The sequence below is a fragment of the Varanus komodoensis genome, unplaced genomic scaffold (assembly GCF_004798865.1).
Source record: "Varanus komodoensis strain SLA01 unplaced genomic scaffold, ASM479886v1 scaffold39, whole genome shotgun sequence".
Lineage (NCBI taxonomy): Eukaryota > Metazoa > Chordata > Lepidosauria > Squamata > Varanidae > Varanus > Varanus komodoensis.
This window is the reverse complement of record NW_025335922.1, coordinates 8,269,469-8,412,131: the sequence shown is the minus strand read 5'-3', so window position 1 is coordinate 8,412,131 and position 142,663 is coordinate 8,269,469. Positions and strand designations below refer to the sequence as shown.

Here is a 142,663-nt window from a genome sequence, read left to right as displayed (position 1 = left end):
GACCCCTTGCAAAAATCATGATAAAATGAGAACAAGTGAAAATATCCCCTTTTAAATAAAATTAGCTTAGGATCTTGAACCCTCACTTTTCCCTTCTGCACCCTTTTCAAGCAACAGTTGGAGTTCCTACCATGAACTACCTTCCGTTCATTAAACTTGGCATCTGGATTCTTGCTGCTCTCGGTAGACTTAAGAGACTTCCCTGTTATTAATGCCTTTTAAATAGCATCCATTCATTAACTAGTTAGGTGGTGATGGTGGTGGAGCTTGGAGTGCACAAAGTGTTTACCTCACATTCATATATGTGGAGAGTTTCTGTTGTCGTATTAACCTAATGGCATCACCCATCAAAGGGTAATGTTGATATTTAGGATGACATCGGGAAAGCTGCAAAACCTTGAGCCTCTATGTGGTAAAATATACTGTCAGAAATACCATTTTAGGTTATCCTTGCTAGCTTCAATTTTGGTTGCCCTTTTCTGTGCCTTTTCCAACTTATAATGTATTTCAGGTAGAATAGTGCTGGGTAGGTTCACTAAAGATGCAATGCAGTGCCCACCTGCCCACTCTGAATGTGCGTAAGCCTCCAAACGCTAATGTAAGTCTCACAATGTGTATTAACTAGATAGCTGTCTAGATTAAACACCCAAGTGTGGGGAGAGGAAGGAGGCTGGGGTGCCCCTTTTCTGCCTCTCCAAGGTCCAGCTGCATCTTCATAGAGGCAGCTGATTCTCTTCTTTCCTCACCAGTTGCAAGGTGGACGGCATGGTGGCTTGGCCTTTGGAGCCCCAGTTCCAAAGTCCCAGGATCTCAGAGCTGGGGCACCAAATAATCCTATGCTCTCCAGATAACATTGGGAAGCCATAGGACTACATCCTAAGACATTTGAGATATAGCACACTTTATCACCTCCTTTCCCTTCTCTCCCTCACTCTCTCCCTCTCCCTCTCCCTCTCTCTCCCCCCAAGAACCCTAGGAGTTACCTGGTGAGTGTACTGAAATTCTTTGTTAGAGATCTTAGACTCTGAGCAACAGAACTGTAGCTTCCAGGGTTCCCTTCTGGGAAGGACAAATTTAGTTGAAGCCTCTAGTGTGCTACAGATATACCTTGACTGTTAAACTACAAACTACACAATCGTTTGTGCTGTAGTTGGTATTGGCCAGTGACTGGTTAGCAAACATTTGTTTATATTCCTGTGGCAAGTCCATGTGGCTCTTTGGCTGCATGATGGTAAGTGAATATGCTTTGAATGTGTTTTGTTTTTATTGTCCTAATAAAACTCTGTGGCTCTGTTCCTTGAACTGCCAAGAATTTGGCAATTGATATGGAATCAAAATTGTGCAGTTTGGCCTGAAAATGCTAGATAGTTTTTATACAGTCCCACCAATTACATTACCTCTTTTCTTTTCTTTTTAATTTAATATTGTTGCAAACTTTTGGTTTAAAATCTTTGGTTGTTGACGGCTGGAAGTATACAGATAGGACATGACTTTTCCATTACAGTGCTAGAGGAGGGACAATTGTACCACTTATTCTGTGTCTCTTGTGGACTAACTTTAGGTGGCAGAAGAGTTCCCAGTTTCAACGACTGAGTGGTCTGCTTGTTAATCTTGCTTATAATCCACATAAGAACAATCAAGCTTACTTCTGAGCAGTATCAGCTCTGGGTTTTTGAGGCCCGTTGTGCAAGACACCTTCAGTGGGCCCCCTTCCATTAATCAGTCTCCATTCCCACACCTGTGTCCCTGTCTCACTCCCCGCCACTTCGCAAACAAATAATTAAGCATGATCTACAATTTCATCTTTAAAGTGCTTGCAGGTCAGACAAATTCCCCCTACAACCCATGCTTTAGGCGGTCTATAGGCCTGCTTGCTCATGCCCTTTCTTAATTAATAAAACTTAAATTAATTTTATTAATTTTATTAATTAATTAATTTAAAAAATTAATTAATTAATTATAAAAATTAATAAAAAACTGCTATTAATAATTTGCTTTCAAATCAGCGAGTCACTGAGCAAGTTGGCAATGGCATTCCCTCCTCCTTCTTGCATCACTATTGTGGCAAAAGGCAGGTAAACGAGCAGGCTGCGATGGAGGGCAGCAGCTACAGGAGCCTTTTGGCAATGGGTCCTTGGCAGGTGCACAGCCATTCCTTCGCTTGATGCTAGCCCTATTTCTGAAGCACATACGGAGGATTTTAAGGGTTCTGTACAAAATCTCAAAGTGCATGTTTTCACCTCTTAATTCTCTTTCCTTTTTAGAGTATGCGCTGCCATCCCTCTTTCATTTCTATGCTCAGCCTGTTCTTGCCCCTTCAGTGACTTATTAAATTACTTTTTTCACCTAGTAAATTCATCAGACTCCAAGTCGATATATAAAGCACATGGTGATGTTACCATTGTTACCAAAGATGTTACACTTGAGTTTTTGGACAAGGTCTTACAGGGGGCATGTGTAACTGTAAGGACATCTTTCTTCATCTTTGTGCATCTACAGGCTGATTGTCATAGATGAGCACAGTTTGCTGCTAATCCAAGGTATCAGAAGGGCATGAAATTGCCAAAACTCAGCAACAGAAATTCCAAAATGCCATAAAACAGAAATCAGGCATAGTTTCTGTGAGATTCAATGGGACTTAGGAGATATTTCCATGGATATAGTGGTCATAGAAAAGTACATGTATCGCTGCTTAAATGCTGGTCCTCAGTTTACTTTGGAGAAAGGGCTGCCCAATAAGAGAATGTTTATTTTTTGTAGAACACTTATGATATAGTGGCATACTCTGATCTGTCCTTGGCAGTATTTTGTGTTTAGATTTTCCACACTTAAACATCAGCTTCATCTGTTTACCACTTCATTAACCACACACTTGTAAACCAAGACTGAGGTGCAAAAATGAAAAGGTGTTTTTAATATATGAAAAATGTATATCAAGAGAAACAGGTTGTTCCTGATTAAGTTGCCTGTGTATGTTCCCCATGCACCTGGGTGAAAGCAACTATCCCCTATTGCTCGGAGTTTTCTCATTGGATCAGAATCTGACAAAGCTTCCAGTTCCAGAGGGCACTGCAGGGACATGGAGAATTCTGCCCTTGGATTAACGCTCCCCTGAATGGATTTTTTGTCCTTTCATATCCCTCTCCCACAACTTACTTTGAAAGTAAGTCAAACTTCCTCTTCCTCTTCCTCTTACACAACTTACTCTTCCTCTCTGATGCTTCACCTAACCAGCACGTGGGAGCAGGCATACAGATAGCTACCTTAGCTGCTAACAAGGAGCCACTAACAATTACGCTATTTTGGGAAATGTGGTTCTGAACCAAGACTAAACAGGCAGCGCCATTTCCTACTAACAAAAAGTATCCCTGAGATCTGGCTTTGTTCTCTGTTGTTAGTTTATACTGTAGATTAATACCAGCCATGTATTACATTTTTGGTGTTCACTCTTCCGATATTCTTACTGCTGGATTTGACTCCCTATTTCCCTTCTGCAAACAATGGGATTATGACTATCCCATTGCCCTGGGTCAGATAAGCCCAGATCAGTTCCAGTATGAGCTAAACCTTAACTGAAGTATCCATACCATTTGAAGAACTCCTTAGATTGTTGAGGCAATTACAGGGATAATTATACTTTAAAATGGAAAATTATAGTGTGGACCTTTCTAGAATAAACTTCAAAAAGTTTCTTGAGTAATCTCAAGACATGGTTGTCTTGACTTTTACTACTGAATGCAGCAGGTTTCACACAGGTTGGTATAGCCCTGAGTATGATGCAGAGAAGCCTTCAAGCAAAGCTACACACCCATCTGAGCGAAGCCATAGCTGCTGCCGTGATGCACCTCTATAGATGCTGAAGGAGGGGTCCACCCTCCCTGCTCTGATGGGGGCTGTCCCACAGGTGGGAGAAAGGGCAGCCTTATAATTCTGATTACCCAGAGCTTCAACCTGTATTGACTGACATTGGTTGGTGAAGTCTGCCTCGTGGGGACTGATGATGCCACTGCTGTTTTCAGAGTCACAACACACAAATGAATTAAAATGAATTAATGCATTTAACAACCAGATTGCCCTGAGGTGTCTACCCCCTGGGTCCCTTTAGTACGCATGCTATATTTCAGGTGTCTAGGCTGCATGTCATTGAAGCTATAGAGCAGACAGACAAATGAAACGAGGTTTTGGGCTAAGCCATGCAAGTGGTCTCAAACTTTTTTCCCCTCTCAGTGTCATTAAAGATGGCACAAGGGATTAAAATGATGGACCCCAAGTGACCCCTGCACCTGCAGACAAACCCACACTCTAAAATTATAGCACAAGGGCATCTAAATCCTTTCTCTTACTTGAATGCGATTGAATTTCAGAGCAGAAATGTAGGCATGACATTGACTAAAGCTGACTCCTCCAGAGGTCTTTTTTTCTTTTGCAGTAGAAGAACGGAATTGGTAGGATGGGCTTGGTATGCATGCAAAGGCTTCTTTACCTTCCACGAAAGAGAGTTGCTGAGGGATGGCTCTCGTGCTGCCAGAGGACTTGTGCTACGTGTTCTGATTGTTCTTAGAACTCCTGCAAGGGGTGAGCTGCAGGCTCCGGCAACCCAGCTTGAGCTTCCTGCTGGCACTTCCCAAGTCTGCAGTGGCACTTCTTTCAGCCCCTGTGATGACACAGTTGTGGCTTCCCCGATTTCCTCAGGATTGTGCCAATAGAGGGCGTAGTTTAGGAGTGCCTGTTCTCCATGGAATGGCATCTCAGTGGGACAGCCATGGCTCACAGCATGGAAGCCTCCTGTAAGTATGGTATATAGTCAGATTTTGAGAGCAACTTTCCTGGCTTCCTCTTGAGGGCCAGGAAATATAAGATGTGCTTGAAACGACATATTTTCAGTCTTTGCTTATGGGCACATAAGGCAGGGGTGGAGTGGATGAACCCTGGCGCATCGGACGCATGTGCGCATGTGGGAGCAGCTTGGGATTACGGGGTAGGCCTCAGAAAGGGAAGTGGTGGTGCAGTGAGCCTCCTGCTTTGCTCCCCAGGCACCGAAGGGTTGAGCTCATCCCTGCTTTGCTTGGAGGGAGAGATTTCCAGGCTTTCCAAACAGCTGTAGAAGTTCTTGCTCTGCAGTCTCTCAAGCTGGGAAGTGTGTGTGTGTGGTGACATTTATGTGATGGAAAGGAGCAGAAAATTGCTTTTCCCGAATGCTTCCCTCTCTCTTCTTGTGCATTGGCTACAAGCCAGCCATGCTGGAAACTCTGCTCACATGACAGTAGGGGAGAGGGTGTGAGGAAAGAGGCCCACGAAAAGAAAAATGGGGGTGGGGTGGTGGAAAAACAAAAGGCAAGTGGATATCTGCCTGTGCTTTAAACTTGCTTAGAGTTCTGAGCTGGAAATGCTTTTTGTGTGAGTTCACGTGTGAATCATTATCACTTTGGCTATACCTGATAGACTGAGTCATTAATTCCCAGAATGCATTGAAAAGGCAATTCTTACCCTTATAAAGAAAGGCTAAACATAATTAAAAACAATGTATGAAACTCTGTGGAACTCTGCAGCTTCTACCCAACAGCTTACCTCCAACTGTAGCATTTAGGCCCTTGGCATCTTAAAGAAGGACTCAGAGAAGAAAGCCAGGATCGTGGGAGGGAGGAAAAAACTTCCTTTACCTATGTGGGTCTCAGGACTACAGAATATTTATCAGAGGCTCCTTTATGGAAGGCCTGGGCTTAGCCTGATGAGCTATCTGGGACTATGCGTGCTATGGTTTAAAGGTCCCTTCATGCACAGAAAGAAATGAGGCCGTAGCTGGCAGATAGTACAAAGCCTCTGGATTATCCGGTTGTGATATAAAGGCCGAGGAGCTAGGGATGGGGGAGAAATTGGTCTGGTTTGCATTACTTAGCTAATTTTACACTTTGAAACCACTTTGGAAACCAAACTGCACTTCTCCAATTTTTGTGATGGAGTGCCTCAATCAAAAAAAGTGTACAAAAATACATATATTCAGGGAAATAACGTTCAGAAAAGCATTATACTAAGATGATTGTTTGCAAAAATGTGTGTGTTAGAAAAAAAGCATGTCTTGGGTGAAGGGTGCACAAGAAAGCTATGAACTGTATGCAAACTTTTAAAAAATCCTGTCTTCAAAACTTAACTCTAGAGAAATTTTCAAAGTTCAAGATGAACTGATCTCAAGACTGGAAAAATGAGAACCTGACAGATTTGTGTGTGTGTTCTAGGAACCTGGCTTCTGTCCTTCCTAGATCAATGAGGCACTTACCTCCAGGTTGCAGCAGATCAAGCTCCTGTCCCAGCTCTGCCTAAGTTTCTGTCTCCAAAGGTTCATTTTGGTGACCCTGAGCCATTCAAGGTTTAGATTTGCGTGCGGTCATGTATGGCCCACCCTGGCCTTTACAGTGGGCTGCTCCAGAACAGAACTCAAGATATCTCTGGCAAATGTGTCCAGTACACTCAGTGAGGAGCTTAATTGAAACACTTTCGGCTGCACATAGTTGCATTTTTTCACATTAATATTTTCAATCTGATGCATTTTTTAAAAATAACACAAATATTTTATTAGCGCAAAACATCTGTTGTGCTGAAATTTTAGGAAACAGCATTCTTTGGAATGGCTGGGCTCTGTGCCATGACCTAGGACTTGAAACACCTGTACACATTTAAGGAAGTGCATGCAGCCAGAAACCCTGCCAACCCAGAACCCTGACAATGGATTAATCAAAATATCCCACTGCAATTTGATCAATGATGCAGTTTCTTATTAACCAAGGGAACTTGGGCAGATCCAGACCATTAGGACTTATAGCATAGGGATCATAAAATCAAAAAAGCTGAAAGGGCCATTTAGGCTGAGTTCAGCCCCTGCTCGGTACAGAAATCTAGTTTAAAGATCTCTGACTGATGGCTGTCCAGTCTTTGAATGCCAGCCAGCAACAGAGTGCCTTCTCCACCAGCAGTTGATTCTTTGTCTGACTGCTCTGACTATTAAAAGGTTCAACCAAAATCTGCCTTCCTGTAATTTAAGTCCATTATTTTGCGTCCTTCATTCTCGGATGACAAAGAACAGGTTGCACACCTCTTCACCGTGACAACCATCTATCATATCCCTTCTCAGGCTGCTCTTCTTAAGGCTAAACACAGCCATTTCCTTCAGTACTTCTTTGTAGGGCTTAGTTTCTAGTTCCTGATTATCTTTGTTGCACTTCTTTGAACTTGCTCTCGTTTATCTGAATGCTTCTTAATGTCTTGTGTTCAGAACTGGATACAGGATTGACGGTGAGGCCTGATTAGGACAGAGTATGGTAGAACTATTACTTCTTGTGATTTGGAGACTGTACTTCCATTGATGAAACCTCATACTGCATTTGCCATTTTTGCAGCCTCATCACATTGCTGACTCATAGTGAACTTGAAATTGACTATAACTCCACAATTCTTTTCACATGTACTATTGCCAAGACAGATATCGTGGATTTTATATCTGCATTTGATTGAGCTTTGCTAAAGGAAGAGCTTTGCACTTGAGCCTGTTTAATGTCATTGCTATTTTCAGCCCCATTTTCTTGCCTATCAAACTGGAGGCGTGATTCCCTAAAAGGCAGCTCTCCAATGGGGATGGGAAATAATAAGTGTAACCTACTTGTTTATCCCTCCAAGGATTTTGACACATGTCTTACTTGGAGGGTCCCCAACAAATAGAGCACATGGTTTGCATGCATAAAATTGCTGCTTCAGTCCCTGACAGTTAAAAAGACCACGTAGCAGATGATGGAAAGACCTTTCTCTGTCTGAGACAATGGAGAGCCACTGCCAGTCAGACTAGACAATATAGAGCTCAATGGATCAGACAATAGTTCCTGGTAGAAGGTGGTTTATATGGGTGTCAGCTGGAATTATATATTCATCCATTGTATTGACCACCATCACCATGCCTAGTATATTCTTGCCATCTTTGCTTTCAGGCAGCACATGAACGATCAGCTCTTTCCTGCTAGCTCCAATATTGCACATTTTTTTTTAGCAGCTTGTGATACCTAGGTTGGTACTTTTAGTCCATTTAACAGCCTGAAAAGAGGGCAGTCCATCAGCATATAAAACTGTTCTACCTGTTCACTAAAGGGTAACTTTTCTTTCTTTTCAGACTTACCACAGGCAGCAAGGTTAAGTTGCCATTTATAATCCTGATTAAATTTTTAGCTACCTAATGCAGCTTCAGACAGAAAGTAGGCTAAGACTACTTTCAGGTGATACACATCACTTTCCCTTCAGCGGTCAGTATGGAGATTAAGACATTCATTGAAACAGAGCTAGTCAGAGGTGGCCATCACTGGGCCATCTAGCCTGACCCACAGCTCCAGCCGGCTCCGCTCATGACATGCTTACTATGTGCATGTCCAGCCTACCCTTGAACAATCTATGGAATGTGCTCCCCAGAGAGGCCCGCCTGGCGCCGTCATTATTTGTTTTTCGGCGCCAGGTGAAGACCTTTTTATTTAAATGTCATTTTAATTGTTAACAATATTTACTTATTTATCTGGCCAGGGTGACTTCTTTTCTTTTATAACTTTTCTTTTATAACTTCTTTTATATCGTTTATATTTTTATTTATTTTATATTATTAATTTTAATTTTATATTGTTATTTTTGTATTGTATTGTAGTTTATTGTGTTGTAAGCCGCCCTGAGGCTTCGGCAAGGGGCGGCATAGAAATGTTCTAATAATAACAACAACAACAACAACAACAACAACAACACCCTCACACATTGGGTTTCAACCACCTCCCATGGAAGCCCATTCCATACCCTTGGGGTCCTAACTGTGAGGAAGTATTTCCTGGTATCCGCCCTAAATTTTGGTTCCCTGAGTTTTGCTCCATTGGAACGCATCCTGCCCTCCTCTGCAGGCAAAAACAGGTCTCTACCCACCTCCGTGCGGCACCCTATCACTTACCTATATGCAGTGCTTTCTTTGTAAGAGAAATGGTGCCGGAACTCATGAAATTATTTACCTTTCATATGCAGTCAATCACTGTACACACACCCACACACGTCAGTTGTGTAATGAAACATAATGGTTGCCGCCTGCAGTAAGCATGTGACCACACGACCACTCACAAGCCGAGCAGCGCCACAAGCCCAGCAGCACCATCACAACCAGCGAAGTATGCATGCATTGGATTCAACACACAAGCAGCCTGCATGCACTATTTTAATGATTTTGCCACCAACCTGCCACACTCAAGAGGGCGATTCGAATCCATGTGGACCAAACATCAAATTTTCAAAAGTTACTTTTAAAACTTGGAAAATCTGTTGAAAAAAGGTGCCGGAACTCCATTCCGGTGCGTTCTATGACAAAAAAAGCACTGCCTATATGTTGCCAATAGTTCCCATCGGAGTTTCCTCTTCTCCAGGCTGAAAAGAACCAGTTCCCTCCATTCAGCCTCCATCCTTGTGGCCCTGCACTACACTGATTCCAGCCTGGCTATAGCCTTCCTGTAACGCGGAGCCCAGAACTGAACACAATACTCCAGTTGCAGGCACACCAATAATACCTCTCTCAATCCAGAAGCCACACTTCTGGCTATGCGACCAAGGGTGGCATCCAGCCTCTTCACCACCACGTCACACTGCTGACTCATGTTTAGCCTGCAGTCAACCAGTACCTCAAAATCCCTTTCAAAAATGCTGCTCTCCAGTCACTTGTCCCCTAATCTGTATTTGTGACACTCATTCCTATACCACAAGTGCAAGACTTTGCACTTATCCACATAAGTGCCTCCATCCACTTATCCACATAAGTGCCTCCATAACAGCCTCCATCCTGTTGTCCTCTGCCCACTTCCATAGTCTATTCAGGTCCTTCTGGATCCAGAGTACCTGTTTCTACCTGCCCCTCAGTTGTGGCCAGTGCCCCCATTTTACTATTTTGTCTGTGAATTTGATCAGCAGACTGGTCACCCCCTCTTCCAGGTCATTGATGAAAGGAACAGTCCGAGGACAGAGCCCTGGGGGACCCCGCTCATCACCAACCACCATCCTGATGATTCCCCACTAATGGTTGCCCTCTGCTTTTGGTCAGTCAACCATGCCCTAATCCATTGGACAGTGCTTTGGTGTATCCCAAAACTCCTCAGTTTTTCAACCAGAATATCATGGGGCACTTTGTCAAACGCCTTGCTGAAATCCAGGTAAATCACATCCACTGCTTCCCCTCCATCCAGCACCTCAAAACCTTGTCATTGAATTCCACAAGGTTGGTCTGGCAGGACCTGTTTTTGTGGAAGCCGTGTTGCATGGCTGCCAGCCTCCCTTCCCTATCTAGGGTTATTAGATCTCTTGCTATTATGACCCTTTTCATTGTCTTTCCTGAAATGGAAGTAGCTCACCTATTTTAATGAGTACTTTTAGAACCTGAACACTTTGCTGTGTTTCTGTGAAATCACTCATTTGATCCATGGGGCCTCCTTTGATCAAAAGATCCTGGTTATAACATTGGAAAATATTATTTGCGCTTCAGTGGTTGTGTGGCTACAGAAATAAAACAGAAGCTTGATTCCCTGCTTTTGTCAGTTGATTTGTGCACTTGAAACGCACTATTATGTCCTGTGGATTGTGTCCATGTATTCCTTGGTTTGCCTTAAGCAGTTTTGTCCATGCATTGTGAGGTGGGGGGAGAACAAGAGGCCAGACTTGCATGTACAAACCTTCCCAATGGGTTGCAAATGAAAATAGAAAAAGCCTTGTACGATCCGATTTTCAGGCAAAAAATCGTTGCCCAGAACCTTTCCCCTCCCCATCTGCATTCTTGAAGCACTATTCCAGCTGCTTTATGCTGCACTGTTTAAAAAAAGCATGACAATGTGTTTGTCTGGTTAAAGATATATGTGAAATATGACTGTCTTACAAGATGAGTGTCACCAGTGCATGATGAGGCAGGTTGTAGACTCCATACGTAGAGCTTTTCTAGGCATGTACTCAAGACACAAAGTCCATATATGCCTGTCCACTCAAACAATTCTACTTTTTAGAGGCCCTGCAGAAAGAGCTGAACTTTAAAGAATTAGAGTACATTGCTAGTGAAGCAATAGAATTTTAACTATGCATCTCCCAAAAGCAAAAATTAGGACAGATTTACCTGAATTTTCCCCAGTCAGCTTCATGACATACTATAGTTCTAGCACTATAAGGGAGGAAGAGGCATGACTCCTTACCTACTTTCTCCACAGTATGCATAATTCTGTATGCTTCTATCATGTTTCCCCTTACTTGCCTTTTTTCTAAGCTAAGTAATCTTAGCTCTTTTAACCTTTCCTTACAGGCCTAACATGACATTTGTCTATCCCACGGCAGACACACACAGTGGGTTGACGTTTTCATCAAGCTGTCCAGTGCAACCCTCTTTCATGGTCGAGCACTGCTAGCTCACATCCCATCAGCCTATGCTTGCCCTCATTGAACCACAGTTGCCATTTTAATGTCTCTTTTTCCAGTTTGGAAAGATCCCTTTGAAGCTCTTCACAATTCCTTTTTGTTTTAACCACCCTGAATAATTTGGGGTCATTAGCAAACTTGACCATAGCATTAATTCCAGCTCATTTATGAATACGTTGAGAAACATTTGTCTTCAGAGATCCCTTGGGACCCGGTTGTTTACATCTCTCCAGTGGGAGAATTTGTCATGTATTTCTATTCTCTGCTTTATATTCTCTAGGCAGTTACTGATCCATAAGAGGAACTCCTCTTTTATTCCGCTATATTTGATCAGGAATCTTTGCTAAGGAACTGTCAAAAGCCTTTTGCAAGTCCAAGTAATCAATGTTTACTGGATCATCTGAGTCCACATATTTATGCTTAGTGACACTCATATAGAATTTACCTTTGTGGATGTCATGTTGATTCTTTTCCACAGGTTTTGTCCTCCTTATGCTTACTAATCTTTAATAACACTTTCAATCAATTTATCCAGAACAGGAATTAAACTAACTGGCCTGTAATTTCATGGATTCCACACCCTCCCCTGCACCAAATCTCTTTTTAAAATTGGTCTGACATTGGCCACTCTCCAGTCCTCTGGGACAGAGGATGATCTTAAGGACAGTCATTTCATGGGGCAGAAGATATTACCTGGTATAGTAATATAGCATATGGGAGGGTAATACCATGAAACTCTTTGAAGGAAAAAACACAGACCATGCACAGGACCCAAGGGTGGGCAGGAGGCCAGTATGGGGGTTTAAAGAGGATGCTGCATTATCAGAGCAGCTGGAAAGGAGAATATTGGTACCAGAGTTCTGGATAAAGGTAAGAGGCTATGGTGAACCACAAAAGAAAAGGCTGCAATAGTCCAGCTGACTGATGACCAGGGAGTAAACTGGAATTTTTTCAGGGAACTTTGAGGCTCGTATTGTTGCAGTGCTGCAAAGAGAGAAGGGTTGTGAATTGGCAACACACTGAATATGAAGAAGAGAAGGAGGAGCTGAAGGTGGAAGCCAAGGTTTTGTAACTGTTAAAGCAAGGAGAGTGATGACCACACATTGCAGCCCCGTTAATAAGAACTGATGGGATCTTTCCGATAACTTGAGTAGGATCTATTGGCTTTCAGCCAGGCAAGATGGTGGTGAGGGTTGCGGTAACAGCAGAGGCATGTTTCCCCTTGGGCCTGGGTAGGCAACCTTTTGGGGCCTGTGGACACATTTGGCAATTTGAGAAACTGTCCTGGGCACCAGCACAAATTGGATTTGCTGCAGATGAACGCATCGCCTGTAGCTGCCTTCCATCTTCATTTCCTAAGAATGTCTCTGAGCTCCATGTGGAGCCCAGAGGCATGCATGGGAAAAGAGAAAAGCAGCAACTATAGAGCCCTCAGTTCAGTTTGGAGGGATCCCAGCTGCCAGTAAGGAATGCTGTTATTCAAAAAAATGTGGAAGGGGTACAGCACCTCAGTGGCACCAGGAAAGGTGCCCAACTGCATGGGTCCCTGTAAGCATCACATCGGGTGTCCCAGTTTTAGCACGTGACTTGAGTGTCACAGGAAAGCTATACCAAGGTATAAGCATTTAAACTGATCTGGAAAAGAACGGGAGGGTAACCTCCTCCCCATTCCTTTGCAGATGTTCAGCTGGTTACTCGCCAAGCAATAATTCTGTAGCGGCAGAGAGGGAGGATGCAGTGCACACATCTGTGTATACACAGTATTTCAAAGCAGGAAGGGTGGAAGTCATCTGGGCAATAATACTTTGGAGCATTTGTTTGTTTTAAGTGGCAGCCAAAGCTTGCTTGCTTGCTTATTTATTTATTATTTACTGTTACAAAATGAAATTGTGCATCCTTCATGGACTAGTAATATTGGGGTTTCCAAGCACATTCTTTAATAGCCAACTTCAACCAAACATTACTTTATAAGGTGCTAGAAATGTTCTGATGCATAGCCAGAGGAGAAGAATTCCTGCTTGTAATTTGGAACTTTCCTTTGTTTAAGAAGAACAAATCCGAAAAGGTAACTAGCATCTACAAATCTAAACACCTCCACACTTGCTTGAGTGCCTGTGACTGGCTCCCCAAAGATTTCTGTGCGGTCCTCCGCCTGAAAAAGATTGCCTATCCATCTCCAAGGAGTCTAGATGGTCCTGAAGGAAACTTTCAAGCGAGTTGTGCAGATGCAAGCAAACTGTGCTCTTGGAAAAACGATTGCCTAAAACAGTTGCTTTCTAGAAAATGGAAGCATACCCCATATGCACGCACAACGCTCTAAAGTATAGTCTGGCTGTTGATGAGGTCAGTGTGGAACTGGCTGTAGCAAGCTGATTTTTTTTCCTCCTCCAAACATCTGGAATATTCAAGGTTGCCACACCCATCTCCAAGGACGCAGAGATCACTGAAATGGCAAGGAACAGCTTTAGGTTTTGCTATGCTCAGACCTACACTGTCAGCCAAGAATGGTAGGTTTTGTAGTCCATTCCCACTGACCAGAGATGATGGGATTTGCAGGCCAACACATCTAGAAGGCACTAGGCTTCCCACACACACACATTTATGCTGCTGGCATTTGTACAATGTTGTATCTACATATTTTTATTTCCATCTTTTCGTTATCAGATCCCCTTTTCCCCTGTGTTTGTGCACGTGTGTATCATATTTAAAATCCTGCTGTCTTACCCCAAGGAGATCTGAGCAGAGCAGAATAAACTAAAAACCATAAAAGAAGATAATAGAGAGAAGTGCTCAGCAGCCAAAATTAAAGAGCCTGAGTTTGAAAAGCTTCACTGCCCTCTTGAATACAAGCAGTGAAAGAGCCATACAGATATCCTGTAAAAGTACATTTTCCCATGAGTTCCACAGAGGAGAAATAAATGGCTTCTGAATAATGTCTAGTTTCATCTTCTCTTCATTGTTGTGTTAAGCTACACATATAAAACACCAAGATTCTTTGTTTAGATGTCAAGTCATATACAAATACTGTATGTAAATATAAATTTGAAATTCAGTACAAGCTTTCTAAGCAGCTATATTTTAAGTAAGTTGTGGTTCCAAACCATCTTCAAGGACAGTCTCCTGGAGAGCACGTTGCAGTAATCTAAGCAGGATGTAATGGAGACATGTGTCCCCATGGCTACATCAGCTATCTCTTCTTAGGGTCACAAATGAAAAAACAGCCTAAACTGGTAAAAAACACTGAAGGCAACCACTGCCCCATCTGCCTCCATACTCAGTACCAAGTCCAGAAATGCCCCTAGACCCTGTTCAGGTAGAATGAGATCCCATCCAAACCCAGAGCTGAACCTCTGTCCAAATTAGCAGATTTCTCTACACCCAGTACTTCTATCAGTCCAACTGAGCTTTAGCCTGTTGGCTCTTGTTCATCTCAGTACTGCCTCCAAATACCTGTCCTGAATTCCAGCTGCCTCCCTGGGATTTTGTAATGGAAAACAGAAGCGGAGTTGCATGTCATCCATGCATTTATGACACCACAGCCCAAACTTCTGAATCACTTCTCCCACTAGTTTCATCTAGATGAAAGGAGCAGGACAGAAGCTTGAGGCACCCCAAATGTCAGTGACAAGGGGCATGATAATTATCCTTCGGTGCCAATATCTGGGACTGGATGGAGTGGAGCTGCTGTAAGAGCATGCTTGCATATCCCATCCCAGAGATCTGGTCCAGAAGGTTTCCATGAACAATGATCTCAAAAGCAACTGAGATGTCCAGGAGAACACATTCCCCATCTGTTCACTGGTCTAACCTTCCATCAGGGCAGCCAATTTATATATTTCAAGGAGCTGGCTTTTAGTGTGTCCATGTGTGATACTTTACAAGGGACAGGGCTGTCAAAGGATACTCCTCTGTTTGAAGGCACCCTTTTCTTCAGTGGTGAGGAACCTATGACCCTCAGGCCAAATCTGACAGACCAGTCCAACCCATCTGGCCTGGGGGACCTCAGGCAAGAAAGACAAAGGGTCAATGGGATGTGAGCTGGCTTGTGTTTGCTCCTTCCTCACAGTTCCCATACACAACAAAGAGCAAAGCTGGCTCTGTTTCCTTCACTCCTCTATCTGAAGGTGACCAAGAAGCGAAGGGGATTCAGACAGCTTGGCTTTGCTCCTTCCTCATGGGGAGCATGAGGAAGGAATGAAGCCAGTGACTTGGTGGGCTTTGCTCCATTTCTGCTTTCTCTAGCCAGGGAAAACCTGCATGCAGTAAAGCCAGCTCTCCAGCTGAAGTGGTTGGAGGAGCTCCAGCCAGTGCGTTGGCCGAAGAATCAATGATATCATCAGCTGGGGGGGGGGGTCCAGCGCAGGATCCCAAACAATTCTGCACCTCTGCTTGCTCTGAAGTCTGATTTAAAGACAGTGCACCCTAAGAAAAGAGAGTAGGAGCCTTGAAATGGCTCATCCGTAGCTGACACCTGGCGAGCAAGCTGAGTCAGCACACCGGCTGGCTGATCACAAATGACATGATTGCATTTCTACTTAAACGGCAGTGCTTCTTTCTCAGTTTGCACCTATCCATATAAATTCCCATACAGACTTCTTTTGACATCCCTTTGTTGATCCCTACCTGTTTAAAATTTTGGCCGACGTGTATGTTCCCAACCTATTGCAACCCTGTTATCAGTTTTCTCGCTTCCTCTCATGGCAATCTAAGTGCGGAGAAGGCTGAAGAGGGAGTGAGCAAGAGGAAGGAGGACCCCTCCCCTCCCCCACGGCTCGCCTCGCACACTCCTTTAGGCTGCTGTGTCCTGCTCTTGTCTTATTGGGCATCAGCTGCATGACCCAGTTAACTGCGGCATCCCAGCATGCCCCCTCCCCCATGCTTCCTTTACCCTGGCCTGACTCCCGCTCTCATGTTTCCCTCCCTGGGGCAGGGTGGCTCTCGGTGCTCTGCTGCTTAGAAGAGCAAAGGGGGAAATGCTCTCCCTTGGGCAGTCACAGACGGATGCCAGTTTCTGGGCAGCGCTGGCTGTGCAGTGCTGATACAGTGCAGGTCTCTGTCCATGCATCTGCACACACCAGTCTTCCTCCTTATGTGTCAACCCGGCCTGGGTTTAGCTGTGTCCTGTGCTAGGGAATGCATGGCAAGTATTTGAACATGTTCTTTTCTTCTAAGAACAAATGCTAGCATTTTGTTTAGATCATAAACATTCTCAGTTCAGTATCTCACAAAGGCACTCCCCCTCTCCTTCATACTAATATAGATTAGATATAGATAATATACAGAAATATGTTGTTCAGCCACACACTTGTGCCCAACTCTTTGCGACCCCATGAACCATAGCATTCCAGGCCATCCTGTCCTCCACCATTTCTTGGAGTTCACTCAAATTCATGTTCATTGCATCAGTGTCATACAGAATATTTTATAATGTTAATCTATCAGTGAAAAGGTGCTTTATCAAATGAATTCTTTAATCGGTTGATAGTCCTTCTGTTAGGACATTTAAGGCACAATCCTTACTCCCAGCATTCTATAGCCAGCAGCATTCACTGGGGATTCTGGGAGTAGGAGGCCTTTTGCTGTCTAGACGTGTGTAAGATTGCGCCCTTAATTACTTTCTGGCAATGATCAAGGGAGTGACAGAAACGAGTTGAAACCATTTTCAACTATAGTCTGGGCAGCTGTTCTGCTGATGCTAAGATGCTCCTAGTAGTGGTTTCACAGTGGAAAAGCATAGCTATCTAAGGTTCCTTAGTGTAAAATAGACCTTGAAAGCAGATTCCAGATGATGTGTGATTGATTTCCAAAATTATTCTTGCAAATTTTCTATACATTGATTGGATTCAAATATTCATGTGTAATCCCACTATATTCATGTATAATTTCCCCTTTCTTGAGTGGAGCTCAAAGCAGTCAACAACTGAATGCACCGTCTTCCATTACTGATCAGACCCAGATTGTATCATATATTTTGGGCCATACCTGTGGGATGCCTCTTTCCATCAGTACACCAGTTCATATAACTGGTGGCTCTTGTGACTTCAAGTTTATGTAAGGCCAGCCTTTCCCAACCTGCTTCCTTTCAACTCCCAGCATTCCTGACTAATAGCCATGCCTTGCTAGAGCTGAGAGGCATTGTGGTCCAAAACATCTGGAGGAGTCCAGGATGCAGAAGGCTGTGTGATGCTGATGGGAGCTTCAGCTCCAGGCGGGGCAGAGAGAGCAAGCAAGCGAGCGAGCCTTGCTTTCCGGAATCCTGCTTCTTCTCTGGGATATTTCACAGCATGGCTTGATGCTTGGCTCACTCCTCCATCCCTCTACTAATTCTTTTCTAGCGTGCATGTTAGGCTTGCCCTGAACATTTGCCCTGAATTCTCCAGTTGTCTCTGTCACTTGCCACTTCAGAAAGGACCGTTCATCACTGCAAGAAGAGATGATCGTTAGAGTACTCTGCCTTGCCTAGACATGTGGCTAATTCTTCAGGAAATGGGCCTTGAAAAAGGAAACAATTTATCTTCAGAAACCCAACTTCATCCTCTCTCTTGCTCAGTTTTTAAAGAGGTGAAATAATCGTGTTTAATGTTTGGTGCTTTGAGCACTCAAAGTGTTTCACAGACATTATCAAGTCTTACAAAAACCTTACAATCAGTATTATTATCCCCGCTCCCCCAATATTGGATACGATATGAGGTGGCAATGGTGTGATGGCAGGAACTGTGGTTGAGAAAGAGTGACTTCTTGAAGAAAATAAACCTGAGATGTTGATTTGTAGCTTAATCAGAGGTGAATCAGAAGTAGATCAAGATCTACTGGTTGATCTCTGGGTGATTTGCAGTAGAGCATCCATGTTTACTTATTCTTAATTATTTAACAACAGCAGCAACAAAAATATTTATTTCTCCCTTCGAAACTGTGTGGCTGAGATGGAAGAAAGCTGTGAGGAGTTGGAACCAGGTGTGGATTTTTTGTGACAGGACAGTGAGCTCAGTTCTGGCACTGAAAGCAAGTTCCTGGACGGAGCATGTGCTCAGAGGCACCTTTGTTCCTTAATTCTAAGAGTATCTGACCACCACCCCTTTTATTTTGCATCTGGCTCCAATTAGTGGACCTCACTGATGTAGCCAAGCACATACACAGTGCAGCTGGAAGTCTGCCTTCCCTGTTCTTAGCTATTATTCAGTGCCCTTAAATAGTCAAATAGCCAAGATTGGTTTCTTAGAGAAATACTGTATGGTACCTCACCCAGAAAGAAATGGTCTCCTACCAGCTATAGCCTCCCTCTCATCAGACCAAACAAACAGTCACTTGTAGAGATTTTAAATTCTAGGTGATAAAGCTGGAAGTTCACTTGGCTGCACAGCAGACCAAGAATTGACAAGTTTCTCCTTTGATATTCCCTGTTACCTGCAAGACAGTTCACTCGTTTGAACCTTCTGTGACAGCTTCACCAGTCTAGAAATTTGGACTGCAACTCCCAGTCATTGGCAATGCTGGTTAGGATAAATGGAAGTTGTAATCCAAGGTGTCTAGAAGATACTAGCTTGGGAAAGGCTGTTTTTTGTTTTCTTTTACCAGATCTAATGGTTGTCATAGTTAACTCTGATCATTCCCTTGCTCTCTCCTCTTCAATCACACTGTCACCTTGATTATTTTACATATTTAACCTTGATTAATGTATGTGTTTATGTGGACATAAAGCTGCCTTATGCAGAATGACTATTGGTATACCTAGCACAGGTACACCCAACATTTTTGGTCTTGAAGGCCACACTAGGATGGTGCTGAGAGAGTGTACATCAGCACATGCATGCATACACAAATGCACAAACAAGATTGGAAGGTGCTAGCAAGAGGAACCTCAGGCTTCTGCACCTGGTGCTGGCAAAGGCATTTCTCTAGTGTCTGATAAGAAATCAGAGATAAGGAAGGGATTCCCTTGTTGCAGAGGAAACCCCAAGTATATCCAGGCAAGGTTGGAAAAGCTCCTGCCTGCAACCCTAGAGAGCTGCCCACAATCAGGGCCAGCAGCACTGGGTGAGACACACCACTGTCTGGCTCAGTCTGTGGAGGTGTCCTGTGTGGTTCAGCAGGGGATGTGAACTACAAGGTGAAGCCCAAAGTATCTCTTGTTAGCGGTGGGCTTTGAACTAAGATTTGAAAGAAGACCAGCAACTGGAGGTTCATGTGGCTGAGCTGCTGTCTGAGTCTGGGGAATTGGGTGGCTTTTGAGTCACTGATTGATTGGTGTGTTATTGACCTTGACTTCAAAGGGCTTTGTGTTCACATTACAAAATTTGATGGGGGAAGGTTCAAATGAGCTTTTTGGTCATAACTTCTTAGTAATAGGACTCTGGAACTATTCATTTGTTTTGGATGTGTGCTGGATCAACTGCACTTTATTATCTAGAGCACCACACTCAATAAATGATAGTTTTGGTGTTAGCACCCACACAAATGCACAAGCTTGGACAAATCCACAGGTTCAGTCCTCTAAGCTCTGCACTTGCTGGTTGAAGGAAGTGTCTGCTGTGCAGGTTCATATATTTCGTTCCCTCATTGGTAAAGCCTGCACTTTTAAAAGAGTGCTTATTTGGGAAATTTCTGCTCCATCTTTCTTCATGCCGCACAATATAGGTCAAGCCTCTTTTTGTTACGATCATGGAGGAAATGGATCTTCTGGCCGGTGTGTATTCCTGTATAAAGAGAAGACCCTATTTCTGTGTGCAGGCCATGGCATTTTTTTGTTTCTCTGTTTCCCTACAGCAGGAAATGCTGTGAATAAAGAAAAGGATGGGATGGAAGGAGGTGAGGGTTAAATTTTCCCAGATAGGAATCCAGTCCTACCCCTGGTTTTCCTGTTAGCATTTTGTCTTCTGGACATCCGTCCTCGACATATGCATTTATTGTTGTCTCCTTTTATGTTACGTAGTTTGCTAGCCTAGCAGCAGCAGGGAAAATATCTCTATAGGGACTTTGTGGTGATGCAATATGTTTATTTTAGAGGATTCTGGGGCAGCTTAATACAGAATAATATATTATCTAAGCCTAGAGTTGTTAGAACTCTATATTTCTGCTAATAACTGTGGAAGAGGAGACCTTTTTATTATGCTTACCAAGTGGGTCCTATCTACATTGTGTTAACAAGGAGCCCAGGACAATATTTTGAATTATTATTATTTGTCCTATGAATGTAGGTTTTTAAATTCTAACTTTCAGTTAATCCAGGAGTGAGGACACTGGTTATATTTCACACAAAAGAGATCCTGGGTCCCTTAATCAAAGCCTTAATTTAAACAGCCAGCTTGAGAAAGAAAATGTGAAACTAAGAAACCAAGAAAGCTAGGTTATGATGTAGCTCAGTATGTCTTTCTGTGCCTTCTCAAGTCTCTGTAGCCACTTTACTAGCCACAACACTGCTTTTGCCAGCTTGCCAAAACTACACTGTATCAGAGCACTGGTCCAACTTTACAAGAAGTCAATCTTGCAATATAGTCCTAGGCAGATTTACTTGGCACTCTCACTGGATCCAGTAGATCTATTCCTAAGAAACTGTGGCTAGGATTACATTCTTAGATACCCTTTAACATGGGGATAAGCAGTCTTACCTTGGGCAGAATTTATTGGGGCCCACATTCTAGCACAGTGGGTAAGGTCAGAGTGGAGTATAGCCATGCATGCACCCTTTTTCTTTCCCCTGTACACGAACACACACACATTCCTATTTGGTTTTGCATCCTGATATATTGTTAAAAGTCTCTCCATACTCTTGCTCCTCTCAGTCAAAGCTAAGAACAAGAAGAGGCTGGCAGGCAGGCTGGCTTGGGTTTGCACTCAGGTGAAAAGGGGCTGGAGTGTCTCACAGCCCTTCAGCCTTCCTGCTCTGGCATCCAGGCCAATGTGCATTCCTTCCACCTGGTATCTCTTGGCATCACAGCCCAGTCAAGGGACAGGAAAAAACTGGCCACGTACCATTTCCCTTCTCAGCTGTTGCGCAGCTCTCCCATGGGGTTGGCTGCCAAGACTAGAGGGAATTTGGCCAAGGTGGAGGGCGTGGAGCTTGGGATGGATGCCCAGATCCAGATAAAATGATGCTGTGGCTCACAACAGAACTGCCATCTGGAAGCTCCGCCACTGCTTTAAGAGAAGCACCGAATTACACAAATAGAATTAACAGATTGCTCCATTTCTTACCTGTTTCATTCAGTTTTAGGCATCCTAAAATCTTGGTCATACTTTGAGCTATGCAACCTCATCATTTGGGCATAATGCTACCTGATAGTCTTACCTATCTCTATTGATCTGTTTACACTAATTTATTAGAACTGTTTGTATTACTGTCAGTATGTTCTTCTGCTGTATCTATGGCACCAGTTATGAACTGTGCATTTTGGACTGGAGGAACCTTGAAACCTACAATTTAAGCTTCACCAGGTATCCTTAGTGGTATGTATTTAATGTCTCATATCTTGCTTTAGATCTCTCACATAACATTAACCTATCTTATAGCACATCTTAAAGGATTGCTGGCTGTAATGCTTTGAGCAGTTATTGAACAGACTTATGTAAATGTTAAGGGGGAGGATAGCATGCATGTTCCTAGAGAGATTGCTGTGCTGATGGCTAATAAAAAGGTTGTAATTCAGATAGCTGAACCATCTTAAATTGGCAGAATAAGCTACTGTGATTTCCACTGAAAGACTACAAGCATGCCAAGTGCGGGGTTTCATTACTAGAAAAGTCACTTTCAGTATTCGTAGATTGCTGTCAGTTACACAGAAATATTCCTTTCTCTATTCGTTTCTGTCCCTGCTTTTAGTATCTATTCTGTTAATAGAGCCGCCCCGAGGTTTCGGCAAGGGGCGGCATAGAAATGTTATAATAATAATAATAATAATAATAATACTTTTGGACACAATTGTGTGCATATTCAGACAGAGAAAACTCTGGAGCATGATGGGAGTTGAAAGCCTTTTTTCTGTCTAAATACACACAAGATTGCACTGTTAAAATGTGATATGGACAGTAGGTGTAGCCACAAAATTTAAGCCACGTAGGACTTACTGGCCTAACTGAAAAGATAACCACAGGATTAACACCTGAAATGTTACTTTAGGGGAGGATTACTTCTGAATTCTGCTCAGTCAGCATTGATTTAGATTTGCATATTTATACAATTGTGCAAGCAGAAAAAGTGAAAGCTGCTTGTCCTAAATCAAACCTGAAAGTGTGCATCTCTGTGTTTCACAGGTTCTCATTGAGCAAAGAGTGTAGCCATTTGCTAGCTGGTCCTTACAGGGCTGACTGCATCCTAACTTATGGCCACTGTGGCTCTAGTACAGATGTAGAACTGGACTCTTGTGGCCTCTGTTTGCTATAACCTGTCTTTTATTTCTAAGTAAACCTGGTTACAGCGCAGCTCTCAACCCTGCACCAACACTATTTTTTCATCAGTTTCACAACCTAGGGAAGAAACTAATCTGCTTGATGTTTTCCTAGTCAGTATTGAACTCAGCCCCACCCCCTTTTTTGTCTGCTTCAGAACTGCAGAATTTAGTTACATCCTCAATTTCTGCCCCTTCTTCCCATTTTTGAAGGGTTTCTTTAATTCTTGGTTCTTAAAGCTTCCATTCTAAAGGAAAAGGGAAGTCAGCAGTTGACATTGACAAGATATATGACTTTTGCCTCCCTGCCTCCTATCAGAAAAATAATAAATAGGTAGTTCTTGCTTCAGATTGTCCTTAGCACAGTACACTGTTGACTTTAAATAAATAAATTGGCCACGTCCCATTCAGAAGATTCATCCTTACAGCCAGATTCTACACATTTATGCAGAAGTAAGCACTATTGCATTCAGTGGGATATCTGTCTGCTTTGCAATGTCAAAAAAGTCTTTTGAGAGCGTAAAAGATTTACTTTCAGAACACAAAATTACTCTGGCACTGCATGAAATATCAGAGAGAAGAGAGTGGCATCTCCAGCATTCTGTTCTTGGTCCCCAGGGTGAACTCCTCCAACTGTGCATCAATTGCACATTTTCCTGTCCATACATGCTAAAAAATCACACAGCTTTTCCGCTCTTTCCATCCTTAAGGGATTTTTTTTTTCAGTTACAGAAAATGTGGGGAAATGTAGGCTGATTAAAAATGACATGTGGACCAGTGGTAGGCAACCAGATGCTTGGGACTGTCAGCCCCAGCCAGGATGGCTAGTGGCCATGGGCAATGCAGTTGAACTTTTAAACATCTGGATTTGGCTACCTCCGTTATAGAATGAGGCAGGGCAATTACACAATGCATCTCTCACCTGGAAGCACATGTGGCTGGCTTTTTTTGTTAGGTGGCTCATGTGAGGGTGGGGGCTAAGAAAGGAAGGAAAGAAGCCAAATTAGAAATTAGAAAAGAAGCCAAAGAGCGGCTGCTGGTGAAGGATGATTACAGCTCATTTCAAGGCTGCTTCCTGCATGCCAATGATAGGACAGTAAACAAACGCCTCTTCGGAAGCACAGAAACGGGCAGGAACTTATATGTGGAAGAGAAGGGTCAGAGCAGGGTCTAACTTTGCCTGACAAGAGGAAGCTCTTGCTCATGTGACCCTGGGAAATCTGGACCCTTGTGTGCATGTGAGAAAGTGTGCTAAACAGCTAGCCGTTTGGAGGATCTGTTGTTATTTTTGCATCCTTCCCACCGTCCCATAGATCAGAGAGCTAGTTGTCCTCCCCCTCCTCCCTCCCTCCCTCTCCGGATTGTTGTGCTTTGCTGCTTTCCATATCCTTCCCAGGATTGGTTTGGCTTTCTTCAGGCCATCGTAATGTTGGAGGGCTCCAACTGCCACTTGACGTCCTGCCCTGTTCCTAATTTATACCCCAGGAACACTAACGACAAGGCCATCCTCAAGTGCCAGGGCCACCCTCCTGCTGTTTCTCAGCCTCCCCAGGATGATGTGCATCGATTCCTTCTGCTCCCGTGAAATTCTCCGTGCTGCCACTCCCCCTCTCTTCTCTGGCAGTTTTGTTATTCAGACCCCAGTTTCATTTCAGTGCCTGGGCTCATGTCCAGTACATGTGAAGCAGTCCTAAAGAAAGGCAGGCGCTTTCAGATGGCAGTAGATCCAGCTCGAAAGAGCATTTGCCGATAAAGCCTTGTACATAGCAAATCTTTGATTAAGGCTTTGGACAGGACTGCTGCTAGTTAAGCCTAAGGATAATATCCACTGGAGGAATGAGACAGTGACAGGAGAAGTGACTGAGCTTTCTTCATCTATAGTCATATATGCCATAACTTTGTCAATGCAGAAACATTTTTCCATAATTTTCTCTACATTTGTTAATACCTAATCCTTACACACCTGCAGCAATGATCCTTCTTGCATATGAGTAACAAGAATATTTGGGGACTGGTTTTTTTCCCATACTAGTGGGGAGTGCATGTGAACAAAGCAGAAATGGCACCCTGCCTTCAGATAGAGCATCAGCTGGATGGAGAAAACCCATGCAGTTAGTAGGGGAGGAGAAATCTGTCAGTGTTGATTTTGCCTGTTTTCTATTTTTCCAAAGTTAAGTTTGTTCTGGCCGGTTTCTGCATCATTTTGGTTTTCTTTTTAAACACACTAAAACGTGTATGGAATTTTTGTTCATTTCTCCAAGCATTTTCTACACCTTTTTCAAATTATATGCATGTTTAGCATGTGATTTCCTCTAAGATAAAGTGTTTTTGTATTCATTCATTTGCAGCAAAGGCATTTAATGCACATTGTTCTGTCAAAACCACATTTGATATACCTTTTGTATACATTTTAGATGAGTGCACTTTGTGAAAAATGCAGACTGTCTTCAGGTTTGTCTATGACTCAAATGGTGTGAAGTTGTTAGACTTGCATACAACGGCAACAAATTTCTCCTCAACCCCAGTAATTAACCCTCTTTTTCTAATGTAGTGGCATCATTAATATGGACTCTCCAATTCAATTATTAAGAGGTGGAGTTGATTGAATCATGTCCTTGGTGATTTGTTGTTTGAAAAGTTCTCTGCTGGTTCTGTAATGTCAAAGGGGGAACTTGTACCTTATCTCTTTTTACAGTTTCCATTCTTTTCACTGCAGCCTATGCAAGAGAATTTCCAGGTAGATTGTGCTTCACACTGGGCATAAAGTTTAAAGTGTTGGCCTAAGACTTGGGAAAACCAGCTTCTAGTCCCCCCTCGGTCAAGCAATTCACTGGGCCAGTCATTGACTTTTAGTTTGACCTACCTCACAAGGTTGTTGTTAGGCTAAAACAGGCAGGAGGAGGGCCATATGACATTTCTTGGGTACTTGCAAGCGGAAAAGACGCAGGATAATGTCAAAACAATTAGCATGCATTTTGTTGGCACTCATTAGTTGGCACTGATCTTCTGCTTGAGAAACCTGACATAATATAGTGGCTATGAATGGGGAAATTGCTAATTTGAATTTTCTCTTTGCCAGGAACTGTCTGAGGCAGCGTTAGGCAAGCCACACTCTCCCAGCTTGGTCCCCCCATCTGCAATATGGCCAGATGATAAGTCTGACTAGCCTTACAAGATCTGTGTGAGGAATATAGCAGGATAATGTACCCAAAGCACTCCAAATACGTTGAATGTGCTATGCAAATGCTATGTTTTACTGTTCCACTGATCCAATGTTCAGCCTTTGCTTTGAAACTCTCACTGCCATGTGTGATAAGATAAAGAAGGAGCCAAAAATGAGAAACCTCACAATTCCTTCTCCCTGTTCCACTCCCACTTTTTGAGACTACTCTTTTTTCATATTCTATACGTGAAAGTTGGAAGAATGGCTCACTGTACTCATTTCTTCTGCCACGCTCTGACCATGGCAGGATTGACTCTAACAGTTCTGCCAAGTGGACAGACTCCAAAGGATTCCAGGTCATCCCCCCCCCCCCCAAGTATTGTGTAAGAGACAATGAACTTTTTTCCTGCCATGGAAAACTTTTCTTGGCCCACTGGCTTTGTATAATGCCCTCTTGAGAGGTAATGAGAAAGCAGGGAACAGAGGAGAGGGACTTTAAAAGGCCTAAAGCTGCTTTTCAAAGTAAAAACATCTTTTTTTCTTTTTGCACTGCGCATGGAATAGAAGTGCTCTCCAGAGCAGCCAAACAAAGAACAGAAATTGCTTTGGAAAGGATAATGAGCACTGGTCAAAATGACCCTTCATTAGAAGACCCTTTTAGAGGCAATATTCATCCTTGGCCTTAACAGCAGTGAGGACTGTGTTCTGTTGTCCTGGGAATGAGTTTGGCTCATTAGGAGCAGTTCTAGATCTTCAGTTTGTGTGATCAAATGCATATTGTTTTCCCACTTGACCTCAGGCAGTTGCCATTTCATCCCTCCATGAATCACTAGAAATGTTGCTTTTAGTTTTATAAACCTGAAGGGAAAGTTCATTATTACTTTGGCCTAGATGGTTTATTTTTATGACTTTGTGGTCTGCCTCTTATGCGTTGGTAGCCTGATGATTCCAGCTTGCACATTTGTGGCAAACAACCCATCACCCACCACTGTGGGTGAAACCCCTTTAGGTTTTTCAGTTATTACTATTTTTTTTATTGTAGTTCTGATTTATATCCTGCCTTTTTCCTACAAAGGGCTCAAAGCAGCTTCATCATTCTCCTCCTCCATCTTATCACCACCACAACAACAACCCTGTGAGGTAGGTCGGGCTGAGAGTCTGTGACTGGCCCAAAGTCACCCAGTTGGCTCCATGGCTGAGCGGGGACGAGAACCCAGATCGCCTGAGTCCCAGTCCCATGCTTTTAACCACTACGCCACACTGGCTCTCTCTTTTTGAGTGGTTTTGAGGCTGCTATCCTTTTGCTACAGTGTCTGTCTGGGCTAGTCAGATGGACCAGGCTAGAACTATGGAGACCCAGCTCAAATCCCCATTCAGCTGTGCAGCTCTCTGAGTGGCCTTGGGCCATTTGCTATATTCAGTTGCCAAGGTCACACACATGTCCAAAAGTGTGCTGCAAAGCTGATGAGGGCCTACAGGTCATTGTAGGAAGCTAGGTTTCTTTGTTATAGGCTCTGTGCATCACACGTGTGGGCTGGGCCATGTAGCACAGGGCCTAGGTCAGAGAGAAACTTCCATATTATGTAGTGTTTGTTTTTTTTTTAAGCCGAGATGCACCGGGTTTTAATATTTTTATTGTATAATTTTTATATGCTTTTGTTTGTTCTTGTTGTGAGCCGCCCTGAGCCTTTGTTGCGATGGGGGCGGCATAGAAATGTTTTAAATAAATAAATAGCTCAGCATCACAAAGTGGGCGGGAGCCCCCCACCCCTTCTGGGTCCTGTGATAATGGGAAGTACTCCCACATACTCCCTTGGTTTCTTTCCAACTGTGCACCTCACTGCTTCACCAGATCGGATCAACTTCACTCGCATTTTTTATTGTAAGCCGTCCCGAGACATTCTGTAGGGGACGGGATAGATAAGCTTTAAACAAACAAAACAAATGTTTTTTCCATGTTGTTACCTACCTTTTTTCCTTGCTCTTTTCCTTGCCCTTTTTTCCTATTAAAGTTTTCCCCCTTTGCACATTCAAGGCAACAGACCACTCCTTTGCAAAAGCTCATTATTTTCCGAAGTATATTCAGTAAGCACAATCCCCACAGAATGAGTCTCTGAGCATGCACAGAGCAATTTGTTGAACCCAGTCTAGCAACTACTTCCAAGAACCCTCCTTTTGAGTACCCAGGTCTCTCTTCCTCTGGGAGGGCCATTTTGCCCCTCTAGTTGGGTAGCTCTTTCCTCTCAATGCTGCATCATGGAGTCAAGAATTGTACCAGGCTCTGCTGACTCCCGGAACTCCTGTCCCATGTCCTCTCCCAGCAGTCTTAGATCCTGACTATCAGTGATGTGTTCAGGCCATTTATGCTAAGTCTTGAGTCAAGACTCAAGTCTTCCTTTTCAAGCCCAAGTCAAGTCTCAAGTCATTGTAAGAAATTTTTGAGCCAAGTCTCCAGAGCCAATTTTAACCAAAAATGGGAGGTGATGGTGGGGTGGGTGTGGGGGGTGGGTGGGAGAGTTCCTGATGTTCCTTCCCCCTGATGTTCCACCAGTGATTTATTTAAGTTGCTCATTCCTCCCTGGAAACACGCAGGAAAAGAGCAGAGGCAGCACACAGGAGAGGCACTGTTGAACTTCTTGCCAAGGATAGCAAAATGCACCAAAAAGCGCTGACGCCTTCCCCCATATCGCACCACACCCTCCCCTTGCCCCTGCCCCTTGCCCTTCCTTCCCACTGTCTTTCTCACCCCAAAAAGAAGAGCTCAAGCCTTGCCTCTCTTTCCCCCTATTGCGGCCCCCTCCTCTCTATCCTGCCCACACCCCCTTGAAACTCCCTCCCTCCCACCACCTCTGTTGTGTTCGTGACCACCTTCCAGCCCATCACAAACGCCTTCTGCCAAGACCGTCCCAGGATAGCCTGCCTCATGTTGGAAGCGGGCAGTAAGCCCCGGAGTGACTCAGTTTTATAAACACTAGAAATCTCGAGTCAAGTTGAGTCGCTGATGCAAGACCTGAGGGCAAGTCCCACCACTGCTGACACTTGGACAGGGCAGTCATGAGATAAGCCCCTCCACTTCTTCCATCTCAGTGTCTGGGAGTGCCGGTTCCCAGCGCCCCTCCTCATTTGACAAGTCCGAATCTGCTTGACATTGGACCATGCGCTAAGAACAGTTTCTCCTTTCATTCCCAGCAGTGGCATGCTCTGCAGAAAGGCTGAAGGAAGAAGAGGTTATAAGAGACAATACTGAAGCTATCTTCAAACCTTTGAAGAGTTGTCACATAGATGTTGGAATTAATTTGCTCAGTGTTGCTCTAAAGGGTAGAGACCAAACCCATCACTTTAAATGACCATTCCCTCCAAAAAGAGGAGTTGAGTAAATGGTAGGAGGACATTCTAAGCAGATGCTGAATGGCCACCCATTAGGGATACTGTAACAGCAGATTCCCCACACTCTCAGAGGTTGGACTAGAGAACTTCTGAGGTCCTTCCCAATTCTATGACTCTAGGAAATTGAGAAAATAGAAAATTCTATTGCAGCTTAGCACACTCTCTCTGTGCTACTCCAAATTAAAGGAAAGGACAAAGCAACCAGCAGTGCAGCTGTTCTCCCACTCCATTCCCTGCAGCAATTCACACGAGGACTAAAACACATTTGTGGCCCATGTTCAGCAATCAGGCAGAAAGGCCCCAGGAGTTACATTACCCTCGAAGCGACTTTTGGCCCTGTAATGGATGTCAAAGCATTACTGCGGTATGAGTGTGTACTACTGGTTGGACAGAAAGTCTTCCTTGAGTCTTTGGTATTTTAATGGGTTCACTTGGCAAGGCAAGCTATACAAATGTTGGCAGGATGTGGAGAATATATTGACTCCTCAGGGTAACAAGTCATGGGTTCATATCCCTGGAATAATAATGTTACTCTTAGTGTTGCTGCTTTAATTGTAGCATTCCCGTGTTTTATTAGACCCCCATGGAAAAATATTATCAAACGCAGGAGCTGCAGGCCCAGTTGCCCCTATTTATTTATTTTTTATTATTTTATTATTATTAAAAGCTTTTATATCCCATCCTTCACTACCTGGGGCAGCGCTGATCCTCTGGAATGCATCCATGCTTTCTATTTTTATTTATTTATTTTAAATTTTTCTATACTGTCATTCATTAAAAATCTCATGACTGTTTACACAAATTCCATCTAAACGCATATAGGTTCCCTGTGCCGCTGTTTTGCATTTGATTCTTGTTGACAGAGCCTGGAGTTCTGAGTAAACACAAAAGAAATCCAGCAAGCCCAAGATCTACCACTGTGTGAAAACACAGAGCCCATGACGCTAGCCACGTTTTCATGTGTGTTTTGCTGTCCTTTTTGCCAGGTGGACTGCAGCCATGCCAGGTGCTGACACAATGACAGCGAGCACAGTCACCAGCGCGAGCATCAAGCATAATACCAGTGTTTGCAAAAGTACTGAAAGGTGAATATGTTTGTGTTATCTTTTTAGAGATTCTGAGCAGAATGACAGGGTAGGTGGTGCTGGTGGGGAAACAGTGCTTAGCTTCTGTTGAAATAGTGGTTTGTTTTAATATCTGCGAGTGAGGATTGCAGCTCTCTATTTTAACATTCTGTTGTTTTCTTGCCATTGTTGGTTGCTTTGGAGGCTCCACTATGGCAACAAAAATTGAGACAAAAGTACGTTTGTTAAAATAGTACATGTGGCATGGGGGGATGTGAAAAACGGCCGATTCCAGAAGGTGGTGCTGGGGGACTATGGCTCTGCACCATGGCAACTATGCCATGGAGTACCGCAGGGGTCCATTTTGTCCGCCTTGCTATTCAACATCTACATGAAACCGCTGGGAGAGGTCATCAGGAGGTGTGGGCTGCGGAATCATCAGTACGCTGATGATACCCAGCTCTACCTCTCGGTTTCCACCAATCCAGGTGAGGCAGTGGCTGTGCTGAACCGGTGCCTGGCCGAGGTAATGGGCTGGATGAGGGCCAATAAACTGAAGCTCAGTCCAGACAAGATGGAGGTCCTGTTGGTTGGTGGTTTGGGACTCGGGATGGGGGACTTGGGCCTTGTCCTAAATGGGGTTGCACTCCCTCTGAGGGACAGGGTTTGCAACTTAGGAATGCTCCTCGACCCTGAGCTGTCCTTAGAAGCCCAGGTGACGGCGATGGCGAGGAGCGCTTTCCTTCAGCTTCGGCTGATCCATCAGCTGCGTCCCTTCCTGGAGAACGATTGCCTGGCGACAGTGACACACGCGTTGGTAACTTCCCGATTAGAGTTCTGCAACACGCTCTACGTGGGGCTACCCTTGAAGATGGTCCGGATACTTCAATTGGTGCAGAATAGAGCTGCCAGGCTGCTGATGGGGACTGGGTGTTGTTCTCATATAACCCCACTTCTCCGTCAGCTCCACTGGCTCCCGATTGAAGTCCGGGCCCAATTCAAGGTGTTGGTTATGACCTATAAAGCTCTCAACGGCTTGGGCCCTGGGTATCTAAAGGAACGCTTGTGTCCATATATGCCCTCCCGCCCCTTGAGATCAGCAACAGATGCCCTTCTCCGGGAACCCTCTGTGAATGATATTAGGAGGGTGAATACCCAGAGGAGGGCCTTCTCTGCGGTGGCACCCCACCTCTGGAATGCACTCCCCAGAGAGGTCCGCCTGGCGCCATCGTTATTTGTTTTTCAGTGCCAGGCTAAGACCTTTTTATTTAAAACTTATTTTAAGTGTTAATTTATTATGTAGGATTTTAAAATTTTTAAGCCGAGATGCACTGGGTTTTAATATTTTTAGTGTATAACTTTGTTTTTGTATAATTTTGTATATTTTTGTTGTAAGCTGCCCCGAGGCTTTGTTGCGATGGGGGTGGCATAAAAATGTTTTAAATAAATAAATAAAAACATCCATGGGGGAGAAACTACTACTTCATATCTATATATGCCCTCATGTTCCCCATCATTGAGCTCCCCCTCCCATGTACTACTATGTAAATATCTCTTCTTTCAAGGTTATGCTAATATTGTCAATATACCCCTGCCCAAGTCCTTCAGACTAAATAGATGGTGCAGTGCATACAAAAATTACAGTGAACTTTGCTGAATATCTTTAATATCTTGCTTAACATTTCAAACAGAGAATCATATTCAGTATGGTATCATTGACAGGGAGATGCCAAATGATATTGATGTCTAAAACTTTTGGATCAATGAGGTATAGCTGCATGATTTTACTGAGATGGTAAACCAGGGCTCTCCTTTCAAGAGAACCCTTCAGGTAAATTGTGAGTGTGTAGAGATCACAGGAAGCTTTCATGGTAATAAACCTGGCTTGAGTATGTCACTTAAATGGGTCGAATTTTACAGTGAGCTCATGGAGAATGATGAATGCAGCTGCAAGCTTCTTCTGCCCAATTTATTTATTTTATTTGCTCTCATTGCATAGGATAAGGTTTGCAAGTCTAAATAATACAACCACAAAGACAGCATTTTCTGGTGAGCCTTCAGGGAGGAAGGATTGGGTCAGCACTGCCACCACGTCTGAGCTGGTATATCAAAGAGAGCCACCTGCTGTGGCAAACAGCACCTTGAAAGCACTGGAGAACTTGATGTTGGACCCAAGACTGGATTATTTTCAGCAGAACATGCTTAGTCCCAAGATAATCATTGGTGACCCATCTGTAGATCTCAACATTCGGGAAAGTAGCAGGATCATCAGAAAGCAAATGGGAGGCACTCAAAACCTTAGGGCTGTTGGGAAAGTTAGTTTGAAAAATAAGCCCTTGAGTATCAAGGATAAGATTTCAGAGTGGGAAGGGAAAAAGGAAACAGCATCCTCTGTCTCCAGCTGGAAGGAGGAAGACCAAGGAGTTAAGGAGGATATCAGTTCTTTTTTGGGCACAGTGGAGAAGATGACCAGGGAGAACACAGTAACAAGGGAAATAGAGACCAGGAGGTTTCTAAACCGCCAGGTAGAATGTAAAGGGGCAAGCAAAGAGAATGAGAGACGATCAGGAACTTTAAAAAGTGCTGGGCAGCCTACTGAGAGAAAGGTAGACTTGAAGCTAAGGGAGGAAGAGCCCGCTTCCAACATTGGCAAAGGCACTGAGTTGAAGGACAGTAAGAAAGAGGTCCAGAAGGAGAATGTGTCTGTTCTGAGTCAGGTCAAGAAGCTGGAGCAGGCCTTGAAAGGTGGATCAGTTGAGCTGCAGCCACAACTACCTGGTACTTATTATTCCCCGCATTGCCTGCAAGAGAAGACTGATGAGGGTCAGGGCCTCACTGAAGGCCAGGAAAATGTTGGCCGGCCAGAGCTCAGCAGGCGCCTCCTTTCTGTGGATTCCGAAGCTAGTGAGCCAATCTTTGGGACTCTGGAAGAGTTGAAAGCGCCTCATGCAAAATGCAAGCCCAGCAATGAGGAAAATGTGTATACAGAGCCAGGATTGCCGGAGAAGAAACCTTTTATCAATCCACTCCCCAAGCCCCGGCGGACTTTCAAGCATGAGGGCGAGGAGGGATGGGCTCCTCCAGTTAGGAATAAGAGGAACTTGCCCCCTCTGCCCTCTATTCCACCCCCTCCTCTCCCTTCTTCGCCTCCCCCTTCAGCTGTCAGCAGGAGACTGAGGAATGGAAAGCACAAGGCGAATGCTGATCACAGGTATTGGTACTTCTTGTCTTCCTGCTGATAAATGCAGGGTTCCTGTACTCTGGCTTCTGTTGTGCCATGGTTTCTCTGCAAAAGACCTACCATCAGCTGGCAGGTAGGGCCAATCCTTTTCAGCTTATGGATAGCATTCTGTTCCAGAGAGGCTTTCCAGGACCAGAGGTGAGCAGGGCAAGAGGGACAGGTCAGAATATTAAACAGAACAGCCTGCTTTAGCTTAGAGCTCTTCCTGCCAGCAACTAAGCCTTAGGAGAGGCATTTCAACTTTTTGGGAAGCTTAAAAAAACTGTACAAGATCCAGGAAACCAGCAAATGGCAGGTGTTTGGAGAAAAGGGGTGTGATGAGATGGAGACAGCATGGTCTCCTGGAGAACCCCAGAGGGCCAGATTGGCCAGCAACCCTGATGATGAACACCCTGGTTTAGATCATTCTTCTCCCATGCTTTCAGTGAGGGCCTGTTCTTTAACTTGTGGCCATGGTTAATATGCAGTTTGGAATTCAGCATGAAGATGTCTGAACTAGGCTATTCTAGACGTATAAGGCCACTTACCCCCATGACTTTCCAGCCATCAGGTAGGTTTTTCTAGAAAGGGGCAAGTATCTCCCTAGACTTTCCTGGATTGCATTTGTCTGTGCCCTGACCTGAGGCATGAAGCAGAATTAAACAAAAACAAAAACTCATTCTCACTGAGTTGCATTAATTTTATGGCGTTGCTCTTATTTATACTCTTCATTGTCCCATCTAAATGCATGGCACTGTCTTGAGGAATTTTCACTCTAAGCACTGACACCAGGGAGAAAGCAGTGAGGAGGAAAATGGTGGCAGACAAATAAAGGAAGAATGTGGATTTATTTCATTTTGAGTTAGGTGAAGTTACAGTGTGGTATGAGGCCTGCGCTAATGTGCCAACATCTTCATGGAGAAGACAAGCATCAGAAGGGGGAAGGGGCTGGATCTCTTGAGGGAACAGGAGACCTTTGGCAGCTTGAAAACGGAGTAGGAGAGTAAAGGGCATGAGCCAGAGTGTCCTGATACAAAGAGGAAGGGAAGGTCTGAGTGATATAAGGAAAGGCCATGGAACGCCTAAGTGAACTAAAAAGAGAAAGAAATGTTGTGAACTTGTGTAACAGGAAATGAAAGTGTGTAGGTGCACTGATGACTGCATGTGCAACTTAGTTTTGGTTTATGTCAATGTTTTATCGGCTGCATCTTATATCCATCAAGCCATTATTTTTCCTGACCCTTCTGTTCTTCCCCACAAATGCCACAGGAAGTCTTATGAATTTGAAGACTTGTTGCAGTCCTCTTCTGAGAATGGTCGGGTGGATTGGTATGCTCAAACCAAGCTGGCCCTCACACGCACTTTATCAGAGGAAAACGTCTATGAAGATATTCTAGGTGGGTGTTTGGGAAGTGAGGGTGGATGGTGGCTAACTTTGACAGGCTCTCGCCTTGATCTACTGATTGTGAAGATCTAAAGGGCTACATCCTAAGGAGGTTACATCTAGATTTTTAACTTTGTGTTAATCCCAGTTCGGAGCAGCCAGAAGTCAGGACAATATTTTATTAGCAAAGGTATGGGCAACAGGTAGTGTGAGACTCCAGCTTCTGTCCTCCCTGGCATGCTGACTGGAGCGCTTGAGAATTCAAGTTCCACAACGTCTTGGGGGCTGCAGGTTATCCATCTTTATCTTAGAAATAGTTTCCGATGTGTGTATGTTTGTGCAGTATACCAGTATATCAAGGGGAGGGCCTCTTGATGCTCAAAGTATCTTTCCCAGCAGGTACATATAAAATAATAAAGCACTGGCAGGCTCCTCCAAACAATATGAAAAAGATGGGTGAGTTCAATAAACAATAATAAAAGCAAAAAAAGGTACACAAACTGTTTTAACATTGCATGCATATATACAAAGCACATACAAGGCAAACATCGACATTGAAAAATACCAGTTGAAAAATTGATTCACTAGATCTGAGGTAGCCTACCGTTGTGGGTTAGTTCCCATGAATTTCCATGATTTCTTAATGTTTACCTTGCATTAAAATGATGCATCACAATCCAACACTGAGTTAGGTGTGGATGTCAGTACTTCAGCAGATGTCACATTTTCTTGGATGGTGACCACAGCATATTGAAGCACTGGTCTTCAGCACTTTCAAACTTGGGGTGCAGCTTCCATATTCCTTCCCTTCAACATCCCCAGCACCCTCTCTTTTGTGTTTTGTTTTTCTGCTTTTCCTTCTCTTCAATTTTCCTCTACTTTTCTCTTCATGCAGCCCAGCTAGGATATTGGCTGCTGATGCTCAGGTAGGGTTGCCACCATTTTTCTTTTGGATTGCTCATGTTTTTGTGCATTTAACAACTGCTTGGCACGTTCAAATCAGGTGAAGAATTTCCTGGCAGAGTTTAAGCCCAGAGGTAGGCAACCTAGTGCCTTCCAGCTCTTTGGACTACAAATCTCATAAGCCCCAGCCACCATGACCAAAGATCAAAGATTCTGGGAATTATAGTCCAAAACATCTGGAGGGCACCAGGCTACCCATCCCTGGTTTAAGCAATGAGAGGAGCTTCAGTTCTTTTGCGGTATGCAAAACTGTCCAACTACAAATCTTGCAAGTAGGAGAAGTGGGTGGAAAATTATTCAGCCAACCTTCCCCAACCTGGCATGTAATCTTCCTCACCAAGACATAATTGACTACATTTCCCATCACTCAGATTGACCTTGATGAGCATTAAAGTTCAAACTCCTGGAGGCACCAGGCTGGGGGAAGGATGGACTTGATTCACCTTGGTCTGATTCAGCAAAAGCAGTTCCTGAGTTCTTAAGACACTGGAAAGCTCACAGATGTGTCTGTTGATGTATCTGTTTCCTCTGGCTTTCTATTCCAGATCCGCCAGCAAAAGAGAACCCCTATGAAGATATTGAGACAAATAGTCGTTGCCTGGGGAAGAAATGTGTCCTGAACTTTCCAGCGTCTCCTTCATCTTCAGTTCCTGGCACACCCACAAAGGTATCCTGGACAAACCAGTGTGAATGGAGCATCCAGTGCCTCAAAAGTTATATATTTTGGCTGGAGTTATGGAGGTAGTGTGATGGGAAAGTTGATGCCCTGCAGAGAACAAAATTACTGATTCATTCTCTGATGTGGTTTCCCATCTTGGATTAACTCCATGTTGGAGTTAATTTCCTGTCCACCAAATTCTGTGATCATATAAGGATAAAATCTGGGTGTGCTGAATTGTGATGAGTTCTAGGATGGGCCAAGAATGGCATAGTCTAGTCTCTTTCTTGCTGTGAATTTTCATTGGCAATGCTTGGCAACTCGCAGCCAAAACCAGGCAGGCATGACACTTTTTAGCTGGCTGGCTGGAAAGTGATTGGTGGTAGAGAAGTAGGTTCTTTGGTCAGAAACTGCCTGGTGTAGGCATGGGATTCATTTGAGGGACCTCTGGGCCTGTCAGCACTTCATTAAAGGCATTACAGCACTTCATGCTGTATTTGCCCTTTTCTTCTTCTTTCCATGTTTTGTTCTTGTCTCTGTGTTTTATTCCCATCCCTGCTTCTTTTCTGCTTGCCACTTCAGACATTTCTACCCTGTCTCTCCAAAAAGTTGAAGGACGATCATGCTCTGTTTAAAATAACAAACACATGCGTGTGCGTACACACATCTCTGAAATATGTTCAAGTGATGGAAATGACTGGACATGTTTAGCCTTGAGAAGAAAAGACTGGAAGGTTGTCACAACAGGAAGGCCAGGATCTCTTCTCAATTACCCCAGAGTGCAGGGTATGGAATATTGGGCTCTGGTTAAGTCAAATTCCATCTCCCTGACTATGAAAGCGATACCAGTGGAAACAGTGCCATAGGGAAGATGTGGGCTCTCCTGCCCTGGAGGCATTCAAGACGCAGCTGGAAAGCCATGTCTTAGGGACACTTTGACTTGAAGTCCTTCACTGAGCAGGGGCTTGGACCCGGTGGCCTTATAGCTAACTCTGCTGTTCTCTATGAAATCAACCAGCAAAACGGTGGCTGGAAAGCAATACAGTGAATGGCCAATGACAGAGTGACTATTTGGGGAATATTCATTTACAGGCAGCCCTCAAACTGCTGTAGCTGTGTCCTCAGAAATGCTTATTTGGTCATACGAAAGAGAACATGTGGTCTATATAGTGTGTGTGGCATATAGGGGCCCAAACACCCTACCGTGCAGAGCAAGTCCTCTGTTTTGGAAATCAGGCAGAGGTTGCGGTTATCCTCTGTTTGAAGAGGTGTCCAGGCCAAGTCTGGTTCAGCTTCAGAAGGCACAGAGATCTTTATTTTATTTTATTTTATTTTAGGTATTTCTATACCATCGATTATTCAAAAGACTCTTGAGATGGTTTACAGCAGTTTTCCCATCCACAATTAACATCTTGAAATTTCCAATCCACAATTAACATGGAAGCAAACTGATCAGGCACACCTGCCACGTGGTCACCACATTCTCCGCTCTGATGTGATATAGTGTACTTGTAGTTATTTTAAAATTTGCAACTATACACCTATATCAGCATATGCAAGTACTGTACAAAATCGGGGGCCTCTTTTGTCCTCTTCTCTTGATGACACCTGCTGTTCCTCTTTTTTGGCAATACCTAAGTGGCTACCTTTAGCAAGTGTTGGGCCATCCTTTAAGTACTATTCCACCATAGGTAAAAAGGGTACATTGCTGTGGGGCATGCATTAACGTTCCCTAGATGGTATGTGGAAATTAAGGCTGAAGCAATGCCAGTTACCTTTGCTGCAAGACAGAGGCCACATGTTCATTGAGGGGAGTGAACAAGTTGGCAGGTCACAGACTGGTTTTATGCAATCTGGAAAAAAATCTGCTCATCTCACTGCAATGACAGAATCTGGGCATCCTTCTGTGCATAGCAAGGGACCCTAGTTTCTGTTTCCTCCAGTAACAAGTGGCATTCTTTTTACTGATAAACCAATAGCAGGGCAAGGTGTGGCCTGCTGAGGCAAATGATCTGGACAATTAACAAAGTACCATTATTAGTGAGAGCTCCACCCTAAACTCCCAACACTGTTCAGAGTGCAGGCCAGATCTGAAACAGCAGAGGTTTCAAACCCTGCCCTGCAATGTGACTTAAAGTATGTAGACACTACATTGTGTTAAGCCCAGTATAAGTGCAGAAGGTCTCCAAGGGAGCAAAGCTCAGGGAACCAAGGTTCAATTTGGATGCCAGGAAGTACTTCCTGACAGTTAGGACCCTGAGGGTATGGAATGGGCTTCCCCGGGAGGTGGTTGAGGCCCCATCAGTGAGGGTGTTCAAAGATAGGCTAGACATGTACATGGTGGGCATGCCGTGAGTGAAGCTGGCTGGAGCTGGGGGTCGTACTAGAAGGCCTGGGAAGCCCCTTCTGACTCGCTCTGTTTCTGTTTTTCTAAGAGAAAACAAGTGGGTTACTGAGCATCCTCATAGACTGAAGATAAGGCTGAGAGCACAACCAGGCTGGGGAAGTGATAAGAAAATGGCACACCATGTCTGTTCTGAGTTTGTAGGCATTGCAGGCATTGCAATACCAATTTTGTTGATTCAGTTTTGTTGGATGCTGTAAACTGGCCAGAGAGTTTTGGCTGTAGGGTGGTATAGAAATGTAATAAATTAATGTATAAAATATCTGTGCATAGAGGTTCAGTTTATTTGGAGTCCAGAGGAGCAGAGAAAATATAGAAGATTCATCGTCATCTGGAACAGTTTCACTGTACAGCTGCTTCCATCCACTCTTAGGTTTGCCGTTTCTACATCTGGAAATGTGCATTGCAAAAAGGCCTTGTTTTCCCATGAAAATGGAAAAAGTATCCAATCATTGTTTGCATTTTAAAAATGCAAATTGGAACCAGCTAATTAACCATCAGAGGTATTCTGCGTTCCCAGTTTTGCTGTTAGCTCATAAGAAGTTCTGTCCTCCAGTGCAGTTCATCAGAGTGAGATGAGGGAGACCTTGTCATCAGGGTTTAAATTCTGGGAATGAAAAGAAGTCTTCACTGTCATACGAGTAGTTGCCCATGCCGAGTATGTTACAGTTCTTATTTCATTGTTGTTATGCCCTCATACTAATCCCTTTTCACTTTCTCAAGGCCATTGAGCATATTTCATGGCTGAGCCAGAATTTCATCAACAGTTTCTTACGGCCAAACCCAGGGCTTGAACCACTGCACCACAATAGACCCATGAACAAGTGCCAGACCACACTGTTGTTCTACTGGAGAGAACCAATCACTAAATAACAGGCTTAGGGAAATGCAGAGGTCCAGAAATACGTAACTGCCATGTTTCTTAAGCTTGTCTCTGAAGCTACTGGTAATGGTCACTGGCCCACAGACTACTGGACGGTATAACTTTAGGGTCTGATGTGGTAGAACAGCACCTTCCTTCTCCAATACAAATGTCTGTGGTTGCATGGCTGGTTAGTTTTGTCAGCTTGTTTTGTTTCTATCACTTTCCCAAATCTGGTTGTGCAAGCAATTTGTGTACTTTCTGTCCTGGAGATGAGAGTGAATTGCAGAGAGCTCTGTCCTGATGTGGAAAATATATAAGGGTCTCTCTTACTGTGCTGCTATCTTGAAAATTGAAGTAGCTGTTGAAGCATATTGGGCCAGAGGTAATCTGCCAAGTATTTAAAGCTTCTGTGTTCCTTGCCTTCTTTGTCTCCCTTCAGATTTCTTTATCTGCCATATGGAGTACTGCCACAATGTTAGAGTAAAGGTTCTGATGTTGCTCCTTTTCTATCTCCCCAGCTGCTCTCCAAGCCTATCTTCTTTCGGCAAAACTCTGAACGGCGGAGTTTCAAATTGTTAGACATACGGAAATCGAATCGGGATGGGGCATGTTCTCCTTCCAAAATCAGTCCCCCTTCCACTCCTAGCAGCCCTGATGACACGTTCTTCTCCTTGGGGGATCCTCAGAATGGCAAGAGGAGGAGAAAAATTCCTAAGGTTACCCTCTCTGAGTATCTACCTACTACCTACCTCCCTATCTATCTATCTATTTGGTGAGTCAGGGGTGTGAAGGAGTTGATGACAAATAAGAAAAAAACATATGAGAAGATGTGGTCAGTTTTAACATGCCTATCTAGGATACACTGAAAATCATCTTGGTATGTTAGTATGTATTAACCTCAAACAGGTAGTACTAAAAATACTCCAAATTTATAGAGTGAAAATTATAGTATTTTTTTTTCTATCCCGCCTATTCCCAGTAATTTGGACTCAAGGCGGCCAGCTGGATGAAACTGACAGGCAACAGTGCGCCCCCCCCCCTCATTGTTTCTATACTATTGTTTAATTTTAGATTCCTGTAAGGATGGATAAGGAGCAAGTGGCTAGCTGCCTCCACGTACAGTGCCAGTTTACAGGAGTGCTCCCCCCCCCCCCCCCCCGTAATCCAGCCATTGTTTCCCAGGCTTTCAATCCTTGGGGAGAGACTTTGCATGTAGGAGGCCCCAGGTTCAGCCCTTAGAATATCCAGCTTTTAAAAGTAACTGTGGGGTGGGGGAATCAGTAGGTGGTGGGTAGGAGGTCTTCCTGAGATCCTGGAGCAGGGATGCAGAATGCCTGGTCTGGAGACAGAATCCAGCCCTCTTAGCATCTTGGCTTGAGTCAGCCTCTGGGCTTCTGCAGGTAACCAGGCTTCCTTCACCCCAGTCCGTGGCCCTTTATGGTCCCCAGCTTTTGTGCATGTTTACTTTCAAAGAGGCTGAAATACCTCACTACTAAGAGTTACTTGTTAGAGTTTTAAGCTAAAATATACCAGTATTTTAGGGCCTACCCCTTTTATTTTCAGCCTGCCACCAGAATGCAGCAGCCACCCAGAATGTCTCCAAAATAAAATTTGGCCCTCAGACTGAAAGAAGTTCAAAAACCCTGGAGAGTCTCTGCCTGTCAGAGTAGACTATACTGGTCTGAATGGGCAGATAGCCCAACCTGGTATACAGCACTTCCTGTGTTTCTAAAAGTTCACTCACTTCCTCAGGGTACTTCACACATCACAGTGTTAAGATGTGTTACAGATGTATGTCTCAGGAAACTGAGATAGCTGCTGCAAATCACTGCCAAGTTTGATGGCAAACATTGTCACCATGTAATATGTGAAAGAGTCTTTGACTGGTGACCTTAAATAGAAATCGGAAGAAAAACATCTGCAAATGAATTGTACATTCCAAATTCAACCACCCAGTGAAAGGTCTTGTAAGTTTCCTTTAAGTTGCACAATACCTTTTTCAAATGAAGAACTGTGGAAGAACCTCAGCAAGAGAAAGGGTGTCAAGGCAGAAAGAAAGGAAAGGCCACAGAAAATAAGCTATGAACAGAGTGAGAAACGAATGGGAAGGAAAGGGGGGGATTCAGTTTATTGGGACAAATGATCCATTCAGAGCATTTAGTTTCCCTGTTTTACATTAAACAGCTGGTGTTAAAAATCAATGCCATTTATGAGGCACGAAGAGGGAAGAAGCGAGTCAAGAGGCTGTCGCAGTCCACAGAGAGCAGCTCAGGAAGAGGTAAAGAAGTGCGGCTGAGGGAAATGTGATTTTCAGGGTATTTGTCTGAGCTGGGTTGGGGTTTGGGTGTGAGCTTTTATCACTTAAAGGAATGCTGTAAATTCAGTGATGCCCAATATCTTTGCCCAATAGTAGCGAGATGAAAAAATTCTCCTAATAACTACCACTTGTAAAGGACACAGGACTGCTGACCAAAACACCACGTCCTTCTACTTTCCATATTAATTGCACCACATGCCCTGCGTCCCGAGGCCACTGCAATGTGCATTTCTCCATTCCCACCAGTTGCTGCTGTGATGTGAAAGAGGGGGGCAACGGGGAAATGCACACTGTGATGCTATTAGAACACAAGGTAAGTTGTGGGGCAAGTTGCAGCTCACATGTAGGAGGCAGAACCTGGGCTTGGGCTGCTGTCTGGAAGGCAATTGTTTATTTATTGCTAATTAATCTTTCTTTTAGTTACTGATGAAAACAGTGAATCAGACAGTGATACAGAAGAGAAGCTCAAAGGTAAGAGAAAGGGAATGTGAGAAAAGCAGAAGACAAGGTGGTTGCGTCTTGACCTGAAAGTGATGGGTTTTAGGACCAGTTTTCACCCAGTTTCAGTTCTCCTGCCCCTGAGACTAAATACCCACTTGGGCCTGCACAGACATCCACATTCCAGACAAGTGGGAGTGCAAGTCGACTGCAGCCAAAACAACATAGTTTTGTAGTATCTTATGGGTTAATTTGAATTTCACATTTAAAAGATACGCCTCCCGATAGACTTGTTCTCCTTGAGTTATTGTGCTGCACCACCAACATGCTGTTGTATTTGATGATTTTTCTTACACTGCATTATAATTTGGCCTACTGTGTAATGTCGCTTTGCAGTTCTGTGGCATAATCTGGAAATATTTCCACCCTATGAAGTAATACATTTAGATCATTTTTTTAAAGGAGAGAAAGCGAACTGCAAAGCCTTAGTGGCATGCAAATAGCACTATAAAATGGACTCTCACCTGTTTTTGTGTAGCTCACAGCCAGCGTCTGGTTCATGTGAAGTCTCGCCTGAAACAAGCCCCCAGATACCAAAGTTTGGAGCGGGATCTGATCGAGTACCAAGAGAGGCAGCTCTTTGAATATTTCGTAGTGGTGTCATTGCATAAGAAGCAGGCTTGTGCTCCATATGTCCCTGAAGTTACCCAGCAATTTCCATTAAAGGTGTGACATGTGACGGAGAATGCTTTGGCAGGCTTCTGCGATCTTGAGTTGCGGGTTAGGCAGACAAGCTTTGAGGATTGTTCAGGGGGAAGGGAGATGGGCGCACTTCAGCTGTAGTCTGGAAAACTTTGAGGAGCATCTGTACCTCAACAGAAAGATATATGCCAAATAACTGACCTCATCTGAGACAGCCTCCTGTATTCTTAATTTTTAAAAAATTACGTTATCCTAGATGGTGTGGCAGGTGGCATCAGTTTCGTTTCCAAAAACCTAAGTGCACAAACTGAAGTCAGCTAGATAGAGGAATCTGTCAGATTTTATGGCACCTTGAGGGATGGGGGTGTAAATCAGTTCAGGAAGAAAAATGTGAAGGTCAGGTGAGCTAGGCGAGTAACTATGTTAATATCTTCCAGGCAGAAGCTCAGTCTCTGTCATCACGTCTTATGTTTATCTCAAGTTTAAAAAAGAACCTTCCAGCTATTTCACTCCCACAAAACTAATCAAAAACATTCTCTTCCCTTCTTTCTCTGCTAGCTTGAACGCTCCTTCAAATTCATGAGGGAGGCTGAGGACCAGCTCAAAGCCATTCCTCAATTTTGCTTCCCTGATGCAAAAGACTGGACACCCGTCTTCCAATTTACCAGGTGAGTTCAGTGACTGTTTATTCCTTTCCCCTTTCCCATCCAGTTGGAGCACACTTCAGACAGTGGCCAGACTTCAACAACTTGCAGATGGGCAAAGTAGGGGTGGACAGACTAGAATTTTTTCCTGTTACAATTAAAAAAAAAAAATGGAGGCAGTATGTAGTAGTGGTTAGAGAAGTATTACTCAACCTGGTGCCCTCAAATGTTTTGGGTGACAACTCTCACCGTTCCTAACCATTGCTTACGGCTGATAGAACCTGGTTCCTCCAGATGTGAAGTCCAACACATCTGGAGGAACCACACTGGAGGAGGTTAACTTAAGATGTCAGACTAGGATCAGAAGGTACCAGGTTCAGAACCCTTCATGAAGATTGTTGGATGACCTTGGGGTGGTCACTGTCTCACAGACTAACATAACTCAGAGTTGTGAAGGGAAAAACTGCTTGTACAAGAGGCAGGATGTGCAAGTGATAACTACATGTGACACACACAAACTCAGTTTGCACTGTCATTGCAACCGACTGTGCCTTAAGCATGATAAGTTGCAGCACCAAAATGCCAGGCTGTGCCCCATGGCTTCTCATGTTGTCCGGAACTGTGACAGTGGTTTGTTGAGGCCATTAAACATCACTCCACAACCCTGCAAGAGGCCCTGGTTTCTGGGTGTTCTAACTACTCCAGCAAATCACCCTTGTCATGTTCAGACAACCCAAGAAGATAAGCCTGGGGTAGGTAGGGAAACGAGCCGACCCTTTTCATGTCATACCTTAATGGCATTATCATAGCCAGTGCCGTGCACAGGGCAACAATCCTATGCATGTTTAGACAGAAAAATTGCTACAACTCCCAACGTCCCTCTAGCCAGCCATGTTGGCTGAGGCATTCTGTGAATTGTGGGATTTTTCTTCCATTTAACTAGCATAAGACTGTGCCCTTCATTAATCAGTTAGCAGCTCACCATTGCTTATTAACTCCCCTTGTATCATATGAAGCAGGCTACAGACTTTCTCTCTCCTTCAGTAGTCCCCATCTGCAGTTTGAAGTAGCACAGTCTGAAGAATTCGCCACTGCTACCACCAATTTTCTCCTTGTGTGCCTATAAACAAAATTTTGTTGCAATGATTTGTTTTATCTCTCCCTTTTCCAGTGAGACCTTCTCATTTGTCTTGACTAGTGAAGATGGCAGCCGAAGGTTTGGATACTGCAGAAGGCTGCTGGTAACAATCTCTTTTTCCTTTCATCAAAACAGAGGGTGTCCTTACTTCTTAAAAGTTAAAAAGATAATCAACTAATAAACCTTCATATCTTACACAGCAGCCAATATTTCCTACTTTGCATTCTAATCTGGTTTGATTTTGTTCCATTAAGACATAAAAGGGAACTAGATTCCAAAAGTGACCTGTTCTTCTATCTCCCCATTGTCCTCTAGAATAGAGAGATTTAACTGGCATAGTTAATTTAAAAAATACAAAGAAAAATGCTACCATTCCCAGTAGCCCTCCAACCAGCCATTTTGGCTTGGGGATTCTGGGAATTGTGAGACTTTTTCTGTTAAAATGTGTGTAAGTTCATGCCCTTAATCAGTTTTACATTTTTCTTGACTGCCTTCTTAAGGATTTCTAAGAGAAGTGTTAGTGAATCAAATGGAATCTTAGGCCCAATAGCATTCTTCCTATCAATTACATCACTTTCAAAAAACTTTCTACATATTTACATGACTCTTCAGTGTTAAAGACTTTAAGCAAAGGCTGGGTGGCCGCCTATCAGATGTAACAGTGGCCTTTCAGACTCTGTTCAAGTCTCTGTACTAGTGGATTCCTTCTGCTAGCAGGGGTTAATTTTCCTTCTAACTCTGATGCTAAGACCACCAAATGTATTTGACATTGTCTTTGTTTAATCCTAAACAGATTGCATCTCTAGTCATCTGTTTCTCATATGTTTTAGGCCATTGTTTACTTTTGAGAAAAAGGAAACAATGATTTCCCAATGTTTGTCAGTAGGTGAAAGGTGTCTTTTCTATCTACTGCATATCATATGAGAATATTATATGAAGAAAGGATAAGTAAAGCCTGCACAATTCTGGAAACTGTTTATCAGTTCTGGAAACTGTTTATCAAACAACAACAACAATAATAATCCTTTCTTTTTATTAACTTGGTCAGCTTGGGTATATTATGGTTGAGCTAAGTTACTGTTCATTCTTGCTGCTTGATACTTTGCTGCAAATGAAATGATATTAAGGGAGGTGGGGAGATTTCTAGAGCATTTATGATACACTTCTTTAATTAAAGCTTTATGGATTTTCTAGGGAAGTTCTCATCTGTTTTTGCAACCACATCTAAGCATCTGACTTTCTAGTTGTCACATACACAAAATATTTGAAATCTTTTAGCAGGAGAAGCAATAAAATATTAAGGAAACTGGAGTAATGTTTCTATTTCCTAAGCATTCAGAGGTGTATACTAATGTTCTTGTGTTCAAGGTGTTGTAAAAGGTGGAGTAAGCTGATTAAAACAGCCCCCTGGTCAAAACTGGGTTTGCTAACTTCTTGATAATTACTATCTATTTCTGTGGGAATAGCTTATGTCTTTCTCTCTTGAAAGCCCAGTGGGAAAGGGAAGCGTCTTCCTGAAGTTTACTGCATTGTGAGCCGCCTTGGATGTTTCAACCTCTTTTCAAAGGTGAGTCAGAAAGAGAGAGAGAGACAATGTAGTCTATAAATAGAGGAGGATGCTAGACAAAGAAGGGGGGATATATGCTAGGGCACAATCCAAGTACCTGTGAGGGAATGGGTGGTTATTACATGGGCTCTGCTTCAGAGCAAGAATGTGTTGGGTTTGTGTTGATGATGGTGATTTTAGCAGATCTAAAATAAGGAGTTTTATTCTAAATGCTTGAAATACCTTTTCAGCTTTATCTGAGAAGTGGGACCTTGAAAACATATAATGTATCCTTCCTTTTCCCTCTGTCCCTTTCAATGGACAAGGTAGACATGATGCAAGTGATGGGTGATTCAGTCTCTTGAAGCTTGCTTTAAAAAGAAAAAGATAAACAACTGTGGGGAATTCAATTTTGAATTTGTTTCTCCCCCTGATTTTTTTCCTCATTTTGAGGAAAGTTGCCATTTACTCCTCAAAGAGAGAAACTTATTGGTACCAGTAAGGCGCAAGTATGTTTCTTCACCATGGGAGAAACAGTGGCTTGAGAAATCGACATTTTAATTGAGGGAAATAGTAAAAGCAAATAGCTTACCCCCATCTCAAAGTACCATTATTCCAATCCAAATCAACTCCCCACACCCATGATTCCTATTAACTTGATCTTGTTTTACACTGGCATATTCTCATCTTTTCTCATGCCATTCTGGGAAAAAAAACAGTGGTGGAGAGTTGGAAAAGAAATGGAGAACCAGAATGAGGGGCAAACATATGAAATGAATGTGTTTTCTGTAGACTATCTTCTTGCCTTTTAACTGTTTGCTTCTCTCCTTTTTAAAGATCCTGGATGAGGTTGAGAAAAGGCGTGGGATTTCCCCTGCTTTGGTGCAGCCCCTCATGAGGAGTGTCATGGAGGCCCCTTTTCCAGCTCTGGGACGAACCATCACCATAAAAAACTTCCTGCCTGGCTCTGGGACAGAGGTAAGATCAAAGCCAAAGTGAGAGGCTAATAGTGAGCAAGAGCAGGAAAAGTAGCACAAAGGGGTGGAGATGTTCAAGGCTGCTGCTAAGGGTGGACCTGCTTCTGGGCTCCTGTGAAGGCCCATAATCAATTCCATGAGAAAAACCTCACAGAATTGCTCCATCTCTTCCTCTTTGCACCCTGCTTGTTCACCTGCCCTTTGCTGAGGCTCACGCAATGACCGTTGTAAGAGGAAGGAGCAGGCGATGCCATGGCCTGCCTGCTCACTGGCTGTTGGCCTGCCAAGCAAGCATGGGGTAGCCATGCTGAGAAGGAGGAGGAGGAGCAGGAGCAGCTGCTGGCAATGGCAGAGGAGAAGTCAACTCACTGGGTTAGGGTCTCCCAAAGACCCTCATGAACCCAGAGCCAGCACTGGGGGTAATGCTTGAGACATGGGAGATTTGGGGTTCCATGCAGGCCTTCCCAGAACCAATAAGCCCTATTCTTTATCCTTGCAGATAATAGAGTTGCGTCGACCTCTGGACTCAAGGCTTGAGCATGTGGACTTTGAGTCCTTGTTTTCCTCACTCAGCATCCGGCACTTAAGTCGAGTCTTCGCTTCTCTGCTGTTGGAGAGAAGGGTGATCCTTATAGCAGACAAACTCAGGTATGCATTTCTTCATGCTTATCCTGTTGGAGAACATGCATTTCTCATCCTGGCTGGGTAGCTTTCTGACTTTATTCACTAATACTCATTACAGGTTTATTAGTAATCAAAGCTGACCTACATTTTAGGCATAGCAGCTACTTCTGATTGTTTATGGCTGTCATGGGGAGAAATGAGGCCACAAAACAATGTTTCTGGAGCCAGGACATCTGTGCTGTTTGCTTACACTCAAGCGATGGTTCTCATTTTAATAGTTTCTTTGTAAAGACTGCACATGTTGCTGTATACGGGCAAGTAGGGGCAGCCCTCCTGTGAGGCAGGATGAACCCCCCCCCCCCACATCAAGGCATGAAGCAGGTTTGCCCACTACCACCAGGAGGGTACCTGCTGCCAGCTCCTTGCTGCTGTAATGCACTGCGAGTCTTTCGGAATGCTCTGCCAACTTCTCCACAGCCCACAGGGGCGTTTGCCAAGCAAATCCAAGAGGCTGCCCCTGAGAGGGTCCTTCCTCAGAACTAGGCATTAGGAGATGGTGTGAATCACAGGCAGTCTTCAAGGGTGCTTCTGCAGTGCCTGGCTGTGAGGAAGGGCCTCACAAAGGAGTCTGTGGCTCTCTTGGGGATCCTCTGGGCAGTCCAGAGGGTGACTGTGGCAATAGGGGTGGGCGTTGTGATGCTGATGGGGGTTTGCAGATGAAGGGGTGGGGCAATACAGCAGTGGCAGGCTGCACCGGTATATTCTCCTGCCTCTGGTAACTCAAGCCCTTGTGCCAGAGCAGGAAATGTGTGTGAAGCATTTAGACTAAATTGCAATCTCTGGCCACCTCAGGTCATTTACTGGAAACAAATTTTGGACATAATCTGGGGCTGGCTCAGACAGCACAGGTCCCTGGGAACAGAACTGCATGCAGAGTTAGTGTGTGGCCCCAGGTGCCTCCTGCAGCATCCCAGATGCGATTCTTGTGACGCCAGTGGCCAAACAGTGTGCTGCTACAGTCACAAATGATGCCAGTGGAAATCCGCTGCTGTAGCCATGCAGTGTCCAGGTTCCACACTTGGTTCTCCACGGTTGACTGAGACGTGCTGCACGACGCACGGTTTTGATCCTTAAACGGAGCACAAATGCTTCTGCACTTTCTCAGTCTGGTACTCCACAGCGGCCAAAGCAGCCTTTCCCATCCTGGTGCCCTCCTCCAGATATGTGGAGTTCCATCATCTCCTAGCCGTTCCCCTTGTTGTCTGGGAGATGCAGTGCAACCCATCTGGAGGCAGGCAGCAAGTTTGGGAAGGCTGTTCCAGACAGTGCTGCTGCTGAACTGTTTCAGTGCAAATGTTTTCTTCCATATCGTGGTATTTCTGACTTTCTGCCATTGCAGGGCCATTTTTACCTGTTCTGCATCAGTGGGGCCCTTTCAGCAAGGTTAAGTTTCTGCAAAATAGCATTGCAGGTCAGGGAATGAAGGACACGATTCAGCCCGTCTACCTTTCAAGAAGCTAGTCTGTGAAATTGCAATGTTCCTTCTCTGCCTGTCCCTCCATTTCCCCAATTGCGTGTCCTACAATGTATCTTTCCCCCATTGTCTTTCCACAGCCAGTGTTAGCCTCTTTCTTGATCTGCTCTTTTTTCCATTTCCATTGTATTTCTTGCTTTTAAATTTTCATTTCATTTCGTTTTTGGACTTGGGCTTTTCACCTTGCAAGTTCACAAAGAACAAAACAAAGCTACCAAAGGCGATTTGCAGAGCAGTATTCAGACCCCTTTGCCTGGGGTTGCTGCAGCTGGCACAGTGCAGTGCCCCTGACCCTTGTCTTTCCTGTAGGGATGCAAAGGGGCATTAAGGGCCATTTGGGGCTTCAGTGGCATGGCTGATTCCAGCTGAATTCTTCCAGTCCAAACTCTTCTTGTGGAAGAATGGCGCCTTGACAGCACCAAGGGGGCAAGAGTTTGTTGTGTGGTGGGTCTCTGTAGGAATGTCCTCTTGGAGCCTTGACAAAGGGAGTTCAGACCTGAACATATTTCCTCTTATGCTCCTTGCAGAAATGGATTCTCCTTCTGGAGATCCATAAACATACCCTGCCCCATGGGGGGCGGGGGTTTGCTTCTTCTCGCATATGCCTTTTTGTGTCTTGGCCCAAATGGTATCAAGTTTGGCTTCTCAAGTTTCTTGATTCCTCTACAATCACTAGCATGGGGAGTGGGGGTTGAGCTTGATCAGGTATTTCTTATTATTTTGCAAAGGGGGGCAATTAATTTAAGAGCTTTCACAATTTTCTGAACACTCAGACTACAATACTTTATAGACTAGGAGACAGAGTTAGAGAGAGATTCACTGTTCATGGGTGTGCAGGACATCTAACTAGATGTCCTCCCCTTACATGTAAATAGCATTTCCCTCCATTTATCACGAAAATGTCATCTTAGTGGGAACTGTATTGCATAATGGCTAAAACATGCTTGCAATGCTTTCTGGGATAATGTAGAAAGGTCCTTGGCTTCTACAGCTTTAACTAGCTTAAATGGAGCTTAAAAAGGATTAAATAGACTCATGGAGGATTGCTCTATCGACAGCTATTTGCCATGATAGCTAATGGAACCTTTCTGCTTAGTTTTATCTGTCCTAATACACCAAGAATCTGGAGATAAACAATGGAAGATGGTCATTCTGTTCGTACTCTTTCTAACTGGCTGCTGCTGGTGACAGATTGATGACCTCAGTGGATCTTGACCTGATGGAACAATGCAATCTTTAACCATCTTATCCACTGGCTTAGATGGCCACAGTTTTAGTTCGTGAGCAATTCAAGCAAAACTCTTTCCACCCACACCTTACAAAAAAAGGAGGGGTAGATTCTGCTAAGATTTTCTACAGCTGGTGCCTGGCACGTGGCCATTTCTTAAACACTTGAGAATGGAGAGAGTGCAGTTCTCTTTTTTCAAGCAAGCAAAGGCAAAAACTCAACAGATGAGTAATGATGCCTGTGAGCTCAAGATCAGGTTTCAGCAGCCTGCCTATTTTCACAATTCCCAGTAAGTCCTGCTGTGTCCCTGTGTCTGGGAGAAGGAAGGGGAAAGGGCTTTGTGAAAAGAGAGCCAAAGCTTCATGCATCCATCAGATTTTTTGAGGGTGGAGAAGAACAGCATTCAGGAAAACAATGAGAAAGTAGAGTGGAGTACAAGATGACTACAAGTACATCTGTTGTATAAAATGCGATCTGGAATCCTGAGAATTTTTGCTTAACCATTATGAGGATGTTAGCCCTCAACAGATTCTGGGGAAAGTTGTGATACAGAACAATGTTCTCAGTTAAAGGCTGAGAATTCCTAAATGTGATTTTTTTTTTTTTCCTGTGGCCTGCCAATGTTTCTGGGCTCCTTCTTCTTCTTAATTGTTTGCTGTCCCTTGCCCGCCATCAAATGTTTGCAAAAATGTAAACACTAGAATTAAAACAAATTATACAGATTTCCTTCATCTTGAACAGTGTGGATACAGTCCAGTACAAAACAATGGGATGATGAAATTGGTATGATGAGAATATGTTTGGCTGTAGACAGGGCTGGTTCAAGGCCATGCAGGGTCTGGAGGTAGCTGTCCGTAGTGGGTTCCATATTCTGCCCTGAATGTGAGCTCGCATGATGTTTGAGCGCACACACTCAGTGCTGTACAATAATAATCCAAAAGCATGTTTTACTTTGGAGCTCCCGTGAGACTTTGGAAGTAGGTGGCATATACATATACATATATACTATATATTTTATTGGAAATCATCTGTGCTTAATGGAAGCGAAAGGCTAATATTTCTTCTATGGTGGAAGCAAGTTCAGGCATTCCCTTTTACAGCATGCAGCACACTGAAACAGAAAACATAAATGCACCTCGAAGTATTCTCACTCTCTCTTTCTGTTCCTCTCACCCACTCACACAGGATGTGCATACACATGCATGCACTCATGATGCACATTTACACAGCTGCTGCAGGCCCCAGAAATTGGCTGCTTGAGAGGGACCACTGAACGTCTCCCATTTCTCACTGGATGATCTGGGCTAGTCACTATTTTGCAGTCTAACCCACCTCACAGGATGGTTCTAAGCATAAAAATGTGAGATTTTTAGTTCCTGGAGTAAAGGCAAAAGATAACTATAAAAGGAAATTATTCTATACTAAAACAGCATAATTGACTTACCCTGTGCTCTAATAGGACTTCTTAGCATGTAAAAATGGCTATCTGTGCATTGTATTACTGTGTGCTCTCTTTATGTATGGGCTGTAGGCACATAATGAGGGCCAGTGCGGTGCAGTGGTTAAGCGCATGGGACTGGGACTCAGGTGATCTGGGTTCGAGTCCCCGCTCAGCCATGGAGCCAACTGGGTGACTCTGGGCCAGTCACAGACTTTCAGCCCAACCTACCTCACTGGGTTGTTGTTGTGGTGGTGATAAGATGGAGGAGGAGAATGATGAAGCTGCCTTGAGCCCTTTGTAGGAAAAAGGCAGGATATAAATAGAAAAATAAATAAATAAATAAATAAATGTATAGGGCACGCTGTGGAGGGAACCAGAAGGCTGATACCAACTCTTATAGCCTATATTAAAAATTAAAAAGTTGTAAAGCACCCTTTTCTCATATACCTCCATCTTCATAACAACCAAGTCAAAAATTTCAATAGCAAAAGCAAAGCAAAATCTTGTGATTCCTTAAATTTATTCTGGCATAAGCTTCTATAATTGCAGCCAACTTCATCAGATGCATGGAATATTATGGGGATTTTCAGATTTATATATACTACATGTGGGGTGGAACTATGAAGTCAAAAACAAATTAACTTCAGGAATTATTCAATGAAGGAAGTTATCATTTCCATTAAATTCTTCATGGTTGCCACCCCCAGTTGCATTTCTTTAAAAGGAAAAATTGAACCCACTAGCAGACTAGGTAACCAACCTGAATTACAGTGTATTAAAGTCACATACATTACTGATCCTTCTAGCAGTCTGGGGATAACATCCATGGACTGCTATCCAATGCTCACGCAACCCATAGTCAGCTAGAGTACCTCCCCACCCACACAATAAAGATAACGATATATTGGTAGACTTTATGTACGTTGAACAGCAACTATGCTAAAATTCTGGATTTCCCAATTGTTTTATGTGGGCAATAATCACTGTTCCACAAAGTAGAGCCCCTGAAAGTGATTCAAAGTATATCAAGAAGTCCCTTCTGCAGGTGAGTCTTCATACTTATTTCTGTGGTCAAATGTTCATAGATGCAGTTTCCATCTCATGCTAAACACATTGTGAATTACTAACAGATCCATCTCATAAGAACAATTTGAACATGCCCAATATCCCAGGTTCTACAAGGGCTAGAGACTTTTTCCTTTTTTTTTTTTTTTTTTGAAAGCTGGACATCTGAACTAGCTAGTGCCGCTCCCACTGAGATGTTTGGCTGTGCCTACAGCCTCCTTAACCCCGTGGTTATTCCAGCTATGGCTACAGACAAGGTTGTGCCTTGCATTTGTGGTTCAACACTGGACGGTTTGCATCCACACAAAATGCTACTTCCTACCCTAGACAGCTTAAATTTCACAATGTCACATGAATTTGACACACTTTGAGGAATGCATTCCAGTGGGATGGTCCCTGCCACCCCCCCACTCCACCCCCTGAGGCTGTAAAGGGTCAGCTGACCTGTTGGTGCCTCTCCAACCACGGGGAGGAATGCTGGGGGGAATTTTATGGAGGTGGGAGGAGCTGGCTTTAGATTTGCCATGGACATGCGAAGGGGTTCCTCATATTTCAGTAGCAGAGCACCTGCTTTGCATATGGAAGGACCCTCCCGGATTCTCTCTGTAGCATCTCTGAATAGCACTAGGAAACTCCTACTTGAAATCCTAGAGAGCAGCTGCCAGCCAGTTATGTCAGTATTAGACCAGGTAGACCAAAGGTACGACTCAATATAAGGCAGCTTCCAGTGTTCCCACTCCCTTCCCCCAGGTGCGCCCAACCCAGGCCTGTGAGCTACACTTGCCCTGGAGCTGATATAGCAAATGTATCCCCATTGCTGTAATGCAGGAAGAGATTGTAAATATACACATCCCCCTAGCGAAACTACCACACCTTCCACACCTTCTGCCCTGGTTGGCACAAGTGACAGAGCTGGGGATGTGACGGTAGGTGTTCCTTGTTGCTCCTTGTTAGCCCTTAGGATTGCTCTGCCTGCCATATTTCAGCCAAAGTGCTTGAAGCATCTTTCAGAACATGTGTGTGTGTGTATGTGTGTGTGTTTTAAGTGAGTTAGTGGTTCTGCAAAGTATTGCAAGCTCTGATAAATAAGATCTTTCCTCTAAGGATACCAGGAATTTAACCTGGTTTTTAAAAATAAAATTGGAGTGAATTGACATGGAAGAATAGTTTCACTCTTAGAACCTTAAGCTTCCATTACCAAGATTCTAGGATTGCCTCAAGAGGAAAACCCGCAGCATGCTCTGTGTTCACAGCACCGAGCAACAATTCTAGTAGGATCAGAGGCTGGCTACTTTTCCTCATGGGGGCGTGTAGGGGAGTATAATTCAGTTTGAATTTAGGGAGATTTAGCTGAGGAATGGTGTGTGAAGTTCATCAGCCTGTGCAAATCATTTGGTTGGTTCAAAACTGGAAAGTATTGGAATGTGCATGGCCTGGGGCATGGCAGCGTAGCCGCTCCTATCTATAATTAGAAATAGACTTCATGAGCTTGGCAAACCGTTTCTGCCCACAGTCTGTAGGTATCCCTTCTTCTGCCCTCTGTATTTTGAGTCAACCCATATTTGACTGTTGTGTGTTTGAGATGAGAAAATGTGAAATGACTCTGAGGGCATCACCAGGCAGTCCTCTCCAGCTTTCTGCTTTCTGTATTGTTTTAATGCTGCTGTTATAAATGTGCTTGTTTTAGCTTATTTTTATGTGATAATTTGACCAAACAGAAAAATGTGCATCTTAAGAAATAGACAATAAATAATTATATTCATTTGGGAAGGAGCAATTGTTTTCTATTTCTGAAAAAAAGGAAGTTTCCATCCAGCAAGGTTCTCCTTTTCTTTCTCTTAAAACTGAGGCAGCTATTCAAGGTTTCTCAGAGACTCGACATGTTCAAAGCATGCAGGTGAAGAAGGGAAATCGACTCTATTTCTCACACTCTTCTGCAGTTGACCGTATGAATGCCTCCTTTGCACAATGCAGGAATCATTAGTGCAAGTGTGCAAGACTGGGAGAGCAATGCAAAGCTTCCTGTGTGTGTGTGTGTGTGTGTGTGTGTGTGTGTGTGTGCGCGCGAGAGAGAGAGAGAGAGAGAGAGAGAGAGAGAGAGAGAGAGAGAGAGAGAGAGAGAGAGAGATTTGCTACAGCTCTTCATTGCTTCAAAAACCTGTAGTTTTGACTCCAAGGGCCTCTTTCCAAGTGTTGCATGAGTAGTGCAACATTTTTGAGCTGAGCCCAAACCAGGTTTAATGAATGTACAGCAAGGGAAGTTCTTTTATTGTTTTTTCTTTCCTTTTCTGTAAAAAAGTGTCATTCTGAACTTGCCATCGGGAAAGGAAAGAAGATTTACTCCTTTTCTTTCCTCCCATCAGCCCACCTTACCATAGCAACCATAGTAAACACTTTTTAAGGGAAAAAAATGACCTCATTTGTGTGTGTATGTTTTAAGGCAAGCTATTAAAGTCATCTTTTTTTATTAGCTTTGCTCAGTCTTTAGGCATCATAGCTTATCATTTGCAGGGACAGATTCCAGCAATCTGTGACCGCAATGGATTGCAGAGGCCAAGGTGACCTACTTAAACAAAAATCCCTAATTATTTATTTGTAAGGAAAAGGGTCAGACTGACAAACAAGGGAAGGGAGGAGATAGTCATTGATACAACTTATTCTCAAACTGTCCCCAAAAAGCCAACAGAATCATTGGAAGAGTTCTGTTTTATTTAAAAATATGTGTCCTGCTTCAGGGGAATAAATCAGCTGATATACTGTTGCAAAACACAGTGATCTCTGTCCCTTGCTCTCTGCTTGTATATAATCACTAAGAGAGCGATCCTATGGTTCCTGGGAAGCTCTTCCAGGGATTGCTTAGGAAAATTCAGGACTGGGGACAACCTCAGAAGGCAGAGCTGAAGAACTGCCTGCTGCTCCCGTAGAGCTGGCATGAAAGGGCCTGTGCTGACTGTCCTACGAGGTTGGAGAAGCAGCCTTGCAGGAGGAGGGAGGAGGGTTTTGTGCTGGGTGGGGAGGACACGAGGTGAGGTCAGGCAACACCCTGGCAGGGCATAGAAATCCTGGAATCCCAAGTTTAGAATCCTCATGGACTACATCCTACTCGCTCTTAAATCACAACTATTTCAATACAGCTGCTGCATTCAAGTTTTTATCACATCATTTAAAATACTTTCTGAAAAAGATGGGGCTTTTTATAACCACTAATGAAGGCCTGTACTGTCAGGCTCTCAAGGAGGCTTCATAAGGAAGCAAGTTGGCACATTATTGTCATCATCATATCAAGATGATAAGGATTCCTGAGCAAAAAAGGCTAAAAACTATTTCTCCAGATCTCCTTGGAAATGCCAAGCATTTCCTGCTCACAGTAGGTTCTGCACAAGTCTGTGAACTGAAGGGTTTGGGTTACACAAGACATGCTCTTGGATTACTAAATCCTTTGGTGCCTGTACTTTTTTTCCCAAGAATTGATTTGTCAGCCATGAGGACTAGAAACTTTTGTTTAAAAGGGGAGAGCCATTGTTCTTTGCTGCCCAGCATATATGCTAAAAATAAATAGCCTGTTGTTATCTTTTTAAATAAATCTATATTCAGCAATCATTATTTCTTTCTTATCCTTGCCAAGCCTGGAGTGTTCTTTTTTTCCTGCCTTTTCCTTCTTCTTCCTGGCTTATAAAGGAGATTGTGTCTACCATTTCATAACTCATAAGCCCCCCTCAAATGCTCAATGCTGGTGATTTACCATGCTGCTTGCACTAATTTCCGTACCCTTTCTATGTCCTTACCTGCCTTTGGGGGGGGTGGGGGGAGGATTGGTATAAATGCGTGTCACTGCATTCTTCTGCAGTTGCAAACATGAAAACTGTCTAGCCAAACCTCTCTTGAAGCTCACAGAAGAGAAAATGTCTCCCACCAGTCTGTTGACTGTGTTTGAGTGGAAGCCACATTTCATCCTTCCCCATCTCAATACCTGCCACTTTGCTTTGCCGCCTCATCCATTAATCTCTGCTTAAAAATAGTCCCATTCTTAGGAAAGCCAAATTCCACACCACAACAGAAGGTGGTTCTAGATGGAGAGGTCCTAGTGCTCACTTTCCACAGCAAATCTGTCTTTTCTTCCTTAATGGATTTTCTGCAGGAAGGAAAAAAGAAGCAGTGGCGGGAACATGGGAGAATTATGAGTACAAGAGAACTTTCATTGAAGTGCATGAATGAGGCAGGGCGAGTGCACGCGCATGGATGAAGAAAGTAACTCTGGTGCTATTTTCCTTCCATCTTGCTTTTTTTTAAATTTAGCCTTAGTTAGGAGCCAAAGTACTTCAAATACTGGGAGATCTGTGATTGTGTATGGAGAATCTACAACAAACACCCAGGCAGCCCTGCTTTCTGATCTTAGTTTCCCATGTGAGTGACCAATAGTTCTAAGCCAAGCATGGAAACAACATGTTTGGTGATGTTTTGGGCTGTGACTCCCCTCACCCCTGCTCCTTGGGTGTGCTGGTTAGAGCTCATGAACATTGTAGTCCAAACATCTGGAGGGCACCTGCTTGTGGAAAGTGAATCTATAGTAATGGGGGGCTTAAGGTGGCCCCCTAGAAAGACTGACAAGGTAGCAAGAAGGGAAGAGCACCTCCTCAGTGGTGGCTCCCTGATGGTGGGATGATTTTGCACTGAAGCCTACCTGGCTCCATCACTGCCATTCTTTCGCTGCCAGCTCAAGACTGCCCTCTGCTTCCAGGCGTGTTGTGGCATATGATGGGGTGTTTGTGTCAGCTGCGCCTAGTCCAGTCCGCTACTGAAATTGCTTATTGAAGCTTTTAGCTGTTCTAATTGTGAACCATCCAGAGAGCTTTGGCAGTTGGGCAGCAAAAAGATGGTGATGATATAGGTGCTGGTTATTACCTATAAAGCCCTAAACGGCTTGGGACCAGGGTACCTAAAGGAATGCCTTTTTCCCTATTTGCCCTCCCACCCCCTGAGATCGGTAGCAGAGGCCCTCCTCCGGGAACCCTCTGTGAAAGATGTTAGGAGACAGAGTATCCGGAGGAGGGCCTTCTCTGTGGTGGCACCCCGACTATGGAATGCGCTCCCCAGAGAGGTCCGCCCAGCGCCGTCATTATATATTTTTTGGCGCCAGTTTAGACTTTTTTATTTAATCAATATTTTAATATGTTTTCATATTGAATTTTATTACTGTATTTTATTAACTTGCAGCCATAGTGGGTCGTCAATTTATTTATGCAGTAGGCTGTCCAGAGACATAAGTAATTGGATGGCATACAAATTTAATAATTTATTAATTAGTTGCTGTCGGGTCATGTATGACTTTCAGTGACCCCCATGAATGAGGCTTCCTGAGTGTCTTTTCCTTGACAGCCCTGTTCAGTTCATGTAAACTCAAAGCTGTGGCTTCGTTTATGGAATCAGCCCATCTCATACGGTCTTCCTCCTCTTCTTCTGCCTTTGACGTTCCCTACCAGTGAGTCTTCCCTTCTCGTGATCGGCCTGAAGTATGAGAGCTTGTGTTTTGCCATTTTCGCTTTACAATGATGCTGATCCTATTGATGGCGATGGGCTTTTACACCGTGATTGCTGAAGTGCCTGCGCTGATCCTGCTTTTCCACTTGGACATACAGCGGCATTTGGTGTCCTTCAACAGCATGCAGCTGGACCCAGTGACCTTCATGGCCCCTTCCAGCTCTACGGTTCTATGATTCTATGCAGTGATCAGTGTTGGGAATCCCATTTGGATGGCAGGTGGGAGGTTGGACTGAGTCATCAGGCTACCTCTCAAGAAAGCATTCAGAAAGCCTACCAGCAGGAAGCATCCCTAGCTACTTATCCGTCACTTGATGTCCTCCGTCTTCTTTTTTTCTTCTTTCCTTGCATGTATGTTTGACTTTGAGTTTTCTCAAAAATTGCTTAGCTAGCAGGAAAAAATAGAGGAATATTGGGATTGTGCCATGCACTGAAGAGGCAGTGCTGAGAAAGCTGAGAATAGCCATTAATCCCATGATCGCAGGAGTCCTTGGGCTCAGGGGGAAATAGGCACAAAGGTTATATGAGCCAACATAGTACAGTTTGGAGAAATCTCTGGTATATGCTGTAGCCACTAAAATGGATGGCTGGTGTTATTGTGCAGACTTATTGTAAGAGAGTACCATAATGGAGGTAGGACAGGGGATGGTTCTGTGTGCTTAAAAACAGAACACACACGCTCCAAGGGGAAATTCAATCTCAATAGTATACGAAATATATTTGCAGGAAAAAAAATTCTGATGACAAATACATATTTGGAAATTCTTTGGTCATCTAAAGTATGGGAGTGAATAATTGAAGGACAGAGATTATGGGTGGGGAGAGACAGATCTGAAAGTCTGATGGAGGAAAAGAGATCAACTTCTGCAAAGCTCAGAAAATCCAAATGCCCAAATGTCACTTTAGTATCTTAGTATTCAATAGATGCTGGTTACAATTTCCAATCATGAGGACAGTAAACTTGGTTTCTCACCTTTAACTGAAAATCTTGGAAATGCAGGCACAATTGCAGGTTAAAATCTGCTTGGCTGTCATGGTGGCTGGGGCCAATGGAGTCCCATTGCCACCAATTTTGTGTGCCTGCCTCAAAGAGGCCGCAAGAGTTTTGGACTGGCTGATGGTCGTATGTTTCTTTTTTACTTCCAGCACCTTGTCAAAATGCTGCCATGCCATGGTGGCCCTCCTGTACCCCTTCACGTGGCAGCACACCTATATTCCGGTGCTCCCCCCTTCCATGATTGACATTGTATGCTCACCAACTCCCTTTCTGATTGGTCTGCTCTCCAGCTCGCTGCCCCGCCTCAAGGAGCTGCCAGTGGAAGAGGTGAGACCCAAATGTAGGAAGAGGGGGGTGGGCAGACGCAGCTGCTACCTGGGCACTAAACTGGAAAGGTGTGTTGTGGGGAAAGAGTAGCTTTGATTTGCTACAGTACCCCAGGCAGTGCTTACTGCATCCTCCAAGTACTCCTGCTGAATGAGGCATCACAGGTGGCCTCCGGCCGTGGAATGGAGCCTACCTGATGTGTGGCTTGGGCTCATTTTGATGGCAGGCTAAAGCTTTTATCTCTTCCCAGCCTTCTTAACTTTAAACTGGTTTTTCTGTCTGCAGTTTTTAAAATGCTGCACTTTTACCATTATGGAGCTTTTCAGTTCCATTTCATGCTGTGAGCCACCCTGAGAACGTTGTTTATAGGGTGGCCTGCACATGTTGTGAAGATACGAGCTTTCAAGTTCCCAGGTGCCATTCCCCAGCACGGAGGCTGCCAGCCCACCTGCTGTACCGTGTGAATGACTGGTCCATGCATCCACATTTTAAAAATGCCTTCACTTTGGGAGGATTAAAGCAGCATACGTTGTTCTCAGTCTTTTCCTCCGTTTTATTCTCACAACCATATGAGTTACTTTTATGTGAGAAGCAGTGGCTGGCCAGAGATCACCCGATGAGCATCCTGGTGACTGGGTAGAAATTTGAACCTGGGTTTCCCCAGTCCAGATGTTCTGACCACAACACCAGAGTGGTTGGGGTACAGCCAAACTCTTGGGAAGCATAATTAGCTCTCTGAACATGAGCATGCTCTAATAACTCTGGAGTAAACTTCTTGTCTTCCTCTGTCTCCAAGACCTCATTTTGTGAGCCATTGCTGGTCCTCCCTGCCCACCCACCCCCACCCCCGGCCGCGGATTGCATTTTGGTTTTGCAGTTGAAGGCACACCAAGGCCGTGATGGGCACAATTTGATCTGAGCAGTTGCTGCCAATTATGTCAAAGCGGCCTGATGAGTTCTCTTCATGCGTGCCGGAGGGGCATGTGCTGCGGCATGTTTTGGTTCCATTTGAAGGCCTTTTCAGCCAAGGCACACAAACGCACGAGAATGTTGAAATGCTTTGGGGGCTGAATCACAGCCTGCTTGATCTGAACACTGCTGCGGGCAAGATGAAGGAAACCCAGAGATCCCTCTCTTCCTCTCCCGATCCTAAGTGTATGGTGCACAGCGGCCTAGATGCCTCAGTGCCATAACTTTCAATATGCCCCCCATCCACGTATTTGTTTATTTAAGACTTTTCTAGACCATCCTGTTACCGAAGCCTCAGGACGGTTTGACAATACAATACGGCATTTTAAAACACTTCCCTAATCACTTTGAGGATTCAAGCCTCCCTCGCCTTTCGAGATCCAGGGCTCCTGTAGTACAGAAATGCCCGCTCCCATCTGGTCTATGTGGCCAGGATGCCCGCTGCAGTCCTTCCCAGCAACCTAGCCATGTTCTGCTTTGCCTGACTTGCTCTTCGGCATCTCAGCCATCTGGGTGAAACTGGCGGCGTGTTTTGGTGACTTGCCCTTCCATGGCTCTCCCCTCTCCCAGGCCCCATAATGAGGTTAGGAGAGGCAGGGAGTAGCAACCATGGGGCACCATTAAGAGTGGAAAAGTGGGTCCACCAGGACAAGAAGAGGGCAGTGGTCCTGTGCAGTTGCCCCTTGTTTCAGTGGCAGGATTTGCCTGGGAGAGCATTCTGATGGATTGCAATAACCCGTCAGCTGAGCGAGTCCCAGAGCCTAGCTGAGGGCAGGCCGCTGTCTCCCATTTTATTCCATCAGTAGCTCCTAACCCAGCTGCATGGAAGAGCCCTGCGGCTTCACAGCAGAAGTCATCCGGGCAGGAAGGGAGCGTGTGTGCAAGAGGCCAAGCAGGAACAGCTTCCTTGTGCTTAAGTTGTCATCCTGTGGTTTTTGTGGTGAAAGGTTTTTTGTTTTTGTTTTAAATAAACACTCCAGGCTGAGGTTGGGCTCTGTATATTTTTTCAGTGCTCTGTGGGATTGGGTGGGGCAAAGCAGAGCCTTTTTCCCATGAGCTAGACACAGCAGCCAGGGACTGGGGATGATGGGAGCTGTAGTCAAAACATCTAGAGGGCACCTGGCTGGAGTAGGCTGCTGTATAACCACGCTATGTTTCCTCTAGCCCAGCCTCCAGAGGGGTCAGCAGATCAGTTTCTTCTAACATGTACCTTCTCCATCCCTTTATGCTTGCTTTGAGGCAGGTCCTTGTGGTTGACCTGGTTAATAACCGGCTTCTCAGACAGGTAAGAACAACTTTTTTTTCTGCTGTTCTTTTTCCTGCAACTGTTTTACGCAGGCAGAATGGAATGATGGAGAATCCTGTTTCACTGAGCTTGTAATCTGGAAACGGACATTGAGCCCTGTTTTGTTGCTGGGAGCTGGGAAAAAGAAGGCAGACCATAGCTGAGAATGATTTGAAAGGATGCTTTGCTTTCCATGATGTATAGGCAACATTTCTTTATGTTCTGCTGTTTCTTCTGATCAGCAGTTCCTGCAAGCCTTCAAAACATTCTCAGACTTTGACCACAGGTCAGACTAAAGGAAATAAACACATCAGAAGCATGATCCTTTCCCCCACCACCCTGAACTGCCTTTAGCCTTTAAAAATATAGAAAAACCACCTGTCTTCTAGCCAGAATGTTCATGCTTAGGGTTATCTCCCAAGTTGTTGTTCTCTCAGTTCTGGCTCAGTGTTGGCACAAAACTAGAAATGTAGGTTAAGCCAGTCTAAAATGAAGAAGCTGAAAACCTCAAAACTAATTCTGGTCAAGACACAACACTTCCATGCATCCTGAGAGCAAAGCTTTAGGATATCTGTGCCTACATAATTTGTGGCTCTTTGCTGAAGAAGGTCTCCACTTCAATCCCTGGCACCTCCAGTTTTAAAAAAGACCAGGTGCTGGAAAAACCCTCTTGCCATTAGACTAGGAGTGTGACTGCTGATCAGAGTACACAGCACCGTGGCTAGAGGGACCAAGGTATGCGCAATTTGGGTTATTCTGTGTTGCTCTTAAAGAGAAAAAAATGCTCTTGAAGGTTAAGTATCTGCATCCGTTGGTGTGTTTTGTTGTGCCCCCGTCACCCATACACCACTGCTTTCCTTCTGGTATGTGCATATCGCTATGAGTCTCTGCACAGAGGCCATTTTATCATTGCTGCATGCCGCAGCTGTTATGGCACAGCAGTTCTCTGCAGAGCTGCAATGACTTTGACCATTGCAAACGTCCCTTTGCAATCTTCTAAAGCAGCCTCTGCACAAGAGCCATGTTGTACATGCTGGTCCTTCACAGGAGCTCAGAGCAGATTCTTGGAATAAGCACAGGTTGGCTCCCACGTAAGATTTACTTGCCTGTGCTGACAGAATGTGTCCTTTTTTACAAGATGGAAGATGAAGACTCTATATTGCCTCGGAAGTTGCAAGGAGCACTAGAACACATCCTGGAGCAGAGGAATGAGCTGGCAAGCGACAAGGAGGAAGGGGCTCTCAATGGCACACAGGGTAATGTTCAGAAGCTCTCATCTTACTTTAGAATAGACTCATCATTTTCCCTTGTAGGGACTGTCAGTTCAGAGAGCTGACCTCTAGAGCAGCCTACCAGAACTTGCTACCTTGATCTGCTGGCAGCCCCCTTACGGACCTTCCTGCTTGGTTGGTGAAGAGGACTCAGGTGTGCTGGGATGCTGGAGGTGGGGCCTGGGTGCACACCCTCACCCCACCACACCTTTAACCCTGGCTTGTGTGGGCTAAACACCTACAAGCTATTGTAGGAAGAAAAGCTTTGTTGGTTACCTATGCGAAGTGCCCGAGCAGGGCATGAGTCCTGTAGTACTCTTCTACTCATGTTTCCTAGCATGTTGTCTCTGACACTGCAGGTTACGTATTGCCATCATGACGAGTAGCCAAGAATGCCCATATCCACCATGAATTTGTGCCCCAGTTGTTGGCCATCACCAGATCTTGCAAAAGCAGATTCCATAGTTCAACGGTGCACTGTGCAGAGAAGTGCTTCCTTTTATCTGCCCTGAATCTCTCACCACTCTGTGTCATTTGATGGCCCTTGGGTTGTAACATTGCGAGACAGGGAGAAAAAGTTCTCCATCTCCATTTTCTCCTCACTGGGCGTAATGTTACACACCTCTGCAATTTCCCTCTGTACTTGCATTTTTTGCTCGATCTAAAGAGTCTGTTGTAACTCTACCACCAATCACTGGATGACCCAGAATATTACTGGAGGGTGGGAGAAATATCCCTCTGCATTTTTTTCTGAAGCAGGCATAACTTCTGCAAACTGCTGCCATGGTTATCCTTTTCTCTGGGACCTTCTGAACTTAAAGCACATGCTCTACCACCGAGCCGTAATTCCCTTAGATTTGGCAGTACCCATCTAGTCCCCAGCAAGAAAAGTTATGGGACTGGTAGAAACGTATTTAAGGCCTGGCCTCACACTTTTTCCTGTTCTTTTATCTCCCTCTTTCTCCCATTTGCCCAGTAGCATCACCAGAATCCAGCCCCTTGAACGATGTGGTGTCAGAAGCTTTTGTCCGCTTGTTTGTGGAGATTGTGGGACACTACTCCCTTTTCATGACTACCACAGAGAAAGAAGAACGGGTCCTGCAGCGAGAGGCCTTCCGGAAGTCAGTCTCCTCAAAGAACCTCCGGCGATTCCTGGAAGTCTTCATGGAGACTCAGATGTTTGGTGGCTTCATTCAGGAAAGAGAGTTGCGAAAACAGGGTGCCAAAGGTGAGTGATCCCTCTTGATAAGACTAGGACAATGAATGGTAGACCAGGAGATACTGACATGCTTCCAGCTGCAGGGATTTCTACTTTGCTCTCCTGAGTATGCAAGTGCTACCGACCCAGTACCTTCAACTGGAACTAACCAGCTGTCAGCCAATCTTTTTTAAATTTTCTTTTATTTTTCCCATCTGTAGGATTATTTGAGGTACGTGCCCAGGAGTACTTGGAAACCCTTCCCAGTGGAGAGCAGAGTGGTGTCAATAAATTCTTGAAAGGGCTAGGTAAGAGATCCAAGCAGCTGCTGCTGATGCAGTGACCCTGCTGGTTTTTTAACTCTTGTAAATTTGCAAAGTCAGATCACCAGTCGCAGTGTATTTGGGCCTCATCGCTATTATAATACCATCGTTGTTCTTCTTTATAATAAAGCACCATCAGTGTATATCTATGCCAGGTAGTAACAGAAGAGGAAAGGCATGTTCCTGGCACAAGGGAGTTTACAGTAATGATGGGGGAAGTGGGGAGACAAGAGAAGAGAGGTAGAATGGCAGAGGGAACATTAACACGCGAGCGTTTAGCAAATGCTTTCAGGCTATTTTTGCCTCCAGTCCTGTGATCAGTGGCCCATTGAGCCTTTTCTGTGTATGGGGGGTGGGGGGAGGAGTGAGTGGGGAATTTTGCTTATGATCCCCTAGCAAAACTAATCAGCTACCTTGTTTAGTCCAGGAGGAGATCATTCTGCCTTTGCTCTGTGCAGCAAATAGTGGGTAGGGGGCAAAAAGCACTTAAGTTAGAGGAGCAAAAAGGTAGAGGGGCAAAAAGCACTTAAGTCGTCCCTTCCACTGCAAGGTTCTCTCCACAAGTTCCTGCTCTCCCAGTGTAATGCCCAGGCCTCCATGGTGTTTAATGAGGTGGGTGGATGTTATCCAAATAGATACTTAGGCTTAGGGTGTCCTTGCTAGTTGATTTTGTCAGTTTGGAAAAACCTTGTATAGGATCTCAACTAAACAATAGTTTCTTTCTTTCTGCTGGTAAATATGATTTCTCTGTTTCTCTTTCTTCCTCCTTCTACCCTCAATCCCTTCCAGGTAACAGAATGAAATTTCTCCACAAGAAATAAGATGTCAGAATACCACTGTTGCAGGGAGAAAGGATCTTGACTTTTACACTTCAACAAATGCTGAATGGATGCTTTTAAAACCAGTTCCCATTTGGCTTGCTCCAAAGGTGGGGAAAGTCCAGCCCGGGAGGCAGGCTTGCCTTGGACTTGCGCTTCTAAGCAAAACTGACCAGTGGCCTCCTAAACAGTGTTAAGGGGATCGTGAAGATGTTGCCAGACCTGGTCTCTGGCCTGCTACAAAGGACACGCACTGGACAAAGCACTCTAGGAACTCTCTCCATTAGAACTTTGCAGACCTTCACAGTGGTTTTTATTTGTTAGTTATGAAATGTTTCGAACTGTTCCTTATTTATATTGATGTTAGGAAGACTATTAGCTAGTGGCCCTTGTCCTGGCTCCTTTCCCATGTGGTAGCAGGGGCTTGCGGGATGGAGGCTGCATTGACCTGGACCATCAGGTCATGAAACAGCCAGAGGACAGGAAAGGGGAAGTGCAGAGGACACTGTGGGCAGATACCATGAGGAGATGAGCCTGAAGAGGGAGAGGCAGATGAGGGGAGGGGGGTGGGCAGACCACTGAAGTGGCTCAGAACATTTCACCCAACCAAGCAGGCAACAGGTGACAGAAGATTTGTTGCCCCTCCTGGAGTCTGAGGAGATGTACATACCCCAAAGCTAAGAGACTCAAGTGGTGTAATTAAAAGCAAGTGGTTATAAAAAAAGAAAATGTGCTTAGTCATATGCATTTCAAGGAAGCGGTCTGTGTGTTTCTGGGGGACCGGGCAGATAATTGCAGAGCAGGCACAATGTGTTGAAGTCCCCCCCCCCGCCCCTTCTTCCTGGTGCCCCCAAAAGAAATGGCTGCCTAGAAAAGAGAGAGGTGTTGGCAGCTGGGCACTATAGACAGATCGGACATTTTGTCATGGACGCGCAGGCTGCCTGGTGGTCAGAAATGTGTGACACAGACCCTCCCCACCTGTTTGGTTCACTCAGCTTGGATGCTAAGCCGAGGGCTGCATCACAACTGTCTGTGCTTCCTCTGAGTTCTCTGCACTTGGTAGTGGCTGGTGGCTGAACATGTGACTCCACTGAGAAGGACCACACCTGAAGTGTAGCACCATCCATAGAATCCTGTGCTCCATTGCTCATCTAGACAAGTCATCTGTGAATGGATGTGCCAAAGCTTGGCCCTGATCCCCCAGCCCTGTTTCCCCCCTTCTCTTTTAACACACAGTCCCAAGAAATACCTTGCCTGACATTAAGATGCCACCTTGACATTTTGGCAGCAGGCTGGAGCCATAGTTGATGCCATCAAAAACAGGTTCCTTCGCCCGTGCTTGCTAAATAAGGGAATGAGGGATAACTGTGGTGGAAAAGAGGTGAGTGTTTCTCCCCTGCTAGTGCCTCATCCATCCTTATCTCCAGCGCTTGCTCATGCATGTGCTCTCTCTCTGTCTCGCACTCTCTTTCTGCTCATCTTCATCCCTGTGGTGCTGAGGAGACCCTACTGAAGGTCCTTTATCATGTGAGTTGCTGAGGCATCCAAAATCAGATAATCAAGGTAAACTGATTGTCACTTTTATTCAAAAACTTACATGTTGTAACATGTGGGTGAATTACAGCTTGCTACGTTGGATTTTATTGAACAGTTTAATTTGCAGTTAATTTATTTTAACCTAGCCCACCATAACCTTAGAAGCACCAGCTCCAGATGGGATGTTTCTGGTTGGTCTTTTTAAAAAAGTGTGCAGGAACCCGTGGTCTTTATCTGTGTTGGATACTCTGGGAGAAACCACCTGAGGAGAGGGAGAGGACAGAACAAGCAAACAAGTCATGAGGAAACTTCCTTTGTTGAGACACCAGCCTCTGCATCTTCCTGCAAGCACAGATGGGTGGCCTGAGAACAGCCTGGCTGGATCTGCCCAGAGGTCTGTCTAGGCCCCCAGGCTGTTCTCACAGTGGCCAACCAGTTGCCTTTGGCGCGTTCACAAGTAAGAGGTGAACACAACAGCATTCACCTGTTCATGTGCCCAAGCGATTGCTACTGGGCAGCACACCACCTCTGATAGTAGGGCTAATATATAGATCCTGTGACCACAGCTGCTGGTAATCTTTCTTCTCCATTGAGAGAGACATGGTTTTTGAACAGAGGTGAAGCAAACAGCTACATCTCTGCTACTGATCAGCACAAAGAAATGTCAGTGGGTATCAGAATGCCTTTCACAGGAATCCCAAGTTCCCACTGTATTCAGAACTGGCACTCTTTTGGATAGTTTGACTCATTAGTACATGGGCTGGTTCTAAAGTAGGTAGTTCACTTGATCCATGTTTTGTATGACTGGGTCTTCTTGGATTGGGTAGCCTGGCAGGACCGTTTTGTCCCAAGTCCTTAAAGACCTGCTCTCAAACACTACCTCTTCTGGCAATGCTCTGTCAACATGATTTAAGCTTTCCCGAGTTGCTTTCTGGGAGCTCTGCTAAATCATTGTTCTTCCATGACAGAAGCAGAATTGCAATGCAACAAATGGAATATACTACAAGTGGAATTGCAGCTGTCTTTCCACATGATCTTGTGCATTTCCTGTCATGTTTTGTCCACAGCAGTGTCCATAGTGTGACTATTCTGTCTTGTTTAAGGGGAATGAGTTTGGCAAAGGCAGTGACTTTTTGGCCTTAAGCTACCCCTTAAGCTACCACAAAAGAGTGTCCTCGTGCTGCGTACCTAAAGCAATCCATATGTGCACTGAGGAACCTTTCCAATCAACATTTTAGCAAGTAGAATATTTTCTTAGTATTTTTTAAAGCAAATTAAAATTATAGAGGTAATAGCACTATTCAACACTACATTAAAAATAGCATCCTGCAGTGACAATGCTATATCTCTGTAAAACTAATTTTAGGCAAAACATTTAAAAATCCCTTTTCAGTCAGCTTCATGAAAGTCCGGGCTACATCACTGACCATGAGAAAGTAATTTCCCCTCCACCATTTAAATAAATAAGTATTGCATTCTGGAGTGTGGCACAATTAAATTCTTCAATTTGATGCCGCGTGCACACATGTGTATGCGTGAAAGAGAGTGATGTTTTCATGATACTTAACAGTATAATGAAAATTCAAATAAACAGTTGATTTAAAAGCACTCCTACAGCAAAAGTTATCCTGAATGAGTGCTTGAGCTTTGATAACCTTAAAGCCACACCTCTTTTTCCAAAAAAAAAAAAAATCAACAGAAGAGCCATGCTTTGGGCAACTACACTTGTGGAGAGGCTATTACTTTTCTGCCCTTTTTTTTTTTTTACAAAAACCACTTTCTTGGGTAAGAAAAGCGGCAGAGGCCATGTTGGGGAAAGCACAGGAGGATTGCTGCCGGATGCGGATGGAATCTGCCCTCTTCCCCATGGCAACCACACCGTGCCCTCGTGTCTGGGAGAGGCCCTGCTGGCTTTGGGCCTTGTCTCGGGTGCGTGAAGGCCAGACACTGCCTTGGGCGACACCGCTTGAGAGAGCTCCCAGCAGTAGGTGCGTGCCGACTCTCCGCCATAGCAGTGGCATTTTTCAAGCAGCAGGAATTGGCTGGCCTTGCCTGAACAGCCCGGTAAGCGCATGAACCTGCCACATGGGCGAGGTAATCCTGAGCATGGTGAATTTGCTCCTACAAGTGCTGGGCTTGTTTTAAACTGCTCCTGGGCAGTTCATTACCTTCATTCCTAGCATGGTTGGAGCAGGCCCCAGGACAAGAATGCCCACATGCAAGTTTAAATGTCCATGTGATGCAAGCAGGAATGGGTTATGCTAAACCTTTCTAATATGATAGTCTTACTTAAACATTTTTGGTGTGTGGGAGCATATGCAAAAGATGACACTTTGTTTTGTTGTTTAGTTGCAAAGTCATGCCTGACCCATCACAACCCCATGGATAACATTCCTCCAGGCGCTCCTGTCTTCCACCATCCCTTGGAGTCCACCCAAACTCACCCCAGTGACTCCATCCTATATATCCACAGTCCAAGCCAGACTTCCACCACCTCAAACATCCTTTTGTATGTTACCTTTGCAGCATGTCTTCTTCCTGCATCACTTGGGTAATAGGAGAAACTCTGGACCATGTGGGGTGGGGAGGGAATGTGTCTCCTCCCACGTGCTCCTCAGAGCTTTTCATTTTACCCAAGCAGTGCCAGAAGCAGCCCAGCAAACCATTCTGCAACAGAGGGCAAATGCAAGAAAGAGGTCTTTTATTATTTCATTATGATCCTATCTTGGCTTGCCTCCAAGGAGCACAGGGCTGAGGGCTTCTCATTTTATTCTTGCAAAACAAACCTTGGAGGCTAGGTTGGGAGTTAAAGGACAGCAAAAGGAAATGTCACTTCTCAGAGCCCCCCTCTGAGCTTCATGGCTGATTCCAGATTCTAACCCAGGTTTGTCCCTCTAGATTACACGTCGGCAGAGGCGGTGGTGACGATGACGATACAAGGAATGAGTAGCAACAAGGTGGGGTTTAGTGACTGCAGTAGTGACCACATTGTGCAGCTGCTTTTCTTTTTCCTGACTCATGTGCACTCCCTCCTGCCTTTAGCTGATTGAGAAGGATGCCCAGGTGCAACTAAATGCCGGTGTTGCACAAACAGGGATAGGAAGATATTCTGAACCATCCTAAACCGGTTGTCTCCCCATTTCCTTTCTACAGCCCTGTATTGTGCCAACAGTGCCTCCTGCTGCCTATTTCCTGCCAGTGCTGGCTGCAGGCTGTAGCGGTCCCTTCGGCAAGACAGGCGAACATCCCCATTGGAGGGATCTGTCCAGAGGGGGCAGTGGGGGGGAGGGTCTTCCTTGGCAGGTGCCCACCCACACCCACCCTTGATATCAGCTATGTCTGTGGCTTCTTTCTTACTGTGAGCTGGGAAACTTGCAGGTAAGTTCATCTCATGCAATGATCCTCCATATACATAGGTATATATGGCTAAAAGTACTCCATCCCAAGGGAAATGCTTGGATGGAAACCTTTCCCCTGCTTATTTGTTTTACTGTTTGGATATTATTTTTTGCATGGATTGATATATGTGATGATGCCACCCTGTGCATGCATACACCTGCGCTTTCCCTCCCTCCTCCTTTCTCTCTCTCGCTCTCCTTTATAGGAGCAATCCAGACACAGACAACTTAGTGAGGACTAGAGCTGTACCAGGGAATTCTATACTCAGTTTGCAGAGTGGAAGCATCCCACATCCACCTGTGTATTAGGTTTACTGGCTGCGTTTATATGGTACCTGTTTGCCGGGAAACCGCTTTCAGGTCACACTTCCCCCTTGGCAGTTTGCAGGTGTAAAGGCCCAAGCAGCCGTCGCAGTCCGAAGGTTTTCTGCAGGCCTTGAGCTGTATCCCAGGACAGGAATACTGAGAATGGAGGGAAAGCAAGTCAGTTGACTGTGATACCAGTCCTAATTTTTCCAGAGCCACACGATAGACCACGTTGTAGTGCCTTTCTTGCCAGGCCTCCATTTTTATAATCATCAGAGGAAAGCTGAACTTCTCATATGCAATACTTCATTACAGCTGCTAATTCCTCAGTTTTGACCCTGAGGATGTCCCTGAGAATGTGTCCTTTTCAAACAGGCAATTATTCCCTAGGTGCAGTTTTTTGGCAGTGAGGAATTTGGTCTGGATTAAATTTCTGACAGTCATAGAGCTGTTTAAAGGCATGAGAAGGCAACTAGATTTCCTGCCAGCTCATTATTTATCAGCGCCTTAGTTCTAGGCACTGGTTGTGGCATAGGAATCTTGGAAACTGAGTCACACCCATGGCCTACCTGGGCCACTGCTGCTGACACAGATCAGCCTAAGAGATGCTGGACTCGTGCTCTGTGGCTTGTTGCAAAGGCCAGACAAGCGGTGCCTGGCCCACCTCCTCTCCGTCTCAGTAGAGCTGCAATTTCAGTTGCTCCCTAACTCAGCTGACTGAAGGAAAAGCCACCGCAAGGCTTGGGTGGGGATGCCTGCGAGGCGCAGCACGGCGTAGTGGAGCCAGGGCTCCGGGGCCAAAGGTCTTCTGGTTGGCTTCCACTGCCCCCTCATAAGCATAACTTTGATCCTGGCAGTAGCTGGAGAGTGGGGTCTGGAGGAGGCATGTATTTCTCCAGCAATTGTATTTTCTCCAAAGTATTTATTTGTTTATATCCCACCTCTTTTCATTCCAAGGAACTCAGGGTGGCTTACAGAATTATCCCCCTCCTCTCCATCTTATCCTCACAACAACCCTGTGAGGTGGGTTGGACTAAGAGTCTCTGGCTGTCCCCAAGTCACCCAGAGAGAGCCACAGGTAAGGACTAGCACCCAGGTCTACCAGGTCCCCAGTCCAGCACCCTGAACCACTACAGTGGCTCTCAGTAGCTTCCTCCTGAATAGGCAATGAAGACCCATCCACTATACAAAAGACCTGCTGAGAGGAGAACCACCAAAATGCATGCGTGGATTCTCCTCAGGGGCATATCTATGGGGCACATCACAATGAGCCCCCACACTGCAGATTTTTTCCCTGCACCACTGCCAGCACAGCATCCACGACAGCGGCAACATGTCATGCTTGGGAGCTGATTTGTGGCTTCCTTGCTCTTCTCCCTTGCAAGTTGGCCTCCTCTGCTTTATGATAATTAGCTAATCTAAGTTTCACACTTGGAAACTGAAGGCATTTCTTTCTTGACAGAGAAGCAACCGGAACATACGCAGAAGAGGTTTTTACTCACCGTGTCAGCATTAAACTGCCCGTAACCTTTCAAGTGGGTCTGGAGTCCAGGGGTCTTGCTCTTCGGCAGGGGCGGCTGGAGCATCTGCCTCTTGCCACTGACCTTCGGCTTGCTGGTTCCCAGTAGAGCTTTGCTTGCCCCTTTATCCTGGGCACCACCACTGGCTCTGGCATCAGCCACTGCCTTCCACAGTCCAGCAGAAGGCTGCCTTCTCTCATCTGCCTCTTCGGGCGATGGGCTGAGAGCCGCCTTGAGCACTGCAGCCCCAGCAGAGTCCTCTTCAGGAAGAGGCACTTTCCCAGCTGGCTTCCCACCGGCTTTAGTCAGGAAGCAAAACTGCACTGAAAGCACAGCAAGGGTGGCCACCTTGGAAAACTTCATACCTGTGCTTTGGGGTTTTTCTCTCCTGGCTATCTGGGCAAAGGGGATGCTGTTCCCTTGGAGCTTGCTGGAGGGATGCGAAGCAGCCACACATGCAGGTGGTGTGAGCATGCTCCTTTTCGGGCTCTACATGAATGGCTGGAGCTCTTTTATGCACCCAAGTTCCTGGTTCAACCTCCTCTCCCCCACACACCCCTTTTTCTTTTTATGACACTGAAATTCTAGCTTGCGCCTCCTGCTTGGAAAAATTCCCTCCTTGTTTCTTTTGCCACCCCCATCTAGCAACACCCAATGCCTTTGTACAGGCAAACACACACTCCCATCCAAGTGCACCTAATGCCATCTTTCCCCAGTGTTGTGATAATGGAACATTTTTCTTTCCTTTCAGCCAAGCAGGTGCTTCGAAGGCACAAAGTGAGCTTTGCTGGTAGAAATACTTGTCTAGGCTGGGCGAGGTATCTGCCTGATGAACAGGGTACAGCTTGATCTCAGTGCCTCTTCAGAGGTATTGATCATTCTAGTTCATGGCCACTTCTTATCTGTTGAAAATAGGATGGGAAGATGGAGCTATTTTAATTGTCAGTTTTGCAGCTGTTCTCTCCCTCCCTCCCTCCCTCCCTCCCTCCGTGTGTGTGTGTGTGTGTGTGTGTGTGTGTTTGTGTGTGTGTTTGAAAACTGCATAAACATGCACATGTTGTATAAAGTGCACTTTTTGTATGAATTGTCCCCTAAAATATGCATTCTTCTGCTTATGTTTCCCAAAATGTGCATGTCTGCACTTTTGAGCCATAAGTTCTTTCACAAAATTTGGAGAAGTGTACAATTTGAAGAATCACATTCTGTATCTTAGCCCAGAAAGTAAGGATTGGTTTAGTTTTCCTAAGAATGCAGCCCAAACAAAACCCACCTGCTTCCCTAACTGCAACTAATGTTCACTTCCCTGGAACTGGTTACTGGGAGAAAGAAGTCTTTGACATTCATCAGTTCCAAACCTCATCCGCATTCTAATAATGTAATTTATTGCTAATATGCAACTCCTTAGGCCAGAGGTGGTCATGTGCTCCTTGAGCACCATTCACAAGCTGGAAAGGTTGGGAATATTTGTAGCTGCCCTTCCATTTACTATTTTTTTTCTGATGATAAAAGATCATGCTTCCCTTTGGCCAGGATCAGATTACTGAACAAGCTAACAGCAGCCTGGTTTATGGCCTGTGATTTTTATAATACAGCCTTGGAATCATTATTCCCCCACCCCCCCACCCACCCACCCAGAAATCAGTTAAAAGCAAAACTGGTTATTTAAAATTTGATTCATGCACTTTGATTTGAAGAACAAAAGAAATTAAGTTGTTAGCTGAGATCATTCTCAAGGGGGTTGTGGATAAAAAGTTTGAGAACACCTCCCTTACTTAGTTTTTCCACATGCAAGCCAGTTTCTACTAAGGCTGGACATACAATCAGATAGCATTTGTGGACTAAGACTTCTTGCAGGATTGCAGAGGCTCCCAGGACTTTGCTCAGGTTGTACTGCCTCTGCAAGAGGCTGGGCTGGGGGTGTCTTGCCTCCTATGGTGTGGTGCTCAAGACAGCAAAATGGTCAGAACTGCAGCACATACCTGGGATGCTAACAAGTGACCCACAAAAAGTATTTTCCTCTGTATTTAATCTCCAAGAGAAAGGATAAAAATTTATATTGCCAGATGGCAGGCAAGGCTGAATACTTTCTTCTTCTGGGACCACAGGTGCTGAAACATCACTTCCTATCCCATCCGCTGCATAAATCAGTTAAAACATTAACATGGTGTCTTGATGGAGATGAAGAGCCTAGTTCGAATTTTGCCTATTATAAAGTCACTGCACAAACCTTTACACAAAAAGATGGTGCAAAAATTCCCTTTATTTCTAATGGTTCTTCCTGAGGATAGAAAACGTAAAATATCCATTTTTTTCTACTTTTACTTTATAGTTCAGTATAGCTTTTTTCCCACTGGTCTCGCACCATCATTTGAAATCACAAGCTGTTGACTAGTCTGGAAGATAAACTTGCTTCAGACTTCACTCTGGCCCATGTTATAATTTCTGCTGCCTCGTACCCTTTGACTTCAAGAGGTTTTGCTTTATTCCTTCATCTGATGTCCGATAACATGAAATGCTTTACATGCCATGGCTTCACCTGCTCACCTGCTTCAAGACTTGAAGTGTAGCATGGCAGCCACTTCAAAAATCCTTGGTCTCCAACATTCTCTCTGATGTATTCTTTAATTGGTCACCAGTGGCTACTCTCCCGTGATTTCTGTAGCATTATGATTTCTACAAGTGTTTTACAATGTTTATAAGCAAAACATAGATAAGGCACTGTCCCTAAACACATTTATGACCTCAGCTTTGCATGCCTTTACAACAAGGTAAGGTCCTATTTTTCGTAGCAACACTACAAAATTTACAAACATTGTTATGAGAAATAGGAGCTTATATTATTGCCAGTATTAATTTTCAATGGGACTTGCAAATGCATCCTATAAATCAGTGATTTTCAACCACTGGTCCATGTCAGGGGGCCGCATCCTACACACCATGGACTGGCACGGGGGTGGCTGTGCCCCACCACCTCTTCCTTGGTTGGCATCGCGTTCATGGGTGGGAGAGGGTGCGCTGGTGCCTGGTGCTGCTGGCGGGTCCAGGGAGGGGAGAGAAGGTTCAATGGGAGCCAGCATGGAGATGCGCTTTTGTTCTTTTGTTGGCATTTTTTGTTGCTCAGTTTCTGGTTGTTTTGGAGAATTTTCTTTCTTTTGGCATTGTGTTCAGAAACTAATATACAGAATACTGTATTAATGTGTATGGCGCTTTTTGTTTCTGTCTCAGCGGTCTTCAAGGTGGTTTTCCTGTTTTTGCCAGTCCTCAGCTGTGGAAAGGTTGGAAACCACTGCTATAACAGTTCACTCCACTGTGGATAATGGAATTCATTTTCCCGCAAATGTGCATGAAGTTGCAGCTCTAGTAGTGACTAGCTCGGTCAGGTTCATAGACTTTACAGCAAATGACTAATGCCTGAGAAGCAAAGCTCCCAAGTTAACATAATGGCAGTGGCGGAGGGGCTCATAGACACACAGCCCCATCACTTTTGTGTTGCCAGGGCTGCTGAAGTCATCTGCCACGTCCCCTCAGAATTTCTTGTTCCTTCTTTAACTGCAGTCCACACAGCAGGTAGAATAAATTTTCCCAGCAACACTATTATTCCTTGAAAGTGTTTTGGGATGGCTTGGCCCTGAAAAGGCCATTAAAGCCCATTAACTTTGCAAAAGGCTTGTTTCTGGTAGAGTTGCTAGGGGGCAAGTGGCTGGAGAGCTGCACTTGTGAAAGGGACCTCGGGGTGCTGGTTGACTGCAGGCTAAACATGAGTCAGCAGTGTGACATGGTCAAAAGGGTGAACGTCATCCTTGGTTGCATAGCCAGAAGCGTGGCTTCTAGAGCGAGAGAGGTATTACTACCACTCTGTACAACTCTGGTGCACCCACAACTGGAGTATTGTGTTCAGTTCTGGGCTCCACATTACAGGAAGGATATAGCCAGGTTAGAGTCAGTGCAGCGCAGGGCCACAAGGATGGTGGCCGGATTGCAGGGAAAGCCGTATGAGGTGAGGGTGAGGGAACTGGTTCTTTTCAGCCTGGAGAAGAGGAGACTGAGGGGATATGTTGGTGACATATAGGTACGTTAGCGGGTGTCACACAGAGGTGGGTAGAGACCTGTTCTCCGCTGCAGAGGAAGGCAAGATGCGCTCCAAGAGAGCCAAGCAAGGAGCCAAGGTTCAATTTGATGCCAGGAAGTACTTCCTGACAGTTAGAAACCCAAGGGTATGGAATGAGCTTCAACAGGAGGTGGCTGAAGCCCCATCAGTGAAGGTGTTCAAGGATAGGCGGGACATGCACATGTTAGGCATGTCATGAGCAGAGCCGGCTGGAGCCAGGGGTCAGACTAGATGGCCCCGGGAGACCCCTTCAGCTTCTATGTTTCTATGTAACACAGCTGCCTGAATTTTTTGGGTGCTTCTTGGGGGTTTGGCTGTGAGGACTGGTTCGATGAATGCCTGCATTTCAAAATGTCCAAGCACACTACAAAATAGTAGGGCAACTGGTGGTAAGGAGACAGCTCTTTACCTCCTTGTATGTATAACATACTGCCTTCTTCCCATGACTAGCAGAAAGAGAACGTACGCATATTTCAGAAATGTTCACACATTTGTTTTGCTTTGCATGACTGATACAGGTTGTAGAATTCCACAGTTCTTTTTGTGCAGAATTTAGGTGGTTTTGCATGATGGCCATAGTGACTGGGACAGGAGAGTGGGAAAGAGAGAAATTAATAGGTGGCAAATCTTCCTCTTCTCTGCCTGGCATGTGCATAGAATATCCCTGGTTCCGGTTCAGAGAAGAGCACAAGTTGGAAGGAAGGACAATTAGGGTGCCTGCGCCTATTCCAGGTGCCACTGGCAGGCCTCGGGCACTTTCCACCTCTTCGGCACGGGCCATTGCTGCGTCTTCAGCCTTGCTGCATTCACACTGGTGCTGTCGATCTCTGGCGAAACAGGCTCATAAGAGCAGAGGGAGAGGCTGGCAGAGAGGAGGCCCATCCGGATGCAGGAATCCGTGTCCTCCCCAGCAAGCAGCCCTGCAATGATTCCAGCCATCAAGCTGGAGAGAGATGAAGTCATTTCACCTTGATTAGTTCTTATCCCTCCTTGATCCCCTCCTTTGCATTTCATCCCACAACTACCCTGTGAGGTAGGCTAGGCTAGGAATCAAAAGTGAGCTTGATGGTTGGCTGGGGGCTTGAACTCATCTCTCACTAGTCCCAGTCCAATACCCCCTGCTTCAATATGATGCCGGCCCTAAGCTTTCCAGCATCTGAAATCAAAATTTTATATTAGCTTGATGTTAATGTTACTTTACTGTGATGGTTCCCTGTGTACACATACAGCCCTTCCATCCTGACATGCAAATCCTAGGAATAGTACTTCAGAGGAAGGGTTTTGAGGAGTCTTTGGAATAAATCCCTACCCGGCTCTCAGAACTACATTTCTCAGGGTATCTGCAGGGAGGCTGTACGATAGATACACCCTAATAGAAAAAAGCCAAATGGATCAGGCTCTGTCTCTCAGGGCAGAACAGTGGCTCAGAATTGCACTCCCGGTGCTGTCAAAGCTCCCTAGAATTCCGGAAAGACGCAGGAGCAAAGATTCCATATCATCACACGGTGCTTTCCCATGCCAATAGCTACTCTTTTAGGTAGGAAGAGGAGCAAGAGCAGCTGATGATGATGGCACTGAGAAGGTGGACTTGCTCAGAAAGGGCCCCATGATGGATGTCTTGTGCAAAGACTTTCAAAAACCTGGGGCTAACACTGCTAAGTGGTGTTTGAACCAGGGCTAAGGTAGAGACCGCTCTGGTATTATATATTACAGAAGTTGGCACAGTAAGGACCCTGTTCTGAGCTACATTTCTTGCATGGCATCTTTGGGCCCCTTTTTGTCATGAAAATGCAGATAGCTTTTCCTAAGAAGCCAGCGAACTATCATGGCTACCAGGAAAGGAGCTGCGGTGCAGTCAAGAGGCAAGGGACACCATCCCTGAGAATCCAAAAGGACCGATGCTCAGGCATCTTGGGAGAAGCTGTAGCAAGTTAAAGGAACTCCCACATATTTGGAAACTGGTTTGAAACATACACATAAGAAAGATGTAGGTAAATTAGAAAGGATCCAGCGGAGGGCAACCAAAATGATCCAGGGTTTGGAAATACTGCCCTGTGAGGAGAGACTGGGGGGAACTAGTCATGTTCAGCCTTGAGAAGAAAATACTGAGGGGCGACATGGTATCCCTCTAGAAGTACCTCAAAGCTGTCACAAAGAGGAAGGTCAAGATCGCTTCTTGCTGATGCCAGACTGTAGGACACGGAATAATCAGTTCAAGTTGCAACGATCCAAATTCAGGCTGAACATCAGGAAGAGCTTCTGTCAGAGCAATACAACAGTGGAACCAGCTGCCTAGAGAGGTGGTGGGCTCTCCCAAACTAGAGACATTCAGAAAGGAACTGGACAGCCATCTGAGTGGGATGGTGTGACTTGGTGTCCTGCAACAGCACAGGGTTGGACCTGATGGCCTTCATGACCCCTTCCAACTACTATTCTATGATTCTATGACTCCAGATCACAGCCTTGTGCCCTGGGGAAGGCTGCAGCAAAATGTACTTTTGCATCTGGCTGAAGTGCCACAAGTCACTGCTTGCAACCCATGAAGCTCCGAGTGGTTTCCATGGGCCTGGCTGCTAGTCGATCAAGAATGTTGTTTTAAGAGGCAAAGGTGTTGAAGACGCCTGTTGCATCTGACTCTCCAGACCTGCCCCCTGCCCTGTCACTGGTTGTGCTTCGAAGAGGGCCCAGGTGCTTCTTACAATGGCTGCATCTTGAGGCACATGGAGCAAAAGATGTGAGCCTCTTGCTGAAACTTAATTGCCGACGTGCTCCTGCACAAAAGGCTCAGGAAAACGACCACTTAGCCTAATCTTCCCATCTCTCACCACCTCTAGATAAATATTTTGATTTGTTCTTCCTTAGTGATGCCGTGTACATGCATGTGCCCTGTTATGTTGCCACAGCAACCAAGGTGGAAGGGACCAAACAGCAGGAGGAGGAGGAGGAGGAGGAGGAGCTGGCTGTGAGGGCCCCAGCCTCTCGGGGCAATTCACAACATACCTGTCACCGGCCCCAGAGACGTTCACTATCTCCTCAGCAGAGACAGGGATGGCTGGGTAGTGAACAGCACACAGCTCCCCTGAAGCACTCTGTACGTGGAGATACAAGAGAGTATGCAAAAAAGTGAGGCTGGAGGAAAAAGCAGTCAGGAAGCCTTCCCCAAGTAGGTGCCCTCCAGGTGTTTGAGCCAGCACCTCCCTCAGCCTTGCCTGGCAAGGTGCTAAATCCTACATACTGGGAAGTTGCTTCCAGGTTGGCGAACGCTGCTTCATACAAAAGCTACAGATAGGAAGTCCCCAGTTGTAGGCACAGGCCCTTGCAAAGTAAGTGGAGTTGGCATAAGAGGGGAACTGCCCTATTCATTCCAATGGAGTCTGCTCAGGGAAAGGTTATAGTGGACTAGAGGTAGTAGATGGTCTGCCCGAAACAAGAAAACTAATGGGGGGCTGGGAAAACACCACATTTCATGCTTCCAGATGGTTATCCACAATGTCAACTTTTTGGATGGGAATTATACTTCATGACATAGACATGGCCTACTCTGAAATCTCTGAGTTAAATGGCAGTTTACCAATCCTTGTGGTTATGGATAATTTTTGGAAATTCCTGAAGTCTCAAAAAACTAAAGAGGAACTAGGATAATGCTTTTAATGGTCTTTATTCCTCCAGAGTATTGTATTTCCTCAGCCAAAAGCAAGTTTTCACCTGTATTGCAACTGGTTCAGTTCGCATGGCTTTCCCCCAAGGAATGCTGGGAACCATACCCTTATGAGGGGGCATAGAATTCTCTGACAATATTTAAGCCTGTTAAGACCATGCTGGACCTGACCAAGGGGCCCTCTCATCCAGTATTCTGTGCACACAACAGCCATTCATCTTGCAGGATGAGAATTTAGCAACACCCTCCTTCTCAGCAGCTGGGGCATATAGGCACACTGCCTCTGATACCTGACTTTGCTTAGAGCTATCAGAACTAGTAGCTGTTGATAACCTCCTCCATAAACTTGTCCAATCCCCTTTTAAAGCCACCCAAAGTGGAGGCCATCACTCAATCTATACCAAGCAGAGGCATTTCCACCATGTCCTTATTTGTTACCCACTCTTTAAATGTTTTCATGCTCCCACCATACATTTTTCCACCTTGATTCCTTCCTCTTTGCCTCTTCCTGAGACTACCTTAGTGCTGGTTCCAGGGTGAAGAGAGACACTGCCACCGACATCCCGGCCGCACACCAGTACTCCATGTTGGCCCAATGTTACCACCACGCAGTGCAGCTCTTTCAGCAAAGGGCAAGCCAGGCCTGCAGCCACCTCGAGCATGTCCTCCAGCTTCGATGGCAGAGCTTTAGAGTTCAGGGGATGAAACCAGTCACACAGCATCACAGACAGAAAAGTCATTGACCTGAACTTTCCCTGGAGTTATATATTAGGAACTGGAAGAGAAAACAACTGGCTAGGAGTAGAGGAGCAGGTAGCTTTCCCCACAACCTTTGCTCAACTTGCTGCTCTCCAACGGTTCCCATTATTCAGAGCCACCATGATGGAGGCTGTGGTCTAGCCTATCTGGAGGCACCACACTGGAGATGGTGGTAGTTGCTCTCAAGTGGACTATGCAGTTTTCACTCCGGAAGTAGCCAGGAGTAGGGGCCTGGCAGCACTCCCCATTTGGATGTGACTGTGGAGAGGGTAGTGAAAGGAAGAATGTGACAAGGGGTCCTGGTTGTAGCTAGTTTAAGGAGGCACCGGCTCTGCTCACCAGCATCTCAGCTGAAAGGTCTAGCCTCTTTTCCCTCTGGCTACCATCCTCTGGACCTCCTCTGTTTGGTCTTCAGCTCCTGAGCTCATTCCATTCCTGATCCTAACCAAAACTGTGGACACCTTCAGAGTATACGCTTTGGTGGCCCAGTGAGGTATGTGACACAAGCACCTCCATGCCAGAGTGGCTGATTTTGCAGCAGAAATGTCACCTCCACAACTTGGGCAACTAACCAGAGCCTTTTCTGGAGTTGTGCTGTTCAATGCAGAAGCCATAAAATGGTAAGAACATGGCTGTCAGAAACAGCCCCAAAATGCAGACCAACCTCTGTGGCATCCATTTTAGGCCAGTTTTGTCTAGTTTCACATCTGTCAAAGCAGGCAAACAAAGAAAATGCAACCCCTTACAAAAATGAGGACAGAGGACAGATTTGCTTCATGTTTGCTTATGCTCTCTCTAGATGCAAATTTAGACATTATTGCTGCAATTTAAAAAGAAGCAAATCATAGCTTACTCTAGCAAGGAAGACCTTGAGCTGCCTGTTTGCTCATCCTGTGCTCCTGGTGGCACTAACAGTGGAGGGGCAACTTCAAGGCGCCAATTACTCCTTCTCCTTTGGGTGATTTATCATTAAGCTGACTTGGACTGAACAGCCCTCCAACAGAGGACTGTTCCTGTGAAGTAGGGCATTTGGCCACCCCAGTGACAAAGACAAGGCTGAAATTTCTGCTTCTGGAATGGTTGTGGGGGCAGTGGCTTTCCCAGTGTGCATGCTGTGAATGGAGGAGGTAGATGTCCCCATCCAAGCATCTGCACTAAGAATCAGACAAGAGGTGATACCAGGAGATGGTCCCTTTTGGTGCCTCCTATCCAAGGAGTAAAGCAAAAGTAGCTTGCGGAGAGGGCAGTTTGGCTGGGCACTGGCCTGTGGAAAAAGGCTGGCATGCACCTCCCCGTATACTGCAGTGCCAATCTGAATCATGCCCCTGTGCCTGCTTTTGGCCTTTAAAAACTAGGCGTGCAGAAGATCCTATCACAGCCAGCAGGACTACCACAATCCCAGGAAAGGCCATATCTGAGTGGCAGGGCAAATGCTTTGCATGCTTAAGGTTCCAGCATCTCCAGCTCAATTGCCCCAGGTGGCAGAACAGGGAAAGACTGTGCAGAGCAACTCCCAGTCAGAATTAACAACCCTAAACTAGTCTGGCCACAATCTGGCTTGCTCAAAGACAGTCTACGTTGTTCTTCTTCACTGCCATTCACAAAAGTGAAGCTTTACCTTCTGGCACAGGATGTCCCAGGGTCTGATTGATAGCTCTGAGTTCCCGTAGGTTGGGAGATGTGCAGGTCAGGGCTGTCCAGCTGTCCGAATGGAATGGCTTAGAGGCCTTGTTCACATCTGTCGGCTCATACCACACTTCAGAAGAATATTGGGGGAGATTAACCAATCTGACACTTCTGAAGCACAGTATTTTATTTAATGATCTCTCTGTCTTCATCCCCACCATCTTGCCATTAAAAAGCAGACTTCTCCAAGCTGCTGTACTCCAGATGTGTTCTGTTACAGCTTCCATAATTTTCAGTGGAGATCCTGGAAGTTGTAACCCAACACATCTGGTAAGCCCTGAGTATTAATATGTCCAAGGTGCTAACAGTGCAGCCACTGTGGGAAGCAGGCACTGCACTAGATCATTCCTGTTTGCTTATAATCTAGCAGGGTCTTTTAAATTTGCAATGGCTAAACCTGGTTAAGAGCTGGAGGCTTTCACCAATCAACTGCCAGGGGAGGGGGAAAGTGTGAATGAACTAAAGGCCCATCCCTGGGGCTATCTGAAGCCCTTTTAACTCCAGGACTTCTAGATGTCGAGAGGCTGAGACTCTGCCAGGAGTCCTGAGAGGAGGGTGCACTGCAATTCTCCTCTTCATGCCACTGCAACACCTCCCTGCACCAGCTCCAGGGATGCCCCAGCCCAGAACTGTGCCAGTTACAAGGGAAGCAGAGGGATCCTCCAAGGTTGTGGGAACCCCTCCAACTTTGGAGTGTTTTTCTGAGGTTGCAGCTGAGATTCTGACCTATCCTATACCCTCCTTCCCCTGGAGACAATGTCGGGAGGCCATAGGATTGCACCCTAACACTGTAATGATACATTTAGAGCTACTGCCACCTTGCGTTAATTTGTGGCAGCTACAACAAAACCAAATGGGGCCCTGATCCATAGAAAATGAATTGACCTTAAACATTAGGCCATTCTAGTGTCCATTAGGCCTATTTGTATACCTGCTATTTTGACATACAGATTTTGGTATTCTCCCCTCTAAACTGGAAATGCAGAGAGAGAAATGCAGAGAGAGAAAGTGTAGCTTAACATCTGTGCCTGAGTGTGGTGCTTCTTCCTACCTGCCAGGTGTTGTTCTCTAGCAATCCGGCAGATGTACTGAATGGTGGAAACAGGCACATTTCCATCAATGCACATGAGTGGAGCCAAGCACAGCTTCTCCTCAAATCTGGACACCTGGAGGAAATCACAGCAAAGCACACTAGCAATAGAAAAGGTGAACTGATGCTGCTGGTAAGACATTCCCTCCCCTCCTAAAGCAAAGGAGGGGAATTCTGTAGGTGGGCATGTTCAATTTGCTTTGGTTGCTTCTCTGCTATGAAACAATAGCTGTATCTGCGCAGGGAAAGAAAGTTGACCAAATTATATCAATCCCCCATGTTATTTCCCTCCCTTCTGCACTAAATATCAGCCAGCCCACTCATTTACCATAGCTGTGCGGAATGAGCACGAGGTCGCTGAGAACTAGATGCTTCTGTTAAGATAAAGCACCCTGCTGTAATATCGCACTGGAGTGGGGAACCCTTTTTCACTCTGGGGGCCACATGTACTTTCAGAGAAGCTCCCAGGAGCCTCATTCCAGTGGTGGGTGGGCCAAGGGCAAAAGGGGTGGGTCAAGATACCAGCATATTTTAGCTCAAAGCTGTTCCTGCCAGGAACTATGCCTTAGGAGACGCATTGCGACCCTTCAGAATGGCAGTGGGTGCAGAGGCCAAATGAAAGGGGGCACAGCCATTTGGGGAAGGCCAGAGGGCTGGATTTGGCCTTTGGACCCTCCGTTCCCCACCTCTGATTTAGCATAATACCACCGCGATTTGTATGGACAGATACTTGGCTTTGCCTTGGCATCTTTAGTGTTGTTCTCCTTAAATCTGCACATAGTGTGATCATGCCATGTGTCGGGAGAGTAGTACTTTCGTGTTTTCTCCTCTCATTCCACGGTGATTGAAGCAAGTTGCTAACCAATCTGGTCAGGCAGCCCTCAGACAGCTCAGTTGTAACATGATCATGATTGAGGGCACTTTTAAGCTACAGGGACACAAGTCACCCCAGCGGGCTCAGGTGGACGTGTGCTTTGCACTGAAGGAAACACCAGCCCTGAAAACTTCACCTCCATGGGCCCCTGCAAACTTTCTGCACTCTTTCTTATAGCCGTTCTCCAAGGCTGCACACAGAGATCCTTCCCACTGAAACCAGCAGGGCTCACTTCTGTGGCAACAGATGTAGGATTCCATTCCACTAATTTAAAGCATTCTGCATGATTTAAGAACATGCCATGTATGCATAGGACTTCAGCCCAAATCATACAAAAGGAGCTAGCTAGGCATGAGCCTAACTTAGTACTCAACCTACGTATATACTGGAGGGTGACATCAATTTTTCCCTTGCCTTCGCAGCCTTTGTATTCCTCGTCTAAGCTAAATATCACTGTAGCATAGCATTCTTCAACAGGTAGAGGCAGACAAACATTCTGAGGGTTTTTTGTTGTTGTGTGTTATTCTACAGGGATCCAAGGAAAAGCATCTCATTTGATAGTTTTACCTCCTTCTTTTTTCCATTGATAATGAAATGGGGATCAGAAAAGGGTGGGGAAAATGACCACTTTTTTCCTCACCGGAATAAAGCTTCAGTCTTTTAAGGGTTTTGGTGATAGGTGAGTTGCTGACATGCCAGGGCCTTCTTAACAAAACACCAGCACCTGTTAAGTACAGTCACTTGGGCTTTTTCCCAGCAGTTGTTATAAATGGAGGGAGAGGTGGAGCTGCACCTGAATCACTCCTAATCAGCTCTTCCATTAGTGCCCCAGACCACTCCTCCCCCAGCAGGCAGGTTGGTTGATCTGCGCTTCTGCACTTTGGCACATCCTAGAAAACAACGTCTGGAAGAAGTAGTGGGTGGAGGCAGCAGAGCGAGACAAAAGCCTTGCCTGTCCGCAGTGGTGGACTTCAGAAGAACAAGCTCACTGGAGGAGGCAGTGAAGTCTGCAATGGCTCCTGGTAGGTGGCTGAAGCTACCCATTATCTGAGCCTAATGCTGAAGCTGCTGGTTGCAAATGGGGAATGTCTGGCAACTCTCCAGTCAGAAGACAAAGCACAGCATGGGACAGCCTCACTTATATCACCCCAAGCTCCTTGGAGGAAGGATAGAAATGGAGCAAATGTGTGGCTCAGGTGTCGATCCATTGCAAATTGCCAGGATCATGCGACCGACCAGCAGACCAGCACGTGACCTTCCATACCTGAGTGAGATCCATTCAATGCCACAAATGAGTGCTTGCACTTAGCAAATGTAAGATAGGTCCCTGCCCCCAAGGAGCTCCCAAGTCAGTACTGTGCCACTGGCCCCACTGGGCAGTCTAACTGATCCTAGTTCCCTCTCCCCCTTTCATATTGTTTCTCCACAGACTCATAATTTTGCATCAATGTGCATTATGTTTACACAATGGGAAGGACGTCAGATCTTAATTGATTCTGAATTGCAGGTCCAGTTCAGAAGGGCTGGTTGTGGCTCGAACCAGGCAGCTTTCTCTCTCTCTGTATCATCCACCTTACAGTAAGATATCTCTACCTGCCTGTACAGCCATGCACAGAATGGTGAAAAGGGGATGCTGCCATCTACAAACCGGCCCTAAATGGCCCCTGGGCAGCTGTTCTCTGTTGTCTCCAGAACTACCTAAAGTTCCTCTTTCTCCCTCGCCCTCACAGCTACTCTGAATATTCAGGAGCCAGGGGGACTGCATTAGCTAAGAGAGTGCTGGATTCAACTGCTGCGGCCTAGCCGTCCCACGCTTGGGCCTTCCATTCCCAGCCACACACGGCCCAACAGATTGGGAGAGCCCCGAGTTTGGGAAAGGCCCTGTGGACAGAGGGATGCTGAAGGACCTTACATATTGCTCCGTGATCTGCTGGTGGACGTCCATGTCTCCCAAGCCAAGAGCAAGTTCTCCGCTGCCTGTGATCACAGCGCAGTACGTGGCAGTGTTGTGTCCTTTCAGTTGCAAGACTCCTCTCATATCCTCAAGCAAGGAAAGGGAAATTCAGTGAAATGTATTTTTTCTCTCTGCTACTTTCTTCAACACATTGAGGTTTGGGCGTTGCAGGGCAAAGGGCCATGCAGGCTCCTTTAGATCCACACCAAATAAGGCCTTCCTGTCTGCCCAAAGAAGCTAGCTTTCTGTTCAGTGAGGCCTGATTAACACTCCTGGAGGAATTATCCTACTTTGGCACAAGTTCTCCGTGTGCCCACAGCCTGGATACACCTGCATCTCATCCCTACCAGTGTCTCTTAAACATGCATGAAGGTACGGTGGGAGAGACTTGTGGCCTTCCGCATGTTGTTGGATCACAGGCTGCATCATCCTCAACTACGGGCCATACAAGCTGGGACTGATGGCAATTTGGAGCCTGGCAACATCTGGAAGCCCATCTGTTCCCTGCCCCTGCATTGGGACCATCCGTCCTCTCGGGCACAAAGGCCGTCTGCCAGCCCCGCTTTTCTGGGCTAGTTTCTGAGCACAAATTTTTAGAACTGTTGAGCACAGAATAGCCACAAGCTCCTTTGTGGAGGAGAGCTGGGCACAGACACCTCGAAACTCATGTGCACTTGTCACACTGCAAGCTTTAGCATCCGTCGTATGGCAGAAAGCAAGAATGCCCAGAGGTCATGATGGTGTGTTGCACCAAAGCCAACTTGTTCACAAGACCGGGACCTCAGCTGAGGTTGGATGATTGTTGCCTTCATAGCAACAACTAGCCTGAGCAGTTCAGAACAACCACATGCTATGAGTTACCATGTGCCTACAGTGGCGAAGGATGGACTCTGAATGCTCGTCTTTCCCCATGACTGAGATAAAGAGAGGCGTCTTCCCAAGACGACTTAAGCAATCTGAGAACAAAAGGAAGACAGAACAAAGCTGGACCGCATGTCCTCAGCCTTCAGCCTGAATGTTGGGACAGCAACCACATGGGAACAGGCTCAGTTAACCTCTTGCTGCGCTCTATGCAGGAAGCTGCCACAGAACATTTGCCTCTCCTGCTCCAACTAGCAGGGCTGCCCAGGGTCTCTGAGAGGGATTGTTCTCCTGCTACAGCACGAGCCCTTTAACTGGAGGCCCCACAGATGATTCTGGGACCATCTGCACCCAAAGCAGGTGCTCTGTCACCAGGCCAAGGCCCTCCCTCCCTGCATCAGCTCAGGTAACTCAGAAGAGGTCTGGTCAGGTCAGAATTTGCACAGATCAGATTCTCAAGCATCCCTGATCAAGGGTCCTGGGTTCAATCTCTGGCATCTCCAACAGAGAGAATGAGTTGGGAGGTAGAGGCTCTTCTTATCGCTTGCCAGTCAGTCTAGAGCTGGAGTGGAGAACTTCAGGCCCAGGGACCAAACACACATCTCTAGGGGTTCCTCGGTTGGCCAGGCCCCCTTCCCTTGGCCCATCCTCCTTTCCATTTTCCACAGATCATGTTTTTCCTTCTTTGCAAAAGACTGACATGCCCTTGTTAAGACCTATGCACTTGCAGTAAAGCCTTTAAGATGCAACAGAGTTGTCATTCTGTCCTAAGAAGTGGTCTTGTTGGTGCTGGCTCCACTCCTGCTGCCTTCAGTTCTGCACAGCACTGGAATGCAGCCCCTGAGAGCGTCTCCAAAAGTTTATTTGGCTGAAGAAGGATCTCTACCTCCTAGAGCAGACCTGTCAATCTAGGTGGACAAACAATCCAATCTGGTGTATGGCAGCTTGACTCAATCAACTGTGGTTACATTCAGAAATTCCTGCTAAACTAGCAATATCACGGATACAAGCAGTCAGAAAGAAGACAAAATAGGTAAATGGTCCTGAAGTCCTTCACCGGTGAATTGCCAAGTCATGTGTCATCATAAGAACTGACCCTGCTGGATCATGCCAGGTCCAACCAACCCAACATTCTTGTCTCCAGCAGTGCTCAGCCCCATGAGTGACCAGAGGCAGGATATGATGTTATACTGTCTCCTCCATGACTAAGAAGCTGGCTGGAAGGGATATTGCTTAGGATGTCCTAATGGTAAGCCTTAAAACTAACAGTAGCCTACAGCAGGGATGGGCAAAAGGTAGTTCTCCAGATGTTTTGGTCTTCAACTCCCAGAAGCCATGGATCAGGAATGTGGGAGTTGAAGACCAAAACCTCTGGAGACGTTCTTTCTGCTCACCTTTGCAAAAGAAGATAGCCTAATCTACCCAGAGAACATAATTAAAATGTATTTACCTGCTAGGTTTCTCCCCACACCACCAAATGATTGTCTCACTGTTGATGGATTAGTTTGTCCTCCATCCTGCAAGCACAAAAGAGAAGTCAGTAGAAGCGAAGCAAGAGTGAGAGCCAGACTGTGATTATACAATATTGAGGCTGCAATCCTTACCCACTACTTTACTTGGGAGTAAGCTCAACTTAATTCAGAGAAACTTAACTGCCGACTGAGCATGTCTGAGCATGTACCATTAATTGCTGTGCATTTGTCTCAGTATACAACAGCCTTTCTTAGGTAGTTTGGACTTCCACTCTCATCATCCCCCACCAGCACAAGTATTGCGCATGCTGGGAAGGGATTATGAACGTCACAGTCCAAGCTGCCTGGATGGTCACAGGCTGAAAGGCTGGGCTCACCTATATTGCTTTTTGGACTGATCAGTCTACTGCAGCTTCTTCTGTCAGGGCCACACAGCTTTGTGAATGGGCTCAGAGAAGGCTCATCCATACAGCAAATCAACAAGAGCTTTGGACCAGGCAAACAGAAGCACCTCCTGTAACACTGATAGATGGAGTGAATTGCCGTATGATGGGAGTGCCAGGGCAGCCTCTCAGTCCGCTACTCTTGTCCTGCCCCCTATTCACTCATACACATCCCTGCAGGCAGGGGGAAGCCCAGGCTCCAATCTCTACTCAGCCAGGAAGCTTGCAGGATGATTTCAGGCCAGGCACTGTTTGGGTTCAGATCATTCGAAGGCTCAGCGGGTGTTGTTGTTGGAGTGTTGTTGAACCGTGCATTTTCACGTTGTCTGAACTCAGCTGTGCTAACAAGCCATGAACAACCCAGGAAGAGAACTCATGGTTTGTTGTTGGGTTGTGAACTGTGGATCCTTCGCCATGGTTTGTGATCAGACAACCCACATTTCAACTGCAATGAACACTCAATCTTTGAGTGTGGGTTATCGTGTTACCTGAACTGAGTCTCCAGCTCTCAGCCCAGGCAGACACACAGATGCCTGACTGCAGCTGTTTCCCCAAAAAATCATCCTTGTACGGCACCTGCCCCCAAATGGGAAGCTTTTTACAAATCTAATTGCCAGAGGGGGGAATTCTGGGGGCTTATCCTTTGCCCTAACTGCAGCTTCTCTGAAAAATCCCCCCTACTGCAAACTAGGACTTTTAGAAGCTTGTCCTGGAAGTAATAGAGGCTGTTTTGAAAACCTTGCTGCTCAGAGGACAGGGAGTAGAGTGAACGGGCAGGAAAAAGAGACCAAGACATTTGTCCAGGGAAGGTATTTTGAGGGTGGCCCTCCACAGCTCTTCTCCTAGTTGTCCAGGATGGAAGTAAAGAGGGAGTTGCCCCCTCCCATTCAGAATAGGAAAAAACAAGAACAAAAGCAAAGCAAAGGTGAATGTTTCTGAAAAGCAATGCTCTAAAAGAGAAGAAAAAAATTAAATGGAGGGCAACACCAGAAGTAAAGGAGGAGGAACAGTTTACTGTAAATATTTGCCAAAGTCAGGCACATTTTGGGCAGGAGCTTTTATTTGCAAGCCAGCCTTTAATCTCACTGTGATGCTACAAGACTACGCTACCTATGATAGCATCCAGGACCACCTGGACCATGGCTGTTCTTCACAATGAACAGACTCCTGTCTCTTCCTGAGGTCCCCATATTTCCCCTAGAAAAGTTACAAAATCTGTTCATCTTGGCTAATGTGTCCTAGTTTGTATTTTTCTCCTGACTCCAGAGAGAGGGATAAAGTGCTTTCTTAGTTAATTTTTAATTAAATAACCATTACCATTACCCCTTTCCATTTCCCACTTCAGCCACCTGTCAGTGAAGCAGAAATGTGGCCAAACGTCTGGCTATGGAACAAATCCTGCTTTATCCAAAGGAGTGGGTTACATCACCTGACACTAAATGTTCCATCTTTCTAGACAGAGGACAAAGCAAACAGCTCTGTCATTTTAAGCTTTCTCTTTTCTTCACACTTCACTCAGTTGGAGTTTCATGGCTTATTCTGACATGTTTATATTACTCTCCATACGCTTGTGCATATGGACTTCTCTACACAAGGCGTTTATTGCACGCTCAATTTCCCAGTCACATTGCTTTGCACGCGTTTTCCATGATGCCGCCATTCTCCGGGGCCTCTCCCCTGCTCTCCAAGCATTTTGGTGGCCTTTTTTAGTGCAAGAAAAATGCATTATTTGGAAATGGAAGGATGAACAGCAAGGGGAATCCCATGCATTTTTGCATTTCTGCTATGCTGCAGCATCACCTTGTGGTTGCATAATGCAACAGATGGAAAGACAGAGGATAGGGTGGAACAATCCAGAAGAAAAGCATGTGTAAGAATCTGGAAGTGGCGAAGCCATACTTCCCTTAGAATGCAGTTTCATCATCTGTGCCATAGCAATATCTGCAACCCATCGTAGGGGGTTGAAAAGCAAGTTGGAGCACAGGTTTGCACCTCAAAGCATCCACAGTTTAATGTTGCCACCTCTGGGTTTCTTCAGTTGGCCATGCTCCTGATCCCCACTCAGTGTCCTGCAACTGGGAGGGTAGTTACCCGGAGAAAGGCCTTTTCAGCAGTGGCACCCCAACTCTGGAGTCAGCTTCCCAGGGAGGTTTGTCTGGTGCCATCGCTTTATTCTTTTCAGTGTCAGACAAAACCCTTTTTATTTTCCCATCATTTTAATGTTTAATTAGTTTTATTCTGGGTTTTATTATTGAGGTTGGATGAAGTGCCTTGTTTTGTTTTATATTTTCATTTTCCCCCCTCCTTCTTGTAAGCCATCCCAAGACACTTGTAGTGAATGGCCTATAAAAGCTTTTAATAAATACATAAATAAAACTACCAATCCTGGTACTTTCCTGGGTCTTGTGCAAATTCCTGTCTTGCCTCCCTCATCCTGCAAATCTCAGGGACTGAGATGCCTTTACAGAGGTTTTGTTCCTGGCAGTAAGAGCTTGAAGCTAGAATATGCTGGGTATTTTTAGTCCTCCCATTTTGCCTTCAGGCTGCCCACCCCTAGAGTGTAGCTCCCAAAGGCTCCTCTGAAATGGAATTCAACTCTCTGGCTGAAAAAAAGACCAGCACTGCTGCCACAAGGCGCTGTGGAGCAGGGAACCTCAAACCAGCTTCTTTGGCAGTAGGAATCGTGTTTGCTACCCGCTGCACCACTGTAGGTTGCCAGAAGAGGGGATGACTAGTCGGCTCTGTTTGCTGCACCAGCACCAGCACCCAAAGCCTTTTGAAGCTCAGAGCACGGTTATCTGCTCAGCGGTTTGTTCCGTGGCTTTTTAAAAAACTGTTTCAAGAAGGACAAGGAGGCGGCTTCTTTCTGGGCACAAGAGCCAACCAATCAGCAGCCTACTCTGAGGGAAAATATTTGTCTTTGACATAAGGGACAACCAATCAGTCCTGTCCAAATCCAGCTTCCAATGAAAACTTGGACAAGACGGCAGCTGAGCACCAAGTGGGACAAGTGTGCTTCTACCTTCTGCTCAGATTCTGCATGTATGCATGTAACCCCAGACTACCTAGCCATAAAGCTGCTGATCACCTGCTAGCTTCCTGGCTTTATTACCTGCCTGGTCACTACCTGGTGGTTCCAGGTTGCTCAGTTTCATCTTTCCTAATGCTCTGGAAAGTTGACAGGTGAATTTACTTGTATCCAGCAAGCTTTGATGTAATAGACTGAACCAGGGTAAAGAGAACACACCCAGTGTGGTGTAGCAGTTAAGAGTGGTGGGCTGAGATCCAGGAGATCTGGGTCTTAGTCCCATGTGGCCATGGAGCCCACCAGCTGGCTTTGAGGAAATCGTTGCCTCTCAGCCTGACCTACTTAACAGTGAGGGTAAATGGAGAGGTGAGGACCATTTAAGCCACCCTTGCTTGCTTGCAGGAGGCAAAAAGGCAGATCATCATCATCATCAATTCAATTACCAGCATTGTTGAGACTTTTGCCTTGGCTACGATGTCAACATTGATGCCTCCAATGACCACCTGCATGTGGGGAAAAAGAACACAGGCATGGAAAAATATGACCATTTCCTCATGCAGGGCTCTCCCTGATGCCAAAAACTCTTCCACTGACAGGTATGATCTGAACGTGCCCCAAAGTACAGGCTTACAGAGGCACAGCGAAGGCTACCTGCTTCTGCTTCACCGTACCACAGGACTGAAGCGCCAAAAAGAGGCCACGTGCAGCATCTGAACAAGAAGCTGTGTTAGGTGCCACCCAGTGTGGTTTTCTGTAGCCTTTACAGCATGCGGCACTACCAGCATCCAGTAGAGACTGAGAGGTACATGGAGGCAAGGATTGCCTACCTGCTTCTCCTCCCAAGAGAGAGAGATTGAGAGAGCGGGAGCGAGAGCGAGCGAGCACAATGGTCCGATGATTTTGGGCCAGTCACTGACTCTCAGCCTAATCTATCTCTCAGGGTTCTTGTACGGAGAAACTGGGGGAGGAAGACGATGTAAGCCATCCTGTGTCCCTTACAGGAAACAATGCGGGAAGTAAATATAGTAAACCAATAAAGAAGAGGTGGCTCTGTGAATGAGTGAGAGCTGAGCATCCTCTCTGGAAGCTCAGGAAAGGTGGCGTCCCTCACAGGCCTGAGCACCTACCGGTCTCCGTGCAGCAGAGGCATCATCATTTTCAAGAGGCAAGTCGCCTCTGCCGCCTCCACCCCGGCCTCTTTGGATTCTGTTCAGAGCCACAGCGATGCGGCTGCCCACTTTGGCATTGTTCTTGATCAGAGCAATATCTGATGGGTGGCAGGGAAGTGCTGGTGAAGGAAAAGAAAAATACAGCAACCCAGAAGCAAAAGAAAAAGCATGTAAGAAACTGATACAAAAACACCTTTTTTTCTATTGCTGCAGCTCTGCCTTCCAAGGGGTCCAAGAAAGAGGTGCTAATTGAATGGAATGTGTGGAAACATGCAATACACCTCACCACCACAGTGCAAATGACAGAGCAGGTGATCTGTGCTTGTCTGCTCTCCACGGACTGTTATACGGGGATGGGCAGCTTCAAGATGTCACTCAGTTTCCTCCTCAGGGCAATTTATTTTTAACCTGAACTTCAGAGGGATGGCTCTTCAAATGCAGAATTATTCACTGAAAAGCAGGTCACATGGCCACCCAAGATTGCCTTGCTCAACCACTGTCCCTGTGCAACAGGAAAGATTTCCATCCAAGCATTGGGTAGGCCCCCACAAGGGTAGAAGACTATGAAAAGCCATGTTGCACCAAGTAGCTGCCTTCCAGAAGCCAGAGCCTGAAGTTTTCCACCTCCCATGTGCAACCGGTATTCAGTGGCATGCATTTCTGAGCCAGGAGGTTCCACTTGACTACCATGGCTAACAGCCCTTGAGATGCCATGGATCTGTGCCACCTCCCGTTGAAAACCATCAGCACAGCAATTCTATACATTAGCTTTGCATAGCATTAGAAGGTCTTTTCTTGTCTCAACCTATCTGACTTCCTTCGGTAAATCCTAAAAGCATGAGAGACAAATGTGATTGGTAGACAAGATCTCACACTGCTACAGGAGACAATTTGGCCACAGAAACAATCTATTTATTTCTTCAGATTGATTTTTTTCCCTTCCTCCATGGAGTTCAGGACAATGTTTAAGATGCTGTGAGCTATGTCACCCAAGCATAGCTGGCACCATTTGACCATACTGGCAAAATGCATGGATTTACTGCCACATCCTGTGTCTAGAAGCCAGGCCCAGTGCCGTTCAATTTATTTGTTTATTATTAAAAGGTTTTCTAACCCATCCACTACAAGCATCTTGGGATGGCTGACAAAGACGAGTAGAATAAAACAAACACCACAGCATCTGACAATTGATATACTAAAACCCCAGTCAAAATCACTGGGGGCATTGTGGGGCATTAGAATTGGTAGAAGAACTCAACTGCCTGGTGTTGCCAGAAGCACCTCTGGACACCTCTGCTTCCAAGTGACCTAATCCAAGTGCAGTCCACCAGGAAACACTCCCCCGTGAGACCCAAGTTTCTGCTTTGGTGTCCCCAGAAATGAGTGGAAATGCTTCATCTGGATTAGGAAGGATAAATAGAGAGTTACTCTGCAAGGTCCACCATTTTGGAAACACGTGTTTTTGCTCTGTTGAGGTTACTTTTAGATGTTCCAAAGCTCCATGGTAGATCCTGCAAGCTCACAGGGACAAGAGGATACTGCCAAGGCCAAAATAAAGAATGAGACTTTGGGTGTCAACCAAGAAGTAACTGGCTTACACCATGTGGCATGTTTATTTCCTCTCTTAGAAAAAGATGGGTTCAGATCTCTTCAGTTCATGTTTTAAGCATGTTAGGAAGGAGCTCAGGATTGAATTCTTTTCAGATTCCCAGGCAGTAGAAAGACTTGGGGAGAACACTTAGCAATTGGCTTTTGCAATGGAGGGAGAGCTGAGACAGGAGGAAAGGATACTGGATTTCAGGGACTCTCCACTGGATAGTTCATTTACCCGCTGCAGCAAGAAGGGTGTAAGAGCCTTTCCCGTGATCCCCTTTGCCCTGCAAATGTAACAACAGGAAAAATGCTGGATGAGAATAGAGCATATCATTGCAAAAGTAAATGCCCTTCAGCAACAGAAATTAATCAACCTTGCTATCCATTGCAAAATCAAAACCACAAGTCACGTCAGGTAATTTTCCCATCTTGTGGCAATGAGCTTCTAGATATTACAAATCTAGTTAGACCTCAAAATAAAATTATCTTGATGGGTATGGACAAACATTCCACTATGAGTGGGTGGAAATACATCTTTGGAACAGACTGGAGTGATCCTTACTGAGCCTCCTGCAATGCCTGCAGAATCGCTTCTTCAATGAGCTGTCCCGAAGCAGCTTGATCCTGAGGACTAGGCACCGCAATCAGCACTCCGCTGCCCAACTGCAACGCCAAAGCCTTGACTGAGAAAGAAAAGTCACACTTGTTTGTGGCTGAGCCATTCAAATTCATGGGGAAAAAATGAAAAGGTGCTGGCAGTTAGATCTGCTAGCTTTCCCTGTGTTTGCATTTTAAAAGACTAACGGGAAGGGGGAAGAAGAGGGCAGCCAGTGTGGCTTCTTTATCAGCAGCCCAACCCTCCACAAGTATTAAGGCTAAAGTAGCCACCGTCAACCCATTTCCACCTAGCACAACATGATTCTAATTACCTCCTGCACCATATCTTAATGAATTGGGGGGTTGTTAATGTTTTGTGTGTGGGAGGCAATCTTTGCTTTTTTATTTATTTAAAACATTTGCATGCTGCCCAATTGTGCTGCCACAGCGCAATTTTTAGGGAACCCTCCAGCCCGCATGTGCTCAAGCAGCATGTGTGCACATGGCTCACCAATCAGCTGAGCAGCGTGTTTCTCATTCTGCACCCGATATGGTGCCTGGAAGCCGCTGCGGTGTGAGAAGAAGGCTGGGAACTCTCCTGATTCTCCAAAGGCAGCCACACAAACACCATGAGTTTCCTGCCAAGGTCAACAGGAAAGGCAAGATGGAAAGACGCAAGGGTTATGGTTACATGCTTAGAGTGTTAGACTGGGCCTGGGGAAGACCTGGGTTCTAGTCCCCACTCAGCCATGAAGCTTGCTGGGGGACTTTGGGCCAGCCACTCGCTCTCAGCCGAACTACCATACAGGATTGCTGTTGTGAGGATAAAATGAAGCCAAGTCAATGTGGATTCCTCACAAGAGGAAAAATGGCAGGATATAAATGCAATGCAGTAGTAATATTTGTATTATAGAATAGATTGTTATAATTACTATATACCTTTTTATTTCTCCAATATTTTAACAGTTAATTGATTTTATCCTTGATTTTATCAACATTTATCAGATGCAGTGTGTAGTGTGTTGTTGTTGTATATGGTTGCTTTGTTTTTTGGTCTTTTGTTTTTTGTAAACCGTCCAGAGACTTCTAGTATTGGATGGCACATACAAACTTTAAATAGATAAATGAATAATATATTATTACTAATATTATTTCCAAGCTTGCATTTATGCATACAAATTAGCACAGGCAAATTCTATGCAATTTGCCATCCTCTTTTGTCCTCCTTTTGGGTGAAGTATTTTCTCTTTTTTGGCAATTCAGAAGGCCAGATACTAAAAACGAAACTCAAATACTTTGGCCACCTAATGAGAAGGAAGGACTCACTGGAGAAGAACCTAATGCTAGGAATGATTGATGGCAAAAGGAGAAGGGGATGGCAGAGGATGAGGTGGCTAGATGGAGTCACTGGAGCAGTCAGCGTGAGCTTAGGTGGACTCCAGGGGGGTGGGGTGGAGGACAGGACAGCCTGGAGGAATGTTGTCCATGGGGTCACAATGGGTCAGGCATGACTTTGTGAATAATATAAGTGGCTACACTACATATTACACGGCAGCTAATGATCAGCTGGAAGTCTTCCACAGCTGCAGCTTCTTACCAGATATTCCAGTGTCCTGCCCATATCGAGAATGGACTTGACACCTGCAGAAACCACTGCAACTGGAGTACGGCCCAACTCTGTCAAGTCTGCACTCACGTCCAGAGCTGAAAAGGACAGATAGGAGATCATTCAACCCAAATTTCAGTGCCTCCAAATCCGGCAACTGAGGGAAAGGTGAAACTGGGAGAAAGAAATCAAATTTCTATACTGCAGTAACAGAGGAGGCAGCTTTATTCTGAGCTAGACCAAGGGTTCATCTCATCCCGCATGTTCCATGTTAATGGACAGCAGCTTTCCAGGGTCCAAGGACCACATTCAGTTGTAAAGAGGTGAATACATTTCATGGGCATTGGTTTTACTTTCAAAGCAGCATGTACGGGGATGAAGGGAGAAGAACAGGAATTTTCCGAGAAAATGTGCACCTGCGCATCTTCAGAGATATGACATTCCAGGGAGTTTGCATGCATGCGAAGCATCTCTTTCATTAGTGACTGAGCAACCCTCCCCAGTGGCGAATGAAGAAAAAACATGTTATGCCTCCTGCATGCACTGAGGACACTGGCGTGCGTGCGTTCACTCGCTTCAAGTCATCTCGCCAGACACGGAGAATATTGAACGAGACAGACAACAAATGAGCGTGCCACACCCCTCGTGCCCTTCCATGTAACGTTATCCACAAAATGGTTATGGGCATGAGAAAAAAGAACTGAGTGGATGCAGGTGCACTTGGGAATACGGTCTTTGATTAAGAATGTATATGATGTTCCTCTTACTTTTCTCTCCCCCGCGATGGACTCCTCCAATTCCGCCTGTCACAAACACTGGGATCCTTGCTCTGTGTGCCACAATCATGGTTCCTGCCACAGTTGTACCACCAGTCAAGCCCTGTCAGGGTTCAAGCAGTCACAATCCAGACTGGCTTTTTTTCAGGGAATCCACCAATGATTAGTGTCCTCTTTTCACCAACGGGCAAATATGTTTTTACTTATGGGTTTTTAAATTCACAGTGCTTATTAATATGTTTTCATGTGCCCTTGCAAAATGATTCAAGGTGGAGGGCTTCTGATGCCATTTATCAAAAGACACTGTGCAGCTATTCTTTCCCTCCTTAATTATTTTTTAATAGTTAAAGGAAGACTGAAGGAGTTGTAGGAAAAGGTGGGAAGATTACAAATGGATGACAACATCATTTGGATTCCCTGTAAAATTGTATGAATGAAGCAGAGCAATTGCAAGACCTGGTCAGGAAGCACCCATTCTGATTTTATTTGCCTCTTTTCATTGCATTATTATGTTTGCAATGGTTTAATTGCATTTTATTATGATCAATGTCTCTCCACTGAAACTAGTAATGCAGTAAACTAGTGAACAAATTATGCTGCTTTGTTAGCACCACTTCATTCTCAGTCAAGCTTTGTAAAGGAACCACTCATTCATTTTACAACACCCTCCCAGAGTGATTCTCTGACTAGGGCAAATAAAGCCTTCAAAAAGGACGCTTAGGGGCATTCAGAATTCTGATCTTCCTCTGCAGAGTAGAGGCTCACCTAGCGATGGAGAACTTCCATATAGCCTGATGTGCCTGATCTTGGAAGCTAAGCAGGGTTGAGCCTGGTCGAAATCTGGATGGGTGACTTAATATTGTGCTCCGCTATGGGCAGTATAGAAATAATAATAATGTTTAAAGTGCAGCTGCTCATCATGATGATCTCCACAGTCCTACTGCAAAGGTGAGCAGCCATGCTCAGTTTTTTTAGGGTCACCTAATAGTAAAAAATAGTAAGTCAGCAGGGGGTGGTGTAGTGGTGTAATGTAGGACCTCTGCTGGAGAAGTTTGTTGATTGCATGAGAAGGTGGAGCAGAAGGACAGAGCATGTGCCCAAGCACCCAAAGACCAGCAACTCGAGATTTTCCAGTGGTTTCCTTTGCCAGCAAACATGTGGAACATTTTCTCTCAAAATCAACAAACCTGCTCTAGCAGTTTTCATCATCTTCCCCACAAGCAGCTTGGGGTGTGTGTGTGTGTGTGTGTAAATGAAACAGGTCTTCATTCACTGAAGACTAAGTCACCTCAAAATACTTCTTTAGGCCAGGACCAGCTCACAACAATAGACTGTTGCTGTGAAAATCTGTTTCTTCCCTATCTATGAAGCAGATTGCAGCTAAGGTGGGAGAGAGCATGCAAGTCTGACGGATGGCAGATGATGTCATCACCAGTGCTAATTCAAAATCCCCGGTGCTTTAATCCTGCAAGCCTTGGATCAGTGTAAACAGCACTGGTTGTACCTCATACAGATTAGACCTGAGCAAACAAAAGCGACAGAAATTCTGTCCAGTACCTTGCTGAGAACATAAGGAAGGTCCCTCCGAGAAACCTTCACGACATTTTTGCACCTTGCCAGAAATTCCAGTTCTTTGTCCTGGAGACCCACATGGATGGAGCCATTTAAAATGCCAATTGTTGCTGGAACTGACCCGTTGGTCCTTACAACTTCTTCTACTTCTCTGGCCACGCTGCAGCCAAAAATATGGGAAGTGACCTGTTAAATTTCAGTCAAAGTTTCAACCTAGTCGGTTCAGCACTGGCAATTAAACAGACAAATAAGCCATATAGACAGACGCAAAGGAGTTACCAGCAAGTTTGTAGAAACACTAGAATTTGCCCAAGTAATCTTAAAATGTGGGTGGTGGGGGGGAGGTGGGGGGGGGGAGATGGAAGGGACCTTCCAAAACAGTCCAATGGAGATTGTGCATGTGGAGCAACCACAAAATAAACACTGACTGGTTCAGCATAAAGGGAAGGATGGTATCAGGTGGCTGGAATCCTGAACAGGGTGTGTTCCATGCTGCAACATTTTGCTACTGTTCCTACTAGGGTTGTTTTTGGTTTGTTTTTTTAATAAGCAAGGTTTTGAGACTGACCTATGGAGCATGGTGCTGCAGAGAGAGAACTAATCTACGCAGGCTTAATGTAGCCCTACTTCTAGATCTCAAATATTTTCTGTTACAACAAACACAATTTTTAGGTATTTTGGCAATTTTCATAGAGACTTCCTTCAGTGCAGCCTTCCTGAGATTATACTCCTGAAGACTGCAGGTGAAGGAATTGTATGTTTTGAGCTGTCCCCATTTGGAAAATCCTTGCAACAAAGATACTTTCCCTGACTCACTAGCTTTCTAACTGCGTGGCATGTTTTGACACAGGGGAGCATTTACAGCTTTCCTAAATGCACGTCCATCCTTTTGTGATTGCAGAGGCAGCAACTGCTTGAACTTTTGAAGTTGCCACCATAGATCAATTGCCACCAAACCGACCTGAGATTTTACCCAATGACCTCAGAAAGAGCCCTTTTCGGTTTAGTTCAGCAATATATGCAGCAACAAGATGTGACGTGATGCATGTGTGAATCATTCCCCAGTCCAGCCTCACTTGGAATGTCTTTAGTTCCAGAAAACACCCAACCTCAGATTTTGGGGATATGGCATGCCGTGTGTGATGATCGCACTCTCCAAGGCAACAACAGGCCTCCCACTGTCCATGGCCTCCTTTACACATGGATGAATCTTGAGATCACCACCTAGAAGGAAATATATTATGTACACTGAAGAGAAGCTACGAATGTCTTGTGCCCATGATGAGTGTTCCAAACTATAAAAGGCTCTTATTGAGACCACTGGGTTTCCCAAGTTGCATGGAGAACACCCAGCTTTTGGGGTGAGGTTTTGCAGCCTTCGACATTGCACATTATTGTATTATTTTGAAAGGTCAAAGCCATACTTGTTCCACAAAAAATTCTGAAAGATTATTACTGCTGGTACAAGACTTAACATTTCTTTAGTACAACATAATGTTGGACTACAATACCCATCACTCCCAGTCAGCACAGCCCTGTAGTCCATAGTAGGGGAAGGCTGATTTAGTGCCAATAATATAGCCATTGTGCCATGTGAACCTTTGCAGGTTTGCTCCAAAGTAAGTCTCACTGTACCCAATGGGGTTGACTCACTTCAGGACTGCACCTCAGCACGGCAATCCTAAATATGTTTCCTGAGCTAAATAAGTTTACTGAGTTCCTCTCCTGCTTCTCACCATTGCAAACTACTTGCTCACCTCTCTTCCCACTGAGCTTTGCATGAATGAAAATAATGCGCTTGTTTTTTATTCGATACAGAGCAGTTATGAGAAGCAGGATCATGGGTGGCGGGGAAGGCAAGGGCAATGCTTTTGACCCCTGCCAGGGTCCTTACAGAAGTGCCCCTTCTAAAGCACTATCTACAGTTCAGTGGAAGCTCCCAGTGGGCGTTGGCACTAGTGAAGGTCTGCCTGGCAGGATCAAAAAGACTTCTAAACTTCTCTCCCCACAGAGGAGTTCCAAAGCTTCCTTTTGCCTACTGAAAAAAGTGTGTGCTAACTTCAGGTCAAAATCAAGAAAATAAATATAAGCTGAGTGATGACATATCAAATTATATAAAACAGCATAGAAGAAACTGACGCCTTCCCAATGTATTGGACTAAAACTCCAAGCGCCACTGGCTAGAGAAGGCTACCAGCTGTAGCTCAACACTTCTGCAAGGTACCAAATTTTGGAAGGCTAATATACAAGGATATATTAGCTAGGCCTAATACTGTAGGCAGGTGAGGAGTAGGAAGAACTGCTAGATTAGAGGAAGCTCAGTCTATTTACAGTCATAACAGCTCCATGTGTCCAATCATAAGATCATTCTGCCATGTTTTCTGCATTTTTTGAAAACATGCACGAAGAAATGCATTTAAATTGGTCTTGTTTCCCCCATGCATTTTTGGAGTTCCTTTCCTCCTCCTCAACGTTGCAAACTACCTGTTCACCTGACTTCTTGCTTGCTCTCTTGCCCAGAGAGGGAGCATTATCAGATGCCACCACCTATTTGCTCACTGGCTCCCTCCCTGCCAAGCCGTGAGAAAACCAATAAGGAATGAGAGCAGTTGCTGGCATCAGTAGTGAGAACTTTGGCTCACCAAAGGAAAGGTGCACAAGGAACCCCTCAAAACCTGGAAACACGCAGCATCTCCTGTCCTGGGCATACGCAAAAGGGAGTGATTCTACCAGGAAATACTCACTGTGCAAAGATCTTGTGTGGATAATGCGACGTGCTCCACCGACAGTGCAGCCTCCCAAGGTAAAGGCAGCCTTCCCAATCATTCTTGGAGCACACAGATGACCATCTAATGAAAAGCCAAGCTGTGCAAAAAGGGAAGAGGAAGCTCAGGAAGCAGCAAGTTTTTCACCCTTTCCCAAATTTGCTTGTTGACTCCAGACGATGGGCTGACCCATTATTGCATCAGTATCATCATCACGGGCATTTACAAGTCATCTCCCTTGCTCGGTTCCCCTCAAAGTGGTTTGCAATCAATAACCATTGAAATAGAAAAACAATGACACAAAACTAATAAAATGTTATGATGCTGATAAAAAGGTTATAATGCTGATAAAGTTTTACCAAAAACTGCAACTATGCCAGGGAATCATTAATCATCATGCAGATACTAATATCTTCAACCAAATTCTAACAGAATTGGAAAAGTGTGGCCAAGAGGACATACAGGCAGAGGCCCTGGTCTCTTTGACATCTGGCCACCCTAGAACCACCCAATTATTGAATAACCTAGTTCAGTAGCAGTAAATACACTCCATGTGCAATTTAGCATTCCCACATGGTACAGAGGTTCAGTACTGCCTAACTACATATTTGGGACTGGCATCAAAGTTAGGCATGGCTGGGCACCTGCCAAGGGCCCAAACTCAGCAGGGCCCACTAAGAGCATCTTCCTGGAGTTGCACCTCATCTTCACCATTGCAACCTGCTTGTTCAGATGCCTCCAGCTGTGGCCGGACCACAGTGGCAGAGAAAAGACCGAATGGCAGATGCCACGATCTACCTGTGCACTGTCTCCCTGCCTGGAATGGCCCATTCAGCCAGACCACATGGAATCCATCCTACCCAGGTTGTATGCAATGTGCTCCCCTGAGAAGCTGCAGAGAAATCCAACACAGCAGACCCCAGTGAGAACCTTGACCATTGATTTCCAAGGGACCAAGAGCACTTGGGAATTGGGGAGACCAGGGTTGTTGTACTCTAGGTGGTGGAATCTAATACCAGTTTGGGTACTGTGAGAACTGTACCTGGGGTGCCTGCACCTGTCAAACAAGCAAAAGGCAGCAAGGAAGGGAAAAGGGAGAAAGAGCAGGATGGCTGGTGAGAGTGGCTGGGAGGTTAACCCACTGAGGGAGGGGCGCATTGAGGACTTCTTGCTTCATCATGTTGTCTTAATAATGCGACTGCGAATCGTGTTGTGGATTGTAAAATAATATATACCAGCAGAGCTGGGGAAGAATTTGTTTTCTCTGAAATGCAGTGTGTACAGCAGTTTAAGCCTCTGAATTTGGAGAAATCCCTCATCCTGCCATAACAAGTAGCGTTAGAAACAACTGACACAAGCCAAAACAAAAATCAGAGTCTAGCCAAAGCTGACCAGAACAGCAACAGCAGCAGTGAAGGAGCTTAATCCAGTTTTTATTAACTTCATTTCTATTGTGACAAGCAGTGGATATTATATAGAAGCCAAATTAAGTGCCACAGAAGTTGTGACAGAGGAACTAATTTTAAGTGGAGTGTTGAGAGTATCACAGAAGCATGTCCTATTCCCAAAAGAAGACAGTATGCCAAGATGTGGAAAAGATTACTTACCAACAGCATGTTAGAAATTCACTCAAGAAAAGGAATTTGAGACCCCCTTCCTGCTGCACCTATGCTTTGTTTACAAGTTACACAAGATGCACCCATGCTTTTCTTCTTTTCAGCCAGGCCTCCCACCACAGCAAACCCTCTGACCTTAAGAAGAAAGTTCTGCTCCATGCTACAATTGATTTTGATGGCTTCTCACCAGACTCAGCTATCTAGCATGTCAGTAGAATTAGCCTTTCAGGACAGAAGAAGGTGGCAATAAGGCAAGTTCCTTACCTCTGTGTGCGTTTCTTTTTGGCCACACGCTGGCTGAACATTTTACATGGCTAGCAGGAGCGAAAGGCAGGCTGGGTGAGAATTGCAACGGAATGATCTTGGCTCCAGCTGTCCTGCATTCCAGCTGCGGCCTTCGTGTTGAGTTAGTCTATTTATCATTAACAGAATAAAGCAGCTGGCATTCTGGAACCGTTTTTTTGCCTTGGGGAAAGTGGAACTTGGTTATGTTAAATTTGAGGAGAAATCTGTGGTTTCTTTGGCTTTCTGGCTGTTACGGAAAAAGCTGCAAAAATACTTCTTCTCAAGTTAAATAACCAAGATTAGCAACAGAGCAAGGCGTTTCCATAATTTATTGCAATTCATGGGGAGAGCCTGCTCTATCAGAATCTCTCCAAAGTACAAACACACAAAGCAGCTCCTTTTGCTCCTCAATCCATCCGCCAAATCCTCCCCTTTTCCCTCATTGGGTAAGATACTATCTTTCCGTCCGCCTACTACATATCTTCCATCTCCTCCCATTACATACATCTACATATGTCACATGAGCATTATAATCAGCCCATTGTCTATTCAGGGTGTGTGAGTTATTATTCACCTTGCTGTATGATCTCCTATCTCATAAAACTACTGGGAGGATGAGATAGGAAGCAGCACTCTTTCTTTCAAGTCAATTATCTTTTTCTCCCCTCCACATTCCTTCAGACAGGCTTCATGGCTTGGTTATTGGCTTCTTTGTTTCTCAATCACCGAGTTACTTCCTTCACTGGTGCCTTTCCATTTTTAGCATCCGATATCTCTGGGGTTTTTTTTTTCTTTAGAGAAATCAAATAAATTTTTGATAATCATTTACTTAAGATCAATTATTGCAGTATTGAATGAAGGCACAAATATGCTGTGCTCCAGAACGATTGTGGCTTTGCTGATCCAACATCAGCTCAACCTGGCAAAGGAACTGCCCAGAAAAAGAACCTATGGAAAGCCATGCTAGATCAGACCAAAGGTTGACCTTCTTCAGTATTCTATTCAAACAATGGCCAAGCATCTGCCCACGTGAAACCCACAAGTAGGATATGGGCACACCAGCACTTTCCTGTTCATGTTCTCCAGCAATGGCCATACATACCTCCTGTGTGTATGTATCCAAATGAGTGACCACTGACAACCTGATTCGCCTTCAGTTGGTCTAATTCTTTTTTAAAGCCACTCACCTTGGTGGCCCACTAAGGCCCTGTGAGTTCCATAATTTAACTATGTGCTGAGGTTAATGCAGGCTATGCTCTTTGAAACCTCCATAGTTACGAGATGCTGAGCTCTGGCTTTGGTTGATTGAAATGAGTGGAACCCTCGTCATCCACTGAGCTATTTTGCAATGTATGCACACATTCTACCTCTTCAGACATTAAAAATAGACTGCTGCATGCACATCACTCAAAGACAATAGATATTCCCAGAGTATTGATTAGCTATTTGACTATAACTGGGTCCAGACAACACAATAACCCACACTTGTAGTGGGTTGTTATTGAAAACAGCAGTTAACAAACCACGAGCCTTCTCGCCTCTTAAGGCCTGGGATGGAGGTCCTTCTTCAGGAGCCTTCCTTGAAGGAGATTAGGGGGGGTGGCTACCCAGAGAAGGGCCTTCTCAGTGGTGGCACCCTGGCTATGGAATGCACTCCCCAGAGAAGTCTGCCTGGTGCTGACACTTTATTCCTTTTGGTGCCAGGCTAAAGCCTTTTTATTTGCCCATTATTTTAAGTTGAGTAGGTTTTCATGTGGATTTTTATTGAACTTATTGGATGCAGGCTGGCGTGTCTGCTGCAGCCACAGCTCCTGTTCTATGAAACTCTGTGGCAGGAACATGGAAGCCACATTAAAACATGAAAACTGGGTTCAGACCCACAAACAAGACAGAGTGAAGCACAGAAACTATACTGTTGTTTCTCTTCATGGCTCCATAGAGACCATCCTCATGATGCTTCACCACTCTTGCTGAGTTCACACATAATGATGAACCATGCCACGTAGGTTTCCATCGTGGCTTATTATGTGTGAACCTGCCTTGTGCATAGATGAATTAATTGTTGTGAGAATGAAGTGTGCGCATAGGGAAAATGGGCACAGACAAAATATTATATACACAAAAACTCAAATCTCCTAATATTTGCAAGGGTCCACTTGTACTCTTGCATTTCTATACTTCTCTTAGTTGTACAGCTTGGGAGTGAGGGGGCAATACATTTTACCACTGATACGGGAGCACTGATCTCTAATCTCAACATATTTTGTATTTCAAGGTATAATAAAGGTACAGTTGCATTTTCCTCCCTGGACAATGCGCTTGAGTGATCATGGAAGAAATTCAGTACATGAAATATTGGCGAGAAAGTAAGACATGCAAGAAATACCATTCGGTATATATTTGTGTGTGTGTGGGGGGGGGCTGTCCCTCTTGCCCATTGATTTCAAGTCATATTTATTTCACTTTTTGTAAGTGTGTGTGTATGTGTGTATGTGTGTGTGTGTGAGAGAGAAAGAGCATGGAAGAGGCAGGATGCATGTCAATATAATGCCAAATGAGAATAGCACTTCACACACTTGATGGATTCCAATCAACAAAGCATACAGCGCAATAAACACAGGAACCCACAACACTGCCACAAGGCAATCCTGTAGGCCTGCAGCCCCTGATTTCTGGGAGACCCTCTGCCCCACCAACCTGTCCATGAGCACTTGCTGAAATGCGGGTACGAAGTCCTGAAAATCTGTATCACATGTGATCCCCCTCGAATATTTGGCTTTGTCCCTATATATTTCACCTCCCGCTGCCAACTTCCCAGAATCTTTCTGTCTCAAATGTTCTTCCGAAATTCCGTGCCCTCCTGCCCCCTCTCCATATATCCATTTTAACAAATGGAGCGGGGGAGGAGATGTCTTTGGCTGAAAATGTCCTTTGAAGACTTTAGAGCACATGTAAATTTGCATGTGCAAGGTCTGCACTGTTTGTGCCCAGTGGGACGAAACTCTTCCTTTCCGTAAGGAATCAAAGGGAACCGCAAAGCTTTACCATAAAAACCAAGAAAACTCCCCTTAACCATGCCAACAGAGAGGCTAATAAACCCCGCCCCCTCCAGCTGGACAAACATTTGCCTTCCTCACTCCCTCCGCCCCCTCTCCCGATCTCCACCAATGGCCGCGGCTTATGGAACGCTGCACCAATCACAACGCTCATTCCTTCCTCGAGGATTTCCCTTTCTCCTTGTCGGCTCGTTTTGCCCTTCCTCCGTAAGGCGAGGGAGGGGAATAAGCCCCACCCACTCTCTCCCTCATCCCGCCCCTCTCCTTCTGTCCCGCCTCCTTGTCCCGGAAGGATGCTCTCCCGGAAGTTCCGGCGGGGCCATCGCTGTGTGGGGTAAACAGTAATGGCGGAGGCTGCGGTGGCCCCCGGTGGCGGCGGCGGCGGCGGAACAGCGGGAGTCACAGCCACAGCGGCTGTCACGGCTTGCAGCCTTTCCAGCTCTGACGCCTCCGCCGCCACCATCACCACCACGGCCTCCAGCCTCCCCACAGCCGAGCCCCAGCCACCGCCGCCGGCTGGAGCCGGAGGGGGGAGCAGCGGCTGTTGGACTAAGCAGGTCGCCTGCAGGTAACGTGCTGAGGCGATGGCGAATCATGGCGCCCGTGTCTCCCCCTCACCCCCGACCTCCTGCCTCAACCCCCGTTCATGTTCCTTGGATCCCAGCGCTCCCTTCTCCCTCTCCCCCTCCTCCCCATAAACAAATCAGCAAACATCAACCCTGGCGAGGGTCTTCCCCGACGCTGCTTTGGTTATCTGAGATTCTGTCTCCTCCTGCCTTCCTCTCTATATGGGACTTCTCCTTATCGATGGGACTCCCCTCACGTCGAGTTCACGCCATTAGCGTTTTGTTTTTGAGTTGAGGCTGGCTGAGCGTTCAGCCCAGAAGAACCCCATCGTGGCCTCAAGGCCTGGCAGACAAAGTGGCTGGGGCTGCGACGGGGTTGGAGTGAATGTCGGGTATGTCTTCATTGTTTCCCTCAGCTCCTTTGCTTTGTGGGGAGGGCTCAAGTGGATTTCCTTCTTACCACGAGGCCCCTGAGATGTTTTGTTCTGGATTTTAAACTTCACGGGTTCAAATGTTCCTTGAAGTCTTTGGTATTCTGTTGGGATCTTTTGAATTGCTCTTCTTAATATTGATTTTCTTAGGCGGAATTCTCCTCACATTATGGTCACAATATGTCTTCCTGTACATGCTTGCCAATAACACCATACACAGCTCTTTTCCCCCCACTGCATTGACATCACCTGCTTGTTTTGCTTGGACTTGTTCCTCTGTGAGAAAAGTTAGCCTTGATCTCTATGTATATGTGAGCTTTTAATGTTGCTCGACAAAGAACTGATAGCACAAGTTATATGTTTGTTAGCAAAGGGAATATTTATGTCATCTGGGGAGGATGTTTAAAAACCTATATTGAAACAAACTCAAGTTCTGTATTAGGAAGTTACGAGTAAACATGATTAGGATCATGTCTTTAGGATTTGTTCTAGTGCCAGGACAGGGAACTTTTGTATTATTTTGAGCTCCTCTATTCAGTAATGGTCCAGTGAGAATGTATTTTGCTGTAAACAGGCTGAAACTCTAAAATAAAGTTAAGACCACTTAGCAGTAAAGTTTTTCCAGTAGGGAGCACATACACTACTCAGATAAATGTGGGGCATTGTATGCAAAATCAAATGCATTGTTCAGGACTACTTCTGTTAGTCACAAATTTAAACATTTTTTCCTTAAAAATAAAAACAGACAAAATTTTATTCCATTTGAAAGGGCTAAGGGTTTTGGATAGAATTGCATGTTGCCAAAGCTGATCAGACCTGCAAGCAAATGAGTCAAGTAACTGAAATCTGATTACAGTTTTAATACTTAATGCTATATGAGTGCAAGGTGCTGCATAATGAGCACACAAACATGGAATAATTTTTGTCCAAATAATTAATCTTGCTTCTGATTGCATAGTAAGTGCCAGTGTAACATAGTTCTCAAAGCAAGCTGTATTACTTTTGTAAGTTTTGAAGGCTTATATATATATATTGAAGGCTTTTGCAAGTTTTGAGGCTTCTATAATCTTTACATTTGTTGAGGTTTAATTGTAGCATTTTCAGTTACATTGTTAAACGATACCAAGTGCTTTCTCCATTCTAGTTTTTCATTTTTGTTACACCTACTCAGTCCTCTTTTATCCTGTTCTGGGCATCAGTTACAGCTGTAGCTACAATTCAAATTTCTGGCATGTCAGGGATTTTCAGAAAATAATGGGGGAATAGCTTTAGTGCTTTATGTCCTTGAATTCAGACATCTGAGTTCTTGGTTATTCAGAAAGATCTGGGTAATATTGATTTTATATTTTATTTTTATTATTGATTTTATCAGTGTATATAGGACCTTTATATAATTACATAAATGACATAGCAGGTCCTTTCTCCTAAAGATCTTAGTCTAAAATGAGCCATGGGGAAACAAAACTGGGTGCAAAGGGTAATACCATTTGTTAAAAATGGTATTAACAAATACCATTAAGCCATCTGTGAAAACAAACAGCTTTTTGCCCCAGCCATGCTAACATGCTCCATGCACCTTTATATCTATGGTAATAAACATTGTTTATTATGTAGGAATGGCTGAAAAGAAGCTAGCTGGAGTATCTTTACAACACTGTTGGAAAGGGCACTGGTTGGGTGAGCAACAGTTGTGTTTCCTATAGTCACTGGAATACAAGACTATTTATGGCTTCTAAGTTTGTGAACTCTAAATACAAGTTGCAGAGGACACTCCTCCCAACTCCAAAATCCATCATAACTTCTGAGTACAGCTGGAGAAGAATAAACTATTCTGTGAGTTTTTAGAATTTCTCCTGTTTTTAGTATTTTCAGTCATTGTCTACTAGGGAAAGTTTGGTTTAAATGTTATGAGTCTTAACTTTTAGTGGGTGAGAAGTACAATTTTCATCTTTTAAATTTGTTTATGAAGCTCACAACCCTATTTAATATAAACATGGAAGAAAAATTCTGCTAGGTTAGCCCAAGGGCCTGTGTGATCCAGTATTTTGTTTCCTGTGGTAGCCGACCAGATGTCTAAAGGAATGCCAGGAGGACAAGGGCATAGTAGCACCTTCCTGCTTTCCTTCCTCTGCAGCTGATACTGAGAGAAGCATATACTTGAGGTAATATGGAATCAGCATGACCAGTGGCTATTGATAGTAGTGTTCTTCACGAAAATCAGACTCACAGGGGGTACCCACAAGCTGAAACTATTCTGTTGGTGCCTATTCTACTATCCTCTGCACCATCAACCGGTCAGTACAATGTTTGATGCAGGCCACCCCATTTCTTTTAAAGAGAATGAGAAGGAACGTCAAGTGTGTCCGTCCATCTCTGAGTCCTTTAGACTGTCTTTTCACCCATGTAATTTTCCTTGCTTATTTGTGGGGGTGGGGTTGCTTCCAGACAAACCTGAACATTAATGAAATATTGGTTGTGCTTATTATTTTTTGATAAGTTGGAGCCTTTACAAAATGTGTTTGTGATGTAGTGTGAGCTGCTCTAATGTGTAGATTATGTAAACAAAAAGGAACAAGGATGAGAATTTGCCCAAGAAGTGCTGAACTTTAGAAAAGGAGTATAAAATAAGAATTAAATAATTCTTGATTAATTCATTTATTGTGCAATTATAAAAATTAGATGGGTTTAGTCAAGCAGTAATTAAGGTTTTCAATTTTTCCTGTGGTGAATTGTGTCCGCTACTCATGAAAACAACTGCTAAGTGTGTGTGTGATAGGAAGGCCATCTGAGGTTATGTAAGGTTATGTCATAGGATACATGCAACAATGTCACCTTAACTTTTGTTTCCAGATTTGAAAACTCAAAACTGTAGGATGTGGTGATTGTAGTCAGTTTTCACTTTATTAAGCTTGCATCTGTTTCAAACATCTATCATTTCTGGTGTTTCACCTTAGTTACAAAAATAAGAAGTTATCCTGTGTATTAAATACATACCTTAAGGCTGTAAACTTATGCAATACTTACTTAAGGCTGCAAACCCCATCTCCAGCCCCATTTGACTTGCAAATATGGAACTCTAGCCATCATGGAAAGAACTGTGGCAACTGCCTCTCCAACACTGAAAATCAGCTTCAGATGAGGAAAAGGAACATGCTGAGTGGAAGGGAGAGGAGGAAATTGGGGCCAACAACTTTGGCTGTACCCAAATAGTGCCTCAGCCCCCCTCCCCTCTCATGATACAAGGTAGCAGAAATCACTACTGCAATACCTCACATCAGGCATTATATAAATGCTACACTCTGAGTTCAGAAGCTTATGTGCAGAGCGCATTGGATTGCACCCTAAAAAGCTTAGCATTATAAAGCCTGCATTATAGCTTGCTCTTCTTTTTGTGTATATACATTCAAATCTAAAACATGTGGAATATTGTTATGCATACCACGCTCATGGTGTGCCAAATAAAAAGTCTTTATGTCTGTCAATGATTTGCAGAGCACTGTATCACAGAACAAAGACTTCCAAGACTTATCTGGCTTCCATCTTGTTCTTTGGGATGTGGGTGCTGCAAGTATACCCCTCTTAGTCTGAGATATAGGCATGAACAAGGAGTAAGATACAATATTTTAGTGCTGTGTTTTAGCTAGAAAACTATTTTCTGTTCATAGGAATCTGTGTTAATTTGCAACAAAGTATCTGCTTTTTCCCAGTCCTGCATATTTAAAAAACTACAGATTAAACTGTTTGGATTTTATCATTTTTTACTTCAGGCTGAGGGAGGGGAGATAAAGGCTATTTTGAAAAGAGAGAACAAGAATCGTATCTTTTAGTAATGCATGTTTGTCTTTGCTGTAGGTGGAATTTAAGCTGAGCAGGGATCCTTAAGTTCACATGGCATATTCTCCCCGTCCTTTCTTGGTGAATGGTAGACTTTTTACCTTTCTATTGGCATTCAGTGGCAGGCCTAATTTGGCTGACTTGTAATGACCAAACTTCATTTTTTCTTGCAAAAAGTTATCTGCAAGCACAGATCTCTGATTCCTAGTCCTCAGCCCTTCTGGTTTGCAATTGCATCCTAAAATTGTGTAGGTACAGGATTGTGCCCACCCCCTTCATTGGTAAGAACAATATAGTTCCTCTCTTGCTTGTTAGGCTTGATGAGCTCTAGATTGAGGAAGGAATGAGGCTAAATTAGTTTCTCCCTCCAAACTAGGCCACACAGGACTTGAAATGTAATGAAATGCCCAGTTTCCTACCATCTGTCCAGAGCTTCTCCAAGTTGAATCCTCAAGCTGGTCTTCTAATAATTTGTAGAACATGCAGGATGGCTTCTGATCTGGAGTTTTAACTAATCCGAATCTGTATAAAGAACACGATATAAGAGTCTAGTCATGAATATGGTTTTACATATATAATCCTTATGTAAAAGCCCCAAGTTGTGTTCGTTGATTAGATGACAGTGCAATCTTTCTTTCATAGAAAAGGCATCTGTGTTCTCTCTCCTCTCTCTCTCTCTCTCTCTCTCTCTCTCTCTCTCTCTTTTCTTTCCAACAAACAAACTGAGTTGCTGTCAGGATGATTAAAATAGAAACAACTAATTAAGGGGTGTGAACCCATTTTATATCACTTCTGAGTTCTCCAGAACCTCTGATTTTAGAAGCATAGTTTCAGGCAGAACATGCGCTGTTCATTTAATTTTAAAGTGACTGCATCTAATGAATAGAATGGGTTAGGCGAATTCACAAAGGACATGAGACAGGTTAATTGAGTATGCAGCCTTGGGCTGAGAATGTTCCTAACTATGAAATTGCCAGAAACATGAGGCATTTCTATATTATGGGTTCACGCCAGGTTATTGCTAAATTGAAGTGAATTTAACCAGTTGGTCTAAAGCATCTGAATATTTGATTGCATTTCGTGTGTGTACTGTTGGGATTAAATCTGCATAGGTCAAATTGTACTGTACGGAAGACAAAAGGATTTGATTGTTCTATCATATTTGACAATTCTATCATTGACCAATTTAGTCAGACTTTGTTTGTGATCTTCTTTCAGCCTGAACAACTAGATAAAATATACCCAACAGACCCATTTTCCAGAAGGTAGGGCACAAAAAAACACATTTTTAAAGTGTTCTTTATAATGAATTACTGTGAGCCCCCCCCCCCAAATATTCCAAGCCCATATCTTCCATATCCACATCGGTCCTTCCTTGGTCCATCCCTTCTTGCTAGCAGATCACCTAAGCTCTCTTATGTACTGTCAGATTTAAAAGTAGCTCTGACAAGGCTTTGAACATCATCTGAAGTTAGTTACTATCCTGAGTATGAAGCAGGCAAGCCCTCTATGAACAGCAGTGCCTCTTTGTTCATGTGCATGTTTATTATATTCTCAGCATCCCAGCTGCTCAGTATTTGCTTATGTGTATGGATGTAATCTGACTTTAAAACCATATATGTTAAGTATAGTGAGTGGCATTTCTTGAGCTTTTTGCACAGCAAGCCTATTGATTAGGTTGTTCTTGTATTCCACAGTAGCCTGATTACAGTGCACAAAATAGCTGTTTGACACTTTGCATGTTATAGTAAGTGTTGCATTCCTGCTGTGCAGAAGTTATTTTCTAGTGGAAAGTGGCCTACAGACATAGCAGTGTTTGAAATGGTTTTTTAGTGATCAGCTTATTTATTCATTTGAGGGAGAGACCAGTCCTCCCACATTTTCAGGGAATAGGTATTGTACTGTTTAACAGTGGCTTCAAAGAACTTTCCCACATCAACATCTGCTCATGAGCATTTGCTTGAACCCTGCTCATTAGGGTTTTCCAGGCCATTATTTCAAGAGCACCCATTCAGTTCACACAGGCACTGTTATCCTAGTTCATCCAGCATCTCTGGCAGTGGGTGAGCAAGCTAACATTTATGGATAGGCTATCACTGATCTTCTCAATCCCTGGGATCTTCTGAGGAAGCCCAGAGTTTCCCTGAGTACATACACAGCTTCAAACAAACGCTGTAAAACTTTATAATATGGTAGATTTAAAAAATAATAATGGCGATACCTTTTCATGAATATTCAAGTCCTATTGCTTCATCTTTGTCAGATTCAGGTTTCACTTCACAGAAACTACTTGCTTTCATCTTCTTTTTCTACTCTTTTCTGTTTAAAAAAATGTCAACATAGGTGCTGCTGCTGTTGGTACAACACACCCACCTGAGGTTAGGATGAGCCCAGTTGTTGACCTTGATGTCAGTCCCTGTAGAGCAGCACCTCAGATGTAGTTCTGAATGTTAATCTGTGTTGAATTACATTTGGACACCCAAGCATAAGAATGCTAGGAAGGATAGTATTGGGGTACCTATTTTTGGAAAAAGCTGGAAGGGTATTTCAATAGTGAGTCATATACTGTATTCCACACTCGCTACTTGAAGTGCAACTGTTTTATTGGTTGATGCCAAAAATGCTTTGCTCTAGAAAGTAATAGAAATTTGTCCGTGTGTCTTAGTTTCATAGTCCGACACATCTCTCATATCTTGCTAAGGAGATTAAGGGTCTTGTTTTTTAAAAAAAAATCTAGAATTCGTGGGATATACAGGTGTCTTATACAGAAACAGCTCTCAGGGAAATAGGCAACTGTGAAGTGTATTTCACATTTGAGAAACAAGGTGCTGACTTGCAAACAGTCCTTGAATATTCAAGCCAGGGCTCCTTTCTCTTGTTCTATATATGAATCTCTAGCATGGCTTCTGATCCAGGAGCACTAACTTCTGCTTCCTGCTGTTTTTACAGGTGCTTCTTATCAATGGACTCATTTTACAGATGTGGTGGTGGCAATTTTGATTCACAGGCATACAGTTCTTATGACCAAAACCCTTTTAATAAACTTTTGAAAATGCAGATGTAGCAGTTCAACCATACTGTAGGTAAAAGTGTCAAATATCTTACAGAAAATTTTTCATTCCAGGATGGGAAAGAGATGTGTTCACTTCTGGAATTTAGCTTTTAGATTTTTTTTTTCTCTATGAAGATTTTTTTTGGTATAAAAATGGTGAATCAGGCAGTATGCTGAAGATCATATATTACTAAATGTCTCTGTCCACTGGCACTATGGGCATGTATGTGGTACTGCCACTGTCTTTGGCCCTATTAGAAGAGGTCGCATCCTTATGCAGAAGGCATGTTATCTTAGCAGATGATGCCAGCCTTGCCGCCTGTTGTTTCCATTTCAACTGGACTGTCATTTAAACCCAGTCTACTGTACCTAACAAATGTCAAGTTCATATTTCAAGTTTATTGTAGCAGCATTCTCCATGCTGTATTTGAGAGACAGATTAATGGCTTAAAATAAAACCAGATGGCACAATCAGGAAAAAAATCTAGCATCTTAACTTTATAGAGTGGTGTCTTTATGAGTAAGTATTTTGGGGGATAGAGGGTATTAACTCTAAAATTAGTACTAAATAGCTAAAGAATATTTAGCAGCTTGTATTAGGCTTCTACTTTAAGATAGCTCATAGTATGAAAAATTTCATTTTATGAAATACTAGCTGAGATGAGCACATACATTTGTCTTCTATTTTTAGATGGTTAAAGCTTTCAGAAGGCCAGAGGGTGAACTAAATCATGCTTTTATTAAGGAAACCCATTTTTGCTACTTTGAATATTAGCATCAGCTTCTAAATTCAGAATATGCTTTCCCCAACAATTTAGTTCACTTTTTCATAGTGTGGTGGTGCCAATGGAGTAAAGCACAATTAATTTATGACTGATTTTAAAATTGAATACATTGCATTACAAAAGAAAGTGGCTTTTAAAATCCTGAAAGCAGCTTAACACAAATTGCTATTTAATAAACATTGTTAGGTGGAAAGACCATAATAACTTGTTTCTTTCATTTCTTATTGCGGCAATGCACTGTAACCCAAATTATTCAAGTACAGGATTAGTTAATAAATGGACCATAGTTTGCATCCCTTTTAAAAGCGTGAGTCCTCTTTCCTTTCAGTAAAATCTGAAAGTACTTTATATTTCAGGTATTGTTGGTTGGTTTTGTTTAAATACCTCAAAATTCATATAGAATAAATTCAAAGCAAGAAGTTCATAAATACAGCAAAATCAGTCTTGCTTATGAAAATTAATGTCATAGAATAAAAAAATAGGATAAAGCAATTTAGCATGAAACCTGGATGGCAGACCTTTCATTCACAGTAAAAGTACAGCAAAATAAAGACTTTAATGGTTGTGGTGAAGAGGACACAATTGCACCTCCTATGAGATAAGTCAGGCTGCAAAAGACTTCATGTTTATTCTATGTTACTGCTGTTACTACCAGATTTTTAAAATGCCTTAGTCTGGACATGTGTATGGCTCAGACTTACGATATACATTTAGTGAGAAGCACAAACAATAGTAGGTACTTCCTTTAAACTTAGAACCAGTTAGCATTTGTTAAGTTGTCAAGGTGATGTGGGTGAGGCCACTGAAGAGTTTATGCAAAGTAACTTAAGCATTCATTTGAGCCATCAAACCAGAGACAAGGAAGAAATGAGGTGGAAAAGGGTGAAGTGGTAGAGATTTTTCTTCCAGACCCTTAGCTGTGCAGTAAAGCAATGATGTTTACCAATGGCTGGCATTTCTTTTGGCTAGTGGAAGAGTGGTTTTTCTCACAGCAGCTGTATCATAATGGGCATGCCGCAATTCATTGATTGCATTTGGATTTAGGAGCAAACTTGGGTTTATCCATAACATAAACAAGATGACAAGCTCATCTGCTGCCTCTTCTACTCTTGCCTGGAATTAAAAGAAGATCAGAGGTTTTTGCCCCTATTTTCAGTCACAATTGACTGTTACTTCTGAACCCTAAACTGTGGTTCATTTTAATTTATATCAAAACTAGCTAGTTTCATAAAGTTTTGAAGCTGGTTTGCTTCATTATTTCATTGTTAAGGCAAATCACGGTTAGTCCAACTTTGGACATAACAGTAAAGTGCAGTTGGTTAAAAATGGAAGCAAAATATTCCGGTCACTTCTTTGCAGCTGCAGTAGATGAATGGTAGAGAGCAAGTATACTTTAAAGTTGCTAGGATGAATGGCACAATACGAAGCCTAAGTCTCACTGTGGCCCGTTCTCATAATGCTAAAATGTGAGTTACTATTGTGTCTGAACCAGCCTACTAAATCCATGACAGCATTGCCAATATTTGTTCCAAGTTTCTTTTGTACCTTAAGTCAACCTGGACAAAAATCAATGATTTTGTAAAAAAAATAAAAATTGGATTTTTTTATTTAAATTAGATTTTTAAAAATAACATGCTTCTGAGGAAAAAATATATCTAAAGGTAGTTTTCTATTTAAGATACATTACAGTCCAAAGGTTATTCATCATTAAATTAGGGTTAATTTTTAATTATGTAGCACAGGGCTGTATATTCACGCAAAGTTCAAATTTTTTGGTAAATGAATTCCATTAATCCATTCACAATGTCATGATCTTCCAGAGGTTTCTGTAAGATTATTGGGCATTTTTTCTGTGTAGAAGATATTATCAGAGATGCTTGGTTTTATAGTTCTCAGAGCTGTGAATTTGTGTCTGCAGAGATCACATGCCTCTTCTTCACAGCAAAAATGTTATACAGAATTGAGAAAAAGACCTTAAACCCATTGTTTCTTTGCAAATCTATGTACACAGAATCAACCCGTTACCTCTTGAGTGCTAAGTTTCAGAAAATTCAATAAATAGAAGAAGCTTCTTGGGAGTGGAATAGATCTGCACAAGAAGCACAGTATGAAGAGGGAGGGGCAAGCAGGAAACATGAAAATGAAACCTTTTGAGCAGAATGTTCCACAAGCCTTTGGATCTTTTTGTGTATGGCCTGAGGCTTGTCATATTCTTTTCTTGGAGGAGAAAACCTATAATGGCAGCAGGCCATAAAAGAGACCCTGTTTGGGAAGATTTTAATGAAATTCCTCTACCTGCAGGTAAGGTAGGCATGTGTGCAAATTATGTCGAAAACCATTAATTTAATCTAGTCTGCCTTTCTAGTGATTTAAATGGTAATTTAAATCAAATCCACCCTGGCATTAGTGCATATTTGTTTTCACTGTGATGTAAATATTTTCCGGTTTCGTTCTAGTATGCTGATGATCCCATACTAGATGATGCCACCGCACGAACTGCCCACTTGCCTTTTGTAGCAAGCCATATTGGACGTGGTAGTAGAAGATGCACTCTGTATGCGCATGCAAAATGTGGTCTTGGTTTTATTGCCTAGAGTCCTGAGTACCTCCAGGACAAAGCCTCACGGTGCATGAGAAAACTGCTTTGTACTGTTGTGTGGGCATATTTAAGCCATGTCATGATGATAATTCACCTTGGCTGGCCTCTTAGGAACCTCTCCCTACCATGGATTCTGTAAGTGGCTCATGGGGTGGTGGTAATGTGATGTTGCTCCTTTTGCCTAGGCTGATAGTAATGTACCATTCTAGAACTCTAAACTGGACTGGTTACTTGTTTGCCTGGAAGGATTCCCTTTAGAGAAGAGTGGGAGCCCTCTTCATTAAGGACATGAATGGACTGAACTGCATGATTCTTTTTATCCTGTCTTGTTTGCTGTGGCCATTTTCTAGCTGGTCAGACATTTTCTGTTGGTTAACCTGAGCACCAGGATCTTAGTGGACTATACCTCTGAAAGCCAAATAGTGTTCCAGATGTATATTTTTTCTTAAATAGTTGGAATCATCCTTTTAGACATTGTGGAACAGTGCGAGCAAAGGAAGCAATGCACTTGCCCACTTGCCTGTATTATCCCAGAGTGTTCTCTTGGTTAGGAGGCACCCTGTACCCCACTGCTATATATGGAAAATAAAACTTAAAATTGAGCTAGTTTTCCTAATAGATTTAATGTCCAGATAAACAGAAAAGCCTTCTAGATGAGATCAAGGGCCATTTAATTCAGCATCAGGTCTGAACATAGACACAGCATAAGCCCTCAAGCAGTTAGAAAAAATGCACAACACCAGCAGCTAGCTCAACTTTCTGTAGCTTGGGGCCCTCTTAATGTCTTGGAGTGCAACTCCCATCATGCCCTAGGGAGGTGTAATCTAACACATCTGGAGGGGCCAATGTTAGGGAAGGCTGAGCTAGCTGTTTCCAGAAAGCCTGTATTCAGAACATCAGGGTAACATTATTCTCATGCTGATGTCCCCAAACAGCCGCTATTGAGAGGTATGCTGAGCATAATGAATGTTGTAAGTATGTGCTGTGTGAAGAAGTACTGCATTTGGTCTACCCTGAATCTAGTACTGTGCCCATCAATTTCAGTGAATGACAGAGTTCTAGTATTATTGAAGGTGGTGGGGAAGTCTATCTGCATGGAGTAGAGAAAGTGGATTATTTCATAAAAACTTAAAATCAGTCAATCAATCAATAATGCCAATTATGTATCCTCCCCCCCCCAAAATCATGCCCCTTGGTTGTCTTTTTTTCATAGGTAAAGAGGTCCAAATGCCTTAGGCCCATACCTATGGGGGAAAATACTGTCATTGTTTTGGTTGATCTTTCGGCATCCCTCAAGTTCATGATATTTTACATGTAACTTTTGTAATTGATGGGTAGCGATTCAGGGGAGAAATTATCACAAGATTTAGTGATGGCCTTTGGCTCAAATGATGTCAAATGGGATTAGACAAGTTTATAGAGGACAGATCTGTTAATGGCAGCCATGTTGTCTGAAGGTTTGCGTTTCTCCCCCTAGAATTTGGAAAGGGTTACTCAGCATAGCTTGTCATTTATTTGCATCAAACATAATGGAACCCCTTTAAAATCACTATAGACTCTTGTTTCTACTTGAACCATATTTGCAATGCTCTTTCTTTCAGGTATTTCATGCACGGTGTTTGCAAGGAAGGGGACAACTGCCGTTACTCCCATGATCTATACACTAGTCAGTCTGCCATGGTGTGCAGGTATTTTCAGCGAGGATGCTGTGCTTACGGAGATCGCTGCAGGTACAGAAATCATTCCAAATGTTTTAGGTTTGAAAAAGGAGCCATTGCCTCATGTTCATGTCAGACTGGCTTCTTTCCTTGCCCCTTTAATTCCAGAGAAAATTGTGGAGCTTCAGAATCCAGTGAACATAACAATTCATGATACCTGAATACTGTTTCCCTTACATCACATACTAATAAATCTGTCCAGGTGTTATACTTCAGATTAAATCTAACATGTAAAAACTTTAGGTAGATTTACTCTTTTGGAAATAAATGTGGCCATGTTGGATTTCCTTGGCAATTTTCCACTTAAATATAAGTTTGATAGCACCATGTTAGATAGGAGTGTGCTTTCTGCTCATTCAGCATTTTTCATTTGATTCCGGGTGCCACTTGAGATTAAATCCAGGAACACCTCCCCTCTAGTTGCTGCAACTAGTTGAACAACTGTTCAAGAGCACAGTCATTTATGGGACTAAGAAACAAAACACACATTTATTCAGAATAATTGTGAGAAAAACTGCATTACTTCACATATTTCTTTGAATGCCTTCCTCATTTTTTTCTCTGTTTCCAGATCTCTGTGAGCGTGGTAGCAAACTCCTAATATTAAGGCCTATTTAAGATGGGGCTTTTAGGGTGCTATTGGCTTGCCTTCTTTGCAGGATTGTTTGGGCTGCCCACATACATTGTGAGTCTCCTCTGGATAACCCATGCCATCCTGTGTTTCCCCATACCTTCCAAATTTTCCTGCAACAGGGAACATTTAATTATTTCCCAGTGTGCCATGATCTACAAAAGCAGTGGTGTGGCTGCCTAATTGCAGGATGTTGTGCTGTTTTGTGGGGGTGTGGATCTGATGTGTAGGAGATGTTCTCATGGCTTTGGGTCAGTCAACAGCTGTGCTTTTCTCTTCTCCTTTCTCTCTGCTGCTGCTTCTGCAACATACAGTTCTCAACCCCACCCCACAACATGCACACACATTTGAGGCTATAGGTGTAAGGAAGAATATTTATGTGGAGGGGTTTTGTTGTTTGTCCCCCCTTAAATGTGCACCTCTGAAAAATCCAAGGCTTGCTGCTGCAGCTTCCTTCATGCTTCCTGATTAATTTTTTAAAATACTGCTTTTAAAAAGTTGAGGCTTGTCTTGGGAGTCCTGACAAGACTCAGCTCCACTCGGTATGTGTCCCCTGCCTGCCCGCCACCCCTTGCATGCCCTGGCTGCCCTTTCATTTTGGGTAGAAGCTGTGGAGCAGAGCACCAGCTTTGCTGCCATTGCTGGTACTGCCCTCGCAAGAAACATTGTAGGGAGTGGCAAGGAAGAGGCCTGGTGGGGCAGGCAGGTGGAATGGTGGGTAAAACAGTGGCCTCTGCTGCATACATTTTAAACAATAAATCATTGAGAAGGAAGACACAGCAGTGGCTCATTGATCTTCCAGAATTGCACAGTTCTGGAGGAATGAACAAAAGGAACACCTCTGCCCAAGCAACATGATATGAGGGAAGGGAGAGCTTTGGCTTCATCCTGTCATTCTCCACCGACTGATACGGACAGAACGTAGCAGGATGTAGCAGCAATTTCCCCCAGCACTGGTAAGTTCCACGGCAATTCTGCTTGCAGCTTACAGTGGAATAGCAATGTTTGGTAGCACTGGAAGAGCCCTAAATTTCGCACATTGATCTTGTGGAAAATTCAGATGTTTCTGAAGTTACCCTCAAACACTTGTCCTCTTTGAAGCAATACCAGCTCACTGAGTTTGAGCTTGTATCCAAAGATGACCATATACCACTGGTTCTCTGTATTCCATCAGGTCTTTATTGTGTCTGTTAATGTATTCTTTCAAATCTCAGCACTCCCAAGTCTTCTGTCTAGGCTGAGATACTTCTAGCACTGGCACCAAACTCTCATACATGTCGCCCCACTTCTAATGTCTGTGGCATTTTTCCTTTGGGTATCTTTGGCTGTCCTGTTTTACTGTATGCTCGTGGCCTATTACTACTCTGTCCCCTTTTAGACAATCAGAAACATTTCTGCCCTCATCCTCTAGGGATGACTCTACTGGAAGCTGCCGTTAGCCTTTCCTCAAAGTTATTCATCAAATAGCTCTGCACACAAGCCCACATCCAAAGATGGTTGATGTGGATACTTGTATACCTGGGGGAGCGGCTACTCAGTAATGCCCTGCTCACATTTTGAACTTTATCGCTATCAGAGTAGGGGTTGTAATGCTGTGTTTATGACTATCTCTGAAATGCTTTTATCATTATCAACCTCTGGAAACATACAATAGTGCTTTATTGACTAGTCATATGTTAGCTATTACCTTTTATCAAGGGGCTAGTATTAAAAAGAGATTATAAGCATTTTATTATAAGCACAATTGCCAAATCCACACTGCTTCATCATATTAAAATGCTATATGCTAAATGCATCAGTATTAAAGTATCCTAATGGAATTGGTTTTTTTGATTGAAGCTGATTTGTCTACATTGAAAAAGTATATAGAGTTTGATTTTTAATGTGAATGCAGTCACTACAAGTACTGTTCAAACAATATGTAAATAAATAGTACTCTGGCATGCATGGAATCTGGTTTCCTGTTCCCGAATTTATTCCTTGAGCTGTTAAAAGAAATTGTAACAAGACTTAGAACTGATTCAAAGAATTCTATAATTAATGAGATGGATAGGGAGGAAAACCTTTCTTGCACGCTTCGTAGCTGCATAGCCTATAAGGATGAATTGGCTGAAGTTATTGCACTGAAGTTAGTATTTTTAATAGAACATTTCAAAAATATTTAAGTGTCTACATGCTAAAGCAAGTTATAAAAGGTCAGTTGAAGATTGGTACGGTAGAGGTAGTGGTCAGGTGCATGAGGCTCTTCTTTAAGCTTATACAGGAATGTATATGGAATAAGCTAATCAACAGCAAAAAAAAAATCAGTGTAAAGATAGGCTTGTTTTATCAACATTATTTCTGACTGTGTATCCTAGCAAGAAACTTATACAATGAGTTGTAATAATGTAAATGCTGTAATTCAAAGATGATGGGATTGAACACAAATCCTGACCTTACAATAAGCTGCAATAACCTTTACAACAGGGTGCTGCATTTCTGAGGGCTAAATTCTGTTTTAGAGCACCTCTAGAGGGCTCCATTCCAGTGGAGAAAGATTGAAGCAATTACACCAGCGTATTGTAACTTACTGCTCTTACCATCAGTAACTAAGGCTTAGGAGAGGCATTTCAACCTTTTCGAAATAAAATGTTGTGGCGGGAAAAGACTCCACAAGATCAGGAAACCACTCAATGGTGGTCACAAAAAACTGGGTGGGGCAGAGCCAAAGGAACGTGGCTGAGCCAACTGGAATTCCCATGCAGACTGGGTTTGGCCCCTAGCCCTAATGTTCTGCACCCCTGGAAAGCAAGGTGGTGCTCATGTCAGGTCACTGTAATACGCTGCTTAGAGTACTGGACCACAACTGGAAGAAACTTGGTTAGAATCCTTACTCAGTCATGACACTTAGTATTCTTCAGCCGTCACTGTCTCTGAGCTTAACCTACCTTTCAAGATTGCTGAGAGGATACAATGCGTGTGTGGTGGGGGCAGCTGGGGTGACCAGGCACACTACCTTGAGCTCTTTGTAGGAAAGGCAGGCTATAAATACACTGAATAAATATATATGTATGCAATAAAACTCAGTAAATATGGGGAAAACAATAATAAATTGCTTTTCTGTCTGAGATTATTATTTTCATGAGGCGACCAAGAGCCACTCTATTGTAGCAGGTAAAGTATTGTTCTTAAACCCAGAATACGTGGAGTCAGATGCTCACTCATCCATGAAGTGGACAGGTTTGCCATGACCAAGTCAGTATCTCAAAATCTGATGTAACTTATGTGCAAGTCATAATGATAAAATGTGATCCTCCCTGGTGTGCCATGATGTTGCCCTTCAGCTGATCCATAGGCTACATGTATGAGAAGTAAAGCATAGAAGAAAACTTCTTGTTGGTAATTTCAGCATTAATTACATTTGAATGTGTGCTTAAAATGTCTCTGGGAGTAGGGGAGAAGACGGCATCCTTGCTACCTTCTCTTTCCGAGTGGATTCTCTCACTCCCCACAATTCTATTTCAGAAGTAAATCTTCTGTTGCCAGGAATTTCTTAAAACTAAATCTCCACCTTCTGTGCAGTGCTGAGTTCCTGGGGGGACTGGGGAGAATAGGAAATAATAAGCAAATGTTGATTTTGTGCCTTATCAGATACGAGCATACCAAGCCATTGAAAAGGGAAGAAGTGACTACTGTGAGTTCAGCTGCAAAAACCTATCCATCAGCTTCCACAGATGTGAACCCCTCTCCTGGAACACTTGAAGTGAGCACTGGTGAGACTGAAGTGGAAGACAAAGACCTGATAGCTGCAGGAGTGGGGGCTGAAGACTGGGTGAATGCTGTGGAGTTTGTTCCTGGGCAGCCGTACTGTGGCCGTGGTAAGTTGACTCACTGTGGTTGTGGTAAACCACAGTTGCCGACAAGGGTGCCTCGTGGGCTTTCCATTGCTTTGGTGTTTTGAACATAGGGGGGCTGCCTTATAACACATGAGCCCATTGGTTCATCTTGCTCAGAGTTTTCTCCATCGACTAGCGTCAGGTCCCTAGGTTTCCAGAAAGGAGCTGTGACTTTGAATTATGTTCCATTAGTTATTAGGACAGACTCACAGTGCTGAGTTCCCCGTTGTGTAGCAAGACATGAATGTGCAACAGCCTACACATCTTGTGAGCCAACAGCCACATTTTATTTATTGAAAGTTTTTCTATAGCACCGTTCATTAAAAATCTTATGATGGTTTATGCAGGCTCATATGGAAGAAGAGGTTTCCATGTCTCTGCTGTCTCGTAACCCAGTTCAGGCTAACCTTTTCGTACATGGTCATGGTCATCAGACATACTTGTTTGGAGGAATTAGTGCTTTAGTGTTTGGAGGAATTAGTGCTCACTCTTTCAGAGTTCTGGTTTCTGTCACCATGATCATGGGCAGCAGGTTAGTATTTGATGTATCATAGCACTAGCTGGAAGTGCTGGGAATTGAACCTGGGGCCCTTTCACATGCAGATGGTCATGTGCTCAGCACATGAGCATTGGCTCTTCTCTGTAGGTAGCTGAACAAAATGCAGTTCACCAGCCATGTGTGTCCTGCTGGGTGCCTCTCCACTCTTGTTTTAGCTGTTCCAAGAAGGCAGCCAAAATAGGATTTTAAAATATTTAAGAGCAGTTTTATATTTATTTATAAAATTATTTTTGATATGCTTTTTGGCTGAGAGAGAACACCGGGGGTGAATTTAAAATCAGGCCTCTGTCAAGGCCAAATGTAGCATTCCAGTGCATACTCTTTTGCCTTGTATGGAAACTGGCAGTGTTTTTATGTTCAGTCCTTGCTATCATTGGTTTATTTAGTCATAGCTTTGGACATACATGTGTACACCAGTGACTGACCTCATTTTGTTTTAGGGCACCACATATAAATATACATTTCCACATTTCCTCTATAAACACCCAGATCAAAATATCTTTTTTGAATGTTCCTTTAAAGTGAAATCTAAAAATGTTTGTTTCCCGTACTATTAGCTTATTTCTGTCACTGTCAGTATTGCCAGACAATATCCACTTTGTAATTTCTGTGTCTGAAAGCATCAGCCCTAGAGATGCCAAATGGAAGGTGAGCTGCATCTCCACTTTTTTTTTCAACAAGACAATCACAATTTTCTTTGTGTTATGTTTAAAGCAGAAGGTTTATTGCGCTCCTGTAAGGTTATTCTGTGTGGGTCTATTTGTATTCTGATTTGGGTCTGTTTTAGGGGGAAGATACTCTTTCACTGATAAGTTGCTTTGCGGATCGTTTTGACTCTAATCTGCTTACTTGGTTTTGCAACTGATCACAGAATTCTTCAGAAAGTGATTTATGATGGACATTCCCAGTGGTACTGAGTCGTTTTTCTGTGACTTTGCTGCTTGTCACTGGTTTGCAGGTCTTGTCGAATGCCCTTTGTTGGAGTAATTCCTTCTTCAGTCCATTTAAGCCTTTGATTGGCAATTGCACTCTGTTCCCAAGCATATGACTTTATGTGAAGGTTCGTTAGTAAGTAGGACAGTTTCACACAAATGTGCAGCAGCCTACACAGCTGCTAGGCCAACAGCCATTTCTGTGCTGTAACTGCTGGTAAAGTTCTGTCTTGCAACCTAGTTCATGCTAACCTTTTCTCATATGGTCATGGTCTTTGGACATAATTGTTTGGAGGAATTAATGAGAATTGACCCATGCTGTCCCAGAGCTTTGGTTTGTGTCACTCTGATCAAGGGCTGCAGGTTAGTATTTGATGCATCACAGCTTGTGAAAAGCTGAGATAAATGTCTAGAATAAGCTTTGTTATTTAGCTATCCATTACAAGGTAATGAGTTTTGAAGATTGTGCAGTGGCAGTGATTGTCATGACAATGCATACAGGTGATCAAAATCTGTCTAGACATTTTAGCATTCTGTATAGTGTGTTACATTTTAAAAGGGTCTCACTCCATGTGCCCACGCACAGGCGCAGTCAGTTCACTAGTGTGGCTGCATGTTGACACAACATGTGAGTTGGCACGTGAAGTAAGTGCCTTGTTGGACGTTACACATATTGCAAGGAGTGCTTAGATAGGTGTGCATTTTTGGTGGCCTCCACAACAGATACAAGGTAAATATTTCTTTCTGTGTTTGTCATAAAACTATTGAAATATGTAGCAGTTTATTTTGGGGACAAAGATGCTCATGACAAGAGCTTATCCATCTGAAATTATTTTCCTTAAATCAGGGGGGTAATGCGTGAATTTGGTGACACACAGTTCCTGCTGCCCCCAAATTGCTGGAATTGTTTCATAGCAACTGTGGAGCACCAAAATGTACAGAATAACTTATTTCTACTCTGAATGACTTTTAATAAGTTATAATAAAATTAAGGGTGGTGGTGACCTAAATGGGGAGATTTTGCTGGGTGAAAATATCCCTTTACCTTCCAGAGTTGCCCACCCCTGCTTAGATAAATTAACTGAACTCATTTTTCCCTTAAGATAAAGTGTTCTGTATCTTCATTCTGATTTTTTCCAGCTGCTCCTTCCTGCACTGAAGCACCTTTGCAGGGAATGGTAATTGAAGAAGAATATGAAAAACAGCAAACAAACTTGGAGATGAAGAAGCAACTGTGTCCCTATGCTGCAGTAGGAGAATGCCGTTATGGAGAAAACTGTGTCTATATCCACGGAGATGTGTGTGACATGTGTGGCTTGCAGGTCCTCCATCCTGCAGATGCGGCTCAGCGATCTTTACACATAAAGGTAAGGTGGGAAAATAGATGAAATGCGCTCTCAAAAGTTGAGAAACGTTTGATCTTATGCAAGCTTGCAGACCTCACCGGCTTCTTTGTAGTAGCTTTGCTACAGCATTCTAAGCAGTTGGCTGACAGCCTTGGGTGTGCAGCCCTGCAGATCTTTTTCAGAGCAGTCAGGTGGTAATTGGATCTAGCCCAAAGGGGCAGCCAGAGAGGGCAGACTTAATTAACCATTATGAATCATTATGAAGTTACAAAATATGTAAAATGTACTATGCTGGGTAACGTTTCCCTTTATTTTAGCCTTTGGAAAATGTTTGTGTCTCTTGAAGGCATGAAGACAACCATTTCATAGACTTTTTAGATTGGACAGCTTTATACACTTGGCAGTTCTTGTTTTCGAGCAAAGGTGGAAAATAGGCCAAAGAATGTGGAGTAAGGGAACATTGTTGTTGTTGTTAGTTGGGAAGTCACGTCTGACCCATCGCAACCGCATGGACAACATTCCTCCAGGCTCTTCTGTCCTCCACCATCTCCCAGAGTCCACTTATGCTCATGCCGACTGCTTCAGTGACACATTACCCTAAATTTCTTGTACCAGGCTCTACGGAAGCTGGTTGTGTGTAGCACTGATAATCAACTTGAGCTTGGACTTTACAGTTTGCTAGCACACAAGGATAATAGTGATCTGTGCTCAACAAGCGCACTCACTGGATGTTTTGAGTTTTCCCTGAAAAATGTCCATGGCTTTCTAGGGTGACTGACCACATGTTCTACCAAACATAGTTCTGTCTCTGTTTCATTCAGGTTTCATAGTATCTGTGCCTTACAAGTAAAATAACCATGGAGTTAGCTGACTTTTCAGTTAACTTTTTAAAACCGTTGTTAACCACCCAGAGAGCCTTGGCTCTTGCGTGGTATAAGAATTAAATAGATAAATAAATCGGTGGCTTTGTACCAGTCAGACTCTCAGCCCCACCTACCTCACAGGGTTGTTGTTGTGAGGCTGAGATTGCAAGGAAGAGGAGGATCATGAAAGCCTCCTTGAGTTCCTTGAAAGGAAAAACCATGGGATATAAATAAATAAATTTAAAACAAGAATGGTGGCAGTTACTAGAATGCTAGAAAGTTCTGGATGCACAGGGTGATTGCGGGGAGAATGCCAGTAGTGTTAGGATTCAATCTTTTGCCTTGTGCCTTCATTTCACTACAGCCAATGGAAAACAAATACATTTTTCTCCAGTGCAAATTAACAGTTCTTGCATAACTGATTTAAACCAAAGTTCCTTATAAAGAAAACTTTTATACCTACAGTTCTTGAGGGATAAAATCTGGTCTTATTTACTTAAAGCATTTTTACTCTACTCTTCAGCCAAAAAACACTCCCAGAGTGGTTCCATATTATATAGTTCCAGCTCTTAGAATTATAATCTGAAAGGCATAACATGAGAGGAAAACAAAATATATACATATTTTTGATATTAAAGAGGTAACTGCTTTTAGTTCTTCACTGGACTTAACAAAACTTAGTTCTGAGTGGATCTGTATCAGACTGCAATGTGAATGAAACTTCTAGCTCAGTTATACGTAGATCCAATGCACTTATATTCATATTTTATTGAGATATTTAAGGAAACAACATAAAGCAAGCCAACAAAATTGATGAGCAGCATATAAAACAGAATAGACTATAAGAAAATAAAATACGGTACTGCTTAATACTGTGTTAATACCTGTGAAAATATTGACTTTTTATTGTCAATAAATTATTGACAATTATTGACAAGGACACATAAAGATTCATACTTGTCCCTGGGAAGGCAATTCAAGGGCCCTGGGAGACAGAGTAAATCTGCACCTCTGCAGGTGGAACAAAAATCGTAAAAAGATGCACCATGCACAAGCACAACCCTCCTTGACTGTCATGTCGGTTAGGGCTTTGGCGGCAGTTCAGCTTTACAGATTCTCCCTACCCTGCTCCCAGAGGATTGTTCGGCCCAAAGACAACCTATTGTGAACTAGCTCGACAGAAGGGGCACAGGGAGTGGCCAAAATGCCAAGCAGGGTGATTAATGAGACTGTGGGGCTGGCCCTCTGTGTGTAACCTCGTGTTTCCCAGATGTCTGTCAATGTCTTCCTCTCTCCCTTGCAGTCTTGCATTGAGGCTCACGAGAAGGACATGGAGCTCTCATTTGCTGTCCAGCGTAGCAAGGACATGGTGTGTGGGATCTGCATGGAGGTGGTGTATGAAAAAGCGAACCCCAGCGAGCGCCGCTTTGGGATCCTCTCCAACTGCAATCACACTTACTGTCTCAAGTGCATCCGCAAGTGGAGGAGTGCTAAACAATTTGAGAGCAAGATCATAAAGTGAGGCACTTCCCCATGTCACTTGTGCTTTGTTTCTTGGGAAGAAATTAGTATGTTGTCTGAACTTGCAACATCACCCTCTTTCATCCCAAGACTGCATTTAATACATAAGTAATGTTATCATTCAGAATTGAGGGGGTTTTTGGGTATACTTTCTGACCTTGGTACTCTCGGCTGGTCAGCAAGATCCATTTAGTTTGAATGTTAAGTCACATTACTTTTTTTGTTAAATGGTAGCAACATGCTGTCCTATTGGTTCCAAGACAAAAGCATTTGGGTTCAGATGGTGAAAGAGACAGATCAATTCCAAATGTGTGTTTCCTAAGCCTTTACTCTTCTAGTTCATTATTGAGCCAATGACCCATCCCTCTAAGTTCTGCTTGGAAAAACAAACCCAAACCAATATGGACATCCAAGAAAGCAAAGTTACAAAAATAAATTTATTTATATTTAAAGAAAAATGAGTCTGTGTGAAATGTTTTTTTCCTCCCATCCTCATGTTCTTAAAAATGGTCATGCTGCAGGACTGAGGAACTCAGACTACGGTGGGGTTGGGGTGGGGAGAGGTTATGAAAGGAACATGGCACAAAGGTCTGAGGTACGATAGACTGCTTTTAAAGGTGGGCATATGCCATGGTATGTCTATAGATGGAAATAATGCCCGTGTCATGTGGAATTTTGCAGTGCAGTCTGTTCGTTCCCCAGGTCCTGCCCAGAATGCCGGATCACATCTAACTTTGTCATTCCAAGTGAGTACTGGGTGGAGGAGAAGGAGGAGAAGCAGAAACTCATTCAGAAATACAAGGAGGCAATGAGGTATGAGCACTGCAGCCCCGGATCAAGTTTGACTGCAGACATTAAGGGCGTACTCGGAGGAACGCAAGGTGTTACCTAAAGCCCTCTCATACCTCCTTCCTAACCCCCCACTCCTGCCCCACAAAATGCATCTCTAACCACCAGCAGATGCATGCAGACCACACAAGTTATTTCGTCACTTCTTTGTGCCAGACAATCTCATGTGCTGCTCCCTTGTCCACCCAACCGCAACCTAGCCTTAATGATAGTACAAGCGAGTACAAATTCACTCCTCTGCATGCACCCACCCGTGTGCACACCTGTTGGGTACGCACTTTCACCTAATCCATTGTGTGCATATTTCAACTGATTTTAAAATGGCTTCTGCAGCAAACAGTACCTCTCTTTTTAAAAAGAAAAAGAGAAAACATCACCTGGATTATAAAGCAAATGCAGTACTGAATTCTGATTGGCTATGCTGTGAGTAAGGGTTGCGATATTTTCCTTTCCAGCAACAAGCCATGCAGGTATTTTGATGAAGGCCGTGGGAGCTGCCCATTTGGAGGGAACTGTTTTTACAAACACGCATATCCCGATGGCCGCCGAGAGGAGCCCCAGAGGCAGAAAGTGGGAACTTCAAGTAGATACAGAGTAAGTCCCACAGCTTTTGTTGATTCATTAAAGAAAAAGGAGGATATGTGTTATGCTACGCTTTTGCTGGCAGTGGAGTAAAATTAGGTGTGTGCCTTATTTGGCTCACAAATTTTTGGGGGAGGCAGAAGGGTAGGTCGGGGTGGTCCGTTTCATGTGCACTTCCCCACCCCTGTGTACTTATACATGCTGCTCTTCTTGATCTGCACCTTCAGTGCCATTTTTAAAAGTGAGCATCTTTCAGGTGTGGTCCCTGCCAGTCAGACCATAGAGGGAATATGATGACTTGTCATGTAGCAAATCAGACTTGACTGTTTGAAATCCCAAAACCAGGCCAGAGAGAGGCAAATGCTTCCTGCCTTTACTCTGAGTGGGTGGACAGTTCTTGTAGGCCTCCCTGCAGAATCAATGAAATCGTGAGATGGGGGTTGGTACATTTTGCAGAAGAGTTATTTTTTTATTTCCCTGCCCACAGCCCTGGCCAAAATAGTCATTCAGATGTCCTTTGCCCAGATTAAATGAAATTATTGTTATAAAATAGTATAAAGAAAATAAACTATAACACTTCAATCTGGGGAGAAAAGGACTCCTATGTATTTTGTTCTCTTGAATGCTGCCACATCAGTGTGACACAGCACCCTTCCTTCCTGAATTAGAAATCTTGTGTTAGTTCCTCAGTCAAATATAATAATGACTGAACAATCACCAAGCAGCCTACTAGTCACATACCCTGGTTCAGCAGGTAGTCAGTTCCTCCCACCCCTATTTTTCTGCTGCTTTGCACTACAAAAACAGATGGTGTTATCACCTAGCAGGCCACAAATAATTGGCCAGGAAGACTCTTTTGTTTGGTGGGCTGCAACTTTTGCAGGTGCATAATAGCAGGGTTGCTGTGGCAACTTTCAGCTTGAAACTTCCCTCATTGGTTGCATAATTTGATGCTAAATCAACAGTGTGCACGAATAGCACCCAGCGCAGCATGCAAAGCTTCCCAGACAGCCCTTAGCAATCCTCTTAGCTATTGTTGTATACAGGTTGGGATCAACACAAGTGTCTGCAGTCTCTCGCCATGTCTTGCAGGTATCAGTGGCACCAAATCACTTTCTCTCATACCCTAAAAAACCACACACCTTCACCCAGAGACTTGCTAAATGTTTCCAGTTCTACTCAAGGTTTAGGCAAGGAACTTGGAGCCCTTGGCGAGAAAAATGGGAGTGGAGCTTTTGTGCTTGTAGAAGAGAGGGTTGGTTTGGAAAATGCCACTGGTCTGAGGCCTGATAACTCTGCTCCGCTTGTAGGCCCAGCGGAGAAACCGGTTTTGGGAGTTCATTGAAGAGAGGGAGGGGAGTGATCCCTTTGAGAACGACGAGGACGAAGTGGTAACGTTTGAGCTGGGTGAGATGCTTCTCATGTTGTTGGCGGCGGGAGGCGATGATGACCTGACAGACTCCGAGGATGAATGGGACTTGTTTCATGATGAGCTGGAAGACTATTATGACTTGGATCTATAGCACCTCTTTGTGGAGTTTGGACTGTCTGCTCGCTTTCCAGACAGTAGCCCTTTTCCTGTGGTGTTGTGGCAGTGCCTGTGTTTTTCTTCCTCCTAGGCAGGCCTATCCATTCCAGGTGCTGCTGTTGTACTAACTTTTTACCCAGGGTCTGTCTCCTTCCTTCCCCACCCACCCAGTCCCAGGAGTGTGTTTTTTCCTCTCTGTTAAACAAAACAACATGAAATAAACCTTTAAAACGTTAGGTTTTGTAAAAAATGAATTTAACTGTCAGACAGTTAGATTAGACTTGTTGCTTCATATCTGTGTTCCTGGCAGGATTCACCCAGTTTCAGGGTTCAAGTGTTTACAGGACTTCCACACTCATCCTCGAAGAGCCCAGATACAAACTTGAGAGCAGCGGCTGTGCAGTGTGCGGGGGGGACGGGCAGAAGTTGGCCAGTGGCCTCTTTCCGCTACAGACTTTGGAAACAGATTTTTTCTACTTCAGATTTTATGCCAGCGGCGTGTTTTCTCGGCTGGCTTCAGCTCCATTCCAACCCCTCTCATGTACACGTGCTCATTTGTGGTTTTGGTCTCTTGTTTACTTGCACATTACTATTTTACTACTGTGTAACCAGAACCAGGTGCGAATGTTCCGGGTTTTTACTGTTCGGCATGAAAGGCAAATGTGTTTGTGTGTGAAAGGAGAACTTTCTATGTATGTATATACAAATAAAATGCAGAGTTGTATCCCAAGGGCTGGGCAACTTGGTATATGTGTATTAAACCCCTTCACTCCTTTTTTCTTCCCTTGCATCACCCTCACCCCGCTGCACACACACCCTAGCTGGCGCATGAGGTCTGACCTCCAACTGGATTTTAAATCAGAGGTTGTGGTCTCAGCCTATTCTGTGGAAGTGGTCTTAAAACAGCTACTATAACTTGGTTGTACGTGCACTCCCTTCATGACACTTTTCTCTTCCCAGTCACCTTTCCACACCTTTTAGGGGTGACTTTGACTAATACAGGTGTAGGAATAGAGTTAGTCAAGAGAGGGTTCAGACCAAACTGTTACCCAGTTAGGGTACCAGCATATTTGGATCCTTCCTTCATCACTGCAGAGCTGTAGATAAGAATCAAGCAGAGAGTTTATCCATGAAATCCCTTTTGTTTCTCCATTAGCAGGTTCCTTATTGCCTTGCTGAATATCTGAGTTGGGCAAGAGGACTTTCATTGGCTGTACAATGTGCATGTTCCTACTTTATCTGTAGAACAAGCAACCACACAATTAACCATGCTCCAGTTCTGTGAAGAATTCCACGTGCCACCAAAGCCTCTTTCCTATTCTTCCCCATCTCCTACCCTTTCAATGGAATTTTAACTTTCCATTACATTTAATGCTGCTGGATTGTCCTTGATCTGTTCTGCTTCTGTCCTTTAGATTGCGTCTCTTTTCACTTTTAAATGGAATCAGAAATTGTTGCTGAAGTCTGTGTTACTTTGCAGCTGCCTTTTGTAAGAAGCACTTTTCCCAAATAAAAAAGCAAAAAAAAAAAAAAAAGGACAATTTGTTTTCAAGTTTGGAATGTCAGTATTTTAAATATGTGCCTATTTGCTCTTAGTTTATTGAAATCTCCACATTCTGGATTTGGGTGCAAAATTTTTCTGCAAAACAGAGAGGAAACAGACACCTGTGGCTACTGGGCACTTGGATATTTGCATCCCTTATTCTCAATATGAACATATTTTAATTATAGCACTAAGCAGAATAGGAGGGTTATTTGTATGAGAGAGAGAAAATGTATCTACGAATCATTTTAAACCCAGTTTGCACCTGAATATTCAATTATGCATTATATAGACGTCAATTCCAGTGTATCAAAGTCAAACATCTACAAAGACAAAGAAAGAAATGCACTACTTCATGCAGGGCATAGTTCAAACTATGGGATTAGCTTCCTCAAAATGTGGTAATGGCCAAAACTTTGGCGATCTTGTAAGGGGTCTAAATAAATCCATGGAGACTGACTGCCCACCGAAGGGGCTGTATATTACGCTCCAATATTGGAGGCAGCATGCCTCTGAATGCTGCTTGCTGAGGCACAACTGCAGGAGAGAGCTAGTGGCTTCATGTGCCCCTTGTAGGTTTATCAGAGGCACCCTGGGAAACAAGATGCTGGACTAGATAGGCCTTTGGTCTGGTCCTGCAGAGAAGAGATAACCCTTGACTTGGTGTTGGGTTGTGAACTCTGGGTTGTTTGCAGTTAACCCATGTTTAAATGGTAGCGTGTGGTTCACATGTAATGACGGTGCATGTTCAGCAACAGCTGATACTCTGAACTGGCACTTTATGGCCACAGGGTCACCCTGAGAACTAAATAGAGCTGGTGTGAACAGCAAATGCCTCAAGTTCTTTGTTTGCCCTCACAATGTCAACACTTGCTTTTTGCAACAAAGTTTCCTTTACGAGCCATAATCAGGTTTTCCTGATTTACTGTAATCCCTGCTGAAAAATCAATCCATGTGTGGCAATTAGGGTAATGGAAGCTTAATTGCTGCATGGGAAGCAATTTGAAGGAGGTTGCAGGTAGAAGGAAAGGTTAACCTTCCTCCTATTTTGTGACCAATGGGAGATTTTCTCAGGCAATTAGGGGTGTGTGTGTGTGTGTGTGTGTGTGTGTGTGTGTGTGTGTGAATAATGTGAATGCCTGTTGGGATGGATGTGAACGGAGTATGCATCTGGCTTTTGCCCTGCCCACTTGGACTAGATTCCTGCACACTGCTGCCATGCAGGTCCCCATGTGGGAATGAAGGCCCTCAGGTGAAACAAAAAATCCCCACTCATGACTTAGATTTTGGCCTGGTTCATGTTATTCTTCTGTGTCCAATTCTCAGCATGCTTACCAAAATCTTGAAGAAAAGGGGAAGCATGAATTAGCTGACTGACTGACTCGGTTGGCAGTGATTTCTGCAGTCGCGTTTCTGCATTTGAATTTTCCCAGCAGTTCTGGAGCTGGCTGCAGCTGCAGAGCTAAACAGTTTCAACATTCTGTTGCTTGGTGTGGCTGAGGATGAGGCACGGCTGTTCCCATGGCAGAAGCAATGGATCCTGATATCCAGCACCATATCCTGCGGCTGAATGGATGGGGAGCATACTTTGGTTATCTGGAGGATGCAGATGCCAGGGATGAATCATTCTTGGATTGTTGCCTATGCACAGTGGGCATACAGAGGAAGGGCTGAACCCATTCCTCTTAAGGACGGATACTGAGTGGCGAAGTGTGTTGTTTCCCAATCTTTCACTGCACGTTTATTTGGTAAATGTGTGAAGGCTACTATATGTTCAGTTCATGGTTGGAATGCTTTTAGATTGCAGAGAAATGTTGAGCTGTGCAGAAAAAGCTACTCAAGGAAGGCTGTCTCAACATCGCCATCTTTTCAGTGGAACTTTCACCCTATAGTAGTGTTAGTGCTGTGCACCAGGTTAGGGTTGGGGTTACAAAAATGAGGTGTCCAGGCAAGATTTTAGAAAAATATGAACAGAGAAACAGAGCAAGTCAGAAGGGGTCTCCTGGGCCATCTAGTCTGACCTCCGGCATTAGCTGGCTCCGCTCACTACATGATGGTTGGAACGTGTTTACAGTGGGCAGAAATGTTGAGCTGTGCTGAAAAAGCTAGTCTAGGAAGGCTGTCCCAAAATCGCCCTTTTTTCAATGGAACTTTCACCCTATAGTAGGGTTAGGGGTGTGCCCTGGGGTAGGGTTAGGGTTAGAAAAATGAGGCGTCCTGGCATGGTTATGATGATTGGAATGTGCTTAGAATGGGCAGAAATGTTGAGCTATGCAGACAAAGCTACTCAGGGAAGGCTATTTCAAAATCGCCCATTTCATTGGAACTATTGCCCTATAGTAGGGTTGGGTGTGTTCTCCAGGGTAGGGTTAGGGATAGAAGAACGAGGTGTCCTGGCATGATTTTGCTATTTGGAATGTGTTTAGAGTTGGCTTAAATGTAGATCAATGCAGAAAGTATCCTCAAGGAAGGCTTTTTCAAAATCACCCTCTTTTCAATGGAACTTTCACCCTCTACTAGGCTTAGGGGTGTGCACCAGCATAGGGTTAGTCTTAGAAAAATGAGCTGTCCCGGCATGATTTTGATGGTAGGAAGGTGTTTAGAATGGGTAGAAATATTGAGCTGTGCAGGAAAAGCTCCTCAAGAAAGGAGTTTTCAACATCCCCCTCTTTTCAATGGAACTTTGACCCTATATTAGAGTTAGGGGTGTGCACCAGGGTACGGTTAGGGTTAGAAAACCAAGGTGTCCTGGCTTGATTTTGATGGTTGGAATTTTTTTAGAATGGGCAGAAATGTTGAGCTGTGCAGAAAAAGCTACTCAGGGAAGGCTTTTTCCACATTGCCCTCTTTTCAATGGAACTTTCACCCTATAGTAGGGTTTGGGGTGTTCACCAGTGAAGAGTTAGGGTTAGAAAAATGAGGTGTCCTGGCATTATTTTGATGGTTGGAATGTGTTTAGAGTGGGCTGAAAATGTTGATCTCTGCAGAAAACATCCTGAAGGAAGGGTTTTTCAAATTTGCCCTCTCTTCAATGGACCTTTCACCCTATAGTAGTGTTAGGGGTGTGCACCAGGGTACGGTTAGGGTTACAAAATCAAGCTGTCCTGGCATGATTTTGATGGTTGGAACGTGTTTAGAATGGGCAGAAATGTTGAACTGTGCCGAAAAATCTCCTCAAGAAAGGACTTTTAAACATCCCCCACTTTTCAATGGGATTTTCACCCTATATTAGGGTTAGGGGTGTGCACCAGGGTAGGGTTAAGGTTAGAAAACCAAGGTGTTCTGGCATGATTTTGATCATTGGAATATGTTTAGAATGGGCAGAAATGTTGAGCTGTGCAGAAAAATCTACTCAAGAAAGGCTTTTTCAAAATCATCATTTTTTCAAAGGAACTTTTCCGCTATAGTAGGGTTAGGGGTTTGCTCCAGGGTAGGGTTAGGGTTTTAAAAAAGAGCTGTATTGGTATGATTTTGATGGTTGCAATGCGTTTAGCGTGGAGAGATATGTTGAGCTTTGAAGAAAAAGCTGCTCAAGGAACTTTTTTTCAACATCCCCCACTTTTCAATGGAACTTTCACCCTATATTAGGGTTAGGGGTGTGCACCAGGATAGGGTTAGGGTTACAAAACCAAGGTGTCCTGGCATGAGTTTGATGGTTGGAATGTGTTTCGAATGGGCAGAAATGTTGAGCTGTGCAGAAAAACTGACTCAAGGAAGGCTTTTTCAAAATCGTACTATTTTCAATAGAATTATGCCCCAGGATTAGGGTTAGGGGTGTGCACCAGGGTAGGGTTAGGGTTAAAAAAAGGAGGTGTCCTGGTATGATTTTAATGGTTGGAATGCATTTAGCGTGAAGAGAAATGTTGAGATTTGCAGAAAAAGCTACTCAGGAAGTGTTTTTCAACATAGCCTTCTTCTCACTGGTACTTTCACTCTATAGTAGGGTTAGGGGTGTCCACCAGGGTAGGGTTATGGTTGGATAAACGAGCTGTCCTGGCATGAGTTTGATGGTTGGAATGTGTTTTGAATGGGCAGAAATGTTGAGCTGTGCAGAAAAAGCTGCTCAAGGAAGGCTTTTTCAAAAGCGCCCTCTTTTCAATGGAACTTTCACCCTATAGTAGGGTTTGGGGTGTTCACCAGGGAAGGGTTAGGGTTACAAAAATGAGGTGTCCTGGCATGATTTTGATGGTTGGAAAGTGTTGAGAATGGGCAGAAATGTTGAGCTGTGAGCAAAGAGCTACTCAAGGAAGGCGTTTTGAACATCGCCCTATTTTCAATGGAACTTTCACCCTATATTAGGGTTAGGGGTGTGCTCCAGGGTAGGGTTAGGGTTAGAAAAAGTAGATGTCCTGGCATGATTTTGATGGTTGGAATGTGTTTAGACTGGGCTGAAATGTTGATCTATGCAGAAAACATCCTCAAGGATTGCTTTTTCAAACTTGCCCTCTTTTCAATGGAACTTTCTCTCTATACTAGGGTTATGGGCGTGCACCAGGGTAGGGTTGAGGTTAGAAAAAGTAGGTGTTCTGGCATGATTCTGATGGTTGGAATGTGTTTAGAATGGGCAGAAATGTTGAGCTGTGCAGAAAAAGCTAATCAAGGAAGGGGTTTTCAACATCACCCTCATTTCAATGGAACTTTCACACTATAGTAGGGTTCATGACCCTATAGGCTTGAGGCTATAGGAGTTGTGTAACATCCACTGCTATCTGCCTTTTTTATTAGTCACTTATTTCCTTGTAAGCTGCTTTGAGTTCCTTGTAAGGGGACAGCAGGCAGGATATAATATTGCAATTTTTACAATTTTTACAGCGCCGAACAGCCAAAGGTCTGTTCTCCACCTGGGAAGATGAGGACAATTGGTATCATCTGGCTACAGGTGTGAACCCCTTCAAAGGGAAAGGGTGGAGCTGTGTCTTCCATACCCTGAATCCTTGCTCCCTTTGCATTTCCAGATTCACTTCTGAACGGACTGGTAACAGTCAGGGCTTTGACACAGAAAAGAGACTCTCATCGTTTCATACATCCACTGAACCTTATTGAAACTGAACTCATGACACATTCAGAGTATATACAAAACGGGCCACTGACTGGAGTTTAGAAAAGGTTTATCCTGTACTTGTTACAAAGAATAATTTATTATGTGATTACACTTTCACTTTTAAAGGTCTCTGTTGATTAAGCTTTGCCTTCTTTGCTAAGATAGTCATTCAGTGGAACAAGATCAGTATAAGCAGTTACTACATAGTGCTGCAAAACTCACATATATTAATTTCAGTCAACGTTTAATTTCAAGAAAAGACAACTCTCCGTATGTTCTTTTAGTTATAATTTGTTACAGTTACTGCAGAAACTGCACAGAGAAGGAGCAAGTCAAGGAAGCAAAATTCATGTGTAAACAAGTCCCCCAATTAAACATTACTATAAACACAAGTCACTGATGAACAAGAGGTAGGCAGGAACCTAAGTAAACCAACCCACCAATTACACAGTTACTAGATTGCTACAAAATGCACTGGGTCACTTCAATAATGAGAAACATCAACAAGCTTTATATGAAGGGTGACGGAAAAGAAGCCCAGATGACTTTTCCCTTTACATGTTGCCTCATTTCCATAATTAACCACACTATCTGGAGGTTGCTGTGTTGTCCACACCTGGCCAGGTGGGTGAGAGGGCTGGTTCCCAAACCACTCTGCAATCCATGGCTTGCTTCAGGGTTTTGGGTGGTTAGAAGCCATGCCACCACCCACCTTTGCCAGGACTGGATGACATGCCAGCTTGCACCTGATGCAGGTAATTCGGGAAATGACCAGCGGACACCACTTCTTTTCCTTCTCCTGTAGTTTCTTTTACTTCACCAATGATGGAGACCTTACTATTAACCTTCAGCTACCCTAATGTGGCAAAATTGCCACCAATGGCCCTATCTGCACTCAAGCTAAACTATGTACAACATAGATGCTAAGAGCTGTAATCCAACCCCTCTGAAGGGCAGCAGGCTAGGGAAGGCTGTTCTAGTATCATGACTGACAGGTAAACACATCATTTTTCCACAGCCATGGGTGAAAAATTACAGAAACTCAACAGGGCAGCTCTCAATACAGCCATCTCACTCCAGATGGCAGCCTGCTGCTCTCAGAAGTCTTCAGAGTTCTTTTCCAGTTTAGCTCATGACTTCCAAGAGATGTTCTCTTTTTCAGTTGAAAAGGTGGGATTGTCTGTTTGCACCATTACAACTTCCTTCAACCTTCTGTTGAAAACATCTGTTTCTGGAGAACAAAAAGAAACATCTGTTTCTGGAGAATAACATGAAGCCGAAGCCACACAGTTGAAATATATTGGGGTGGTGGCAAGATGAGGCTAGAAGGTTCACCCAACTGAAAAGGCCTCAGGAATCATCCCAGCTGCTTCTTCTCCTGGAAGCATCTCCTCAACATGAGCAGCTGGAGTTCTCGGCTGGCAAGGCCATCACCGGCTTGGTATCTAGATGGATGCTGCCTAAAGGACCACTCTCCCCATGAAGCTGTAAGGTATTTCGCGCTATAAGCTCTTTAGCCATCAATACGAACACTTCATCAACATTTTGGGCTTCCTTGGCTGAAGTCTCCAGTACAGCCAGAAGACCATGCTTCTCTGCTAGTGTGCAAGCATCTTCAAACAGAACTTGCCGCTTCTCTGCTTCGTCCGACTTGTTCCCTTTAAATGGGATTAAAACACATTTCAGACTTCCAGTGACATTTGAGATGAATAAAATGAACAGGCACAATATTATGAACCAAGCCAAGAACATCTCACTTGACATGTTAAACCCCTTTCAGTCAAAGGGCTGAATTCCATTTTGGAGATGCCCTTGCAAGTCACTTTCCAAAGTTGGGTGGGGCTGAAGGCAAAATGCACATAGCCAGAGATACCAGCCTATTTGAGCTTAGAACTCTTATTGCCAGCAACAAAGCCTTCAAAGGTTCATTGCAACCATTCAGAATGGGTGGAAAACTGCAGGAAAAAAACTGTGGGAAGCCACCAAACAAACAGGGTCAGGCAGAAAGGGTGTGTGTGACCCACTGGAAAACCCTGCAGTGCCATCCTTGGACTCCAGAGGTTCTGCATGCATCCCACAATGCTGGTCCTTTATTTATCTTGCTATGTAACATGCATGAGCTGCAATAGGGAACTTTTCTCAGAAGTGAACTTTGACTTTCTCAAGTGAAGTCTACATTTTCATAGAAGTAAAAAGTTACTAGATTATTTTTCCAGTTGCCCAAATTCACAAGTTGTGCTTGACATTCTGTATGCCCCGCAAACATTGTAATAACAGAACAATCTTACACATTTTGCTTAGAATTCTTTCCATGCACTTCAATGAGATTCATTCACCTGCAAGTAAGAGCACTTACAACACATCCT

At 44.2% G+C, this 142,663-nt stretch overlaps 4 protein-coding genes and 1 long non-coding RNA gene across 15 annotated transcripts in view; 3 read left to right on the top strand and 2 right to left on the bottom strand.

Annotated features, from left to right (window-relative positions):
• Positions 1-67,018, top strand: part of DENND2A (DENN domain containing 2A) — a 94,577-nt gene extending 27,559 nt beyond the window's left edge. For 2 of the 4 annotated variants that reach the window (XM_044441150.1, XM_044441149.1), the window contains exons 2-20: positions 30,363-30,461; positions 32,440-33,651; positions 34,930-35,057; positions 36,553-36,674; positions 40,453-40,650; positions 42,119-42,212; positions 42,672-42,722; positions 43,228-43,415; positions 43,950-44,059; positions 45,207-45,276; positions 46,663-46,740; positions 47,557-47,697; positions 48,196-48,344; positions 60,273-60,450; positions 62,663-62,704; positions 63,843-63,960; positions 64,955-65,203; positions 65,395-65,481; positions 66,286-67,018. In XM_044441150.1, the coding sequence (XP_044297085.1) occupies positions 30,376-30,461; positions 32,440-33,651; positions 34,930-35,057; positions 36,553-36,674; positions 40,453-40,650; positions 42,119-42,212; positions 42,672-42,722; positions 43,228-43,415; positions 43,950-44,059; positions 45,207-45,276; positions 46,663-46,740; positions 47,557-47,697; positions 48,196-48,344; positions 60,273-60,450; positions 62,663-62,704; positions 63,843-63,960; positions 64,955-65,203; positions 65,395-65,481; positions 66,286-66,317 (3,333 nt within the window). In that variant the 5' untranslated portion in view covers positions 30,363-30,375 and the 3' untranslated portion in view covers positions 66,318-67,018. Of the gene's footprint in view, positions 1-30,362; positions 30,462-32,439; positions 33,652-34,929; positions 35,058-36,552; positions 36,675-40,452; positions 40,651-42,118; positions 42,213-42,671; positions 42,723-43,227; positions 43,416-43,949; positions 44,060-45,206; positions 45,277-46,662; positions 46,741-47,556; positions 47,698-48,195; positions 48,345-60,272; positions 60,451-62,662; positions 62,705-63,842; positions 63,961-64,951; positions 65,204-65,394; positions 65,482-66,285 lie in introns of all 4 variants that reach the window. The other 2 variants (XM_044441147.1, XM_044441148.1) reach the window with 1 other exon arrangement.
• Positions 67,019-77,692: 10,674 nt separating this feature from the next.
• Positions 77,693-105,016, bottom strand: LOC123028896. Of its 4 annotated transcripts, XM_044441219.1 has the most exons (19): positions 104,966-105,016; positions 103,065-103,185; positions 101,430-101,544; positions 100,306-100,480; positions 98,740-98,851; positions 97,964-98,070; positions 96,878-97,004; positions 96,332-96,452; positions 95,968-96,053; positions 94,135-94,274; positions 93,451-93,510; positions 89,515-89,581; positions 88,065-88,159; positions 87,162-87,290; positions 84,337-84,451; positions 83,218-83,355; positions 81,359-81,525; positions 80,183-80,271; positions 77,693-78,125 (listed from the first exon to the last, which is right to left on the bottom strand). In XM_044441219.1, exons 2-19 carry the CDS (start codon positions 103,144-103,146, stop codon positions 77,906-77,908), a joined length of 2,145 nt encoding a protein of 714 aa, XP_044297154.1. In that variant the 5' UTR covers positions 103,147-103,185; positions 104,966-105,016; the 3' UTR covers positions 77,693-77,905. The 4 variants fall into 4 exon arrangements, with proteins under 4 accessions (XP_044297154.1, XP_044297155.1, XP_044297157.1 ...); XM_044441220.1 differs by lacking the exon at positions 93,451-93,510; XM_044441222.1 differs by lacking the exons at positions 97,964-98,070; positions 98,740-98,851.
• Positions 105,017-108,342: 3,326 nt separating this feature from the next.
• Positions 108,343-134,443, top strand: MKRN1 (makorin ring finger protein 1). Of its 5 annotated transcripts, none has more exons than XM_044441045.1 (8): positions 108,347-108,610; positions 120,911-121,039; positions 125,289-125,515; positions 128,165-128,391; positions 130,537-130,751; positions 131,457-131,567; positions 132,059-132,197; positions 133,496-134,443. In XM_044441045.1, the coding sequence occupies exons 1-8, from the start codon at positions 108,387-108,389 to the stop codon at positions 133,706-133,708; spliced, it is 1,485 nt and encodes a 494-aa protein (XP_044296980.1). In that variant the 5' UTR covers positions 108,347-108,386; the 3' UTR covers positions 133,709-134,443. The 5 variants fall into 5 exon arrangements, with proteins under 5 accessions (XP_044296981.1, XP_044296980.1, XP_044296982.1 ...); XM_044441047.1 differs by having other exon boundaries at positions 108,348-108,610; positions 131,457-131,500; XM_044441049.1 differs by lacking the exon at positions 108,347-108,610 and adding an exon at positions 108,623-109,000.
• Positions 134,444-138,069: 3,626 nt separating this feature from the next.
• LOC123028808 lies at positions 138,070-138,418 on the top strand. The gene is made up of 2 exons (XR_006415767.1): positions 138,070-138,177; positions 138,356-138,418. It is a non-coding gene; the product is annotated as an uncharacterized LOC123028808 (long non-coding RNA).
• A 2,198-nt stretch (positions 138,419-140,616) lies between these two features.
• The window catches only part of RAB19 (RAB19, member RAS oncogene family), an 8,451-nt gene continuing 6,404 nt past the window's right edge, over positions 140,617-142,663 (bottom strand). The window contains exon 4 of the mRNA XM_044441051.1: positions 140,617-141,955. Within this exon, the coding sequence (XP_044296986.1) occupies positions 141,690-141,955 (266 nt within the window). The 3' untranslated portion in view covers positions 140,617-141,689. The remainder of the gene's footprint in view (positions 141,956-142,663) is intronic.

Coding starts and splice junctions, on each gene's coding strand:
- LOC123028896 (XM_044441219.1), bottom strand. CDS start 103,146: ATGATTGGGAAGGCTGCCTTTACCTTGGGAGGCTGCACTGTCGGTGGA. Junction 93,511..94,134: donor CCTCTGCTGCACGGAGACCG/GTAGGTGCTCAG, acceptor CCCCACATGCAG/GTGGTCATTGGAGGCATCAA. Junction 80,272..81,358: donor ACCCTGGAACCAGCACTAAG/GTAGTCTCAGGA, acceptor CTCCACGTACAG/AGTGCTTCAGGGGAGCTGTG.
- MKRN1 (XM_044441045.1), top strand. CDS start 108,387: ATGGCGGAGGCTGCGGTGGCCCCCGGTGGCGGCGGCGGCGGCGGAACA. Junction 108,611..120,910: donor ACTAAGCAGGTCGCCTGCAG/GTAACGTGCTGA, acceptor TCTTTCTTTCAG/GTATTTCATGCACGGTGTTT. Junction 130,752..131,456: donor TTTGAGAGCAAGATCATAAA/GTGAGGCACTTC, acceptor TTCGTTCCCCAG/GTCCTGCCCAGAATGCCGGA.